Source organism: Pseudophryne corroboree, chromosome 2, assembly GCF_028390025.1.
Source record: "Pseudophryne corroboree isolate aPseCor3 chromosome 2, aPseCor3.hap2, whole genome shotgun sequence".
Lineage (NCBI taxonomy): Eukaryota > Metazoa > Chordata > Amphibia > Anura > Myobatrachidae > Pseudophryne > Pseudophryne corroboree.
Window position 1 is genome coordinate 573,067,166 of NC_086445.1, and position 144,179 is coordinate 573,211,344.

General features: G+C 46.7%; 1 protein-coding gene, 4 non-coding genes and 2 pseudogenes across 8 annotated transcripts; all 7 read right to left on the reverse strand.

The window, feature by feature from the left end:
• Nucleotides 1–17,819: 17,819 nt before the first annotated feature.
• LOC135054114 (U5 spliceosomal RNA) lies at nucleotides 17,820–17,934 on the reverse strand. The gene has a single exon (XR_010243365.1). It is a non-coding gene; the product is annotated as a U5 spliceosomal RNA (small nuclear RNA).
• Nucleotides 17,935–19,694: 1,760 nt separating this feature from the next.
• On the reverse strand, nucleotides 19,695–19,780 carry LOC135054193 (U5 spliceosomal RNA; annotated as a pseudogene).
• Nucleotides 19,781–23,476: 3,696 nt separating this feature from the next.
• Nucleotides 23,477–118,208, reverse strand: SFPQ (splicing factor proline and glutamine rich). 4 transcript variants are annotated; one of them, XM_063954420.1, is made up of 13 exons: nucleotides 117,224–118,208; nucleotides 116,568–116,756; nucleotides 61,464–61,765; nucleotides 58,330–58,425; nucleotides 57,680–57,876; nucleotides 57,279–57,363; nucleotides 57,058–57,172; nucleotides 56,647–56,692; nucleotides 56,460–56,566; nucleotides 41,624–44,983; nucleotides 24,308–24,358; nucleotides 23,633–23,694; nucleotides 23,477–23,528 (listed from the first exon to the last, which is right to left on the reverse strand). In XM_063954420.1, exons 1-10 carry the CDS (start codon nucleotides 118,124–118,126, stop codon nucleotides 44,828–44,830), a joined length of 2,196 nt encoding a protein of 731 aa, XP_063810490.1. In that variant the 5' UTR covers nucleotides 118,127–118,208; the 3' UTR covers nucleotides 23,477–23,528; nucleotides 23,633–23,694; nucleotides 24,308–24,358; nucleotides 41,624–44,827. The 4 variants fall into 4 exon arrangements, with proteins under 4 accessions (XP_063810490.1, XP_063810489.1, XP_063810492.1 ...); XM_063954419.1 differs by having other exon boundaries at nucleotides 56,448–56,566; XM_063954422.1 differs by lacking the exon at nucleotides 41,624–44,983.
• LOC135054126 (U5 spliceosomal RNA) lies at nucleotides 50,609–50,723 on the reverse strand. Its single transcript, XR_010243375.1, has one exon. It is a non-coding gene; the product is annotated as a U5 spliceosomal RNA (small nuclear RNA).
• Nucleotides 52,344–52,451, reverse strand: LOC135054198 (U5 spliceosomal RNA; annotated as a pseudogene).
• LOC135054168 (U5 spliceosomal RNA) lies at nucleotides 71,323–71,443 on the reverse strand. The gene has a single exon (XR_010243405.1). It is a non-coding gene; the product is annotated as a U5 spliceosomal RNA (small nuclear RNA).
• On the reverse strand, nucleotides 93,537–93,656 carry LOC135054129 (U5 spliceosomal RNA). The gene has a single exon (XR_010243377.1). It is a non-coding gene; the product is annotated as a U5 spliceosomal RNA (small nuclear RNA).
• Nucleotides 118,209–144,179: the final 25,971 nt, after the last annotated feature.

The following is a 144,179-nucleotide window of genomic DNA, read 5'->3' on the forward strand; positions in this document are numbered from 1 at the left end:
TCCATCCACTCGTGTCGGCCCCACAGGGGGCGACATCACATTTATCGGCATCTGCTCCGCCTCCACATAAGCCTCCTCATCAACCATGTCGACACCCGCACACACACACAGGGAATGCTCTGACTGAGGACAGGACCCCACAAAGTCCTTTGGGGAGACAGAGTATGCCAGCACACACCAGAGCGCTATATAATGCAGGGATTCACACTACCCACAGTGATTTTTCCCTTATAGCTGCTATGATACACAGATTTGCGCCTAAATTTAGTGCCCCCCTCTCTTTTTAACCCTTTGATCCTGAAAACTACAGGGGAGAGCCTGGGGAGCGGTCTTCCAGCTGCACTGTGAAGAGAAAATGGCACCAGTGTGCTGAGGGAGATAGCCCCGCCCCTTTTTCAGCAGACTTTTCTCCCGCTTTTTTTATGGATTCTGGCAGGGGTATTTATCACATATATAGCCTCTGGGACTATATATTGTGATTTTTTGCCAGCCAAGGTATTCATATTGCTGCCCAGGGCGCCCCCCCCCCCCCAGCGCCCTGCACCCATCAGTGACCGGATTTTGAGGTGTGCATGAGGAGCAATGGCACACAGCTGCAGTGCTGTGCGCTACCTTGTTGAAGACAGAAGTCTTCTGCCGCCGATTTCCAGGACCATCTTCATGCTTCTGGCTCTGTAAGGGGGACGGCGGCACGGCTCCGGGACCGAACGATCGAGGTCGGGTCCTGTGTTCGATCCCTCTGGAGCTAATGGTGTCCAGTAGCCTAAGAAGCCCAAACTATCTCGTCAGGTAGGTTCGCATCTTCTCCCCTTAGTCCCTCGTAGCAGTGAGTGTTGCCAGCAGATCTGACTGAAAATAAAAAACCTAAAATAAACTTTTTCTAGGAGCTCAGGAGAGCCCCTAGTGTGCATCCAGCTCAGCCGGGCACAAGATTCTAACAGAGGTCTGGAGGAGGGTCATAGTGGGAGGAGCCAGTGCACAGCAGGTAGTCCTAAAGCTTTCTTTAGTTGTGCCCAGTCTCCTGCGGAGCCGCTATTCCCCATGGTCCTTACGGAGTTCCCAGCATCCACTAGGACGTCAGAGAAATATTGATTTTTGCACCTAATTATGTGCCCCCCCCCTCTTTTTACCCTCTTCTACCGTGTAACTGCAGGGGAGAGACTGGGGAGCTTCCTCTCAGCGGTACTATGGAGAAAAACATGGCGCTGAGGAAGAAGCCCCGCCCCCTCGACGGCAGGCTTCTGTCCCGCTTTCATGTACAATTTTGGCAGGGGATAACATATATACAGTGCCCAACTGTATATTATGCAAACTTTTGCCAAAGAGGTCTCTAATTGCTGCCCAGGGCGCCCCCCCTACAGTGACTGGAGTATGTGGGTTTAGTGTGGGAGCAATGGCACATAGCTGCTGTGCGCTACCTCATATGAAGACTGGAGTCTTCTGCCGCCGATTTCGAAGTCTTCTTGCTTCTGTCACCGGCTTCTGTCTTCTGGCTCTGCGAGGGGGACGGCGGCGCGGCTCCGGGATCAGACGACCAAGGGTGCGATCCTGTGTACGATCCCTCTGGAGCTAATGGTGTCCAGTAGCCTAAGAAGCAGGACCTATCTTCAGTGAGTAGGGCTGCTTCTCTCCCCTCAGTCCCCACGTAGCAGAGAGCCTGTTGCCAGCAGATCTCTCTGAAAATTAAAAAACCTAACAAAATACTTTTTTTAGCAAGCTCAGGAGAGCTCACTAAGTAGCACCCAGCTCGTCCGGGCACAGATTCTAACCGAGGTCTTGAGGAGGGACATAGAGGAGCCAGAATCCAAATTCTTTCTTAAAGTGCCCTGTCTCCTGCAGAGCCAGTCTATTCCCCATGGTCCTTACGGAGTCCCAGCATCCACTAAGACGTTAGAGAAAATAAGATTTTACTTACCGATAAATCTATTTCTCGTAGTCCGTAGTGGATGCTGGGGACTCCGTCAGGACCATGGGGATTAGCGGCTCCGCAGGAGACAGGGCACAAAACTAAAGCTTTAGGATCAGGTGGTGTGTACTGGCTCCTCCCCCTATGACCCTCCTCCAAGCCTCAGTTAGGATACTGTGCCCGGACGAGCGTACACAATAAGGAAGGATATTGAATCCCGGGTAAGACTCATACCAGCCATACCAATCACCAATCACACCGTATAACTTGTGATCTAAACCCAGTTAACAGTATGACAAACGTAGGAGCCTCTGAACAGACGGCTCACAACAATAACAACCCGAATTTGTTTGTAACAATAACTATGTACAAGTATTGCAGACAATCCGCACTTGGGATGGGCGCCCAGCATCCACTACGGACTACGAGAAATAGATTTATCGGTAAGTAAAATCTTATTTTCTCTGACGTCCTAAGTGGATGCTGGGGACTCCGTCAGGACCATGGGGATTATACCAAAGCTCCCAAACGGGTGGGAGAGTGCGGATGACTCTGCAGCACCAAATGAGAGAACTCCAGGTCCTCTTTAGCCAGGGTATCAAATTTGTAGAATTTTACAAACGTGTTCTCCCCCGACCACGTAGCTGCTCGGCAGTTGTAATGCCGAGACCCCTCGGGCAGCCGCCCAGGATGAGCCCATCTTCCTTGTGGAATGGGCCTTGACAGATTTAGGCTGTGGCAGGCCTGCCACAGAATGTGCAAGTTGAATTGTGCTACAAATCCAACGAGCAATCGTCTGCTTAGAAGCAGGAGCACCCAGCTTGTTGGGTGCATACAGTATAAACAGCGAGTCACATTTTCTGACTCCAGCCGTCCTTGAAATGTATATTTTCAATGCCCTGACAACATCCAGCAACTTGGAATCTTCCAAATCGCTAGTAGCCGCAGGCACCACAATAGGCTGGTTCAGGTGAAACGCTGACACCACCTTAGGCAGAAACTGAGGACGCGTCCGCAGTTCTGCCCTGTCCGAATGGAAAATCAGATATGGGCTCTTATACGATAAAGTCGCCAATTCTGATACTCTCCTGGCTGAAGCCAGGGCCAGTAGCATGGTTACTTTCCATGTAAGATATTTCAAATCCACCGATTTGAGTGGCTCAAACCAATGGGATTTGAGAAAATCCAAAACTACATTCAGATCCCACGGAGCCACAGGGGGCACAACCGGGGGCTGTATATGTAGTACTCCTTTTACAAAAGTCTGGACTTCAGGAACTGAAGCCAATTCTTTCTGGAAGAAAATCGACAGGGCCGAAATTTGAACCTTAATGGACCCCAATTTGAGGCCCATAGACAATCCTGTTTGCAGGAAATGTAGGAATCGACCCAGTTGAAATTCCTCCGTGGGGGCCTTCCTGGCCTCACACCACGCAACATATTTTCTCCAAATGCGGTGATAATGTTGTGCAGTCACCTCCTTCCTGGCTTTAACCAGTGTAGGAATGACCTCTTCTGGAATGCCTTTTTCCTTTAGAATTCGGCGTTCAACCGCCATGCCGTCAAACGCAGCCGCGGTAAGTCTTGGAATAGACACGGTCCCTGCTGAATCAGGTCCCGTCTTAGAGGTAGAGGGCACGGATTTTCCGTGAGCATCTCCTGAAGTTCCGGGTACCAAGTTCTTCTTGGCCAATCCGGAGCCACGAGTATCGTTCTTATTCCCCTTTGCCGTATAATTCTCAGTACTTTGGGTATGAGAGGCAGAGGAGGAAACACATACACTGACTGGTACACCCACGGTGTTACCAGAGCGTCCACAGCTATTGCCTGAGGGTCTCTTGACCTGGCGCAATACCTGTCCAGTTTTTTGTTGAGACGAGACGCCATCATATCCACCTTTGGTTTTTCCCAACGGTTCACAATCATGTGGAAGACTTCTGGATGAAGTCCCCACTCTCCCGGGTGTAGATTGTGTCTGCTGAGGAAGTCTGCTTCCCAGTTGTCTACTCCCGGAATGAACACTGCTGACAGTGCTATCACATGATCTTCCGCCCAGCGAAGAATCCTTGCAGCTTCTGCCATTGCTCTCCTGCTTCTTGTGCCGCCCTGTCTGTTTACGTGGGCGACTGCCGTGATGTTGTCCGACTGGATCAACACCGGCTGACCCTGAAGCAGGGGTTTTGCCAGGCTTAGAGCATTGTAAATTTCTCTTAGCTCCAGTATATTTATATGAAGAGACATCTCCAGGCTTGATCATACTCCCTGGAAGTTTCTTCCCTGTGTGACCGCTCCCCAGCCTCTCAGACTGGCATCCGTGGTCACCAGGACCCAGTCCTGTATGCCGAATCTGCGGCCCTCTAACAGATGAGCACTCTGCAACCACCACAGAAGAGACACCCTTGTCCGTGGCGATAAGGTTATCCGCTGATGCATCTGCAGATGCGATCCGGACCATTTGTCCAGCAGATCCCACTGAAAAGTTTGTGCGTGGAATCTGCCGAATGGAATTGCTTCGTAAGAAGCCATCTTTCCCAGGACTCTTGTGCATTGATGCACAGACACTTTTCCTGGTTTTAGGAGGTTCCTGACAAGTTCGGATAACTCCTTGGCTTTCTCCTCCGGAAGAAACACCTTTTTCTGAACCGTGTCCAGAATCATTCCCAGGAACAGCAGACGTGTTGTCGGGGTCAACTGAGATTTTGGAAAATTCAGAATCCACCCGTGTTGTTGCAGCACTACTTGGGTTAGTGCTACTCCGTCCTCCAGCTGTTCTCTGGACCTTGCCCTTATCAGGAGATCGTCCAAGTAAGGGATAATTAATACGCCTCTTCGCAGAAGAATCATCATTTCGGCCATTACCTTGGTAAAGACCCGAGGTGCCGTGGACAATCCAAACGGCAGCGTCTGAAACTGATAATGACAGTTTTGCACCACGAACCTGAGGTACCCTTGATGTGAAGGGCAAATTGGGACATGCAGGTAAGCATCCTTTATGTCCAGGGACACCATAAAGTCCCCTTCTTCCAGATTCGCTATCACTGCTCTGAGTGATTCCATCTTGAACTTGAATTTTTGTATGTACAGGTTCAAAGATTTCAGATTTAGAATAGGTCTTACCGAGCCGTCCGGCTTCGGTACCACAAATAGCGTGGAGTAATACCCCTTTCCCTGTTGTAGGAGGGGTACCATGACTATCACCTGCTGAGAAAACAGCTTGTGAATGGCTTCCAATACCGTCGCCCTGTCTGAGGGAGACGTTGGCAAAGCAGACTTTAGGAACCGGCGAGGGGGAGACTTCTCGAATTCCAACCTGTAACCCTGAGATACTACCTGCAGGATCCAAGGGTCCACCTGTGAGCAAGCCCACTGTGCGCTGAAATTCCTGAGTCGACCCCCCACCGCTCCTGAGTCCGCTTGTACAGCCCCAGCGTCATGCTGAGGGCTTTGCAGAAACCTGGGAGGGCTTCTGTTCCTGGGCAGGGGCTGCTTGCTGCCCTCTCTTACCCCTTCCTCTGCCCCGGGGCAGATATGACTGTCCTTTTGCCCTCTTGTTCTTATAGGACCGAAAGGACTGCGGCTGAAAAGACGGTGTCTTTTTCTGTTGGGAGGGTGTCTGAGGTAAAAAGGTGGATTTTCCGGCAGTTGCCGTGGCCACCAGATCCGATAGACCTACGCCAAATAATTCCTCCCCTTTATACGGCAATACTTCCATATGTCGTTTGGAATCCGCATCACCTGACCACTGTCGCGTCCATAAACTTCTTCTGGCAGATATTGACATCGCACTTACTCTCGATGCCAGAGTGCAAATATCCCTCTGAGCATCTCGCATATGCACGCAGGTGAGTTCACTTCTTCTCCCCTCTGTCCCTCGTTGCAGTGATCCTGTTGCCAGCAGGAATCACTGTAAAATAAAAAACCTAAGCTAAACTCTCTAAGCAGCTCTTTATGAGAGCCACCTAGAATTGCACCCTTCTCGGCCGGGCACAAAAATCTAACTGGAGTCTGGAGGAGGGTCATAGGGGGAGGAGCCAGTACACACCACCTGACCTGTAAAAGCTTTACTTTTGTGCCCTGTCTCCTGCGGAGCCGCTATTCCCCATGGTCCTTTCAGGAACCCCAGCATCCACTTAGGACGATAGAGAAAAAATACTGTCCCTATCCAGGGTATCAATATTTTCAGTCAGGGAATCCGACCAGACCACCCCAGCACTGCACATCCAGGCTGAGGCGATGGCTGGTCGCAGTATAACACCAGTATGTGTGTATATACTCTTTAGGGTAGTTTCCAGCCTCCTATCAGCTGGATCCTTGAGGGCGGCCGTATCAGGAGACGGTAACGCCACTTGTTTTGATAAGCGTGTGAGCGCCTTATCCACCCTAGGGGGTGTTTCCCAGCGCGCCCTAACCTCTGGCGGGAAAGGGTATAATGCCAATAACTTTTTTGAAATTAGCACTTATCTATCTGGGTTAACCCACGCTTCATCACATACATCATTCAATTCCTCTGATTCAGGAAAAACTACAGGTAGTTTTTTCACCCCCCACATAATACCCCTTTTTGTGGTACTTGCAGTATCAGAGATATGCAAAGCCTCCTTCATTGCCGTGATCATATAACGTGTGGCTCTACTTGAAAATACGTTTGTTTCTTCACCGTCGACACTAGATTCAGTGTCTGTGTCGACCGACTGAGGTAAAGGGCGTTTTACAGCCCCTGACGGTGTCCGAGACGCCTGGGCAGGTACCAACTGGTTTTCCGGCCGTCTCATGTCGTCAACTGATTTTTGTAATGTGCTGACATTATCACGTAATTCCATAAACAAAGCCATCCATTCCGGTGTCGACTCCCTGGGGGGTGACATCACCATTACCGGCAATTGCTCTGCCTCCACACCAACATCGTCCTCATACATGTCGACACACGTACCGACACACAGCAGACACACAGGGAATGCTCTTATCGAAGACAGGACCCCACTAGCCCTTTGGGGAGACAGAGGGAGAGTTTGCCAGCACACACCCAAGCGCTATAATATATATGGGAACAACCTTATATAAGTGTTGTATCCTTACAGCAGCTTAAATATATAAAATATCGCCATAAAAAGTGCCCCCCCTCTCTGTTTTACCCTGTTTCTGTAGTGCAGGGGAGAGTCCTGGGAGCCTTCCTCACAGCGGAGCTGAGCAGGAAAATGGCGCTGTGTGCTGAGGAGAATAAGCCCCGCCCCCTATTCCGGCGGGCTTTTCTCCCGTAGTTTGTAATATCTGGCAGGGGTTAAATACATCCATATAGCCTCAAGGGCTATATGTGATGTATTTTTTAGCCATAAAAGGTATTTACATTGCTGCCCAGGGCGCCCCCAGCAGCGCCCTGCACCCTTCGTGACCATTGGTGAGAAGTGTGTGACAAACAATGGCGCACAGCTGCAGTGCTGTGCGCTACCTTCAAGAAGACTGAAGAGCCTTCTGCCGCCGGTTTCTGGACCTTCAATCTTTAGCATCTGCAAGGGGGGTCGGCGGCGCGGCTCCGGGACGAACCCCAGGGTGAGACCTGTGTTCCGACTCCCTCTGGAGCTAATGGTGTCCAGTAGCCTAAGAAGCCAATCCATCCTGCACGCAGGTGAGTTGAACTTCTCTCCCCTAAGTCCCTCGATGCAGTGAGCCTGTTGCCAGCAGGACTCACTGAAAATAATAAACCTAAAAACTTTTTCTAAGCAGCTCCTTAAGAGCCACCTAGATTGCACCCTGCTCGGACGGGCACAAAAACCTAACTGGGGCTTGGAGGAGGGTCATAGGGGGAGGAGCCAGTACACACCACCTGATCCTAAAGCTTTAGTTTTGTGCCCTGTCTCCTGCGGAGCCGCTAATCCCCATGGTCCTGACGGAGTCCCCAGCATCCACTTAGGACGTCAGAGAAATCAAAAATAGGATTTTGGTACTTACCAGGTAAATCCTTTTCTTTGAATCCATAGGGGGCACTGGAGTACTCTTGGGATATGGACGGGCGGAGCCGAACAAAGGCACTGAATATTCAAATTTAGGACCCTCCCACCCCTCCATATCCCCGAGTACCTCAGTGTACTGTCTCAGTGTTTTTTACTGAGCGAACAGGAACGATATAGAGAGGTTGACAATGGAGAATACCTATAACATAACGGACAACAACAATGTTGACCCATAACCTTACTGTCAACTAAACAGTTGACACCATAACCGATAGAACTTTATAATTTGAACCAATCGGTGAAAATGTGTTACCATAAGCTCCTCTGAGCTTAATATCAATCAAGTAAAACTTGTTACCCTAAGCTCCCTTGAGCTTAAAACAACCCAGGTAAAACTGCTCTGGGTGGGCGTCCAGTGCCCCCTATGGATTCAAAGAAAAGGATTTACCTGGTAAGTACCAAAATCCTATTTTCTTTATCATCCACTAGGGGTCACTGGAGTACTCTTGGGACGTACCAAAGCTTCCCTCGTGGGCGGGAGAGCTGTTTTGATACTTGTAACAGTAGGCAGCCCAAAGCTAGATGCTGATGGCGCCACCATTTATAACGTGTAAACGTGCACAAACATGGTGCACATGAAGGCTATATAGCCGCGTTTTAGACACTCCACGACCCACTGGGTCTGACATTCCCACAGACCTGTGGGATGAGCTATTACTGACGCAGGCGATTGTAACTTAGCCTTAAAGTAAACCTGACTTGTAGTCATTATTATTACCCAACTGGATAATGTCTGCTAAGAAACTGGCTAACCCCAGTTGGCAGTATCATAGAGAACAAACAACGTATTCATATCACGTACTGTTGACGTTCGGGACATATATAAACGCGTAATGCGTGTACCACATTCAGAATTCTAGAATGTGCTGTCCACACAGGAAACCCCTATTGGTATATTGATGTGAAGAATACGAAAGCGTGATTCGTCCGAAGATCTGCTTTGTCATGAGAAAACTCAAATACGGTGGCTTGGAATACAAGGCACCCAAATATGAAAACAAAACCCTTGCCGAAGCCAAGGCTATAAGAAAATTGTGACAAACTGTCTTATGAGCCGTTTTGACAACGGAGAGAGCAGCGGAAACTGGTGGAGCTTCCTCTCAGCGGTACTATGGAGAAAAACATGGCGCTGAGGAAGAAGCCCCGCCCCCTCGACGGCAGGCTTCTGTCCCGCTTTCATGTACAATTTTGGCAGGGGATAACATATATACAGTGCCCAACTGTATATTATGCAAACTTTTGCCAAAGAGGTCTCTAATTGCTGCCCAGGGCGCCCCCCCTACAGTGACTGGAGTATGTGGGTTTAGTGTGGGAGCAATGGCACATAGCTGCTGTGCGCTACCTCATATGAAGACTGGAGTCTTCTGCCGCCGATTTCGAAGTCTTCTTGCTTCTGTCACCGGCTTCTGTCTTCTGGCTCTGCGAGGGGGACGGCGGCGCGGCTCCGGGATCAGACGACCAAGGGTGCGATCCTGTGTACGATCCCTCTGGAGCTAATGGTGTCCAGTAGCCTAAGAAGCAGGACCTATCTTCAGTGAGTAGGGCTGCTTCTCTCCCCTCAGTCCCCACGTAGCAGAGAGCCTGTTGCCAGCAGATCTCTCTGAAAATTAAAAAACCTAACAAAATACTTTTTTTAGCAAGCTCAGGAGAGCTCACTAAGTAGCACCCAGCTCGTCCGGGCACAGATTCTAACCGAGGTCTTGAGGAGGGACATAGAGGAGCCAGAATCCAAATTCTTTCTTAAAGTGCCCTGTCTCCTGCAGAGCCAGTCTATTCCCCATGGTCCTTACGGAGTCCCAGCATCCACTAAGACGTTAGAGAAAATAAGATTTTACTTACCGATAAATCTATTTCTCGTAGTCCGTAGTGGATGCTGGGGACTCCGTCAGGACCATGGGGATTAGCGGCTCCGCAGGAGACAGGGCACAAAACTAAAGCTTTAGGATCAGGTGGTGTGTACTGGCTCCTCCCCCTATGACCCTCCTCCAAGCCTCAGTTAGGATACTGTGCCCGGACGAGCGTACACAATAAGGAAGGATATTGAATCCCGGGTAAGACTCATACCAGCCATACCAATCACCAATCACACCGTATAACTTGTGATCTAAACCCAGTTAACAGTATGACAAACGTAGGAGCCTCTGAACAGACGGCTCACAACAATAACAACCCGAATTTGTTTGTAACAATAACTATGTACAAGTATTGCAGACAATCCGCACTTGGGATGGGCGCCCAGCATCCACTACGGACTACGAGAAATAGATTTATCGGTAAGTAAAATCTTATTTTCTCTGACGTCCTAAGTGGATGCTGGGGACTCCGTCAGGACCATGGGGATTATACCAAAGCTCCCAAACGGGTGGGAGAGTGCGGATGACTCTGCAGCACCAAATGAGAGAACTCCAGGTCCTCTTTAGCCAGGGTATCAAATTTGTAGAATTTTACAAACGTGTTCTCCCCCGACCACGTAGCTGCTCGGCAGTTGTAATGCCGAGACCCCTCGGGCAGCCGCCCAGGATGAGCCCATCTTCCTTGTGGAATGGGCCTTGACAGATTTAGGCTGTGGCAGGCCTGCCACAGAATGTGCAAGTTGAATTGTGCTACAAATCCAACGAGCAATCGTCTGCTTAGAAGCAGGAGCACCCAGCTTGTTGGGTGCATACAGTATAAACAGCGAGTCACATTTTCTGACTCCAGCCGTCCTTGAAATGTATATTTTCAATGCCCTGACAACATCCAGCAACTTGGAATCTTCCAAATCGCTAGTAGCCGCAGGCACCACAATAGGCTGGTTCAGGTGAAACGCTGACACCACCTTAGGCAGAAACTGAGGACGCGTCCGCAGTTCTGCCCTGTCCGAATGGAAAATCAGATATGGGCTCTTATACGATAAAGTCGCCAATTCTGATACTCTCCTGGCTGAAGCCAGGGCCAGTAGCATGGTTACTTTCCATGTAAGATATTTCAAATCCACCGATTTGAGTGGCTCAAACCAATGGGATTTGAGAAAATCCAAAACTACATTCAGATCCCACGGAGCCACAGGGGGCACAACCGGGGGCTGTATATGTAGTACTCCTTTTACAAAAGTCTGGACTTCAGGAACTGAAGCCAATTCTTTCTGGAAGAAAATCGACAGGGCCGAAATTTGAACCTTAATGGACCCCAATTTGAGGCCCATAGACAATCCTGTTTGCAGGAAATGTAGGAATCGACCCAGTTGAAATTCCTCCGTGGGGGCCTTCCTGGCCTCACACCACGCAACATATTTTCTCCAAATGCGGTGATAATGTTGTGCAGTCACCTCCTTCCTGGCTTTAACCAGTGTAGGAATGACCTCTTCTGGAATGCCTTTTTCCTTTAGAATTCGGCGTTCAACCGCCATGCCGTCAAACGCAGCCGCGGTAAGTCTTGGAATAGACACGGTCCCTGCTGAATCAGGTCCCGTCTTAGAGGTAGAGGGCACGGATTTTCCGTGAGCATCTCCTGAAGTTCCGGGTACCAAGTTCTTCTTGGCCAATCCGGAGCCACGAGTATCGTTCTTATTCCCCTTTGCCGTATAATTCTCAGTACTTTGGGTATGAGAGGCAGAGGAGGAAACACATACACTGACTGGTACACCCACGGTGTTACCAGAGCGTCCACAGCTATTGCCTGAGGGTCTCTTGACCTGGCGCAATACCTGTCCAGTTTTTTGTTGAGACGAGACGCCATCATATCCACCTTTGGTTTTTCCCAACGGTTCACAATCATGTGGAAGACTTCTGGATGAAGTCCCCACTCTCCCGGGTGTAGATTGTGTCTGCTGAGGAAGTCTGCTTCCCAGTTGTCTACTCCCGGAATGAACACTGCTGACAGTGCTATCACATGATCTTCCGCCCAGCGAAGAATCCTTGCAGCTTCTGCCATTGCTCTCCTGCTTCTTGTGCCGCCCTGTCTGTTTACGTGGGCGACTGCCGTGATGTTGTCCGACTGGATCAACACCGGCTGACCCTGAAGCAGGGGTTTTGCCAGGCTTAGAGCATTGTAAATTTCTCTTAGCTCCAGTATATTTATATGAAGAGACATCTCCAGGCTTGATCATACTCCCTGGAAGTTTCTTCCCTGTGTGACCGCTCCCCAGCCTCTCAGACTGGCATCCGTGGTCACCAGGACCCAGTCCTGTATGCCGAATCTGCGGCCCTCTAACAGATGAGCACTCTGCAACCACCACAGAAGAGACACCCTTGTCCGTGGCGATAAGGTTATCCGCTGATGCATCTGCAGATGCGATCCGGACCATTTGTCCAGCAGATCCCACTGAAAAGTTTGTGCGTGGAATCTGCCGAATGGAATTGCTTCGTAAGAAGCCATCTTTCCCAGGACTCTTGTGCATTGATGCACAGACACTTTTCCTGGTTTTAGGAGGTTCCTGACAAGTTCGGATAACTCCTTGGCTTTCTCCTCCGGAAGAAACACCTTTTTCTGAACCGTGTCCAGAATCATTCCCAGGAACAGCAGACGTGTTGTCGGGGTCAACTGAGATTTTGGAAAATTCAGAATCCACCCGTGTTGTTGCAGCACTACTTGGGTTAGTGCTACTCCGTCCTCCAGCTGTTCTCTGGACCTTGCCCTTATCAGGAGATCGTCCAAGTAAGGGATAATTAATACGCCTCTTCGCAGAAGAATCATCATTTCGGCCATTACCTTGGTAAAGACCCGAGGTGCCGTGGACAATCCAAACGGCAGCGTCTGAAACTGATAATGACAGTTTTGCACCACGAACCTGAGGTACCCTTGATGTGAAGGGCAAATTGGGACATGCAGGTAAGCATCCTTTATGTCCAGGGACACCATAAAGTCCCCTTCTTCCAGATTCGCTATCACTGCTCTGAGTGATTCCATCTTGAACTTGAATTTTTGTATGTACAGGTTCAAAGATTTCAGATTTAGAATAGGTCTTACCGAGCCGTCCGGCTTCGGTACCACAAATAGCGTGGAGTAATACCCCTTTCCCTGTTGTAGGAGGGGTACCATGACTATCACCTGCTGAGAAAACAGCTTGTGAATGGCTTCCAATACCGTCGCCCTGTCTGAGGGAGACGTTGGCAAAGCAGACTTTAGGAACCGGCGAGGGGGAGACTTCTCGAATTCCAACCTGTAACCCTGAGATACTACCTGCAGGATCCAAGGGTCCACCTGTGAGCAAGCCCACTGTGCGCTGAAATTCCTGAGTCGACCCCCCACCGCTCCTGAGTCCGCTTGTACAGCCCCAGCGTCATGCTGAGGGCTTTGCAGAAACCTGGGAGGGCTTCTGTTCCTGGGCAGGGGCTGCTTGCTGCCCTCTCTTACCCCTTCCTCTGCCCCGGGGCAGATATGACTGTCCTTTTGCCCTCTTGTTCTTATAGGACCGAAAGGACTGCGGCTGAAAAGACGGTGTCTTTTTCTGTTGGGAGGGTGTCTGAGGTAAAAAGGTGGATTTTCCGGCAGTTGCCGTGGCCACCAGATCCGATAGACCTACGCCAAATAATTCCTCCCCTTTATACGGCAATACTTCCATATGTCGTTTGGAATCCGCATCACCTGACCACTGTCGCGTCCATAAACTTCTTCTGGCAGATATTGACATCGCACTTACTCTCGATGCCAGAGTGCAAATATCCCTCTGAGCATCTCGCATATGCACGCAGGTGAGTTCACTTCTTCTCCCCTCTGTCCCTCGTTGCAGTGATCCTGTTGCCAGCAGGAATCACTGTAAAATAAAAAACCTAAGCTAAACTCTCTAAGCAGCTCTTTATGAGAGCCACCTAGAATTGCACCCTTCTCGGCCGGGCACAAAAATCTAACTGGAGTCTGGAGGAGGGTCATAGGGGGAGGAGCCAGTACACACCACCTGACCTGTAAAAGCTTTACTTTTGTGCCCTGTCTCCTGCGGAGCCGCTATTCCCCATGGTCCTTTCAGGAACCCCAGCATCCACTTAGGACGATAGAGAAAAAATACTGTCCCTATCCAGGGTATCAATATTTTCAGTCAGGGAATCCGACCAGACCACCCCAGCACTGCACATCCAGGCTGAGGCGATGGCTGGTCGCAGTATAACACCAGTATGTGTGTATATACTCTTTAGGGTAGTTTCCAGCCTCCTATCAGCTGGATCCTTGAGGGCGGCCGTATCAGGAGACGGTAACGCCACTTGTTTTGATAAGCGTGTGAGCGCCTTATCCACCCTAGGGGGTGTTTCCCAGCGCGCCCTAACCTCTGGCGGGAAAGGGTATAATGCCAATAACTTTTTTGAAATTAGCACTTATCTATCTGGGTTAACCCACGCTTCATCACATACATCATTCAATTCCTCTGATTCAGGAAAAACTACAGGTAGTTTTTTCACCCCCCACATAATACCCCTTTTTGTGGTACTTGCAGTATCAGAGATATGCAAAGCCTCCTTCATTGCCGTGATCATATAACGTGTGGCTCTACTTGAAAATACGTTTGTTTCTTCACCGTCGACACTAGATTCAGTGTCTGTGTCGACCGACTGAGGTAAAGGGCGTTTTACAGCCCCTGACGGTGTCCGAGACGCCTGGGCAGGTACCAACTGGTTTTCCGGCCGTCTCATGTCGTCAACTGATTTTTGTAATGTGCTGACATTATCACGTAATTCCATAAACAAAGCCATCCATTCCGGTGTCGACTCCCTGGGGGGTGACATCACCATTACCGGCAATTGCTCTGCCTCCACACCAACATCGTCCTCATACATGTCGACACACGTACCGACACACAGCAGACACACAGGGAATGCTCTTATCGAAGACAGGACCCCACTAGCCCTTTGGGGAGACAGAGGGAGAGTTTGCCAGCACACACCCAAGCGCTATAATATATATGGGAACAACCTTATATAAGTGTTGTATCCTTACAGCAGCTTAAATATATAAAATATCGCCATAAAAAGTGCCCCCCCTCTCTGTTTTACCCTGTTTCTGTAGTGCAGGGGAGAGTCCTGGGAGCCTTCCTCACAGCGGAGCTGAGCAGGAAAATGGCGCTGTGTGCTGAGGAGAATAAGCCCCGCCCCCTATTCCGGCGGGCTTTTCTCCCGTAGTTTGTAATATCTGGCAGGGGTTAAATACATCCATATAGCCTCAAGGGCTATATGTGATGTATTTTTTAGCCATAAAAGGTATTTACATTGCTGCCCAGGGCGCCCCCAGCAGCGCCCTGCACCCTTCGTGACCATTGGTGAGAAGTGTGTGACAAACAATGGCGCACAGCTGCAGTGCTGTGCGCTACCTTCAAGAAGACTGAAGAGCCTTCTGCCGCCGGTTTCTGGACCTTCAATCTTTAGCATCTGCAAGGGGGGTCGGCGGCGCGGCTCCGGGACGAACCCCAGGGTGAGACCTGTGTTCCGACTCCCTCTGGAGCTAATGGTGTCCAGTAGCCTAAGAAGCCAATCCATCCTGCACGCAGGTGAGTTGAACTTCTCTCCCCTAAGTCCCTCGATGCAGTGAGCCTGTTGCCAGCAGGACTCACTGAAAATAATAAACCTAAAAACTTTTTCTAAGCAGCTCCTTAAGAGCCACCTAGATTGCACCCTGCTCGGACGGGCACAAAAACCTAACTGGGGCTTGGAGGAGGGTCATAGGGGGAGGAGCCAGTACACACCACCTGATCCTAAAGCTTTAGTTTTGTGCCCTGTCTCCTGCGGAGCCGCTAATCCCCATGGTCCTGACGGAGTCCCCAGCATCCACTTAGGACGTCAGAGAAATCAAAAATAGGATTTTGGTACTTACCAGGTAAATCCTTTTCTTTGAATCCATAGGGGGCACTGGAGTACTCTTGGGATATGGACGGGCGGAGCCGAACAAAGGCACTGAATATTCAAATTTAGGACCCTCCCACCCCTCCATATCCCCGAGTACCTCAGTGTACTGTCTCAGTGTTTTTTACTGAGCGAACAGGAACGATATAGAGAGGTTGACAATGGAGAATACCTATAACATAACGGACAACAACAATGTTGACCCATAACCTTACTGTCAACTAAACAGTTGACACCATAACCGATAGAACTTTATAATTTGAACCAATCGGTGAAAATGTGTTACCATAAGCTCCTCTGAGCTTAATATCAATCAAGTAAAACTTGTTACCCTAAGCTCCCTTGAGCTTAAAACAACCCAGGTAAAACTGCTCTGGGTGGGCGTCCAGTGCCCCCTATGGATTCAAAGAAAAGGATTTACCTGGTAAGTACCAAAATCCTATTTTCTTTATCATCCACTAGGGGTCACTGGAGTACTCTTGGGACGTACCAAAGCTTCCCTCGTGGGCGGGAGAGCTGTTTTGATACTTGTAACAGTAGGCAGCCCAAAGCTAGATGCTGATGGCGCCACCATTTATAACGTGTAAACGTGCACAAACATGGTGCACATGAAGGCTATATAGCCGCGTTTTAGACACTCCACGACCCACTGGGTCTGACATTCCCACAGACCTGTGGGATGAGCTATTACTGACGCAGGCGATTGTAACTTAGCCTTAAAGTAAACCTGACTTGTAGTCATTATTATTACCCAACTGGATAATGTCTGCTAAGAAACTGGCTAACCCCAGTTGGCAGTATCATAGAGAACAAACAACGTATTCATATCACGTACTGTTGACGTTCGGGACATATATAAACGCGTAATGCGTGTACCACATTCAGAATTCTAGAATGTGCTGTCCACACAGGAAACCCCTATTGGTATATTGATGTGAAGAATACGAAAGCGTGATTCGTCCGAAGATCTGCTTTGTCATGAGAAAACTCAAATACGGTGGCTTGGAATACAAGGCACCCAAATATGAAAACAAAACCCTTGCCGAAGCCAAGGCTATAAGAAAATTGTTTTCCAAAGTGAGAAACTTAATTCCCATTTGTTGAAAGGGTTCAAAATATGAAAACTGTAAGAAATCTGAACCCAACTTCAAGTCGCCTGGCGCTGTAGGTGGGATAAATAGAGTGTGAACTTTGATGACACCTTGTAGAAAGATGTGTACAGACGCCAATAGAGGCAAACGTCTTTGACAATAAGTTTATCACACAGATACCTGCACTCTTCGTGCAGATCAACGCAGTTTTCCATCCCACCCCGTTTAACAGAATACGGGTTACTTGAAGGATGATGTTGGAAACTTCCGAGGTTTACCACCTAAGTAAGCACACGAAATTTTGTAAAAATGAGCTGCCTTAAACGGCTTACTATTTCGTAACATGGTTAGTATAACCGATACTGTAATGCTCAATTTCTTAAGAGGGCGTTTGCACCCTCACCCCGTCAACCGCAGCTGCGGTACATAGATAATAGGTACATAGGTAACTATGGGTAAACTAACGTTCCCTGATGTAACAGGTTGGACGTATTATGAGCGGGCCAAGATCGTGTGCAAGTATTCCTTGAAAATTCGAGAAGCAAACTTCTCCGAAACCCATGAGCTACCACCAGTATGACTGTGACAAACTGTCTTATGAGCCGTTTTGACAACGGAGAGAGCAGCGGAAACTGGTGGAGCCAGATACACGATGCTGAATGACCACATGAATGTGAGCGACTCCACCGCCACTGCCCTTGTGATCTGTTTTGTACACATACTGAGCTTTTGTAATTGTGGCGAGATGCCATCATGTATACTTGAGGGTAACCCCCTTCTGTGGACTCACATATGAAACACCTCTGGATTTAATGTCCAGTTTTCAGGATCCAAATCCTGACGGGTGAGATCCTCTGTCTAACAGATGTCCACTCACGTAATGTGACATTTTCACATAATGGTGTTCTAAGCCATTGAGGATTTGAGTCACATGCCGCATTACCATGCGGCTTCTTGGTTCTCACTGGTTGTTGTGTATGCAACTGCCGTTGCCTTGTTTGACTGCTTAAGGCCAGCGTGAGACAGGCATCAAACATTTACCTGAAACTCATGGTTGTTCCTCTCCACAGAAATCTTTAGTAAAAGGCAAAAGATTTATTCGTTCTGAAGAGAAACCAGAGTATATACCTGGTCAGACTGAAAGCGAATCATGTATTGCATTGTAAAATGCACAGAGTTCTAGGACCTTTATCGACAGCAATCTGTCGTGTTTTAGAACCTTTGTTGCTGATTTTAACTACAAATCCTGACCCTCTGCGACTGTCGTCCAGAGTATATGCACCCTTTTCCCTCTGTGGGAAACGCGAGTGAAGGGTGGCGAACTAAATTGAAAACACATCTTTATTCTTAATAGGTGAATACACCAATGTACCGCTAGTGTGCGTGTTTTGCACTAATTACTAGACGTACATTTGTTATTGCTGGTGTAGTAGGTAAAAGTCTTTGATTTATAATCTTACCTAGGAATTGACATCGTTTAGACGGAATTAGATGCGATTGTTTTCGAACTTGATCTGCTACCGCAGTATACCTTAGTAGCGCAAGTTAGAGGAACTTTGTTGAGACAGAGTTCTTATGAGCAGATCATCTAAGGTAGAGAAACTCTGTTGAGACAGAGTTCTTATGTGAGATGAGCTATCATCCCCAACATAACTTTGGTAAATACCCGAGGCGATAAGCAACGGTAGACCCGAAATGGATAATGGTTGTGGCGATTTGCAAACGCTAGAACCCGTGAAGATCAAACCGGAATGGGTAAATACGCATTGTGAAGATCAAGTGCCATTATGCCACTTTGTGCTCCAATAAACAAATACTAACCGCAGAAAATTCATTTTCCCACTGCAGTAAGTGACCTGCTGATTGAGATTGCGACAGAGCCGTCTGGTTTTGCTCAAACAGAGGGAATATGTAACCCTGACTCTGTTGGTATACTACTGCTTGGATTATAAAGACAGCTGAAACCCAGCAGAGACTAAATGGCAACCTGCCAAACCGGTCGACAGAGCCAGTATTGTCCTTTAATCTGTAAATAGCTGAGACATCCATGAATTGAAGTCTGGAAACCCCTCAAAGTAACATGTAAAGACGCGCTTCCACAATTGGAAAAGAGGTCATCAAACCACTGGCTTGCTGACTGTAGCGTCCTGACGTTACAAGGCGTGACTGTTTTGTACACCCGCCTTTGAAAAACGGAAGTCTAAAGGGATTAAACGCCGGTACCAGTATTCCGTTTTGATACTGGATGCGGTAATGGCTGAATATCAAATTTAGGACCAACCAAGCTCTGTCCTAGTCGTGCTGAACTAGCTACGATGAAAAACAGGCGTTAGTAGAGGCTTTACAGATATACTCTGCAGCTTCTTTTAACAGTGATCTCATAGTTTCCATACCTAGAGACTAATGACCCAAATGTATCCTGGGTCTTTAAAATGTTTAACACAGACGCATTTGCCAATGGCGGATCGCGTTATTTTGAAACGATTAAATAGTGGTCAAAGTCCACTAATATTTTCTAAAAAACAAATGGAGGCCTTGACTCACTGGTTTTTAGCAATGTATGTTGCCCAAAACCCCCGCACTATATAAGTGCTGGTGTAATGCACCCTTCTCACTCGAAGTTTCTGCATCAACCCTGGTACCCAAAGGAACTTGGCCCTTTGAAAAGACTATCTTTAGTTATAGCAGGCGGAGTACTTCCGAGACTCCGATATTACCGCTGTTTTAATTTGAATTATTTTTAGTCTGCGCTAGAGCCTTACTAGCTATGCAGACTGACACCACAATAGGCAACAGACAGACACTTGCACTACTTGTTGAAGTTCTTTTGTGTCATATATATATTTTTGTTGCTGAAAAGCATATTAAGGCCAGCCGTAGCCAGGCTATGAAACACATGGTTATTTCTCTCTACGGACATCTTTAGCAACAGGCGAAAGATTTATTAGATCTGAAGAGAAACCAGAGTATTCTTTATGTGAAAAGCAGTTCACATGTGCAATCCGAACTACATTCCCACTAACACCCCCTTTGCCTCTGGTGGCTTAGAGATGTAGGGCAGGAATGTTCTAGAATTATAAACTGGAAGAAACTGTAATGATTAAAAATGGCCCCCATGCCATGCATACACTGAAAAGCACAGGACCTGCTGCAGTGTTAATATATATAGACATAATAGCCTATTATACAGGTAATATAGGCTTAATAGCCTATTAAAGTGTGATAATCACATTCCAGTTAATAGAACACTTATGACATCAAATGGCAGCCTACAGAAACAGGAAGCATGCCATCCATACAATTAGAAACATATTTTAGGACATGCTCTGTGAAAACTATGTCTTATTAACCCATGCAGCCTTGGTGCTGTTGCTATGGGTATTTACTCCCCCTTACCCCCGGTAGTCTCCCCTATGTTACCTGCAGCGGGAACGGGTGCAGGGAGAGCAGGGGAGCGCTGTGTATAGCGCCGGGGAGCCGTCCGGAAGAGCGGGCGGCGCCATGTATCATCAGCGTGCGGTGTCAGCGCTGGAAGAGCGGCCGGCGTCTGTGAGTGACGTGCGGCCGCTCTGTGCATGTTAGAAAGCGGGTACTTACTGTGGCTCGGGCGGCGCCTGTCCTACCTCGGTGCCGGGTAATCAGCGCTGGGAGAGCGGCCGGCGTCTCTGAGTGACGTGCGGCCGCTCTGAGCTTCCAGCGTAGTTAAGCGGGGCATATCAGCGGCGGCTTCAGCGGCGGCAAACCCCCACACAGCAGGGCGGCAGCGTGAGCTGACCGCCCTGACACCCCACCATTAGGACATGTGCCGCACCTCCTGTACGCTCCGTCCAGCTTGTGACGGGGCTTTCATCCTGGCTGTGACGGGGCTTTCTGTAAGCTCCGTCCAGTGTCAGACTGACTTCCATAGCGGCTGGGCATAGTGCGTATGAGCTCCCCCTGCTGTGCAGCCGGACGGAGCTCCGTATGCGCAGGAGGCATTAACCCCTACATAGCGGGGCGGCAGCCTGCGCTGACCGCCCCGTTTCCCCCAGCCTACCTTTCTGATCATGGCTGACGACTGCCTGTAGTCTTGGCTGTGGCGGGGCTTTTTATGTGTAAGCTCCGTCCAGCTCCAGTCAGCTTCCAGTAATCTATGGCTGCGACGGCTTCTTTGTGCAAGCCCGTCCAGCTTTTCCTGGCTGCTCTTTGTAGAAGCAGTGGGCTGTCTGTGGCTGTGAGGGTGCTCTTCGTGAGGACCGACACGCCATGCTGTCTGTGGCTGTGAGGGTGCTCTTTGTGAGGACCGACACGCCATGCGCTGCCCGTGCAGCGGCACTATCCCGGACCCATGTTTTTCCAGAAACTGGGAAGGGATGTGCTAAGTGTAAAAATAAAAATTAAAAATAAAAATTAAAAATAAAAATCCAAGTGTGGCTATACCACAAGCCGATGTTCGTGCTGTGAGCACCGAAAAAACACTGAGACAGTACACTGAGGTACTCGGGGATATGGAGGGGTGGGAGGGTCCTAAATTTGAATATTCAGTGCCTTTGTTCGGCTCCGCCCGTCCATATCCCAAGAGTACTCCAGTGACCCCTAGTGGATGATAAAGAAATAATTGAGCTACTAATTAAGTCACCTGTGCTGAAGCCTGGATATCACTAAAACCTGTACTGTTAGCGTGCCTTGAGGACAGTGGTTAGGAATGCCTGCTCTATAGTGTCTTAGCGGTTTATTCTGGTGTCATATTATAAACGTAATACTGCCAAGACTGATGCATTTCTCATAAATTTTTCTCCTGCACTTGTTTAGGGTGTAGGGGTCTTATTTTAGAAGTTTGCATAGCAGGAAAATATCTAGGGGTCTGTATACCACAATGGGCTGCTGACATTGTGGTATGTATTAACTTCCCCCTTTCAGGGAAACTTGTTAACATTTCAATGGATGCTACAGGCGGTATCGTGGTTGGGTAGAAATGTTGCATTAAAACAGATTCTGTACCCAAGTTAATGTAATGTACTTTTCCATACTAAGCAGATTCCTCTATCAGTGCTTAAAGTCTATGCAGTATTTCTTACAGATGTAAGAAAATTAATCTAGGCTTTCTAGATGTGCAATGTTATTAGCAAAATCTAAAGGGGGACTTTCATTCCCAGATTTGGAAAGATACCAAACAGCTTTTCTGAGCCAGTTTTGAACGGCTTTGTGGTGGATAGACCTACACCATTGGTACTGTTAGAATGCAGTAGGTGTCACCCATTATTTATTTTTTTGTACAACGTGATTTATTGTGGTTACCATTGTCCTGTAAAATCCCAATGAACTCACAGCTGTGGTGGCCTCAATTGCTGCATGGTAGAGCTATTTTGAGGCTGGATGAGTTGTTTTCCTACTACAAACCTGTTCCTAGATGCTACAGCTGCCTTGATTCCAGATGAGATTTAATTACTGCAGATTAAGGGGGTGGTGTCTCTAGGAGACCATGTTCAACGGGGAACTACTTTTATGGCTGTATTCAAAAGAAATATTATGTTCCCTCTAAGGACTTCAACAAATACCTCCAGTGGCACCACTGGTTATGTAGCCACCATCTGGGATCACAGCATTTAGTAGTTATGCCCAAATATATAGAGACTTGCGCTAGCAGAGTATAAAAAGGGTATTACAAGGTGGTGTAGTTTGATGGGTTCCTTGAAACCTGTGCTCTTTTCAGCATCAAAATGGGAAGATCTTTCTACACATCACTGAAGCTCTATATTTAAATGCATTTCCCATACTGAAATGTTTTATAAGCTTATCCATAGGTTGTACTTAACATCTGTAAGGCTTCATAAAATTTCCTATCTCTAGCCAATGTTGACAGAACTGCAGCAAGGTTGGAGATTTCATGTGTTCCGTCATGCCTGAAACAGTTGCCCATAGGCGTCAGATTTTAAACTGGGATTAACATAACCCCAGATCCCATAATAGCGTTTTCACTTGCAGCATGGCACACTGGTCTGACTATTCGCAGCCAGTGAATGCTCCATTAAATTTCTACTAGGAATGAAGGGAGCAAACACCGGCTGCAAAGAGTCACAGCCTGGCATGCCATGCAGGAAGCAGTATCGCAGCATGCTGCATCACAGCAAAGAGGAGCATGGCTACATCTGTATGTTAATATCCACTAAGGCCCTCATTGCCTACTGGCGATTGGAAGTGGTGCAAAACTTTAGCTATAGAGAATTAAGTGCAAGCCCTCCGAGACAGCGAGTGGTCTCTTCTTCGGCTACTAATCTGTTAACGAAATGCTTTGGTTGGAGTGGAGTGAATATAGGGCAGACTCTACAGCGCAAGTTGCAGCAGGAAACTATTTGGCCCCTACAAATGCCTTTGGGGTTAGACCATAATGTGGATTCATATTTATGTACCTTGCTGTTACTTATTTTTGTATAATTTTTGCAATAGGTTACATTTTTAGTGTTAGTACAATTTTTTTTGTATGCATCCTGGACTTGGGGCCTTATCCTACTACACTTCCATTTGTGTTTAGGATGTTTTTATTGTATGTCAGTATTGACTATATATGCTGCTTTGTGCAATTTCAATAAAAATGTAATGTAAAAAAAAAAAAAATTGGGTATAAAAGTCTTCCAAGTACAGTTTCAACCATGCGTCATTCAATTTAAAAAAAAAAAACAAGACCAATTTACCAAAATCATTTATTAAAATAATCCATCCAAAATGCTGCAGATTGCTCCTGTAAAAGAAACATTTACATATTGAAGAGTAGGTTTCACCAACTGTAGAATGTTGACAATTCTTAAAATATTTTACGTGTCTTTCAAAGCAACTTTAGTATACCTCATTTATTGCCACTTTGTTGAAAACCGTGCAGGCCAAACTGGATGACATTTTCACTAATCCTGCAAAAGATTTTATAAGGTTTTAAATCTATTCAAATGTCCACTTCAATAAAAAAAACAAAAAAATAAAAAAATAAAAACACATCCACATTCTTATTGGGGCATTAATTTAACACCCCCTACGCAAAATACAGGAAGATTATGAAATCTTAGCTGGGTACACACTAGATGGCATGTACAATTTGCCAATAACAACCATCTTTAAAGACAGTTTGTATTGTCCAGTGTATGCACTATCGCTAGCAATGTGCGCTCTCCCGCAGGCTGTTACCGAAGTCATATGTACAAGCAGCTCAATTTTCACAATGTTATTGACTAGGAGCAAATTGTGCGGTGTGTACACTAGTAACAAGACTTGTTAAATTAGGCTAAAAACCCAACAATTTGTTAGTCAAAAGACTTGCGTATATTGTTTGCTCATTTGGAAAATCACTCTGCGTATGCAAAATATAGTTTGTCTGGGAGTTCCATGAAATCATGAGTGACATTTTCATATGCATGTCTAAAGTTATATTGGAAGACCATTATTAGTTTAGCTTTATGGATAATCCATCTTCCTACACAATTTACATTAAAACATGCAGAAAGCGTCAAGTGTATTTAGCAAACATACCTTAAGTCAAAAACTTAGCAGTTGATGTCAGCCAGTATCCAGATTCCATACCTAAAAGGTAAGTAAACATTATGGTCTAGAAAATAAAGTTTAAGTCCATTTAATGCTTGTATTTTGGTGAAACTGAAATGATCTTAACGATCATTTTAAGTTATCAAATCTTGGGGAAATTGTTTAAGTCAATACAGTAGATTTGACTTTATTAACAAATAACAGAGCAGAGTCTATATGTAGGACTTACTTACTGAAATGGAACTACAAAGCAGGTTTGATTACTTAACAGCCAAACCGCCACAAATTTAATGGTGTTAAGAATCAGGCCTTTAAAACTCAATCTTTACTAGTATTATCTGCAGTACAGATGTAGATCTGCTGCAATTTAGTCTTTTGTGCACGTAATGCATATTTAGAATAGGGGAAACAAACTAATGCATCTTAATATAAAGGTTTCAGTTTCAAGTTAAAATATATTGGCTAAGTATTCCAAATAGAGTACTAGCATCCCCACAAGTTCATAGGATACAGCTGCCTGCCTAAACTGCCAAAGCATTTCTACCCCATTACATCCCCTTATTCATTAGCTGCTTAAAAATGCAGTTCTTTGAACAACTTTTACAGGTATTGTCCAAAGAAAACTTGAACACCTGTAAGAGATGTCACTTAATTTACAGACTCCTTGTAAAAAAAAAAAAAAAAAGAAAAAAAGAAAAAAAAGCTAAATATCACAAACTGCACCTTTATAGCAGCATGTGTATTCTGACACCACACTTCTGATGTTTTAATGACAATTACAAACCATTCAAACACAATGCAGCGCTTTACCCTCATTGATGTGTACACATTACAGGACCATGTTTCTACTGTACAGCAATTTAGTGTACTATCCACAGAAACTGGTCATGTCTTCATTTCTAGGAATATCATGAATACCGAGATCACATGGCAGAACTAGACACTGCCATGTCCTACTGCAAACAAAGGTACAGCGTTACTACCTAAGAGCACATTACTAAACCACAACAATTTATTCAAACCCAGCGTTGCATTACATTCGTTTTTCTAGACTTTAAAGAAAGGTGGTGAGGGAGTGACTGAATGAAAGTTTACTGCTCATTAGCATGTGTAATTGGCCTACACAGGAACATGGCATAAAGCCTTTTTGCGTTTACTGGCCAATTACCAAGCAGTGGCTAGGTCAGTGAGTAAATCCTTAACTTCCAAAAACATGTAGGAAGGACAAGATTGTACATTCTACAGTGAAGACTCAAGTTAAAATACGTTAAGTATTCTAATCCCGTTATTGAAGTCAAACAGTTATTCAAGTTAAGCAGAGTGAGATACTGTGCACAAGATCAGAAATCGTGCACATGATCAGAAATCAGGCCAATGAAAAGTCTATTTGATTTATTCAAGACTAGCGGGTAGTCAACTCAGGCTTTTCCCACATTGAACAGACCAAACCTATATATGGTAACAAAATCCATCCTACATCTATTAAGTGCAAATTTTTGACAGCCTGTCTGGTGTTCATACATTAAAATATATGAAGGAACACTCCAATAAACTAATATCTACTGAAATTTGAAATACACAAGTGGGTTGAGTTTGTGAATAGATTCAGTTATTTGTACAGTCCTAGCCAGATATCCACGGAACAGAGGCCAACCTATAACAAGGTTCGATTCTGATTGAAAAACTGAAAGTCTACCCAAAATTCACTTTAATTATACAATTGTTCAGTTAATACAATCTGAAATTTAATTTTTTATTATTTTTAAAATACTTTAGTTGCCACAAACAAGCTATTTTAGAAACATTTTAAGATAAATATAGGGAAAGTGAACAATTAGTAAACTCCATATTTAATGCTGGAAGACATTAATGGAAACAATTTTGGGGTGCTTTAGTTCTGTCTTGGAAATTTAGCTCCCGGGCTAAAGGTGCCCCATACACCTATACGACTTCTTCATGGGAGAAGTCACACAAGATGTCAATTGAACAGCACTGCAGCTACCCAGGAGGCAGGATCGCATACGATACATTGTATGTGGTCCTTTTGCATATGATATATCATATGTGATCCCAGCCATGAATGTGGGATCTGACATCTATAGTGCAGTACTTCCGATCTAGGGGCTCAGATCAGATACCCACTGGACCGCGCATTGATCAGAGGTAGAGCGTATGCTATTTGCCCGTTTTCATCAGACTTATTGGCCCGAAACATCAGAATTGGGCAAAAATCACACTACGGGTGTGTACACACGGTGAGAGCCAAAACCGCAAGAAGAGTTAGTGCAGATTGCAAGGCGAAAGTCACCTTGCGATCCCGATGCGCTGTCCCGCCAGGTTGGCATCGCAAGAAAAGATACTGTGCAGGCAAGTCAATCCTTGCTAGATCGGTGTACTATCTAGTTCATCTCACATAAGCCAAAATCGTAAGCACACAGTCCACATCTCAAGAAAAGTTAATCAAAATCGGTGGTGCTGGGCTCCGGGGAGTTCAAGGGAAATCGCAAGTGAAAATCAGGCATAGCAAGGATCTCACCGTGTGTACACACCCTAATGTATGGATGGGCACCTCAAGTGCCCAAGAGCTATTCAACAACTTCCTGCAATACCCAAGATTGGCTGCACTAAGCTGCAGCTCTCAGGCTCAATAAAGCCGTTAGGTCATTAACCTCAAAATGGCTTTTGCTATGCACACTATGCAATATCGTTCACGATCCGAACGATATTGTTCAGTCCTGACCAATACTGCATAATGTGTACATGCGATCAGACACCGGATGCGCGCTCCCGTGGATCGCACGTGGATGTTGGACTGCATGCAGTCTTGATGAGGTGATATTGTATGGTTTGAATTCCAGTGATACGGTTTCTAGACTTCATTTGACAGTTTGTAGTGTGTACGCATGATCCGATACGTCAACTAATACAATATCATACGATATTGTATCGTATGGGATTGCATGATGTGTATATAGCATGACAGCAGAATTTTGATCACACCTCAGGAATGTGAGCATAAATCTCTTAAGTGCAGCATCAGGACTAGGTACTGGAACCAAATAGTTCCCAGGAACTTCATTGAATACCTGTAAGTTAATTGAACTACTCCATTAACAAGCAAACAGAATTCTGAAGATATTTTAAGGCCAAGTGTCACATGAACTTAGTCAGAATTGTAGACTAACGGAATATGCTGGTGCTATATACAGTATGTAAGGTACTCCGGTTTCCTCCCACGAGCCATACTGGTATGTAAATTGTCATCAGACAAAGCTCTCAATAGGGCCCAATTCAACTGTTCTCTGCGCTGGGCATCTTTTACAATGCGCATCTATTGGAGTTATTCAATTGTTGCTCCAATTAGATGCCCATTATCAGCTAAGGTGCCCAACAGCTCAGGGTTTAAGCTAGGGATGGCCATCGGTGGGTTATCCATTGATGGCAACCATCGATGGTTATCCCCGCTTTACTTTAAAGCGGGAAGGGCTTCTTAGGTGTCAGGGGTCAGAGCCACGCTCAGTCTCCAAACACATTGTAAGGGATAAAAAAAAAAAAAAATAAGAATTTACTCACCGGTAATTCTATTTCTCGTAGTCCGTAGTGGATGCTGGGAACTCCGTAAGGACCATGGGGGATAGCGGGCTCCGAAGGAGGCTGGGCACTCTAGAAAGATCTTAGACTACCTGGTGTGCACTGGCTCCTCCCACTATGACCCTCCTCCAAGCCTCAGTTAGGTACTGTGCCCGGACGAGCGTACACAATAAGGAAGGATTTTGAATCCCGGGTAAGACTCATACCAGCCACACCAATCACACCGTACAACTCGTGATATGAAACACAGTTAACAGTATGAAACAATAGAGCCTCTCAACAGATGGCTCAACAATAACCCGATTTAGTTAACCATAACTATGTACAAGTATTGCAGATAAACCGCACTTGGGATGGGCGCCCAGCATCCACTACGGACTACGAGAAATAGAATTACCGGTGAGTAAATTCTTATTTTCTCTAACGTCCTAGTGGATGCTGGGAACTCCGTAAGGACCATGGGGATTATACCAAAGCTCCCAAACGGGCGGGAGAGTGCGGATGACTCTGCAGCACTGAATGAGAGAACTCCAGGTCCTCCTCAGCCAGGGTATCAAATTTGTAGAATTTTTGCAAACGTGTTTGCCCCTGACCAAGTAGCTGCTCGGCAAAATTGTAAAGCCGAGACCTCTCGGGCAGCCGCCCAAGATGAGCCCACCTTCCTTGTGGAATGGGCATTGACAGATTTTGGCTGTGGCAGGCCTGCCACAGTATGTGCAAGCTGAATTGTACTACAAATCCAACGAGCAATAGTCTGCTTAGAAGCAGGAGCACCCAGCTTGTTAGGTGCATATAGGATAAACAGCGAGTCAGATTTTCTGACTCTAGCCGTTCTGGAAACATATATTTTCAGTGCCCTGACAACGTCTAGCAACTTGGAGTCCTCCAAGTCCCTAGTAGCCTAGGCACCACAATAGGCTGGTTCAGGTGAAACGCTGACACCACCTTTGGGAGAAACTGGGGACGAGTCCTCAATTCTGCCCTATCCATATGGAAAATCAAATAAGGGCTTTTACAAGACAAAGCCGCCAACTTTGATACTCGCCTGGCAGAAGCCAAGGCCAATAACATAACCACCTTCCACGTGAGATATTTCAGATCCACGGTTTTTAGTGGTTCAAACCAATGTGATTTTAAGAAACTCAACACCACGTTGAGATCCCAAGGTGCCACAGGAGGCACAAACGGGGGCTGACTCTGCAGCACTCCTTTTATAAATGTCTGAACTTCAGGTACTGAAGCTAGTTCTTTTTGAAAGAAAATCGACAGAGCCGAGATCTGTACCTTAATGGAACCCAATTTAAGGCCCATAGTCACTCCTGCTTGCAGGAAATGCAGAAATCGACCTAGTTGAAATTCCTCTGTTGGGGCCCTTTCGGCCTCACACCATGCAACATATTTTCGCCATATGCGGTGATAATGAGTTGCTGTAACCTCTTTTCTGGCTTTAGTAAGCGTAGGAATGACTTCCTCCGGAATGCCCTTTTCCTTCAGGATCCGGCGTTCAACCGCCATGCCGACAAACGCAGCCGCGGTAAGTCTTGGAACAGACAGGGCCCCTGCTGCCGCAGGTCCTGTCTGAGTGGCAGAGGCCATGGGTCCTCTGATATAAATTCTTGAAGTTCTGGGTACCAAGCTCTTCTTGGCCATCCACGAGTATCGTTCTTACTCCTCGCCTTCTTATTATTCTCAGTACCTTTGGTATGAGAGGCAGAGGGGAGAACACATAAACCGACTGGTACACCCACGGTGTTACCAGAGCGTCCATAGCTATCGCCTGAGGGTCCCTTGACCCGGTGCAATATCTTTTATAGCTTTTTGTTGAGGCGGGACGCCATCATGTCCACCTGTGGCCTTTCCCAATGGTGTACAATCCTATTGGAAGACTTCTGGAGGAAGTCCCCATTCTCCCGGGTGGAGGTCGTGTCTGTTGAGAAGATCTGCTTCCCAGTTGTCCACTCCGGGAATGAACACTGCTGACAGTGCTAACACATGATTTTCCGCCTATCGGAGAATCCTTGTGGCTTCTGCCATCGCCATCCTGCTTCTTGTGCTGCCCTGTTGGTTTACATGGGCGACTGCCGTGATGTTGTCTGATTGGATCAGTACCGGCTGGTTTTGAAGCAGAGGCCTTGCCGGCCTCAGGGCATTGTAAATGGCCCTCAGGTCCAGAATATTTATGTGTAGGGAAATAACCTGACTTGACCAAAGTCCCTGGAAATTTCTTCCCTGTGTGACTGCCTCCCAGCCTCAAAGGCTGGAATCCATGGTCACTAGAACCTAGTCCTGTATGCCGAACCTGCGGCCCTCTTGAAGATGGGCACTCTGCAGCCACCACAGTAGAGATACCCTGGTCCTTGGAGACAGGGTTATCAGCCTATGCATCGGAAGATGCGATCCGGACCACTTGTCCAACAGGTCCCTCTGAAAAGTTCTTGTATGGAACCTGCCTAATGGGATTGCTTCGTAGGAAGCTACCATTTTTCCCAGGACTCGCGTGCAATGATGCACCGCTACCTATTTTGGCTTCAGGAGGTCTCTGACTAGAGATGACAACTCCTTGGCTTTCTCCTCCGGGAGAAACACTATTTCTGGTTTATGTCCAGAACCATCCCCAGGAACAGTAGATGTGTCATAGGAACCAGCTGTGACTTTGGACTGTTTAGAATCCAACCATGCTGTTGTAGCACTTTCCAAAATAGTGCTACCCCGACTACCAACTGCTCCTTGGACCTCGCCCTTATAACGAGATTGTCCAAGTACGGGATAATTACAACTCCCTTTTTTTGAAGGAGTATCAACATTTCGGCCATTACCTTGATAAAACACCCTCGGTGCCATGTACAGTCCAAACGGCAGTGTCTGGACTTGGTAATGGTAATCCTGTACCACAAATCCGAGGTACTCCTGGCGAGGATGGTAAATGGGGACATGCAGGTAAGCATCCTTGATGTCCCAGGATACCATGTAATCCCCCTCGTCCAGGCTTGGAATAACCGCCCTGAGCGATTCCATCTTGAACTTGAATTTTTGTGTTCAAGGATTTTAAATATAAAATGGGTCACACCGAACCATGCGGTTTCGGTACCCCAACCCGTGTGGAATAGTAACCCCGTCCTTGTTGAAGTAGGGGCACCTTGAGTATTACCTGCTGGGAATACCGCTTATTAATTGCCTCTAGCACAGCCTCCCTGCCTGAGGGAGTTGTCAGCAAGGCATATTTTAGGAAACGGCTGGGGGGAGACATCTCGAATTCCAGCTTGTACCCCTGAAATACTACTTGAAAGAAACAGGGATCCACCTGTGAGCGAGCCCACTAATTGCTGAAATTTTTGAGACGGCCCCCCACCGTACCTGGCTACACCTGTGGAGCACCCGCGTCATGGTGTGGCCTCACAGGAGGCGGGGGAAGAATCTTGATTCTGGGAACAGGCTGACTGGTGCAGCTTTTTTCCCTCTACCCTTGTCTCTGTACAGAAAGGAAGCGCCATTTGACCCGCTTGCTTTTCTGAAGCCGAAAGGACTGTACCTTTGTCTGTGAGGAAACCTGAGGTAAAATTATTTCTTCCCAGCAGTTGCTGTGGATACGAGGTCCCAGAGACCATCCCCAAATAATTCCTCACCCTTATAAGGCTCTCTATGCGCTTTTTAAGTCAGCATCACCTGTCCAGTGACAGGTCTCTAATACCCTCCTGACAGAATGGACATTACATTTATTTTGGATGCCAGCCGGCAAAATATCCCTCTGTGCATCCCCCATATATAAGACGACGTCTTTAATATGTTTTTATGTTTTCCAACTAGTATCCCTGTTTGACAGGGTCACCGACCACGCTGCAGCAGCACTATCTGCAGGTCTCAGTCTAGTACCTGAGTGTGTAAATACAGACTTCAGGATAGCCTCCTGTTTTTTATCAACAGGTACCTATTAAAGTGGCCGTATCCTAAGACGGCAGTGCCACCCTTTTTGACTAACGTGTGAGCGCCTTATCCACCCTAGGGGATATCTCCCAGCGTAACTTATCCACCTGGCGGGAAAGGGTACGCCATCAGTAACTTTTTATAAATTACCAGTTTCTTAACGGGGGAACCCACGCTTTCACACACTTCATTTATTCATCTGATGGGGGAACAAAACACTGCCTGTTTTTTCTCCCCAAACCTAAAAACCCATTTTTAGAGGTGCTTGGGTTAAAGTCAGAAATGTATAACACATTTTTTTTTATTGCCGGGATCACGTCACGGATGTTCCTAGTGGATTGTGTATATGTCTCCACCTTGTCGACACTGGAGTCAGACTCCGTGTCGACATCTGTGTCTGCCATCTGAGAGAGCGGGCGTTTTTGAGCCCCTGATGGCCTTTGAGACGCCTGGGCAGGCGCGGGCTGCGAAGCCGGCTGTCCCACAGCTGTTACGTCATCCACCCTTTTATGTAAGGAGTTGACACTGTCGGTTAATACCTTTCACCTATCCATCCACTCTGGTGTCGGCCCCACAGGGGGCGACATCACATATATCGGCCTCTGTTCTGTCACCATATAAGCCTCCTCATTCAACATGTCGACACAGCCGTACCGACACACCGCAGACACACAGGGAATGCTCTAAACGAGGACAGGACCCACAAAAGCCCTTTGGGGGGACAGAGTAAGAGTATGCCAGCACACACCAGAGCGCTATATATATACAGGGACTAACTGAGTTATGTCCCTAATAGCTTTTATATAATATACTGTATACAGTGCCAATTTTAATGCCCCCCCTCTCTTTTCCCTCTTACTGTACTGTAGAATTGCAGGGAAGAGTCAGGGAGCTTCCCTCCAGCCGAGCTGTGAGGGAAAAATGGCGCCAGTGTGCTGAGGAGATAGGCTCCGCCCCTTTTTCGCGGCCTATTCTCCCGTTTTTTATGGAATTCTGGCAGGGGTATTTACCTCATATATAGCCCCTGGGGCCATATATTGAGGTATTTTAGCCAGCCAAGGTGTTTTTTATTGCTGCCTCAGGGCGCCCCCCCCAGCGCCCTGCACCCTCAGTGACCGGAGTGTGAAGTGTGTGAGAGGAGCAATGGCGCACAGCTGCAGTGCTGTGCGCTACCTTGGTGAAGACAGAGTCTTCATGCCGCCGATTTTCCGGACCATCTTCTTGCTTCTGGCTCTGTAAGGGGGACGGCGGCGCGGCTCCGGGACCGAACATCAAGGCTGGGCCTGCGGTCGATCCCTCTGGAGCTAATGGTGTCCAGTAGCCTAAGAAGCCCAATCCGGCTGCAAGCAGGCGAGTTCGCTTCTTCTCCCCTTAGTCCCTCGCTGCAGTGAGCCTGTTGCCAGCAGGTCTCACTGAAAATAACAAATTCTAAGACTATAACTTTCTAAGAGCTCAGGAGAGCCCCTAGTGTGCATCCAACCTCGGCCGGGCACGAAATCTAACTGAGGCTTGGAGGAGGGTCATAGTGGGAGGAGCCAGTGCACACCAGGTAGTCTAAGATCTTTCTAGAGTGCCCAGCCTCCTTCGGAGCCCGCTATCCCCCATGGTCCTTACGGAGTTCCCAGCATCCACTAGGACGTTAGAGAAAAAACTATTTGGTTGGCCTTTACCATCAATGGCAGGAAACCATGTGGTTCTCCATCATCGATGGCTAAAGTAATCAACATCTGCCATAAACCATCGATTTTGAATCGATGGTAGATTGCCATTCCTAGTTTAGCCCCAAAGCTGCTAAATCAGTCTAAAGTATTTGAATGGGCATCCAAGGTCAGGTTTAGTCGCCTAAATTATGGCATGAACACAACTTTCACATCTCTGGATGCTGCGGGAAAATAAATAAAGTGACTGCCGTGGCTTATGGAATGTATCAGAGAAAACGGAATAGCTCTAAGAGACGCCCATCACTATAGACTACCAGCAGGTGGCACGCACCAAAACTGAATCTGGCAGGGAATATGTATTATAAGATCATCTTGGGGAGGGACTGATGTGAATGGCCATATATCTGTTAAACTCTGAATATGTATACTCTATATAAAATAACGTTAAGTAAATGTTAAGTGTTACAGATTGGCAAGTACCAAGGGTCAATAGTCAGCATATGCTTAAGATAGATATTGATTATGGGGTATATTCAATTGAAGTCGAATTACGGCATGTATTTGTCACTATTTGACAGCTGAAACCCTCAACCAGGACACTGAATGACATTCAATTAAAAATGGATTCGACACGGCCTCTGTCGAAAAACGGACCAATCGTCGAATAGTGGGCGGCCTGGATTAGACTTCCCACCATTTGGAAACATACGATATAAAAAAAATATGATATATATGTTGGAAAACGCAGGGATTGTCCTAAAAAACGATTCCACAAGAGCTGACTAATGGCTGCTAGTCTCCCTGAAGTCTCAAAAACGGGAGTGAGGAGAGAGGAGTGGCTTTGGAGAAGTGTATCCTGGTAACTGGAATCATGGGTACATTTCCCTCAGTCAAGTACAGAAAAAAATATTCTTTTGAAAAATATAGATTATATAAAATACTGTGGGTCATAAATAGAAAAGCCAAGTAGATAATCCCTTCAAATATAAATAGATATGCTATTAGAAATCGAAAAAGCACCCAAAAAAAAAAAAGTAAGATTTCTTATCAGCTCACACCAGAAAAAGGAGGCGCAATGAAATTGACGAAATGATTGTCGAAAGGCACTGATGTCGAACAGACATTCTTCAATTTAATATACTTGTGTCGAAATGCCGCATTTTTAACATTACAGACATGAAAGTGTTGAATAGTAAAAAGTCGAAACTGAAACTACAGGTTTCGTCGATAAGTGCCGTATTGAATTGTCGAATCCGATTCTACATGTTTTTTGGTCGAAAAAGCTGTTTTTCGACAATTTCAGTAATTTGACATCAATTGAATATACCCCTATATCTAAAAAAAATAAGAATTTACTTACCGATAATTCTATTTCTCGTAGTCCGTAGTGGATGCTGGGGACTCCGTAAGGACCATGGGGAATAGCGGCTCCGCAGGAGACCGGGCACATCTAAAGAAAGCTTTAGGACTATCTGGTGTGCACTGGCTCCTCCCCCTATGACCCTCCTCCAAGCCTCAGTTAGGATACTGTGCCCGGACGAGCGTACACAATAAGGAAGGATTTTGAATCCCGGGTAAGACTCGTACCAGCCACACCAATCACACCGTACAACTTGTGATCTGAACCCAGTTAACAGCATGATAACAGAGGAGCCTCTAGAAAAGATGGCTCACTACAGCAATAACCCGATTTTTTGGTAACAATAACTATGTACCAGTATTGCAGACAATCCGCACTTGGGATGGGCGCCCAGCATCCACTACGGACTACGAGAAATAGAATTATCGGTAAGTAAATTCTTATTTTCTCTAACGTCCTAAGTGGATGCTGGGGACTCCGTAAGGACCATGGGGATTATACCAAAGCTCCCAAACGGGCGGGAGAGTGCGGATGACTCGGCAGCACCAAATGAGAGAACTCCAGGTCCTCCTCAGCCAGGATATCAATTTTGTAGAATTTTACAAACGTATTTGCTCCTGACCAAGTAACTGCTCGGCAAAGTTGTAAAGCAGAGACCCCTCGGGCAGCCGCCCAAGAAGAGCCCACCTTCCTTGTGGAGTGGGCATTTACAGATTTTTGGCTGTGGCAGGCCTGCCACAGAATGTGCAAGCTGAATTGTACTACAAATCCAACGAGCAATAGTCTGCTTAGAAGCAGGAGCACCCAGCTTGTTGGGTGCATACAGGATAAACAGAGAGTCAGATTTCCTGACTCCAGCCGTCCTGGAAACATATTTTCAGGGCCCTGACAACGTCTAGCAACTTGGAGTCCTCCAAGTCCCTAGTAGCCGCAGGCACCACAAATAGGTTGGTTCAGGCGAAACGCTGAAACCACCTTAGGGAGAAACGGAGGACGAGTCCTCAATTCCGCCCTGTCCGAATGGAAAATCAGATAAGGGCTTTTTCAGGATAAAGCCGCCAATTCTGACACGCGCCTGGCCCAGGCCAGGGCCAACAGCATGACCACTTTCCATGCGAGATATTTTAACTCCACAGATTTAAGTGGTTCAAACCAATGTGACTTTTGGAACCCAAAACTACATTGAGATCCCAAAGTGCCACTGGAGGCACAAAAGGAGGCTGTATATGCAGTACCCCTTTTACAAACGTCTGAACTTCAGGGACTGAAGCTAGTTCTTTTTGGAAGAAAATTGACGGCCGAAATTTGAACCTTAATGGACCCCAATTTCAGGCCCATAGACACTCCTGTTTGCAGGAAATGTAGGAATCGACCCAGTTGAATTTCCTCCGTCGGGCCTTACTGGCCTCGCACCACGCAACATATTTTCGCCAATCGCAGTGATAATGTTTTTGCGGTTACATCCTTCCTGGCTTTGATCAGGATAGGGATTCATCCGGAATGCCTTTTTTCCCTTCAGGATCCGGCGTTCAACCGCCATGCCGTCAAACGCAGCCGCGGTAAGTCTTGGAACATACAGGGTCCTTGCTGGAGCAGGTCCCTTCTTAGAGGTAGAGGCCACGGATCCTCCGTGAGCATCTCTTGAAGTTCCGGTTACCAAGTCCTTCTTGGCCAATCCGGAGCCACGAATATAGTGCTTACTCCTCTCCATCTTATCAATCTCAGTACCTTGGGTATGAGAGGCAGAGGAGGGAACACATACCCTGACTGGTACACCCACGGTGTTACCAGAGCGTCTACAGCTATTGCCTGAGGGTCCCTGGACCTGGCGCAATACCTGTCGAGTTTTTCCCAACGGTTTATAATCATGTGGAAGACTTCTGGGTGAAGTCCCCACTCTCCCGGGTGGAGGTCGTGCTGAGGAAGTCTGCTTCCCAGTTGTCCACTCCCGGAATGAATACTGCTGACAGTGCTATCACATGATTTTCCGCCCAGCGAAGAATCCTTGCAGCTTCTGCCATTGCCCTCCTGCTTCTTGTGCCACCCTGTCTGTTTACGTGGGTGACTGCCGTGATGTTGTCCGACTGGATCAACACCGGCTGACCTTGAAGCAGAGGTCTTGCTAAGCTTAGAGCATTGTAAATGTCCCTTAGCTTCAGGATATTTATGTGAAGTGATGTCTCCAGGCTTGACCATAAGCCCTGGATATTCCTTCCCTGTGTGACTGCTCCCCAGCCTCGCAGGCTGGCATCCGTGGTCACCAGGACCCAGTCCTGAATGCCGAATCTGCGGCCCTCTAGAAGATGAGCACTCTGCAACCACCACAGGAGGGACACCCTTGTCCTTTGTGACAGGGTTATCCGCTGATGCATCTGAAGATGCGACCCGGACCATTTGTCCAGCAGGTCCCACTGGAAAGTTCTTGCGTGGAATCTGCCGAATGGGATTGCTTCGTAGGAAGCCACCATTTTACCCAGAACCCTTGTGCATTGATGCACTGAGACTTAGCTCGGTTTTAGGAGGTTCCTGACTAGCTCGGATAACTCCCTGGCTTTCTCCTCCGGGAGAAACACCTTTTTCTGGACTGTGTCCAGGATCATCCATAGGAACAGAAGACAAGTCGTCGGAACCAGCTGCGATTTTGGAATATTGAGAATCCAATCGTGCTGCCGCAACACTACCTGAGATAGTGCTACACCGACCTCCAACTGTTCCCTGGATCTTACCCTTATCAGGGAATTGTCCAAGTAAGGGATAACTAAAATTCCCTTCCTTCGAAGGAATATCATTTCGGCCATTACCTTGGTAAAGACCCGGGGTGCCGTGGACCATCCATACGGCAGCGTCTGAACGGATAGTGACAGTTCTGTACCATAAACCTGAGGTACCCTTGGTGAGAAGGGTAAATTTTGACATGAAGGTAAGCATCCTTGATGTCCCGAGACATCATGTAGTCCCCTTCTTCCAGGTTCGCAATCACTGCTCTGAGTGACTCAATCTTGAATTTGAACCTCTGTATGTAAGTGTTCAAAGATTTTAGATTTAGAATCGGTCTCACCGAGCCGTCCGGCTTCGGTACCACAACAGTGTGGAATAATACCGTTCCCTGTTGCAGGAGGGGTATCTTGATTATCACCTGCTGGGAATACAGCTTGTGAATGGCTTCCAAAACTGCCTCCCTGTCAGAAGGAGACATCGGTAAAGCCGACTTTAGGAAACGGCGAGGGGGAGACGTCTCGAATTCTAATTTGTACCCCTGAGATATCACCTGAAGGATCCAGGGGTCTACTTGCGAGTGAGCCCACTGCGCGCTGAAATTCATTGAGACGGGCCCCCCACCGTGCCTGATTCTGCTTGTAAAGCCCCAGCGTATACTGAGGGCTTGGCAGAGGCGGGAGAGGGTTTCTGTTCCTGGGAACTGGCTGATTTCTGCAGCCTTTTTCCTCTCCCTCTGTCACGGGGCAGAAATGAGGAACCTTTTGCCCGCTTGTCCACGAAAAGACTGCGCCTGATAATACGGCGTCTTCTCATGTTGAGAGGCGACCTGGGGTACAAACATGGATTTCCCAGCTGTTGCCGTGGCCACCAGGTCTGAAAGACAGACTCCAAATAACTCCTCCCCTTAATAAGGCAATACTTCCAAATGCCGTTTGGAATACGCATCACCTGACCACTGACGTGTCCATAACCCTCTACTGGTAGAAATGGACAACGCACTTAGACTTGATGCCAGTCGGCAAATATTCCGCTGTGCATCACGCATATATAGAAATGCATCTTTTAAATGCTCTATAGGCAAAAATATACTGTCCCTATCTAGGGTATCAATATTTTCAGTCAGGGAATCCTACCACGCCAACCCAGCACTGCACATCCAGGCTGAGGCGATTGCTGGTCGCAGTATAACACCAGTATGTGTGTAAATACATTTTAGGATACCCTCCTGCTTTCTATCAGCAGGATCCTTAAGGGCGGCCATCTCAGGAGGGTAGAGCCCTTACAAGCGTGTGAGCGCTTTATCCACCCTAGGGGGTGTTTCCCAACGCACCCTAACCTCTGGCGGGAAAGGATATAATGCCAATAACATTTTAGAAATCATCAGTTGTTATCGGGGGAAACCCACGCATCATCACACACCTCATTTAATTTCTCAGATTCAGGAAAACTACAGGTAGTTTTTCCTCACCGAACATAATACCCCTTTTTGGTGGTACTCGTATTATCAGAAATGTGTAAAACATTTTTCATTGCCTCAATCATGTAACGTGTGGCCCTACTGGAAGTCACATTTGTCTCTTCACCGTCGACACTGGAGTCAGTATCCGTGTCGGCGTCTATATCTGCCATCTGAGGTAACGGGCGCTTTAGAGCCCCTGACGGCCTATGAGACATCTGGACAGGCACAAGCTGAGTAGCCGGCTGTCTCATGTCAACCACTGTCTTTTATACAGAACTGACACTGTCACGTAATTTCTTCCAACAGTTCATCCACTCAGGTGTCGACCCCCTAGGGGGTGACATCACTAATACAGGCAATCTGCTCCGTCTCCACATCATTTTTCTCCTCATACATGTCGACACAAAAGTACCGACATACAGCACACACACAGGGAATGCTCTGATAGAGGACAGGACCCCACTAGCCCTTTGGGGAGACAGAGGGAGAGTTTGCCAGCACACACCAGAGCGCTATATATATATATATATATATATATATATATATATATATATATATATATATATATATATATATATATATATATATATATATATATATATATATATATACACACACACACATATACACACACACACACACAGGGATAACCTTATATAAGTGTTTTTCCCCTTATAGCTGCTGTATAGTTAATACTGCGCCTAATTAGTGCCCCCCTCTCTTTTTTAACCCTTTCTGTAGTGTAGTGACTGCAGGGGAGAGCCAGGGAGCTTCCCTCCAACGGAGCTGTGAGGGAAAATGGCGCCAGTGTGCTGAGGAGATAAGGCCGCCGATAAGAGGCTCCGCCCCCTTATGTATTCTGGCAGGGGTTAAATGCATCCATATAGCCCAGGAGCTATATGTGATGCATTTTTTTTTGCCATCCAAGGTGTTTTTATTGCGTCTCAGGGTGCCCCCCCCCCCCAGCGCCCTGCACCCTCAGTGACCGGAGTGTGAAGTGTGCTGAGAGCAATGGCGCACAGCTGCAGTGCTGTGCGCTACCTTGTTGAAGACAGGACGTCTTCTGCCGCCGATTTTCCGGACCTCTTCTGCCTCTGTAAGGGGGCCGGCGGCGCGGCTCTGGGACCCATCCAAGCTGGGCCTGTGATCGTCCCTCTGGAGCTAATGTCCAGTAGCCTAAGAAGCCCAATCCACTCTGCACGCAGGTGAGTTCGCTTCTTCTCCCCTTAGTCCCTCGATGCAGTGAGCCTGTTGCCAGCAGGTCTCACTGAAAATAAAAAACCTAAACTAAAACTTTCACTAAGAAGCTCAGGAGAGCCCCTAGTGTGCACCCTTCTCGTTCGGGCACAAAGATCTAACTGAGGCTTGGAGGAGGGTCATAGGGGGAGGAGCCAGTGCACGCCAGATAGTCCTAAAGCTTTCTTTAGATGTGCCCAGTCTCCTGCGGAGACGCTATTCCCCATGGTCCTTACGGAGTCCCCAGCATCCACTTAGGACGTTAGAGAAATAAAAAATTAGTTCAGTATGTTTAAGGACAAAAAAAATTTTTATATACACTATATCGACGAGAACAGTCTAAACCAGTGGTTCTCAACTCAGTCCTCAAGTATCCTCAACTGTTCATGTTTTCCAGGTCACCGAGCACTTGAACAGGTGTATTCATTATTCACTGACATTTTAAGAGACCCACAGGTGGAGCAAATTATTTCACTTGCAATCCTGTGAGGAGACCTGGAAAACAAACTGTTGGGGGTACTTGATGACTGAGGTTGAGAACCACTGGTCTAAACTACATTACAAGTGCTTATGGTCCCAAGAATGACAGTTCTAGAAATTCTCATTTAAAATTTAATTGGAGCAAATTCATTAAATACTAATTATGACATCAGCCAAAACCGGTTTATAGATCTTTTGTATGACGCTTGCGAAAATAAAGTGTGATTTTCTGCTCAACAGAAGAAAAAGCTACTTAAATAAGCAACTAGAATTGTGTTTTCAGAAAGGTATGACAAATAGCTTTAGAGCAACACGTTGCAAACATAAAATCTGTCACAGATTAAACCAGTTGCACACTACATAAAAGCAGAAACAGAGGATACTTTGCATGAAACTAAACAGCCTTCACTACTGCCAACAAGTTTGTCAAGTGAGTTTCCATGCACTTTGAACACTGACCAAATATACATTGCAGATCTTACAAAGTATGTCAACTTAGTTACACTTTGCAAAGACTTGCGTTTTTTCAGTTGTCTTCTACTTTAGAAGCCAATGAAATCACTTGGACTTTCATCTGGAAAGTTCACCAAGTACTGGAGGCACAAAGCCTACACATACGTGCACTATTACATGAAAACCAGAGCCCCCACCCAATACAATGATTTTAGAAAACACAAGTTTGAGAACTGGAAGGCACTCTATGTATATATGGAGCGTTACAGTGGCAGAGAAGCACTGTAAGCAAATAAGCACCACCCTTACTGTTATGCTGCATACAAAACTCAAGCGCTGCATTGTATTTCAATCAACAGAAGTGGAATGTCAGAATAGCAGTTACACAGTATGTCACCAAGGTAGAGGATTTCTTATGTACCTACCTGAACGCCGTCAGCACTGAGCATCTTGAAGCGGGACTACTACATCCGGGATCCTACAGTCCATTGGTAGCACTATGTTCCTCAAAGTTATGCACTGCAGAATTGCTTGCTACAGGCGGCCACTAGATTGTAAAGTGCAATTGAAGTGGCTAAAACTCCATTAAAATACAGTGAATATATTCCCGTGTCACTGGCTGCCAACAAAATCACTGCCGATTCATTTAAGTCTGCCATGATGAAGATTAAAAGACTGTAACAAGGAATTAGTTGTCTTGAAAGGTTGTTGGTAAACTCCATTGTTAAAATCACTGCTTTACAGCAGATAAACACTAAACTTAGGCTCTAATAGGGCACTAAAGGTTAAGCCAGCCAATACTTTGTAAAGGCTGTGTTGTCTTGATAAATGTAATTATACCACTTTCCAGTAAGCAGGATTGCTCTTAAAATAACTTCATGCTTTCAAATAGGATGCCATTTAGCGATGTGGAAAAGCAAAATCAACTGATATGTTCCAGTCATAGTATATTTAAAAGTAAAATACCTTATCAATGAGAACTTATAGGGCCTCTGAATATTCAAACTAGCCAGTAGTGAATCTTAATTTTCAGAAAGACTTAAGGGTATGGCACAAATAATGCCACAGTTCTGCCAATAACCAAGCTTAATTTCATAATTTTGGAAAAAACAACTTTAATACTTTAATTAGTTGACATGGTTCTATAGTTTTCACAAGTTACCATGAATTCAAATGACAAGTGGGTGCTAATTAATAAAAGCTCATTGAAACACATGTGCTCCAAAGAACAAATGGAATAAAACCTATGTAAATGGTAAGCATGGCCCTGCCTTAAAACGGGGTCCAGTTTAAGAGAACAGTTTACCCAGAGTGCCGGTTCACCTAATTATTTTCTTTTTTGTCTAGTGTATGGAATACACACTTCCATCCACATTACGACAACTTGTATAGGTACAGTGCTTACAGATAGGATTGAAACCAATACAGAACTTAAACCATTATGGTGGCTGTGGGCTTATAGATACAGAGTACTGCGTGAAAGATTGCCTACTCCTGGGACATCATTGCTGAGGTATACACATTTTCCAAGACACTGAAATTTAAAGAGACATAATTAACCTTGAAGAAAAACCAGCCAGTGTCTCCCAATTATGTTTTTCCTGTATCGCAGCACACTGTATCAGTGTTTCACAGTGCAGGGAGGGTCTGGATAGGTTTATAAAATATGCACATTACATGCATCAAGAGGATGGATACAGAAGAAAAAAAAAAAAGAAAAAAAAATAGAACAGACTGCACTTTTGCTTATTCAAATTAGTTAGCTACACGGCTATAAAAAGCAGAATTAATGCACAAGACCAGCAATTTCCACAAAATACTGCACCATTAAGTGGACATAACCAGTCTCCATAGACATGCACAAGTTCTGCACCTTGTACCTCTGTTTAACTGTAACCTTAGACTTTAAGTATTAATACCTACAAAAGTATAGGACTGAGGATATAGACTGGAAAATGACTGTGCAACATCTGTCATTTGCAAGAACTTCTAAGAGCATTAAACATTTACAGAAAAAAGTAATTTTTACTTTATATTGGAATTCTGATTACCAACATAACCCACTTTTTTTTTTTTTTTTATATCTGGGGGGATGGGAGAGCTACATTTGAATCCAGACTGCTACCAAGGTACAGGATACCAAAAAGTTGCTCTCCCTTAGACAACTGAAAACTGAAGTAGGCAGTCAAGTTTAAAAGACTGAGACTCACAAGCCTGTCAGGCTGCAAGACTAGAGGGATACAGGGGAGGTTTATAAAGTACTGGTTTTCGTGGACCATTTAGCTGATAATTCTGCTTTGTGGGGGAATTTGATTTTCCACACAAAGGTCATAATCCAGGTATGTTATACCTGTTGCTACCACGTGTTTGTCAATACAAAGTCACAGGAAAATGAACCACAGGAATGCCAAAAACATCTACTTTATGGGGTATATTCAATTAGCCATAGGACTTACAGCTCCCAGGTTTAGTGCCCGGAGATATTAAATTCTCACAGTAAGCCCAACATCCCACAATTAATACATGGTAAGTGCCCAGAGGCAGGCAGTTACTCTTGCGTTAAGCCTGCGGATGCTCTTATTGTACCCTTTCTGCTTGTACCTCAGGGATGTGATCAGAAATTTGCATTAAGTGCATCCTAAGGGCTTACCATGGGTAGTAATTAACAGTTACAGGCACCTGACCTAGAAGCTAAATACCAATGGTAAGTCCCACTGCAAATTTAATATGCCCCTATATTGCTGTAGTCCGGCATCAGCCTGAAACACCCTTTCCTGCAAAAAGACATCACTGGCAGTCATTATTTAAGCTTACAAGTTACCTCAAACATCTGTTTTCGAGCTGTTCAATTTATAATCTCAAAGATTAAATGAACAGGTTTATGGATAACAGAAAAAAAAGACATAAGAATTGAATTTAGTTTACACAATAGGTCATCTTATAAAAACCCACCCGAGGACGATCAATTCTTGAAAACCATGAATAATGTAACCCCATCCCAACACAGCAAGTTTTTTTGATTTTTTTTTAATTTACAAGTTTAATACAACGGATTACAAGGACAGTTTTCATGGAGCTTTTGCTCAAGTCACAATACCCAAACACAAAGATTAGTGAAATATTAGATCTAACCCAGGAGCCTTGGAGATGCAACCCACATACAGCCAAGAAACAGACTAGCTTGACCCATACCAGAGACAGCTACGTTTCTGCTGCACGCTGGTAAATAGGGTTGGTTTTGAGCTGCCTATCTGGACTTACAGTCTCTGGATGGCATCCTTGAAGCAAAGCAAATCATGCTGTGTTTGTCAAGCTAGTCAGGATCAAAAGGGTTTTTTTGCAATTTGAGGTCTAATCCAAAAATAGTAATGTCAAGAACATTGTGTAGCATCCAGTATGTTTCAAGCACAGTTAAAAAATTATATACAAAAAAAAAACGACTAGGGGAATTCAACATACTGCCATAAAACAAATGGGGAAATGTGTGCAACAAATCAAAGCTGCATATATACTAACTGGCTTCACAAATACTGGGTCAAGTAACTGAGCATCCATAAAAAGGTCATCTCACTAAAATTGCAACAATTTAAAAAAAATTTAAACAAAAAAAGTAATTTGGAAGGAAACCTCTAGAACCTAGGTTTCTTGTTTGGCCCTTCATATTCTTCTCTCCCCCTCCCATAACTTCCAGCACCTGCTGTTGCAGCAGGAGGCACAGTCCCAATCGCTCTGGAAGCCTGCGCATTGGGGGTCCCTGCATTGCCCTGGGCAAACCGATCATTACGCTATTGAAAAACAAATTGAGTTCGTTATAGAAGAAGTTGTCCGTGTGTGTATAGTATATATATTTAGAAGGGTCCGCAGTCAAGGTTCGTCGATACAATCACCAGTGAGTCGATCCACAGGTACCAGGAACATAGAAAGGAAAAAAGGGTAATTTGCAAATTAGTTAAGTATCACATGCCATGAGATATGCTCCCACAATTGATAAGGACAGCTGTTTCAGAGAACAGACTTCCCTCTGTGCTCAAGAAAGCACAAGTATAAAAAAAATAGCAAGGTTCCACTATGTACGATTGCTGAGAAGAAAATTAAAAACTATACATTTTTAGTTCTAATTAGTGAGTTTAGAAATGTACTTTGGTATACAGACCTAGCAGTTTCTCAGCAGTACAGACTATGCATTATGACCCTACATGAACAAACAGGCAACCTAAGCGAAGTTCATGGCCCTGTAAACACATTGGTAATGCATATAACCTGTCAGCTAATGCATGGCCCTGCAGAATAGAAGTCGATCTACACAAAACACATGGCCCTCTGTATTCAAACTGAATACTGATCATGTAAGTGCAAAACAGGTTTGTTTGTTTAAGTGTCAAACACTTAGGCGGGGAATTTAATTAGCCGTGATAAAGAGTTCACACGCAACACATTTAGATTGTAAGCTTCTGAGCAGGGCCCTCCTACCTCTATTACCGTTTGTTTTTACCCAGTTTTGTCTTCTAATTGTGTCCAGTTGTAAAGAGCAATGGAACTTGCTGTGCTAAATAAGCAACTGTAAATAAATTAATGCGTATATGCGCTCACATTTTTTGTAGTGAAATCCGCATTCACCTGAATTCTTGCCGGTGTTACTAGTATTAAATGTAGGTGAAAATGGTAAAATCTGCGTGTACCCCAAAAGAGGAGTACAGTGTAGCAGTCTATAGGCCATAAAACTATTTGGAATCTTAAAATGTGTCAAATGGCTGCTATAAAAGCTTTATTCTAATACACTAAAAAAAGTTGATAGAAAAAGTATTTTCTGCAAAACAATCTCATTAAATTTGGGATGCATAAAAAATGGCAATTAGAAAGTATGTTATTTTAGGGGGATTTAAAACAGAACAAAAAACCCAAAAAACTCCCACCCACAAGCCTTAAAAAACGTATATGTCCCATTCATACAGCACCCCCGTACACCGGTTACATATCTTGAAACTTATCCTGCATTTTTCCCTCAAAAAGGTGGAAATGAAGCCAAATAAAAAATATTTAAAGTGGCTAAATTAGTCATTAAAGGGGAATGTTCAATTGTTTAACAAGTCACTACATTTTGCCTTAATATATGGTTTTCCCACCTGCTCTGGGAGGTGCTGAAAAGTTTAGTTGGGTTTAGCCGCTTTGTGCACCTAAACCAGACTCTAATAGGCACGATCAGTGGGGACAATTGAATGGTGTCCTGCGATCTCCCATCACTTTAGATGAGAGAACGGGAGTGATTAAACAATTGAATTCCTTTTAAGAATTATCGCGTATAAAGTTTAGAACAATTGAATAGCTGTCTTTTTGCAAGTCCCAATAAAAGCCCGTTTACACGCAGAAACTTATCACAGCTAATTGAATTCCCCCTGTAGTATACCAAATATGTAATGGTATAAATTTTATCAAGAGTATATACAGAGCTCCCTCATTATGTATTTTCCTTTATATAACCACCCTTGCTTAGCAGAATACTTCACAAAGTACTAAAAACGTTAAACAAAGTGACGCACCCACTTAAGGACAGTATAATAGGAAGCACTGTATGCTGGATGAACAGGAATAGTATGACTTAAAGCTTTCAAGCCAGCAAAGCTTCTCGTGCATAGTCATACTAAATAAGATGCTCTACAACAGGGGTATTCAACATGTGGCCGTCAAACTGCAGTGAACTACACATCTAGCACAGCATGCTGGTTTTTGCCATTAGGACAGGGCTCGACAAATCCTGGTTGCCATGGCAACTAAAATTTCAGTCTGAGCAACTCCATTTTGCTGTGGTCTGCTCGGCAGTTTGCTCCCATTTGCCTGGGTCTAGACCACATGAATGAGGGAGATTTCCCCAGTGCATGTAGAAATAGACAGTCATTAGGAAGTGTTGATAATTATGGAGGAAGTTTAAGAACACTGGGACTTGAGGAAGGGATAAAGTAGTGATAAAGCAATGTGAAGTGCAAGGTGATAACACAAGCCAATCTTTATGGATTTGAAAAATTACAGGTAAGGGGGGTACACGTGTATATGCACCACATCACTGTGGCGCATACACGAGAGATCAGTGTATGCGCTGGGTGAAATGAGCAGGCCCCCCTCGTGTCTCCCCCTCAGCACACATTGTGCTGTGCTGAGTGGGGATTTGAAAGATTACAGCTAAGGGGGGTACATGTGTATGCACATCACTGTGGCGCTTACACACGAGAGATCAGTGAATGCGCTGGGTGAAGCGAGTGGTCCCCGTGCTTCCCTCCCCCCCCCCCCCCCACTCAGCACACATCATGCTGTGCTGAGCGGTCACTGACAGATCACTCAGCACAAATCTCTGGACTTGTGTAGTGGCCTTTAGGACCTGACTGGCTAGTGTGTTATCCTGCACTTAACACTGTTTTATCACTTCTCCAGGCATCATACATCTGCCAGTTTAATTTTCTCTTGCTGTAGAGCTAAGCTCTGCAAAACCATTCCCAGTATCATGGTTGCCTGATCGTGCCAATCACTAAAGAGGCTTGCAAGAGTAGATGATCCCATCAGTGTAGGCAGTCTATTTGCCAGCTGTCGGGTTCCCGGCGGTGAGGATACAGACACTGAGATGCCAGTGGTCAGAATACAGACTGCCCTCCGAAATCCCCACTCCAGTGGTAATCCACGCCACCACCTGAGGGGTAATAGATTAGTGTGGCAACCAACGGTCGCAGACAATCCTGACCACTGGGACCATGCTAGATTAGAAGAACGCAAAGTGTGCCCTACCCTAATGGAGGCAACCTGTTGAAACCACATGTTTACTACTCACCGCTGAGTAAACTGACACTGCGCATAGCATCTATTCACTGTGCAGATAATTTGGAGGTAGCCCAGCATATCTGCAAGTCCTGGGCATGACCCCAAGAGTGACAAACAGATTGTGCGTCATGAAGCCACATCCCACCCTGAGTAACTACACAACCTCTTTGGAAGTGTCAAAAAACACCAGATCAGGCTTGACTCAGCATTTCTACCTGGGTAGAAACCAGGGTGGAACACAGGTTGAAGCCATGTCACTGCAGTGTGAACTGGTAACCCAGGGCGATGCGACCAGAGATCAGTATAAATAGGAAGAGCAAGCATTTGGAGAAGATCTCATTACCAAGTGCCAGCACTGCACCGGTGTGCGCAGACATCAGCAACCTGGCAATAAGACTGTTCCTGCCGCCAGTCTGAGCACTCGGCAGGATTGCATAGCTTTTGTAATCTAAAAATAGGATTTTGGTACTTACCAGGTAAATCCTTTTCTTTGAATCCATAGGGGGCACTGGAGTACTCTTGGGATATGGACGGGCGGAGCCGAACAAAGGCACTGAATATTCAAATTTAGGACCCTCCCACCCCTCCATATCCCCGAGTACCTCAGTGTACTATCTCAGTGTTTTTTACTGAGCGAACAGGAACGATATAGAGAGGTTGACAATGGAGAATACCTATAACATAACGGACAACAACAATGTTGACCCATAACCTTACTGTCAACTAAACAGTTGACACCATAACCGATAGAACTTTATAATTTGAACCAATCGGTGAAAATGTGTTACCATAAGCTCCTCTGAGCTTAATATCAATCAAGTAAAACTTGTTACCCTAAGCTCCCTTGAGCTTAAAACAACCCAGGTAAAACTGCTCTGGGTGGGCGTCCAGTGCCCCCTATGGATTCAAAGAAAAGGATTTACCTGGTAAGTACCAAAATCCTATTTTCTTTATCATCCACTAGGGGTCACTGGAGTACTCTTGGGACGTACCAAAGCTTCCCTCGTGGGCGGGAGAGCTGTTTGATACTTGTAACAGTAGGCAGCCCAAAGCTAGATGCTGATGGCGCCACCATTTATAACGTGTAAACGTGCACAAACATGGTGCACATGAAGGCTATATAGCCGCGTTTTAGACACTCCACGACCCACTGGGTCTGACATTCCCACAGACCTGTGGGATGAGCTATTACTGACGCAGGCGATTGTAACTTAGCCTTAAAGTAAACCTGACTTGTAGTCATTATTATTACCCAACTGGATAATGTCTGCTGAGAAACTGGCTAACCCCAGTTGGCAGTATCATAGAGAACAAACAACGTATTCATATCACGTACTGTTGACGTTCGGGACATATATAAACGCGTAATGCGTGTACCACATTCAGAATTCTAGAATGTGCTGTCCACACAGGAACCCCTATTGGTACATTGATGTGAAGAATACGAAAGCGTGATTCGTCCGAAGATCTGCTTTGTCATGAGAAAACTGAAATACGGTGGCTTGGAATACAAGGCACCCAAATATGAAAACAGAACCCTTGCCGAAGCCAAGGCTAGAAGAAAAATGTTTTCCCAAAGTGAGAAACTTAATTCCCATTTGTTGAAGGGTTCAAAATATGAAAACTGTAAGAAATCTGAACCCAACTTCAAGTCGTCTGGCGCTGTAGGTGGGAGAAATAGAGTGTGAACTTTGATGACACCTTGTAGAAAGATGTGTACAGACGCAAACAGAAGCAAACGTCTTTGAAAATAAGTTTACCACACAGATACCTGCACTCTTCGTGCAGATCCACGCAGTTTTCCATCCCACCCCGTTTAACAGAATACGGGTTACTTGAAGGATGATGTTGGAACTTCCGAGGTTTACAACCTATGTAAGCACACGAAATTTTGTAAAAATGAGCTGCCTTAAACGGCTTACTATTTCGTAACATGGTTAGTATAACCGATACTGTAATGCTCAATTTCTTAAGAGGGCGGTCTGAACCCTCACCCCGTCAACCGCAGCTGCGGTACTTAGATAATAGGTACATAGGTAACTATGGGTAAACTAACGTTCCCTGATGTAACAGGTTGGACGTATTATGAGCGGGCCAAGATCGTGTGCAAGTATTCCTTGAAAATTCGAGAAGCAAACTTCTCCGAAACCCATGAGATACCACCAGTAGGACTGTGACAAACTGTCTTATGATCCGTTTTGACAATGGAGAGAGCAGCGGAAAATGGTGGAGCCAGATACACGATGCTGAATGACCACATGAATGTGAGAGACTCCACCGCCACTGCCCTTGTGATCTGTTTTGTACACATACTGAGCTTTCGTAATTGTGGCGAGATGCCATCATGTATACTTGAGGGTAACCCCCTTCTGTGGACTCACATATGAAACACCTCTAGATTTAATGTCCAATTTTCAGGATCCAAATCCTGACGGGTGAGATCCTCTGTCTAACAGATGTCCACTCACATAATGATCTCTTGACATTTTCACATAATGGTGTTCTGAGCCATTGAGGATTTGAGTTACCTGCCGCATTGCCATGCGGCTACTTGGTTCTCACTGGTTGTTGTGTATGCAACTGCCGTTGCCTTGTTTGACTGCTTAAGGCCAGCGTGAGACAGGCATCAAAAATTTACATGAAACTCATGGTTGTTCCTCTCCACAGCAATCTTTAGTACAAGGCGAAAGATTTATTCGTCCTGAAGAGAAACCAGAGTATATACCTGGTCCGACTGAAAGCGAATCATGTATAGCATTGTAAAATGCACAGAGTTCTAGGACATATATCGACAGCAATCTGTCGTGTTTTAGAACCTTTGTTGCTAATTTTAACTACAAATCCTGACCCTCTGCGACTGTCGTCCAGAGTATATGCACCCTTTTCCCTCTGTGGGAAATGCGAGTGAAGGGTGGCGAACTAAATTGAAAAACCCATCGTTATTCTTAATAGGTGAATACACCAATGTACCGCTAGTGTGCGTGCTTTGCACTAATTACTAGACGTACATTTGTTATTGCTGGTGTAGTAGGTAAAAGTCTTTGATTTACCGTATTTATCATCTTACCTAGGCCTTGACATCGTTTAGACGGAATTAGATGCGATTGTTTTCGAACTTGATCTGCTACCGCAGTATACCTTAGTAGCGCAAGTTAGAGGAACTTTGTTGAGACAGAGTTCTTATGTGAGATGAGCCATCATCCCAACATCACTTTTGGTAAATACCCAAAGCGATAAGCAACGGTAGACATGAAATGGGTAATGGTTGTGGCGAATTGCAAACGCTAAAACCTGTGATGAACAAACCGGAATGGGTATATACGCATTGTGAAGATCAAATGCCAGTATTCAATTTTGTGGCTCCAATATGTCAATACTACCCGCAGCAAATCCATTTTCAAACTGCAGTAAGTGATTTGCTGATTGAAACTGCGACGGAGCTGTATGGATTGGTTCCCCCAACCAGAGGGGAATAAGCCACCCTGACTCTGCCTGTATTATAAAGACAGCTGAAACCCAGTAGAAACCAAATGGCTACCTGCCAATCCGTTCGACAGAGGCAGTCATGTCCCTGTTGAAGTCTGGAAACCCCGCAAAGGTAACATGTAAAGACGCGCTCCCACAATTGGAAAAGAGGTCATCAAACTACTGGCTTGCAGACCGTAGCGACCTGTCGTTACAAGGCGTGAGTGTGTGTATCACCGCCTTGAAAACTGAAGTCTAAAGGGATTAAATGCCGGCACAAGAATTCCGTTTCGATTAACGGCTGAATATCAAATGTAGGACCAACAAGCTGTGGCCTTGTGCTGAACTGGCGACGATGAAACGTCGTTAGAAGCTTTACAGATATACTCTGTAGCTTCTTTTAACCGTAATGTCTAGTGACCCAAATGTTTCATGGGTCTTTATAATGTTTGACACAGACGCATTTACCAATGTCGGATGGCGTCATATTGTAAACGATTAAATAGTGGTCAAAGTCTACTAAGTGGAACAATGGAGACCTTGACTCCCTGTAATTTAGCAATGTATGTTGGCAACAACCCTGCACTATCTGAGTGCAGGTCTAATGAACCCTTCTCACTCGTAGTTATCTGTGTGAGATTTGACATAGAATCGTGCATTACATTAGAAGACCAGTTAAATAAACACTGTGGTACCCAAAGGGAATTCCTTTGGAAAACTGTCTTTTGTTAGAGCTGGCGGAATAACTTCCGAGACTCCGATGCCAATGTTATTTTTAGTCTGCACTAGAGCCTTATTCGCTATGCAGACAGACACCCCAATAGGCCACGGACAGCCATTGCACGCCTTATGACGTTATCATGTCATATATATATATATTGTATTGGTGAACAGCAAAATAATATTAACTCAAGGTTGATTCTCTCTACGGAAATCTTTAGGAAAAACAAAAGATTTATTCGCTGTGAAGAAAAAACAGAGTAATCTTTATGTGAAAAGCAGTTCACATGGCCTATGAAACCCGAACCAAATTCCTACTAACCCCCCTACGCCTCTGGTGGCTTAGAGATGTAGGGCAGGAATGTTCTAGAATCATGTAGAAAAACAGTTTACATGGCTTACTTATGCTGATTAAAAATTCCCACTAACACCCCTGCGCCTCTGGTGGCTCAGAGATGTAGGGCAGGAATGTTCCAGAATCACAAACTGGAAAACAACAGGCAGCATGGTTAAAATGGCCCCTTTGCCATGCTGACCTTTCCGTATAGGTTATTATACAGTATAACCACAGGACGGTTACAACTGTTCTATGAATAAATATATACATAAGCTGATAGGCCATTATCACACCAGACATTAATATTAATATATTAATATAGGCTCCCTCGCCTTGTTAATCGCAGCCATTAATATAGGTTCAACTCTGAAAATCACAGCCAGTAATATAGTTCAATTATTACTGTCAGTACCGGTAACAAGCTTATATCTGTGATAGATATATATATATATATATATATATACCCAGCTGGTCATATATCCGCCAGCTTCCACCGTGCCTCTTCCCCCCCTATGATCATCTGCGGGAAGCCTGCACTTGTGATCGTCTCTGTACTGAGACTGATGGGCGGCCGGACGTAGCTGGGCGGCCGTGTTGGAAGCCTGCCCTGGCATTTGTGTATGCAGGCCGGGACGGAGCGGCGGTCATACTGGTACTAAGTATGGCTTACCTGCTGTGCAGCCGTACGGAGCCCAGTGTGCGGCAGGACGGAGCTGGCGGCTACCGGAGCGCTGGGACGGGCGGCCTGATGTCAGACGGAGCAGCTGCTTCGTATGATCTCCCCCTGCTGTGCGGCAGGAGGGAGCTTGGCGGCGACCGGAGCGCTGGGACGGGCGTTTGATGACCCCGTCTTGATACATAGCGGCTGTTTAGCGTCGTCGGATCTCCCCCTGCTATGCGGCAGGACGGAGTTGGCGGCTGCCGGGGGACGGCTTGTCTCCTCAGAAGGTAGTGGCTGGCTTGGCGGGTATGAGCTCCCCCTGCTGTGCGGCGGGACGGAGCTGTATTGTATTAACCTACTGCACCTTAACCCACACATAGCGGGGCGGCAGCCTGCGCTGACCGCCCCGCTCCCCAGCCTACCTTTCTGTAACTTCTGGCTGTGACGGGACTTTCTGTATAAGCTCCGGCCAGCTGCAGTGGTGTGACTCATGGCTGCAACGGCCTTCTGCAAGCTCCGTCAGCTCTGTAGTCCTGGCTGTGACGGGGCTTCTATGTCTGTAAGCTCCGTCCAGCTCCAGTCAGCTTCCAGTGATCTATGGCTGCGACGGCTTCTTGCAAGCCCGTCCAGCTCTCTAGTCCTGGCTGCTGTTTGTAGAAGCAGTGCTGTCTGTGGCCGTGAGGGTGCTCTTTGTGAGGACCGACACGCCATGCTGTCTGTGGCTGTGAGGGTGCTCTTTGTGAGGACCGACACGCCATGCGCTGCCCGTGCAGCGGCACTATCCCGGACCCATGTTTTTCCAGAAACTGGGAAGGGATGTGCTAAGTGTAAAAATAAAAATAAAAATAAAAATCCAAGTGTGGCTATACCACAAGCCGATGTTCGTGCTGTGAGCACCGAAAAAACACTGAGATAGTACACTGAGGTACTCGGGGATATGGAGGGGTGGGAGGGTCCTAAATTTGAATATTCAGTGCCTTTGTTCGGCTCCGCCCGTCCATATCCCAAGAGTACTCCAGTGACCCCTAGTGGATGATAAAGAAAAAGGTAGTGAAGTTGTGGCTCTAATTACGCTAACGACGCAGAGAGCACCTCACTGTCCCCAGGTGTATATTGCCTCTGGGAGGTTTGTTTCCAGCCCCCTATCTACATGCTCTAGGCAGAGCTAGCATCCAGAGCAGATAATATGCACTCTGCTCTTGATATGTAGTCATGTCTGCCCTGATTATGTATCTTAATCCATGTGCTGTTTGTTTGCACCCCACGTCTGGGTTAAGAGATGTCCGATTGACTGGTATGCGATTTAATAGGTGTTCGCTATGGCAAACCATCAATTTGAGGCATACGGCAGAATTGGATGACCATTGCAGAAGCATATGTTGACTCGTGTGGTGGTCTTCACAAATCCTCATATTTTGGTCGCAGACAATGGCCTGAAATCCAAAAATTAAGCTGGCTCTTCACCTTAACAAGGAGCCAATCCCTGTATTGGAACCTAATGAAACTACTTGCTGGGGTGTGTAGTACCACTGCAGCTGGACAGCAGCATGCTAAATACTCTTGGTCTGCAATTGGTTGTATAAAATAAGCCGTAAAATGTCAGGTGCAAGTATAGTCATATTGGTGAATCGTGGAGGCAACTGAACATTTCATGGCAGCAACCCGTGTATCAACAGTAACAATCTTTAGTCTAAGTAACAAATACTGGAAAACTCAAGTTTAAGATGCTATCAGTAGATTTCTATAAAAATTCTAAGATACAATGACCAGAAAAGGCTGCTTAACAAAGATGAAATGATGGACACTGGTTAGGCAATACCTAACCAACTAGAACATTCCTCTCTAATCATAAGTCTTCAATATCTGTATAGCTAAACCTCGTACAAAACTGCACAGGTAGAACACTTTAGAGCTGTTTGTTATATAGTAACAAGCCACTGGTATGAAGAATCAGATTTGTTCCCCATTGCTTCAATTAATCTAAACCAAGTCTGCCGGAATGAAGCAGACTATTTGCTACAATATGCTGTAGATATGCAGTAGTTCAGGCACACTAGAAAAGGAATACATATGCAAGACTTTGATTAGTAGTTCACAAACAGCCCTCAGGACCACACACAGTTCATGTTTCCAGGTCACCTTTGGATTTTTAAAACTTCCGTTTGTGATAAACAGGGCCCCTGCCAGGTGACCTGGAAAACATGACCTGTGGAGGTTCCCCGAGGACAGTTTAAGAACTACTGGTTTAGATCAAGATGTGGCAAAGCATCATTAAACCTAATGAAGTCACCATTTGACGAGGGCTGATCTAACATTCACAAACGTATATGTTAAAGTTTCAGATCAGAAGTTAATATTTAAGTTGCTATGATTCCTACTTAACACTTAAAATTCTGTACAAGACAGATTTACACTGCAGTCAGCCTCAGATGCTTAATCATAACTGCATACCAAAATACAAGCTATTGTATTAAATATGGGAAGCTTTACATATACATCAGTGAATGTTTGTTCTTTATAGTAGCCTGAATTTCATTACAAACTTGACATTTAACAGTTTAACTATAAAGGTTGAAGACTATCAATGTGCATTCTGTGATCAGTTCAATCCTGGCATGGTGCCAGCATACTGCACAAGTTCAAGAAGTCTAGCAAAGAAGTATTTAACCTGCAGCAGTAAATAGTGGACTAGAACCATTTAAATGTATGTCAGCACTCTCTACAATGTTCTTTGGAACTTTTGCCAGTCATTAAATGATAGTATGCAGATCATATATACCCCATATTGAGAATGCAGACCCATAAATGACTGTAAAGAGGTCTGTTCTCTTCAAACAAACTTTCTTTAGGTGTGTTACAGGCAAGAGTACAACCACTCAACAAGCACACAAAGACCTGCTATAAATGGTCAACTGCTTGAATATTAAAACCTTTTGTAAAAGGTGTTGTGTATAACCGCAAGATCATCACAACAGCATTAGTTATATACAGAACTATTTGAAAGATTCTTCTAAACCTGAATTTCACTGCTGTATAAGAGACTGCCTTCCACAAAGCAACACCATGAATGACAGTGGGTGCTTTGAATTCCTAGGCCTGAACAAGTGTTGGTGTTTCCCTTAGTGGAAAGATGCCTGCATAAAGTCAGTTGTGTATAAAAGAAAGTGCAAAATATTTTATGTCTTCCAAAGCAGGTGGACCATTTGTACCACAAATTGTCCATCTGTTACTGTCACTACCAAGTCACAAACTGATACATTACCATGTCACTTGCCATCAGAGATGTGGCAATTGCTGCCTGGGTGACGCCAGGACTGCCCTCATACCCCATACTAGTTGACCCAAGGGATTGATACTTCTGTGCTGTGGTGCCATAAGGGTCTAAAAAAATAAATAAAAAATCTAAATTAAAACCAGGTTTTAAAGTATGATTTAAATAAAAACCCTGAAATGCACCTTACCTCCCATGGACATTGAATTTGTTCCCATGCGCATGTCACGTTCTCTCTGGAAATTAAAGAGATCTATTAGAGACTGGCACCAAAACAGGAAGCATGGTCAGCTGCGCACTCCTCACCGCAAAGACCTTTAGTAGATTTTGAACCAGGGTGCCATGCAAGGCATTTATAGCCTACTGTGTTCCTCCGGATGCTCCGTTTGTTCCCACAGTACAAAAATCAAAATCTAAGGGTAGGGTAAACCCTGGTGTGGGTGTGTGTGTGTGTGTGTGTGTGTGTGTGTGTGTGTGTGTGTGTGTGTGTGTGTGTGTGTGTGTGTGTGTGTGTGTGTGTGTGTGTGTGTGTGTGTAAAGTAAGCGGATTGTGCTACAAAGTAGAATGGCAAACAAATATACATATAAAGTATATACTTACAGGATCAATGTAGCTCATTCGATAGCCCTCTTCTCTTTGGCGCATCATCTGCTCCTCCATTTCACGTTGTCGTAGCATAATTTCTTCCTCACGTCTGCGTCGCTCCTCCTCTTGTCTGGAAAAAAAAAAAAAAAAAAAGCAGAGCCGCTTAAATAGTATTCGGTAATTTATAAAGTTTACGTAAAAAAAACAGTGCTCGTTAAAACTCAAGCTTAACTCACCTCAACTGCATTTCCTTACGCTTCTGCATTTCTTGGTTATGCATTTCCTCCATACGTCTGAGTTCCTCCTGGCGCCTCATCAAATCTATGGCAGAAAAAGCCTGTATGAACCATGTATTCAGTGCATGTATATGACACTGCAACTGAAAGTAAACAATTAAAGCTTGCAGTTATACAGCCAAGCCAAATTTAAAGCTCAAAGGAAAAATGGTGCGACTTGTTTAAGAATGCAGATTAAACACAATGCAATTTATTGTAGTCAATATGATTAACCCTACCACACATAGTGGCAACTGTACAAACTTACAATGAAGGTGGAAGATAGGATTTCCAAATAGGACGTTTGATAACAAGCCTTGATCCCTTGATTTTTTAAAACGAAAAATTGACCAATAACCAACCTTGCCGCAATAGATTAGCTTGGTGTTCATGGAAAGCATCTTCCATCTCACTTTCAAGCTTCTCCTTCGCTTCTTTCATATTTTTCTCCACTTGCTGCCTTTGTTGTTTCTCCATTTCATCTAAAGACTTCCATCTTTGAGAATATTCAAACTCAAAGGAACCATGCTGGGCAAACCGAGGAGGGATCTCTCTTTCCCTTTTTGGAGAAGAGGGGAAATGTGTTTAAACTGAAAACATTAACAAATCTCAAATTAATACAGGTTGAGTATCCCATATCCAAATACTCCGAAATACAGAATATTTTGAGCGAGACTGAGATAGTGAAATCTTTGTTTTCCGATGGCTCAATGTACACAAACTGTTTAGTACACAAAGTTATTAAAAATATTGGCTAAAATGACCTTCAGGCTGTGTGTATAAGGTGTATATGAAACAAATGCATTCTGTGCTTAGACTTGGGTCCCATCACCATAACCTTAAGGTATGCAGTTATTCCAAAATACGGAACATCAAAAATACTTTTGGACCCATGCATTTTGGATATGTAATACTTAACCTGTACAACATATGCACTAGAGAATGTCAGCACACATTTTTTTTTGTTACATAGGGGGTTTTACAAAAATGTAAAACATACTAGACTGCTTACTTTTGATATAAATGATTCTTCTGAGCAAGTTTCTCTGGCAGTCCATCCTCATCATCAAACTGCTCCAGAGGCTCCACAATAACAGGCATTGGGGTCCTAGAAGTGAAAAAAAAAAAAAAAAAAAAAAAAAAAGGATTTTAATACCCACCGGTAAATCCTTTTCTCTTAGTCCGTAGAAGATGCTGGAGTCACATCAAGAACCATGGGGTATATAGACAGGATCCGCAGGAGATATGGGCACTTTAAGACTTTCAAAGGGTGTGAACTGGCTCCTCCCTCTATGCCTCTTCCTCCAGACTCCAGTTATAGGAACTGTGTCCAGGGAGACGGACATTTCGAGGAAAAGGATTTACTGTTAAACTAAGGAGATACATACCAGCTCACACCTCAAGCACGCCATTCAACATAACGCAAGTAAACGGCATGAACGTCAGCAACAGGCTAAAACAACATGTGTTGAAACGTAACAAAAAACTGCATGATACAGTACACACTGGGACGGGCGCCCAGCATCCTCTACGAACTAAGAAAAGGATTTACCGGTAGGTATTAAAATCCTATTTTCTCATACGTCCTAGAGGATTCTGGGGTCACATCAAGAACCATGGGGTTATACAAAAGCTCTAGAATGGGTGGGAGAGTGCGGGTGACTCTGCAGCACCGATTGACCAAACGAGGTCCTCATCAGCCAGGGTATCAAACTTTTAGAACTTCGCAAAGGTGTTTGAACCTGACCAAGTAGCCGCTCGGCAAAGTTGTAATAGAGACCCCCCCGGGCAGCCGCCCAGGACGAGCCCACCTTTCTCGTAGAATGGGCCTTAACCGATTTCGGTAACCGCAATGCAGCCGTAGAATGAGCATGCTGAATCGTATGACAGATCCAACGTGCAATAGTCTGCTTGGAAGCAGGAGCCCCAATCTTGTGGTGAGCATACAGGACAGCCTCCTTTTTCCTAAACTGAGCCATTCTGGCGACATAAATTTTCAAAGCTCTGACTACATCGAGAAACTTCGATTCCAGCAAGGCATCAGTAGCCACTTGCACCACAATAGGTTGGTTCAAGTGTAACGACGAAACTACAAGTCCTCAACTCTGCTCTCTTCATGGAAGATCAAATAAGGGCTCTTGTGAGAGAAGGCCGCTAATTCAACGTCTTGAAACTCCAGTTTGTACCCCTGGGACACTACTAAAACACATGGCTCCAGGGCCGAACGAGCCCAGAACTGACTGAAGAACTTGAGATTTGCCCCCACCGGTGCGGACTCCTGCAGAGGAGCCCCAGCATCATGCGGTGGATTTGGCAGAAGCTGGGGAGGACTTCTGCTCCTGGGAACCAGCCACGGCCGGTGATAGTTTACCTTTTCCCTTTCCTCTAGTAGCAAGGAAGGAAGACAATCGGCCTTTTCTGTATTTATTGGGCCGAAAGGACTGCATCTGATAGTGATGTGCTTTCTTTTGTGGTGCAGGCACACAAGGTAAAAATTATGACTTACCTGCGGTAGCCATAGATACCAACTCAGCGAGGCAGTCACCAAACAATACACCACCTTTATACATCTTTTATAGCCACAATCATGTACTGAATGCTCTTTGCCAGTTTTGGATCTAATCTGGCATCACAATAGTCGACACTTGAGTCAGTGTCCGTATCTACCAGCTGGGTAAATGAACGTTTGTCTGGACTTGTAACATCCCCTACGGATTTCTTCCAAGTCTGGTTCTGAGACTCATTTAACAGAGCCACATTAGCATTCAGAGCACTGAAAACATTCACCCAATCAGGTGTCGGCTGTGCCGACAGGGTCACTCCCCCAGCCGTTTGTGTCCCTAACAGTCTCCTCCTGGGAAGAGCCTTCAGCCTCTGACATGCCGACACACGTGCACACAGGGCATATAGGGGACAGACCCACAATAAAGCCTGTCAGAGACACAGAGGAAGTTTGCCAGCTCACAACCCAGCGCTTAAACCCGGTTCTGAAACGGTTACAGAATGTCCCAGACCTGCAGCGCTTTTATAATAACTTGTATTACACCAAAAATCACTGTTCCCCCCCCCCCCCCCCCCCCCCCAGTTTTGCACAGTTACTTGTACAGCAGTGTAAGGAAGGACCAGCGTCTCTGCAGCTTCTGTGGAGAAAGTGGCGCTGATATAAGCTTTGAGGACTAAGCCCCCCCCCCCCCCCCATAATGGCGCACTTCAGCCCCGCTATTTATCCAAAATCTTTATACTGTCGGGGGCTCGGACAGTGGCTAGGCACCTTGTCCCCTCTTGCCAGTCTCGCCGTCCCCTGCCCCCCCCACATGCACCCTGTAGTGCCGTTGTGTGGGAGCATGGCGTGCAGCGCAGCCGCTGTGCGGTACCTCTGAAGCAGTCACTGAAGTCTTCTACTCACCTGCCTTCTGGCTCTGTAAGGGGGGTGATGGCCGGCTCTGGGAATGAGCATCTAGGCGTACCTAGCGATCAGACCCTCGGGAGCTAATGGTGTCCTGTAGCCAAAGAAGCAGAGCCTTTAAACTCACAGAAGTAGGTCTGACTTCTCTCCCATAAGTCCCACGAAGCAGGGAGACTTGCCAGCAGTGCTCCCTGAAAGTAAAAAACCTAACAGTCTTTTCAGAGAAACTCAGTAGAGCTCCTCAGAGTGCATCCAGTCTCACTGGGCACAGATTCTAAACTGGAGTCTGGAGGAGGAGCATAGAGGGAGGAGCCAGTTTACACCCTTTGAAAGTCTTAAAGTGCCCATGTCTCCTGCGGATCCAGTCTATACCCCATGGTTCTTTATGTGACCCCAGCATCCTCTAGGACGCAGGTTCTCAAACTCTGTCCTCAGGACCCCACACAGTGCATGTTTTGCAGGTCTCCTCACAGAATCACAAGTGAGGTCATTAGCTCCACCTGTGAACCTTTTAAAATGTGTCAGTGAATAATGAATACACCTGTGCACTTGCTGGGTTACCTGCAAAACATGCACTGTGTGGGGTCCTGAGAACCGAGTTTGAGAACCTATGCTCTAGGACATATGAGAAAGTGAAATTACATCATAAAAAGCATACAAAAATCTACATGCATAAGCAAGCCACAAATCTAAAGTATTCCAGCATATTGAATTTTGGATTGCAGACTTAAGAAACTTACGTTGTCAACAGGAGAACACCATCATTACAGCGGTCATATGCTTTCCTGGCAGCTGGTTTTGCTGCAAACTCTACTATTCCTTTTCCCGTTGACCTTCCACGATCATCCACAATGACCACAGCTCTTTCAACTGGTCCAAACTGACTGAAAGCTTCTTCTAAAAGTTCATTTGATACAAACTGAGACAAATTGCGCACAGAGAGTGCAGCTGAGTGGGTGGCAAAACGTACTCTGAGCTGTCTTCCTCTCATGGGGAAGTCATCCAGCTCTGCTTTTGCTATTTCAGCCAGTGCTCTTGTTTCCTGGACAGGGAGAAGAAAACAAAATAAAGCATCATAATATGGCCTCTACTGAAGAGGTAACAGAAATAAATGCTACCAAATACACAAGTTTCAGTAGCTTGGCATCAGAGTATGAATACTAATGAAAAAATAGGATTTTGGTACTTACCAGGTAAATCCTTTTCTTTGAATCCATAGGGGGCACTGGAGTACTCTTGGGATATGGGCGGCGTAGCAGAACAAAGGCACTGAATATTTAAATTTAGAACTCTCCACCCCTCCATATCCCTAGAGTACCTCAGGGTACGAACCCAGTGTTTTTACTGAGCGAACTACTATAGAGAGGTTGACAATGGAGAATTCCTATAACATAACTGACAACAACAAAGTTGACCCATAACGTTAGTGTCAACTAAACAGTTGACAGCATAACCGATAGACCTTTATAGTTTGAACCAATCGGTTAAAATGTGTTACCATAAGCTCCTTTGAGCTTAATACAAACCAGGTAAAACGTGTTACCCTAAGCTCCTCTGAGCTTAAAACAACCCAGGTAAAACTGCTCTGGGTGGGCGTCCAGTGCCCCCTATGGATTCAAAGAAAAGGATTTACCTGGTAAGTACCAAAATCCTATTTTCTTTTTCATCCACTAGGGGTCACTGGAGTACTCTTGGGACGTACCAAAGCTTCCCTCGTGGGCGGGAGAGCTGTTTGACACTTGTAACAGTAGGCAGCCAAAATAAGAATTTACTTACCGATAATTCTATTTCTCGGAGTCCGTAGTGGATGCTGGGGTTCCTGAAAGGACCATGGGGAATAGCGGCTCCGCAGGAGACAGGGCACAAAAGTAAAGCTTTCCGATCAGGTGGTGTGCACTGGCTCCTCCCCCTATGACCCTCCTCCAAGCCAGTTAGGTACTGTGCCCGGACGAGCGTACACAATAAGGGAGGAATTTTGAATCCCGGGTAAGACTCATACCAGCCACACCAATCACACCGTACAACTTGTGATCTAAACCCAGTTAACAGTATGATAACAGCGGAGCCTCTGAAAAGATGGCTCACAACAATAATAACCCGATTTTTGTAACTATGTACAAGTATTGCAGATAATCCGCACTTGGGATGGGCGCCCAGCATCCACTACGGACTCCGAGAAATAGAATTATCGGTAAGTAAATTCTTATTTTCTCTATCGTCCTAGTGGATGCTGGGGTTCCTGAAAGGACCATGGGGATTATACCAAAGCTCCCAAACGGGCGGGAGAGTGCGGATGACTCTGCAGCACCGAATGAGAGAACTCCAGGTCCTCCTTAGCCAGGGTATCAAATTTGTAGAATTTAGCAAACGTGTTTGCCCCTGACCAAGTAGCTGCTCGGCAAGGTTGTAAAGCCGAGACCCCTCGGGCAGCCGCCCAAGATGAGCCCACCTTCCTTGTGGAATGGGCATTTACATATTTTGGCTGTGGCAGGCCTGCCACAGAATGTGCATGCTGAATTGTATTACACATCCAACTAGCAATAGTCTGCTTAGAAGCAAGAGCACCCAGTTTGTTGGGTGCATACAGGATAACAGCAAGTCAGTTTTCCTGACTCCAGCCGTCCTGGAACATATTTTCAGGGCCCTGACAACATCTAGCAACTTGGAGTCCTCCAAGTCCCTAGTAGGTGCAAGGCACCACAATAAGCTGGTTCAGGTGAAACACTGACACCACCTTAGGGAGAGAACTGGGGACGAGTCCGCAGCTCTGCCCTGTCCGAATGGACAAACAGATATGGGCTTTTTTGAGAAAAAACCACCAATTTGACACTCGCCTGGTCCAGGCCAGGGCCAAGAGCATGGTCACTTTTCATGTGAGATGCTTCAAATCCACAGATTTGACTGGTTTTAAACCAATGTGATTTGAGGAATCCCAGAACTACGTTGAGATCCCACAGTGCCACTGGAGGCACAAAAGGGGGTTGTATATGCAATACTCCCTTGACAAACTTCTGGACTTCAGGAACTGAAGCCAATTCTTTCTGGAAGAAAATCGACAGGGCCGAAATTTGAACCTTAATGGACCCCAATTTGAGGCCCATAGACACTCCTGTTTGCAGGAAATGACCGAGTTGAAATTTCTTTGTGGGGCCTTCCTGGCCTCACACCACGCAACATATTTTCGCCACATGTGGTGATAATGTTGTGCGGTCACCTCCTTTCTGGCTTTGACCAGGGTAGGAATGACCTCTTCCGGAATGCCTTTTTCCCTTAGGATCCGGCTTTCCACCGCCATGCCGACCAACGCAGCTGCGGTAAGTCTTGGAACAGACATGGTACTTGCTGAAGCAAGTCCCTTCTTAGCGGCAGAGGCCATAAGACCTCTGTAAGCATCTCTTGAAGTTCCGGGTACCAAGTCCTTCTTGGCCAATCCGGAGCCATGAGTATAGTTCTTACTCCTCTACGTCTTATAATTCTCAGCACCTTAGGTATGAGAAGCAGAGGAGGGAACACATACACCGACTGGTACACCCACGGTGTTACCAGAACGTCCACAGCTATTGCCTGAGGGTCTCTTGACCTGGCGCAATACCTGTCCCGTTTTTTGTTCAGACGGGACGCCATCATGTCCACCTTTGGTATTTCCCAACGGTTTACAATCATGTGGAAAAAACTTCCCGATGAAGTTTCCACTCTCCCGGGTGGAGGTCGTGCCTGCTGAGGAAGTCTGCTTCCCAGTTTCCATTCCCGGGATGAAACACTGCTGACAGTGCTATCACATGATTTTCCGCCCAGCGAAAAGTCCTTGCAGTTTTTGCCATTGCCCTCCTGCTTCTTGTGTCGCCCTGTCTGTTTACGTGGGCGACTGCCGTGATGGTTTTCCCACTGGATCAATACCGGCTGACCTTGAAGCAGAGGTCTTGCTAAGCTTAGAGCATTATAAATTTACCCTTAGCTCCAGTATATTTATGTGGAGAAAAGTCTCCAGACTTGATCACACTCCCTGGAAATTTTTTCCTTGTGTGACTGCTCCCCAGCCTCTCGGGCTGGGCTCCATGGTCACCAGCATCCAATCCTGAATGCCGAATCTGCGGCCCTCTAGAAGATGAGCACTCTATAACCACCACAGGAGAGACACCCTTGTCCTTGGATATAGGGTTATCCGCTGATGCATCTGAAGATGCGATCCGGACCATTTTGTCCAGCAGATCCCACTGAAAAGTTCTTGCGTGAAATCTGCCGAATGGAATTGCTTCGTAGGAAGCCACCATTTTTACCAGGACCCTTGTGCAATGATGCACTGTTTTTAGGAGGTTCCTGACTAGCTCGGATAACTCCCTGGCTTTCTCTTCCGGGAGAAACACCTTTTTCTGGACTGTGTCCAGAATCATCCCTAGGCACAGCAGACGTGTCGTCGGGATCAGCTGCGATTTTGGAATATTTAGAATCCACCCGTGCTGTTGTAGCAGTATCCGAGATAGTGCTACTCCGACCTCCAACTGTTCCCTGGACTATGCCCTTATCAGGAGATCGTCCAAGTAAGGGATAATTAAGACGCCTTTTCTTCGAAGAAGAATCATCATTTCGGCCATTACCTTGGTAAAGACCCGGGGTGCCGTGGACAATCCAAACGGCAGCGTCTGAAACTGATAGTGACAGTTCTGCACCACGAACCTGAGGTACCCTTAGTGAGAAGGGCAAATTTGGGACATAGAGGTAAGCATCCCTGATGTCCCGGGACACTATATAGTCCCCTTCTTCCTGGTTCGTTATCACTGCTCTGAGTGACTCCATCTTGATTTGAACCTTTGTAAGTGTTCAAAAAATTTTTTAGAATAAGTCTCACCTAGCCTTCTGGCTTCAGTACCACAATATAGTGTGGAATAATACCCCTTTTCTTGTAGTAGGAGGGGTAATTTAATAATCACCTGCTGGGAATACAGCTTGTGAATTTTTTTCCATACTGCCTCCTTGTCGGAGGGAGACCTTGGTAAAACAGACTTCAGGAGCCTGCGAAGGGGAAACGTCTCGACATTCCAATCTGTACCCCTGGGATACTACTTGTAGGATCCAGGGGTCCTGTACGGTCTCAGCGCCATGCTGAGAACTTGTCAGAAGCGGTGGAACGCTTCTGTTCCTGGGAATGGGCTGCCTGCTGCAGTCTTCTTCCCTTTCCTCTATCCCTGGGCAGATATGATCTTATAGGGACGAAAGGACTGAGGCTGAAAAGACGGTGTCTTTTTCTGCAGAGATGTGACTTAGGGTAAAAACGGCGGATTTTCCAGCAGTTGCCGTGGCCACCAGGTCCGATGGACCGACCCCAAATAACTCCTCTTCCTTTATACGGCAATACACCTTTGTGCCGTTTGGAATCTGCATCACCTGACCACTGTCGTGTCCATAACATCTTCTGGCAGATATGGACATCGCATTTACTCTTGATGCCAGAGTGCAAATATCCCTCTGTGCATCTCGCATATATAGAAATGTATCCTTTAAATGCTCTATAGTCAATAAAATACTGTCCCTGTCAAGGGTATCAATATTTTTAGTCAGGGAATCCGACCAAGCCACCCCAGCTCTGCACATCCAGGCTGAGGCGATCGCTGGTCGCAGTATAACACCAGTATGTGTGTATATACTTTTTATGATATTTTCCAGCCTCCTGTCAGCTGGTCCTTGAGGACGGCCCTATCTATAGACGGTACCGCCACTTGTTTTGATAAGCGTGTGAGCGCCTTATCCACCCTAAGGGGTGTTTCCCAACGCGCCCTAACTTCTGGCGGGAAAGGGTATACCGCCCATAATTTTCTATCGGGGGGAACCCACGCATCATCACACACTTTATTTAATTTATCTGATTCAGGAAAAACTACGGTAGTTTTTTCACATCCCACATAATACCCTCTTTTGTGGTACTTGTAGTATCAGAAATATGTAACACCTCCTTCATTGCCTTTAACGTGTGGCCCTAATAAGGAATACGTTTGTTTATTCACCGTCGACACTGGATTCAGTTTCCCTGTCTGTGTCTGTGTCGACCGACTAAAGTAAACGGGCGTTTTAAAACCCCCGGTGTTTTTGAGACGTCTGGACCGGTACTAATTGTTTGTCGGCCGTCTCATGTCGTCAACCGACCTTGCAGCGTGTTGACATTATCACGTAATTCCCTAAATAAGCCATCCATTCCGGTGTCGACTCCCTAGAGAGTGACATCACCATTACAGGCAATTGCTCCGCCTCCTCACCAACATCGTCCTCATACATGTCGACACACACGTACCGACACACAGCACACACACAGGGAATGCTCTGATAGAGGACAGGACCCACTAGCCCTTTGGAGAGACAGAGGGAGAGTTTACCAGCACACACCAAAAACGCTATAATTATATAGGGACAACCTTATATAAGTGTTTTCCCTTATAGCATCTTTTTTATATATTTCTAACGCCAAATTAGTGCCCCCCCTCTCTGTTTTAACCCTGTTTCTGTAGTGCAGTGCAGGGGAGAGCCTGGGAGCCTTCCCTCCAGCCTTTCTGTGAGGGAAAATGGCGCTGTGTGCTGAGGAGATAGGCCCCGCCCCTTTTTCGGCGGCCTCGTCTCCCGCTCTTAACGGATTCTGGCAGGGGTTAAATATCTCCATATAGCCTCCGGAGGCTATATGTGAGGTATTTTTAGCCAAAATAGGTATTCATTTGCCTCCCAGGGCGCCCCCCTCCCAGCGCCCTGCACCCTCAGTGACTGCCGTGTGAAGTGTGCTGAGAGGAAAATGGCGCACAGCTGCAGTGCTGTGCGCTACCTTTAGAAGACTGAGGAGTCTTCTGCCGCCGATTCTGGACCTCTTCTTACTTCAGCATCTGCAAGGGGGCCGGCGGCAAGGCTCCGGTGACCATCCAGGCTGTACCTGTGATCGTCCCTCTGGAGCTGATGTCCAGTAGCCAAGAAGCCAATCCATCCTGCACGCAGGTGAGTTCACTTCTTCTCCCCTAAGTCCCTCGTTGCAGTGATCCTGTTGCCAGCAGGACTCACTGTAAAATAAAAAACCTAAGCTAAACTTTTCTAAGCAGCTCTTTAGGAGAGCCACCTAGATTGCACCCTTCTCGGCCGGGCACAAAAATCTAACTGGCTTGGAGAAGGGTCATAGGGGGAGGAGCCAGTGCACACCACCTGATCGGAAAGCTTTACTTTTGTGCCCTGTCTCCTGCGGAGCCGCTATTCCCCATGGTCCTTTCAGGAACCCCAGCATCCACTAGGACGATAGAGAAAGCTAGATGCTGATGCCGCAACCATTCATAACGTGTAAACGTGCACAAACGTGGTGCACTGAAGGCTATGTAGCCGCGTCGTGGACGCTCCACGACCCGCTGGGTCTGACATTCCCACAGAACCTGTGGGATGAGCTATTACTGACGTAGGCGATTGTAACTTAGCCTTAAAGTAAGCCTGACTTGTAGTCATTATTATCCCACTGGATAATGTCTGCTGAGAAACTGGCTAACCCCAGTTGGCAGCATTATAGAGAACAAACAACGTATCCGTATCACGTACTGTAGACGTTCGGGACATATAGACGCGTAATGCGTGTACCACATTCAGAATTCTAGAATGTGCTGTCAACACAGGAACCACTATTGGTTTATTGATGTGAAGAATAAGAACGCGGAATTCGTCCGAAGATCTGCTTTGTCATGAGAAAACTCAAATACGGTGGCTTGGAATACAAGGCACCCAAATATGAAAACAAAACCCTTGCCGAAGCTAAGGCTAGAAGAAAAATGTTTTCCCAAGTGAGAAACTTAATCCCCATTTATTGTAAGGGTTCAAAATATGAAAACTATAAGAAATCTGAACCCAACCTCAAGTCACCTGGCGCTGTAGGTGGGATAAATGGAGGCTGCACTTTGATGACACCTTGTAGAAAGGTGTGTACAGACGCAATAGAGTCAAACGTCTTTGAAAATAAGTTGACCACACAGATACCTGCACCCTCAGTGCAGATAAACGCAGTTTTCCATCCCACCCCGTTTAACAGAATACGGGTAACTTGAAGGATGATGTCGGAAACTTCCGAGCTTTACCACCTATGTAAGCACACCAAATTTTGTAATAATGAGCTGCCTTAAGCGGCTTACTAGCTCGTAACATGGTTGGTATAATACTGTAATGCCCTATTTCTTTTCTTAAGAGGGCGGTCTGAACCCTCACCCCGTCAACCGCAGCTGCGGTACATAGGTAATAGGTACATAGGTAACTATGGGTAAAAGAACGTTCCCTGTTGTAACAGGCTGGACGTATTATGAGCGGGCCAAGATCGTGTGCAAGTATTCCTTGGAGATTCGAGAAGCAAGCTCTCCGAAACCCATGAGATATCACTAGTATGACTGTGACGAACTGTCTTATGATCCGTTTTGGCAACGGAGAGAGCAGCGGAAAATGGTGGAGCCAGATACACGATGCTGAATGACCACACGAATGTGAGAGACTCCACCGCCACTGCCCTTGTGATCTGTTGTTTTGTACACATACTGAGCTTTTGTAATTGTGGCGAGATGCCATCATGTATACCTGAGGGTAACCCCCTTCTGTGGACTCACATATGAAACACCTCTGGATTTAATGTCCAGTTTTCAGGATCTAAATCCTGACGGGTGAGATCATCTGTCTAACAGATGTCCACTCAAGGAATGAACCCCGTTGACATTATCACATAATGGTGTTCTGGGCAATTGAGGATTCGAGTTACCTGCCGCATTGCCATGCGGCTTCTTGGTTCTCCCTGGTTGTTGTGTATGCAACTCCCGTTGCGTTGTCTGACTGTTGGTCAGACTGAAAGCGAAGCATGTAGTGCATTGTAAAATGCACGGAGTTCCAGGACATTTATCGACAGCAATCTGTCGTGATCCGTTTCAGAACCTCTGTCGCTGATCTTTTTTAACTACAACTCCTGAACCTCTGAGACTCTCGTCCAGATTATATACACCCTCGCCCCTCTGTGGGAAACGCGAGTGAAGGCCGGCGAACTAAATCGCTTTGAAACACATCATTATTCTTAACAGGCGAATACAGCAATGTACCGCTAGTGTGCGTGTTTTGCACTAATTACTAGATGTACATTTGTTCTTGCTGGTGTAGTAGGTAAATGTCTTCGATTTACCGTATTTATAATCTTACCTAGGAATTGACGTCGTTTAGACGGAATTAGATGCGATTATTTTTGAACTTGATCTGCCACCGCAGTATACATTAGTAGCGCAAGTTAAAGGAACTTTGTTGAGACAGAGTTCTTATGAGCAGATCGTCTAAGTATGGAACGATTGTCACTGGCAGGTCTCTGAGATGAGCCATCATCACCAACATCACTTTGGTAAATACCCGAGGCGTTGACAAGAAGCCAAATGGTAGACCTGAAATGGTTAATGGTTGTGGCGTTTTGCAAACGCTAGAACCTGTGATGACCAAACCGGAATGGGTAAATACGCATTGTGAAGATCAAGTGAAATTATGCAATTTTGTGGCTCCAATATGCAAATACTAACCGCAGAAAATCCATTTTCAAACTGCATTAAGTGACTTGCTGATTGAGACTGCGACGGAGCTGTCTGGTTTTGTTACCCCCAAACAGAGGGGAATAAGTAACCCTGACTCTGTTGGTGTACTACTGCCTGGTTATAAAGACAGCTGAAAACTAGCAGAGACTAAATGGCAACCTGCCAAACCGTTCGACAGAGGCAGTCTTATCCTTTAATCTGTAAATAGCTGAGACATCCATGAGTTGATGTCTGGAAACCCCGCAAATGTAACGTGTAAAGACGCGCTTCCACATTGGAAAATGGAGATGGCCTAAGAGGTCATCAAGCCACTGGCTTGCTGACTGTAGCGTCCTGTCGTTACAAGGCGTGACTGTTTTGTACCACCGCCTTGAAAAAACTGAAGTCTAAAGGGATTAAACGCCGGCACAAGTATTTCCGTTTTGATACTGGATGCGGTAATGGCTGAATATCAAATTTAGGACCAAACAAGCTCTGGCCTTGTCGCGCTTAAACTAGCGACGATGAAAAGTGAGAATCGAAGTAACCGGCGTTAGCAGAAGCTTTACAGATATACTCTGCAGCTTCTTTTAACAGTTTATTGTTTCCATACATAGTCTAGTGACCCAAATGTATCTTGGGTCTTTATAATGTTTGACACAGACGCATTTACCAATGGCGGATCGCGTCATTTTGGAAACGATTAAATAGTGGTTAGAGTCTACTTAGTCTCTGTAAAAACGTAGACATTGACTCACTGGGCCGCACTATCTGAGTGCTGGACTAATGTACCCTTCTCACTCATAGTTATCGGTGTGAGATTTGACATAGAATCGTGCATTAAATTATAAGACCAGTTAAATAAACACCCTGGTACCCAAAGGGAAATTGGCCCTTTGGAAAGACTGTCCTTCGTTAGTGCTGGTGGAGTAACTTCCGAGACTCCGTTACCGCTCTTTTAATTTGAATTGCCAATGCAATTTTTAGTCTGCGCTAGAGCCTTACTCGCTATGCAGACAGACACCACAATAGTCAACGGACAGACACTTGCACGACTTATTGAAGTTATCATCATATATATATTTTATTGCTGAAAAGCATATTTATATGAAACTCATGGTTGTTTCTCTCAACGGAAATCTGTAGTAAAAAGCGAAAGCTTTATTCGATCTGAAGAGAAACCAGAGTATTCTTTATGTGAAAAGCAATTCACATGGGCATGTGAAACCCGAACCAAATTCCCACTAACACCCCTGCGCCTCTGGTGGCTTAGAGATGTAGGGCAGGAATGTTCCAGAATTACAAACTGGAAAAACAGGAAGCATGTTAAAATGGCCCCTTTGCCATGCTGACTGTGATAATCACCTGAACAAGTTACAATTGTTCAGTGTTAATATAGCCTCTTATACAGTATAATCACAGTATGGGTACAACACATGCTCTATGAATAAAAATATATATATATATATATATATATATATATATATATATATATATATATATATATATATATATATATATATATATATATATATATAGGCTCAATAGCCTATGATAATTACAGACATTAATATATATATGCTCAATAGGCTATTATACAGCATTAATATAGGCTCAATAGCCTATTTGATAATTACAGATATTAATATATAGGCTCAATAGCATATTATACAGTGATAATCACATACATTAATATAGGCTCAATAGCCTATTATACAGTGATCATCACAGATAATATATATAGGCTCAATAGCCTATTATACATGATAATCATTAATATTCTGATATCACAGGACAGGTTACAATACATGTCTGCATTATTTACTGTCACCTCTGGCTGCATATATAACTGCTGTTTATATATGTATTTTACATACCCTTTCAGCAGTGAGTCGCCCGATTCCACCGCCCCCCTTCCCCCCTGTAACACTGTCTTCTCAGGAACAGCCGGGAAGACTTGCAGGGAGGCTGGCATCTGCGGTGCTGGGCGGTCGGACGGAGCAGCGGCCCGGTTGTCACCCTGTTAACGCTGTTAGTGAGCGTCTGCGGGTGGATGTTGTCGGCCGGACGGAGCGGCTGGGACGGGCAGACGTAGCGCTGCCGTCTGGAGCGAGTCTCAGACGTAGCGGCTGGTCGCTGTGGCGGGCGGTGCGTGGAAGCGGCATTCACTGTGACCCACCTAGCGGGGCGGCAGCCTGCGCTGACCGCCCCGTTCCCCAGCTTACCTTCCTCCTATTCAAGGCTGCGACGGGGCTTCTCTGTGTAAGCTCCGTCCAGCTTTCAAGTCATCTTGTTCCTGGCTGCGACGGGGCTTCTTTCTGTAAGCTCCGTCCAGCTTGTTCCTGGCTGTGACGGGGCTTCTTCTGTAAGCTCCGTCCAGCTCGTCTTTGATAACTTCTTGCTGGCTGTGACGGGGCTTCTTTATGTAAGCTCCGTCCAGCTCTTTGATCATTTCTTCCTGGCTGTGACGGGGCTTCTTTCTGTAAGCTCCGTCCAGCTGTTGCAGGAGACAGTGGGCTGCCTGTGGCTGTGAGGGTGCTCTTTGTGAGGACCGACACGCCATGCGCTGCCTTGCAGCGGCACCATCCCGGACCCATGTTTTTCCAGAAACTGGGAAGGGATGTGCTAAGTGTAAAATTAAAAATTAAAAAAAAAAATCAAAATGAAAAATTAATAAATCTTCCATCCAAGTGTGGGAATCCCACAAGCCGATGTTAGTGCTTTGAGCACAGAAAAAAACACTGGGTTCGTACACTGAGGTACTCTAGGGATATGGAGGGGTGGAGAGTTCTAAATTTAAATATTCAGTGCCTTTGTTCTGCTACGCCGCCCATATCCCAAGAGTACTCCAGTGACCCCTAGTGGATGAAAAAGAAATACAATATACCATGCACTGAGATGGATAGCAAAACTACAAATACCTTACTAAAGCGATAACTAACAAATTTGTGAATGCAACACACTGAAACAGTTAGATTTTAGGACAGCTTTCCAAGGCTTTATAACTAACATGGTAAATTGTGTTTTTGGTGAACAGGAATTAAATTCCGTGGCACTGACAAAAGGTGCCATTACAGATGCCATTTCAGCATCTCCCGTTTCCAGTCACAACCCATATAGGTGCAAAGAAAACCTGCAATGTCAGCACTAGCTTAACTGGCCAATGTTTACAACTGAAGCAGCACACCGAGCACAATTGCATTGCTTGCTTAGAACAAACAGAAAAATAAGAATTTACTTACCGATAATTCTATTTCTCATAGTCCGTAGTGGATGCTGGGGACTCCGAAAGGACCATGGGGAATAGCGGCTCCGCAGGAGACTGGGCACAAAAGTAAAAGCTTTAGGACTACCTGGTGTGCACTGGCTCCTCCCCCCATGACCCTCCTCCAAGCCTCAGTTAGGATACTGTGCCCGGACGAGCGTACACAATAAGGAAGGATTTTGAATCCCGGGTAAGACTCATACCAGCCACACCAATCACACCGTACAACTTGTGATCTGAACCCAGTTAACAGCATGATAACAGAGGAGCCTCTGAAAAGATGGCTCACAACAAATAACCCGATTTTTGTAACAATAACTATGTACAAGTATTGCAGACAATCTGCACTTGGGATGGGCGCCCAGCATCCACTACGGACTATGAGAAATAGAATTATCGGTAAGTAAATTCTTATTTTCTCTGACGTCCTAGTGGATGCTGGGGACTCCGAAAGGACCATGGGGATTATACCAAAGCTCCCAAACGGGCGGGAGAGTGCGGATGACTCTGCAGCACCGAATGAGAGTACTCCAGGTCCTCCTCAGCCAGGATATCAAATTTGTAGAATTTAGCAAACGTGTTTGCCCCTGACCAAGTAGCTGCTCGGCAAAGTTGTAAAGCCGAGACCCCTCGGGCAGCCGCCCAAGATGAGCCCACTTTCCGTGTGGAATGGGCTTTTACAGATTTTGGCTGTGGCAGGCCTGCCACAGAATGTGCAAGCTGAATTGTACTACAAATCCAACGAGCAATAGTCTGCTTAGAAGCAGGAGCACCCAGCTTGTTGGGTGCATACAGGATAAACAGCGAGTCAGATTTTCTGACTCCAGCCGTCCTGGAAACATATTTTCAGGGCCCTGACAACGTCCAGCAACTTTGAATCCTCCAAGTCCCTAGTAGCCGCAGGTACCACAATAGGCTGGTTTAAGTGAAACGCTGAAACCACCTTAGGGAGAAATTGAGGACAATTCTGCCCTGTCCGTACGAAAAATTAGGTAAGGGCTTTTATAGGATAAAGCCGCCAATTCTGAGACACGCCTGGCTGAAGCCAGGGCTAACAGCATTACCACTTTCCATGTGAGATATTTTAAGTCCACAGTGGTGAGTGGTTCAAACCAATGTGATTTTAGGAACCCCAAAACTACATTGAGATCCCAAGGTGCCACTGGAGGCACAAAAGGAGGCTGTATATGCAGTACCCCCTTGACAAACGTCTGAACTTCAGGAACTGAAGCTAGTTCTTTTTGGAAGAATATCGACAGGGCCGAAATTTGAACCTTAATGGACCCTAATTTTAGGCCCATAGACAGTCCTGTTTGCAGGAAATGCAGGAAACGACCCAGTTGAAATTCTTCTGTAGGGGCCTTCCTGGCCTCACACCACGCAACATATTTACGCCAAATACGGTGATAATGTTGCACAGTTACATCCTTCCTGGCTTTGATCAGGGTAGGGATGACTTCATCCGGAATGCCTTTTTCCTTCAGGATCCGGCGTTCAACCGCCATGCCGTCAAACGCAGCCGCGGTAAGTCTTGGAACAGACAGGGTCCCTGCTGGAGCAGGTCCTTTCTTAGAGGTAGAGGCCACGGGTCTTCCGTGAGCATCTCTTGAAGTTCCGGGTACCAAGTCCTTCTTGGCCAATCCGGAGCCACGAGTATAGTCCTTACTCCTCTCCTTCTTATGATTCTCAGTACCTTGGGTATGAGAGGCAGAGGAGGGAACACATACACTGACTGGTACACCCACGGTGTTACCAGAGCGTCCACAGCTATTGCCTGAGGGTCCCTTGACCTGGCGCAATATCTGTCCAGTTTTTTGTTAAGGCGGGACGCCATCATGTCCACCTTTGGTTTTTCCCAACGGTTCACAATCATGTGGAAGACTTCTGGGTGAAATCCCCACTCCCCCGGGTGGAGGTCGTGTCTGCTGAGGAAGTCTGCTTCCCAGTTGTCCACTCCCGGAATGAACACTGCTGACAGTGCTATCACATGATTTTCCGCCCAGCGAAGAATCCTTGCAACTTCCGTCATTGCCCTCCTGCTTCTTGTGCCGCCCTGTCTGTTTACGTGGGCGACTGCCGTGATGTTGTCCGACTGGATCAACACCGGCTGACCCTGAAGCAGAGGCCTTGCCTGACTTAGGGCATTGTAAATGGCCCTTAGTTCCAGGATATTTATGTGAAGTGACGTTTCCATGCTTGACCACAAGCCCTGGCAATTTCTTCCCTGTGTGACTGCTCCCCAGCCTCTCAGGCTGGCATCCGTGGTCACCAGGACCCAGTCCTGAATGCCGAATCTGCGGCCCTCTAGAAGATGAGCACTCTGTAACCACCACAGGAGAGACACCCTTGTCATTGGAGACAGGGTTATCCGCTGATTCATTTGAAGATGCGATCCGGACCATTTGTCCAGCAGATCCCACTGAAAAGTTCTTGCGTGGAATCTGCCGAATGGAATCGCTTCGTAAGAAGCCACCATTTTTCCCAGGACCCTTGTGCATTGATGCACTGACACTTGGCCTGGTTTTAGGAGGTTCCTGACTAGGTCGGATAACTCCCTGGCTTTCTCCTCCGGGAGAAACACCTTTTTCTGGACTGTGTCCAGAATCATCCCTAGGAACAACAGACGTGTCGTCGGAATCAGCTGCGATTTTGGAATATTTAGAATCCACCCGTGCTGTCGTAGTACTACTTGAGATAGTGCTACTCCGACCTCTAACTGTTCGCTGGACCTTGCCCTTATCAGGAGATCGTCCAAGTAAGGGATAATTAATACGCCTTTTCTTCGAAGAAGAATCATCATTTCGGCCATTACCTTGGTAAAGACCCGGGGTGCCGTGGACAATCCAAACGGCAGCGTCTGAAACTGATAGTGACAGTTCTGTACCACAAACCTGAGGTACCCTTGGTGAGAAGGGCAAATTGGGACATGGAGGTAAGCATCCTTGATGTCCAGAGACACCATATAGTCCCCTTCTTCCAGGTTCGCTATCACTGCTCTGAGTGACTCCATCTTGAATTTGAACCTTTGTATGTAAGTGTTCAAGGATTTCAGATTTAAAATAGGTCTCACCAAGCCGTCCGGCTTCGGTACCACAAACAGCGTGGAATAATACCCCTTTCCCTGTTGTAGGAGGGGTACCTTGATTATCACCTGCTGGGAATACAGCTTGTGAATGGCTTCCAATACCGCCTCCCTGTCGGAGGGAGACGTTGGTAAAGCAGACTTCAGGAACCGGCGAGGGGGAGACGTCTCGAATTCCAATTTGTACCCCTGAGATACTACCTGCAGGATCCAGGGGTCCACTTGCGAGTGAGCCCACTGCGCGCTGAAATTCTTGACGGGCCCCCACCGTGCCTGAGTCCGCTTGTAAGGCCCCAGCGTCATGCTGAGGACTTGGCAGAAGCGGGGGAGGGCTTCTGTTCCTGGGAAGAGGCTGCCTGCTGCAGTCTTTTTCCCCTTCCTCTGCCCCGGGGCAGATACGAGTGGCCTTTTGCCCGCTTGCCCTTATGGGGACGAAAGGACTGAGCCTGAAAAGACGGTGTCTTTTTCTGCCGAGAGGTGACCTGGGGTAAAAAGGTGGATTTCCCAGCCGTTGCCGTGGCCACCAGGTCCGATAGACCGACCCCAAATAACTCCTCCCCTTTATACGGCAATACTTCCATATGCCGTTTGGAATCCGCATCACCTGACCACTGTCGCGTCCATAACCCTCTTCTGGCAGAAATGGACAGCGCACTTACTCTTGATGCCAGAGTGCAAATATCCCTCTGTGCATCTCGCATATATAGAAATGCATCCTTTAAATGCTCTATAGTCAATAATATACTGTCCCTGTCCAGGGTATCAATATTTTCAGTCAGGGAATCCGACCAAGCCACCCCAGCACTGCACATCCAGGCTGAGGCGATTGCTGGTCGCAGTATAATACCAGTATGTGTGTATATACTTTTTAGGATATTTTCCAGCTTCCTATCAGCTGGTTCCTTGAGGGCGGCCGTATCAGGAGACGGTAACGCCACTTGTTTTGATAAGCGTGTGAGCGCCTTATCTACCTTAGGGGGTGTTTCCCAACGCACCCTAACCTCTGGCGGGAAAGGGTATAATGCCAATAATTTTTTAGAAATTAGCAGTTTTTTATCGGGGGAAACCCACGCTTCATCACACACCTCATTTAATTCATCTGATTCAGGAAAAACTACGGGTAGTTTTTTCACACCCCACATAATACCCTTTTTGGTGGTACTTGTAGTATCAGAAATGTTCAAAACCTCCTTCATTGCCGTGATCATGTAACGTGTGGCCCTACTGGAAAATACGTTTGCTTCCTCACCGTCGACACTGGAGTCAGTGTCCGTGTCTGGGACTGTGTCGACCGTCTGAGGTAACTGGCGCTTTAGAGCCCTGACGGTGTTTGAGACGCCTGTACAGGTAATAACTGATTTGCCGGCTGTCTCATGTCGTCAACAGTCTTTTGTAAAGTGCTGACACTATCACGTAATTCCTTCCATAAGACCATCCAGTCAGGTGTCGACTCCCTAGGGTAGGGGTGGGCAAAATACGGCCCGCGGGCCGGATGCGGCCCGCAAACCGATCCTGCCCGGCCCACTGCCTCCCACCAGCGAGCAATGACAAGCGGCCCGACTGCTTGTCATTGCTCTGCAGTACCTTCAAGCTGCCGATGCAGTCTCCCCTGCTGCTGCTGCACGGCGCCTCCAGAGTCCCCAATGACAACGGCTGTGTTCAGCCGAAAAAGGGGCGGAGCCACGGGCCGATGAAGGGGCGTGGCTACACGGGACCTCAGGGGGCGGGGCTACAGGGACGAGCAGACTACTACAGATCAATCCTTCCTGCACTGCCAGCCAGATCAGTGAGTCACTGGAAAAAGTGAGTGAAAGAAAGAATGTGTGTGTGTGCATATTTGTGTGTGCGGGCAGTGGCGTCAGACTGTTTTTAGGTTGGGGGTAGATATCTTTAGCTCTCGCTGTACCAACCCCTCCCGTGTTCTGTCACCATGTCACCCCCCCCCCCCGTGTTCTGTCACCGTGACACCCCCTGTGTTCTGTCACCATGTCACCCCCCCCGTGTTCTGTCACAGTGACCCCCCCCGTATTCTGTCACTGTGTCACCCCCACCGTGTTCTGTCACTGTGTCACCCCAGTGTTCTGTCACCCCCCCGTGTTTTGTCACTGTCACCCCCCCGTGTTCTGTCACTGTGTCACCCCCCCCGTGTTCTGTCACTGTCACCCCCCCCGTGTTCTGTCACTGTCACCCCCCCGTGTTCTGTCACTGTGTCACCCCCACCGTGTTCTGTCACTGTGTCACCCCAGTGTTCTGTCACCCCCCCGTGTTTTGTCACTGTCACCCCCCCGTGTTGTCACTGTCACCCCCCCGTGTTCTGTCACTGTGTCACCCCCCCCGTGTTCTGTCACTGTGTCACCCCCCCCGTGTTCTGTCACTGTGTCACCCCCCCAGTGTTCTGTCACTGTGTCACCCCCCCAGTGTTCTGTCACTGTGTCACCCCCCCAGTGTTCTGTCACTGTGTCACCCCCCCAGTGTTCTGTCACTGTGTCACCCCCCCAGTGTTCTGTCACTGTGTCACCCCAGTGTTCTGTCACTGTGTCACCCCAGTGTTCTGTCACTGTGTCACCCCAGTGTTCTGTCACTGTGTCACCCCAGTGTTCTGTCACTGTGTCACCCTAGTGTTCTGTCACTGTGTCACCCCCCGTTTTCTGTCACTGTGTCACCCCCCGTTTTCTGTCACTGTGTCACCCCCCGTTTTCTGTCACGGTGTTACCCCCACCGTGTTCTGTCACCGTGTCACCCCAGTGTTCTGTCACCCCCCTGTGTACTGTCACTGTGTCACACCACCGTGTTCTGTCACTGTCACCCCCACCGTGTTGTGTCACCCCAGTGTTCTGTCACTGTGTCACCCCCCGTGTTCTGTCACTGTGTCACCCCCCGTGTTCTGTCACTGTGTCACCCCCCGTGTTCTGTCACTGTCACTCCCCCCCCCCGTGTTCTGTCACTCTGTCACCCCCCCGTGTTCTGTCACTGTCACCCCCCGAGTTCTATCACTGTGTCACACCTTTCCCCAGGGGCCACAAGACACTGGATAATTTGCTTGCTGCGCAATGATTATCCCAAATAAAATGTTAATGTGTAAAAGGGGGCTGTACCTGCTGTAATGTGTAAAAGGGGGCTGTACCTGCTGTAATGTGTAAAAGGGGGCTGTACCTGCTGTAATGTGTAAAAGGGGGCTGTACCTGCTGTAATGTGTAAAAGGGGGCTGTACCTGCTGTAATGTGTAAAAGGGGGCTCTACCATCCATACTGTGTATAAGGGAGCACTACCTGCCATAATGTGTGTAAAAGGGGCTCTACCTGCCATAATGTGTGAAAAAGGGGCTCTACCTGCCATAATGTGTGTTAAAGGGGCTCTACCTGGTGTAATGTGTGTAAGTGGCGCTACTGTGTGGCGCAATTTGAATAATGGAGCAGCCTAATATGAATCCGTATTATTTGTTGGCCATGCCCCTTCCACACGAAGCCACGTCCCTATATTTTTGGCATGTGGGGGGGGGGGGAGCTGGGAGCTGCTATTTTATGCATGGCCCACGGATAGTGACAAGAAAGTGTCAAGTGACCCCTCAGCTGAAATAATTGCCCACCCCTGGCTAGGGGGTGACATCACAATTACAGGCAATTGCTCCGCCTCCATACCATTTTCCTCCTCATACATGTCGACACAACGTACCGACACAGCACACACACAGGGAATGCTCTGATAGAGGACAGGACCCCACTAGCCCTTTGGGGAGACAGAGGGAGAGTTTGCCAGCACACACCAGAGCGCTATAATATATATATATATATATATATATATATATATATATATATATATATATATATATATATATATATATATATATATATATATATATATATATATATATATATATATATATATATATATATATATATATACATACACACATACATACATATACACAGGGATAACCTTATATAAGTGTTTTCCCCTTATATAGCTGCTGTATAGATTTATCTGCCAAATTAGTGCCCCCCCTCTCTTGTTTTACCCTGTTTCTGTAGTGCAGGACTGCAGGGGAGAGTCAGGGAGCTTCCCTCCAACGGAGCTGTGAGGAAAAATGGCGCCAGTGTGCTGAGGAGATAGGCCGCCGAGAAGGGGGCGGAGCCTATCTCCCGCTTTTTTAAGGAAAAATTGGCAGGGGTTAAATGCATCCATATAGCCCAGGAGCTATATGTGTTGTATTTTTTTTTTGCCATATAAGGTGTTTTTATTGCGTCTCAGGGCGCCCCCCCCCCCCCCAGCGCCCTGCACCCTCAGTGACCGGAGTGTGAAGTGTGCTGAGAGCAATGGCGCACAGCTGCGGTGCTGTGCGCTACCTTATTGAAGACAGGACGTCTTCTGCCGCCGATTATCCGGACCTCTTCAGTCTTCTGGCTCTGTAAGGGGGCCGGCGGCGCGGCTCTGGGACCCATCCATGGCTGGGCCTGTGATCGTCCCTCTGGAGCTAATGTCCAGTAGCCTAAGAAGCCCAATCCACTCTGCACGCAGGTGAGTTCGCTTCTTCTCCCCTTAGTCCCTCGGTGCAGTGAACCTGTTGCCAGCAGGATTCACTGAAAATAAAAAACCTATACTTAAACTTTTTTACTAAGCAGCTCAGGAGAGCCACCTAGTGTGCACCCTTCTCGTTCGGGCACAAAAATCTAACTGAGGCTTGGAGGAGGGTCATGGGGGGAGGAGCCAGTGCACACCAGGTAGTCCTCAAGCTTTTACTTTTGTGCCCAGTCTCCTGCGGAGCCGCTATTCCCCATGGTCCTTTCGGAGTCCCCAGCATCCACTAGGACGTCAGAGAAATTAGAATTTACTCACCGGTAATTCTATTTCTCGTAGTCCGTAGTGGATGCTGGGACTCCGTAAGGACCATAGGGAATAGCGGCTCCGCAGGAGACTGGGCACAACTAAAAGAAAGCTTTAGACTAACTGGTGTGCACTGGCTCCTCCCACTATGACCCTCCTCCAGACCTCAGTTAGGATACTGTGCCCGGAAGAGCTGACACTAAGGAAGGATTTTGAATCCCGGGTAAGACTCATACCAGCCACACCAATCACACCGTATAACTCGTGATACAATACCCAGTTAACAGTATGATAACTGAGCCTCTCAACAAATTGCTCAATAACCCTTTAGTTAAATAATAACTATATACAAGTATTGCAGACAATCCGCACTTGGGATGGGCGCCCAGCATCCACTACGGAATACGAGAAATAGAATTACCGGTGAGTAAATTCTTATTTTCTCTGACGTCCTAAGTGGATGCTGGGACTCCGTAAGGACCATGGGGATAATACCAAAGCTCCCAAACAGGCGGGAGAGTGCGGATGACTCTGCAGCACCGAATGGGCAAACTCTAGGTCCTCCTCAGCCAGGGTGTCAAACTTGTAGAATTTAGCAAATGTGTTTGACCCAGACCAAGTAGCTGCTCGGCAAAGTTGTAAAGCCGATACCCCTCGGGCAGCCGCCCAAGAAGAGCCCACCTTCCTCGTGGAATGGGCTTTCACTGATTTAGGATGCGGCAGTCCAGCCGCAGAATGTGCAAGCTAAATCGTACTACAGATCCAGCGAGCAATAGTCTGCTTTGAAGCAGGTGCACCCAACTTGTTGGGCACATGCAGGATAAATAGCAAGTCAGTCTTTGACGCCAGCTGTCCTGGAACCATAAATTTTCAGGGCCCTGACTACGTCCAACAACTTGGAAGCCTCCAAGTCTTTAGTAGCCGCAGGCACCACAATAGGTTGGTTCAAATGAAAAGCTGATACCACCTTAGGGAGAAACTGGGGACGAGTCCTTAATTCTGCCCTATCCATATGAAAAATCAGATAAGGGCTTTTACATGACAAAGCCGCCAATTCTGATACACGCCTGGCCGAAGCCAAGGCCAACAACATGACCACTTTCCACGTGAGATTTCAATTCCACGGTTTTAAGTGGCTCAAACCAATGAGACTTTAGGAAATCCAACACCACGTTGAGATCCCAAAGTGCCACTGGAGGCACAAAAGGGGGCAGAATATGCAGCACTCCCTTACCAAAAGTCTGAACTTCAGGCAGTGAAGCCAGTTCTCTTTGAAAGAAAAATCGATAAGAGCCGAAATCTGGACTTTAATGGAACCCAATTTTAGGCCCATAGTCACCCCTGACTGTAGGAAGTGCAGGAAACGGCCCAGCTGAAATTCTTCCGTTGGGGCCTTCCTGGCCTCACACCACGCAACATATTTTCGCCAAATGCGGCGATAATGGTTCGTGGTCACTTCTTTCCTAGCATTAATCAGCGTAGGAATGACTTCCTCCGGAATGCCCTTTTCCTTCAGGATCCAGCGTTCAACCGCCATGCCGTCAAACGCAGCCGCGGTAAGTCTAGGAACAGACAGGGCCCCTGCTGCAGCAGGTCCTGTCTGAGCGGCAGAGGCCATGGGTCCTCTGAGATCATTTCTTGAAGTTCCGGGTACCAAGCTCTTCTTGGCCAATCCGGAACAATGAGTATAGTTCTTACTCCTCTTCTCCTTATTATCCTCAGTACCTTTGGTATGAGAGGAAGAGGAGGGAACACAAACCGACCGGTACACCCACGGTGTCACTAGAGCGTCCACAGCTATCGCCTGAGGGTCTCTTGACCTGGCACAATATCTTTCTAGCTTTTTGTTTAGGCGGGACGCCATCATGTCCACCTGTGGCCTTTCCCAACGGTTTACAATCAGTTGAAAGACTTCTGGATGAAGTCTCCCTCTCTCCCGGGTGGAGGTCGTGCCTGCTGAGGAAGTCTGCTTCCCAGTTGTCCACTCCCGGAATGAACACTGCTGACAGTGCTAACACGTGATTTTCCACCCATCTGAGAATCCTTGTGGCTTCTGCCATCGCCGTCCTGCTTCTTGTGCCGCCCTGTCGGTTTACATGGGCAACTGCCGTGATGTTGTCTGACTGGATCAGTACCGGCTGGTTTTGAAGCAGGGGTTTTGCCTGACTTAGGGCATTGTAAATGGCCCTCAGTTCCAGAATATTTATGTGCAGGGAAGTCTCCTGACTTGACCATAGTCCTTGGAAGTTTCTTCCCTTTGTGACTGCCCCCCAGTCCTGTATGCCGAATCTGCGGCCCTCTTGAAGATGAGCACTTTGCAGCCACCACAGCAGAGACACCCTGGTCCTTGGAGACAGGGTTATCAGGCGATGCATCTGAAGATGCGATCCGGACCACTTGTCCAACAGATCCCACTGAAAGGTTCTTGCATGGAACCTGCCGAATGGAATTGCTTCGTAGGAAGCTACCATCTTTCCCAGGATCCGCGTGCAGTGATGCACAGACACCTGTTTTGGTTTTAGGAGGCCTCTGACTAGAGATGACAGCTCCTTGGCCTTCTCCTCAGGGAGAAACACTTTTTTCTGTTGTGTCCAGAACCATCCCCAGGAACAGGGACCAGCTGTGACTTTGGAATATTTAGAATCCAGCCGTGCTGTTGTAGCACCTCCTGAGATAGTGCTACCCCGACCAACAACTGCTCCCTGGACCTCGCCTTTATCAGGAGATCGTCCAAGTACGGGATAATTAAAACTCCCTTCTTTCGAAGGAGTATCATTTCGGCCATTACCTTGGTAAATACCCTCGGAGCCGTGGATAGACCAAACGGCAACGTCTGGAATTGGTAATGACAATCCTGTACCACAAATCTGAGGTACTCCTGGTGAGGATGGTAAATGGGGACATGCAGGTAAGCATCCTTGATGTCCAGTGATACCATGTAATCCCCCTCGTCCAGGCTTGCAATAACCGCCCTGAGCGATTCCATCTTGAACTTGAATTTTTTTATATATGTGTTAAAGGATTTCAAATTTAAAATGGGTCTCACCGAACCGTCCGGTTTCGGTACCACAAACATTGTGGAATAGTAACCCCGTCCTTGTTGAAGTAGGGGCACTTTGACTATCACCTGCTGGGAATACAGCTTGTGAATTGCCTCTAGCACTGCCTCCCTGCCTGAGGGAGTTGTTGGCAAGGCAGATTTGAGGAAACGGCGGGGGGGAGACGTCTCGAATTCCAGCTTGTACCCCTGAGATACTACTTGAAGGATCCAGGGATCCACCCGTGAGCGAGCCCACTGATTGCTGAAGTTTTTGAGACGGGCCCCCACCGTACCTGGCCCCGCCAGTGGAGCCCCAGCGTCATGCGGTGGACTTGGAGGAAGCGGGGGAGGACTTTTGCTCCTGGGAACTGGCTGTATGCTGCAGCTTTTTCACTCTACCTCTGGGCAGAAAGGACGCGCCTTTAACCCGCTTGCCCTTATGGAGCCGAAAGGACTGTACCTGATAATACGGTGCTTTCTTTGGCTGTGAGGGAACATGGGGTAAAAATGTAGACTTCCCAGCTGTTGCTGTGGAAACGAGGTCCGAGAGACCATCCCCGAACAACTCCTCACCCTTATAAGGCAGAACTTCCATGTGCCTTTTAGAATCTGCATCACCTGTCCACTGCCGAGTCCATAACCCTCTCCTGGCAGAAATGGACATTGCACTTATTTTAGATGCCAGCCGGCAAATATCCCTCTGTGCATCTCTCATGTATAAGACTGCGTCTTTAATATGCTCTACGGTTAGCAATATAGTGTCCCTGTCTAGGGTATCAATATTTTCCGACAGGGAATCTGACCACGCAGCTGCAGCACTGCACATCCATGCTGAAGCAATAGCTGGTCTCAGTATAATACCTGTGTGTATATACAGACTTCAGGATAGCCTCCTGCTTTCTATCAGCAGGTTCCTTTAGGGCGGCTGTATCCGGAGACGGTAGTGCCACCTTCTTTGACAAGCGTGTGAGCTCTTTATCAACCCTAGGGGATGCTTCCCAACGTGACCTATCCTCTGGCGGGAAAGGGTACGTCATTAGTAACCTTTTAGAAATTACCAGTTTCTTATCGGGGGAAGCCCACGCTTCTTCACACACTTCATTTAATTCCTCAGATGGAGGAAAAAATAAGAATTTACTTACCGATAATTCTATTTCTCATAGTCCGTAGTGGATGCTGGGGACTCCGTAAGGACCATGGGGAATAGCGGCTCCGCAGGAGACTGGGCACATCTAAAGAAAGCTTTAGGACTATCTGGTGTGCACTGGCTCCTCCCCCTATGACCCTCCTCCAAGCCTCAGTTAGGATACTGTGCCCGGACGAGCGTACACAATAAGGAAGGATTTTGAATCCCGGGTAAGACTCATACCAGCCACACCAATCACACCGTATAACCTGTGATCTGAACCCAGTTAACAGCATGATAACAGAGGAGCCTCTGAAAGATGGCTCACAACAATAACCCGATTTTTGTAACAATAACTATGTACAAGTATTGCAGACAATCCGCACTTGGGATGGGCGCCCAGCATCCACTACGGACTATGAGAAATAGAATTATCGGTAAGTAAATTCTTATTTTCTCTAACGTCCTAAGTGGATGCTGGGGACTCCGTAAGGACCATGGGGATTATACCAAAGCTCCCAAACGGGCGGGAGAGTGCGGATGACTCTGCAGCACCAAATGAGAGAACTCCAGGTCCTCCTCAGCCAGGATATCAATTTTGTAGAATTTTACAAACGTATTTGCTCCTGACCAAGTAGCTGCTCGGCAAAGTTGTAAAGCCGAGACCCCTCGGGCAGCCGCCCAAGATGAGCCCACCTTCCTTGTGGAGTGGGCATTTACAGATTTTTGGCTGTGGCAGGCCTGCCACAGAATGTGCAAGCTGAATTGTACTACAAATCCAACGAGCAATAGTCTGCTTAGAAGCAGGAGCACCCAGCTTGTTGGGTGCATACAGGATAAACAGAGAGTCAGATTTCCTGAGTCCAGCCGTCCTGGAAACATATTTTCAGGGCACTAACAACGTCTAGCAACTTGGAGGCCTCCAAGTCCCTAGTAGCCGCAGGCACCACCAATAGGTTGGTTCAGGTGAGACGCTGAAACCACCTTGGGGAGAAACTGAGGACGAGTCCTCAATTCCGCCCTGTCCGAATGGAAAATCAGATAAGGGCTTTTTCAGGATAAAGCCGCCAATTCTGACACGCGCCTGGCCCAGGCCAGGGCCAACAGCATGACCACTTTCCATGTGAGATATTTTAACTCCACAGATTTAAGTGGTTCAAACCAATGTGACTTTTGGAACCCAAAACTACATTGAGATCCCAAAGTGCCACTGGAGGCACAAAAGGAGGCTGTATATGCAGTACCCCTTTTACAACGTCTGAACTTCAGGGACTGAAGCTAGTTCTTTTTGGAAGAAAATTGACAGGGCCGAAATTTGAACCTTAATGGACCCCAATTTCAGGCCCATAGACACTCCTGTTTGCAGGAAATGTAGGAATCGACCCAGTTGAATTTCCTCCGTCGGGCCTTACTGGCCTCGCACCACGCAACATATTTACGCCAATTGCGGTGATGATGTTTTTGCGGTTACATCCTTCCTGGCTTTGATCAGGATAGGGATGACTTCATCCGGAATGCCTTTTTTCCTTCAGGATCCGGCGTTCAACCGCCATGCCGTCAAACGCAGCCGCGGTAAGTCTTGGAACAGACAGGGTCCTTGCTGGAGCAGGTCCCTTCTTAGAGGTAGAGGCCACGGATCCTCCGTGAGCATTCCTTGAAGTGCCGGTTACCAAGTCCTTCTTGGCCAATCCGGAACCACGAATATAGTGCTTACTCCTCTCCATCTTATCAATCTCAGTACCTTGGGTATGAGAGGCAGAGGAGGGAACACATACCCTGACTGGTACACCCACGGTGTTACCAGAGCGTCTACAGCTTATTGCCTGAGGGTCCCTGGACCTGGCGCAATACCTGTCGAGTTTTTAATCATGTGGAAGACTTCTGGGTGAAGTCCCCACTCTCCCGGGTGGAGGTCGTGCTGAGGAAGTCTGCTTCCCAGTTGTCCACTCCCGGAATGAATACTGCTGACAGTGCTATCACATGATTTTCCGCCAGCGAAGAATCCTTGCAGCTTCTGCCATTGCCCTCCTGCTTCTTGTGCCACCCTGTCTGTTTACGTGGGTGACTGCCGTGATGTTGTCCGACTGGATCAACACCGGCTGACCTTGAAGCAGAGGTCTTGCTAAGCTTAGAGCATTGTAAATGTCCCTTAGCTTCAGGATATTTATGTGAAGTGATGTCTCCAGGCTTGACCATAAGCCCTGGATATTCCTTCCCTGTGTGACTGCTCCCCAGCCTCGCAGGCTGGCATCCGTGGTCACCAGGACCCAGTCCTGAATGCCTAATCTGCGGCCCTCTAGAAGATGAGCACTCTGCAACCACCACAGGAGGGACACCCTTGTCCTTGGTGACAGGGTTATCCGCTGATGCATCTGAAGATGCGATCCGGACCATTTGTCCAGCAGGTCCCACTGGAAAGTTCTTGCGTGGAATCTGCCGAATGGGATTGCTTCGTAGGAAGCCACCATTTTACCCAGAACCCTTGTGCATTGATGCACTGAGACTTGGCTCGGTTTTAGGAGGTTCCTGACTAGCTCAGATAACTCCCTGGCTTTCTCCTCCGGGAGAAACACCTTTTTCTGGACTGTGTCCAGGATCATCCCTAGGAACAGAAGACACGTCGTCGGAACCAGGTGCGATTTTGGAATATTGAGAATCCAATCGTGCTGCCGCAACACTACCTGAGATAGTGCTACACCGACCTCCAACTGTTCCCTGGATCTTACCCTTATCAGGGAATTGTCCAAGGAAGGGAAGGAATATCATCATTTCGGCCATTACCTTGGTAAAGACCCGGGGTGCCGTGTACCATCCATACGGCAGCGTCTGAACTGATAGTGACAGTTCTGTACCATAAACCTGAGGTACCCTTGGTGAGAAGGGTAAATTTTGACATGAAGGTAAGCATCCTTGATGTCCCGAGACATCATGTAGTCCCCTTCTTCCAGGTTCGCAATCACTGCTCTGAGTGACTCAATCTTGAATTTGAACCTCTGTACGTAAGTGTTCAAAGATTTTAGATTTAGAATCGGTCTCACCAAGCCGTCCGGCTTCGGTACCACAACAGTGTGGAATAATACCCCGTTCCCTGTTGCAGGAGGGGTATCTTGATTATCACCTGCTGGGAATACAGCTTGTGAATGGCTTCCAAAACTGTCTCCCGTCAGAAGGAGACATCGGTAAAGCCGACTTTAGGAAACGGCGAGGGGGAGACGTCTCGAATTCTAATTTGTACCCCTGAGATCACCTGAAGGATCCAGGGGTCTACTTGCGAGTGAGCCCACTGCGCGCTGAAATTCATTGAGACGGGCCCCCCACCGTGCCCGATTCTGCTTGTAAAGCCCCAGCGTATACTGAGGGCTTGGCAGAGGCGGGAGAGGGTTTCTGTTCCTGGGAACAGGCCGATTTCTGCAGCCTTTTTCCTCTCCCTCTGTCACGGGGCAGAAATGAGGAACCTTTTGCCCACGAAAAGACTGCGCCTGATAATACGGCGTCTTCTCATGTTGAGAGGCGACCTGGGGTACAAACGTGGAATTCCCAGCTGTTGCCGTGGCCACCAGGTCTGAAAGACCGACCCCAAATAACTCCTCCCTTAATAAAGCAATACTTCCAAATGCCGTTTGGAATACGCATCACCTGACCACTGACGTGTCCATAACCCTCTACTGGTAAAAATGGACAACGCGCTTAGACTTGATGCCAGTCGGCAAATATTCCGCTGTGCATCACGCATATATAAAAATGCATCTTTTAAATGCTCTATAGGCAAAAATATACTGTCCCTATCTAGGGTATCAATATTTTCAGTCAGGGAATCCGACCACGCCAACCCAGCACTGCACATCCAGGCTGAGGCGATTGCTGGTCGCAGTATAACACCAGTATGTGTGTAAATACCTTTTAGGATACCCTCCTGCTTTCTATCAGCAGGATCCTTAAGGGCGGCCATCTCAGGCGAAGGTAGAGCCCTTACAAGCGTGTGAGCGCTTTATCCCCCCTAGGGGGTGTTTCCCAACGCACCCTAACCTCTGGCGGGAAAGGATATAATGCCAATAACATTTTAGAAATTATCCGTTGTTATCGGGGGAAACCCACGCATCATCACACACCTCATTTAATTTCTCAGATTCAGGAAAACTACAGGTAGTTTTTCCTCATCGAACATAATACCCCTTTTTTTGGTGGTACTCGTATTATCAGAAATGTGTAAAACATTTTTCATTGCCTCAATCATGTAACGTGTGGCCCTACTGGAAGTCACATTCGTCTCTTCACCGTCGACACTGGAGTCAGTATCCGTGTCGGCGTCTATATCTGCCATCTGAGGTAACGGGCGCTTTAGAGCCCCTGACGGCCTATGAGACGCCTGGACAGGCACAAGCTGAGTAGCCGGCTGTCTCATGTCAACCACTGTCTTTTATACAGAGCTGACACTGTCACGTAATTCCTTCCAACAGTTCATCCACTCAGGTGTCAACCCCCTAGGAGGTGACATCACTATTACAGGCAATCTGCTCCGTCTCCACATTTTTCTCCTCATACATGTCGACACAAAAGTACCGACATACAGCACACACACAGGGAATGCTCTGATAGAGGACAGGACCCCACTAGCCCTTTGGGGAGACAGAGGGAGAGTTTGCCAGCACACACCAGAGCGCTATATATATATATATATATATATATATATATATATATATATATATATATATATATATATATATATATATATATATATATATATATATATATATATATATATACACACATACACACACACACACAGGGATAACCTTATATAAGTGTTTTCCCCCTTATAGCTGCTGTATAGTTAATACTGCGCCTAATTAGTGCCCCCCTCTCTTTTTTTAACCCTTTCTGTAGTGTAGTGACTGCAGGGGAGAGACAGGGAGCTTCCCTCCAACGGAGCTGTGAGGGAAAATGGCGCCAGTGTGCTGAGGAGATAGGCTCCGCCCCTTTTTCGCGGACTTTTCTCCTGCTTTTTTATGGCTTCTGGCAGGGGTTAAATGCATCCATATAGCCCAGGAGCTATATGTGATGCATTCTTTTGCCATCCAAGGTGTTTTTATTGCGTCTCAGGGCGCCCCCCCCCCCCCCAGTGCCCTGCACCCTCAGTGACCGAAGTGTGAAGTGTGCTGAGAGCAATGGCGCACAGCTGCAGTGCTGTGCGCTACCTTGTTGAAGACAGGACGTCTTCTGCCGCCGATTTTCCGGACCTCTTCTGCCTTGTGGCTCTGTAAGGGGGCCGGCGGCGCGGCTCTGGGACCCATCCAAGCTGGGCCTGTGATCGTCCCTCTGGAGCTAATGTCCAGTAGCCTAAGAAGCCCAATCTACTCTGCACGCAGGTGAGTTCGCTTCTTCTCCCCTTAGTCCCTCGATGCAGTGAGCCTGTTGCCAGCAGGTCTCACTGAAAATAAAAAACCTAATCTAAAACTTTCACTAAGAAGCTCAGGAGAGCCCCTAGTGTGCACCCTTCTCGTTCGGGCACAGAGATCTAACTGAGGCTTGGAGGAGGGTCATAGGGGGAGGAGCCAGTGCACACCAGATAGTCCTAAAGCTTTCTTTAGATGTGCCCAGTCTCCTGCGGAGCCGCTATTCCCTATGGTCCTTACGGAGTCCCCAGCATCCACTTAGGACGTTAGAGAAACTACTGGTAGTTTTTTCTCTCCAAACATAATACCCTTTTTTGTGGTACCTGGGGTAACATCAGAAAATAGGATTTTGGTACTTACCAGGTAAATCCTTTTCTTAGAATCCATAGGGGGCACTGGAGTACTCTTGGGATATGGACGGGCGTAGCCGAACAAAGGCACTGAATATTCAAATTTAGGACTCTCCCCCCCTCCATATCCCCAAGTACCTCAGTGTACTGTGCCAGTGTTTTTTACTGAGCGAACAGGATATAGAGAGGATTGACAATGGAGAATTCCTATAACATAACAGACAACCACAAAGTTGACCTGTAACCTTATTGTCAACTAAACAGTTGACAACTTAACCGATAGAACTTTATAATTTGAACCAATCGGTGAAAATGTGTTACCATAAGCTCCTTTGAGCTTAACACCACCCAAGTAAAATTTGTTTACTAAGTTCCCTTGAGCTTAAAACAACCCAGGTAAAACTGCTCTGGGTGGGCGTCCAGTGCCCCCTATGGATTCAAAGAAAAGGATTTACCTGGTAAGTACCAAAATCCTATTTTCTTTATCATCCACTAGGGGTCACTGGAGTACTCTTGGGACGTACCAAAGCTTCCCTCGTGGGCGGGAGAGCTGTTTGATACTTGTAACAGTAGGCAGGCCAAAGCTGAATGCTGATGGCGCCACCATTCATAACGTGTAAACGTGCACAAACGTGGTGCACTGAAGGCTATGTAGCCGCGTCATAGACGCTCCACGACCCGCTGGGTCTGACATTCCCACAGAACCTGTGGGATGAACTATTACTGACGTAGGCGATTGTAACTTAGCCTTAAAGTAAGCCTGACTTGTAGTCATTATTATCCAACTGGATAATGTCTGCTGAGAAACTGGCTAACCCCAGTTTGCAGTATTATATAGAACAAACAACGTATTTATGTCACGTAATGTAGACGTTCGGTACATATATAAACGCGTAATGCGTGTACCACATTCAGAATTCTAGAATGTGCTGTCCCCACAGGAACCACTATTGGTATATTGATGTGAAGAATACGAAAGCGGATTTCGTCCGAAGATCTGCTTTGTCATGAGAAAACTTAAATACGGTGGCTTGGAATACAAGGCACCCAAATATGAAAACAAAACCCTTGCCGAAGCACCCTTGCCGAAGGCAAGGCTAGAAGAAAAATGTTTTCCAAAGTAAGAAACTTAATTCTCATTTGTTGTAAAGGTTCAAAAAAATATGAAACTTAATTCCCCTTTGTTGAAAGGGTTCCAAAATATGAAAACTGTAATAAATCTGAACCCAACCTCAAATCGCCTGGCGCTGTAGGTGGGATAAATAGAGTCTGAACTTTGGTGACACCTTGTAGAAAGATGTTTACAGACGCAAATAGAGGCAAACGTCTTTGAAAATACGTTTACCACACAGATACCTGCACTGTTAGTGCAGATGAACGCAGTTTTCCATCCCATCCCGTTTAACCGAATACGGGTACTTGAAGTATGATGTTGGAAACTTCCGAGGTTTACAACCTATGTAAGCACACGAAATTTTTTAATAATGAGCTGCCTTAAGCGGCTTACTATTTCGTTACATGGTTGGTATAACCGATACTGTAATGCTCTATTTTCTAAGAGGGCGGTTTGAACCCTCACCCCGTCAACCGCAGCTGCGGTACACAGATAATAGGTATACAGATAATAGGTATATAGGTAACTATGGATAAAAGAACGTTCCCTGATGTAACAGGTTGGACGTATTATGAGAGGGCTAAGATCGTGTGCAAGTATTCCTTGAAAATTCGAGAAGCAAACTTCTCCGAAACCCATGAGCTACCACCAGTATGACTGTGACGAACTGTCTTCTGATCCGTTTTGGCAACGGAGAGAGAAGCGGAAAATGGTGGAGCCAGATACACGATGCTGAATGACCCCATGAATGTGAGAGATTTCACCGCCACTGCCCTTGTGAACTGTTTTGTACACCTACTGAGCTTTTGTAATTGTGGCGAGATGCCATCATGTATACTTGAGGACAACCCCCTTCTGTGGACTCACATATGAAACACCTCTGGATTTAATGTCCAGTTTTCAAGATCCAAATCCTGACGGGTGAGATCATCTGTCTAACAGATGTCCACTCACTGATTGATCTCTTGACATTTTCACCTAATGGCGTTCTGAGCCATTGAAGATTTGAGTGACCTGCTGCATTGCCATGCGGCTTCTTGGTTCTCACTGGTTGTTGTGTATACAACTGGCGTTGCTTTGTTTGACTGCTTAAGGCCAGCGTGATCTAGGCATGAAAAAACAAAATTACATGAAACTCACGGTTGTTTCTCTCCACGGAAATCTTTAGTAAAAAGCGAAAGATGTATTCGTTCTGAAGAGAAACCAGAGTCTATGCCTGGTCAGACTGAAAGCGAATCATTTATTGCATTGTAAAATGCACAGAGTTCTAGGACATTTATCGACAGCAATCTGTCGTGTTTTAGAACCTTTGAGTTGATTTTAACTACAAATCCTGACTCTCTGTGACTGTCGTCCAGAGTATAAGCACCCTTGTCCCTCTGTGGAAAACGCGAGTGAATGGTGGCGAACTAAATTGAAAACACATCTTTATTCTTAATAGATGAATACACCAATGTACCGCTAGAGTGCGTGTACTTTTGTTCTTGCTGGTGTAGTAGGTAAAAGTCTTTGACTTACCATATTTATAATCTTACCTAGGAATTGACATCGTTTAGACAGACTTAGATGCGATTGTTTTCGAACTTGATCTGCTACCGCAGTATACTTTAGTAGCGCAAGTTAGAAGAACTTTGTTGATACATAGTTCTTATGTGAGATGAGCTATGATCCCAACATCACTTTGGTAAATACCGGAAGCGATAAGCAACGGTAGAAATGAAATGGGTAATGGTTGTGGCGATTTGCAAACGCTAGAACCTGTGATGAAGAAACCGGACTGGGTAAATACGCATTGTGAATTTCAAATGCAATTATGCAATTTTGTGGCTGCAAAAAGCAAATACTAACTACAGAAAATCCATTTTCTAACTGTAGTAAATGACTTGCTGATTGATACTGCAACGGAGCTGTTTGGTTTTGCTCAAACAGAGGGGAATAAGTAACTCTGACTCTGTTGGCGTACTATTGGCTGGTTTATAAACCAGCAAAGACTAAATGACATATTGCCAAACCGTTCGACAGAATCAGTTTTGTACTTTAAGCTGTAAATAGCTGAGACATATATGAGTTGAAGTCATGAAATCTCGCAAAAGTAACATGTAAAGACGCGCTTCCACAATTATAAAAGAGGTCATCAAACCACTGGCTTGCTGACTGTGACGTCCCTTCGTTACAAAGCGTGACTGCTTGTTATAAAGGGTTAAAATGCCGTTACAAGTATATTATTTTAGGAGCAAACAAGCTCTGGCCTTGTCGCGCTTAACTAGCGACAATGAAAATAACCGGCGTTAGCAGAAGCTTAACAGATATACTCTGCAGCTTCTTTTAACAGTGATCGTCATGGTTTCATACATAGATTCTAGTGACCCAACTGTATCTTGGGTTTTTGTAATGTTTGACAGAAACGCATCTTCCAATGGTGGATCGCGTCCTTTTGGAAACGATTATGTATGGTTGTCCAAAACCCCGCACTATTCGGTGTGAGATTTGACATAGAATCGTGCATTAAATTATAAGACCAGTGACATAAACCCTTTGGTATCCAAAGGGAAATTGGCCCTTTGTAAAGACTGTCTTTTGTTAGAGCTGGCAGAGTCATTTCGAGACTCCGATTACCGCTCTTTTAATTTGAAATGCCAATGTTAACATAGGTTTCTTAAAAAAAATAATTAAATATTTTTAGTCTGCACTAGAGCCTTATTCGCTATGTAGACAGACATCATAATCGGCAACAGACAGACACTTGCACGACTTAATGAAGTTATTATATGGCATATATATATATATATATATATATATATATAAATATGTTATTGCTGAACAGCATATTTATCTCTACGGAAATCTTTAGGAAACTAAAGTGTTCTTTATGTGAAAAGTAGTTCACATGGCATATGAAACCCGAACCAAATTCCTACTAACACCCCAGCGCCTTCTGGTGGCTTAAAGATGTAGGGCAGGAATGTTCTAGCATTATCCTGAACTAAAAATTCCCACTAACACCCCTGCGCCTCCTTGTGGAGTAGAGGTGTATGGCCGGAATGTTCTGGAATTATAACTGGAAACACAGCAATGATTAAAATGGCCGCCATGCCATGTTTTCACATAAAATCACCGTACAGGTTATTTGCTGCAGTTTTAATATATAGGCTTAATAGCCTATTATACAGATTATACAATGATAACACAGGTGTAGGATACAGTAAAAATACATGAATTTAGTTATCCATTACACTGCCTGCAGTTTATGTTATTATCTTGCAGCCTTAACAGAAAACATGGTTAAACGTGGAATAGATTATGCCACTGATAGCCTATTGCAAACCAAAGCCTCATATAATAAGAATTTACTTACCGATAATTCTATTTCTCGGAGTCCGTAGTGGATGCTGGGGTTCCTGAAAGGACCATGGGGAATAGCGGCTCCGCAGGAGACAGGGCACAAAAGTAAAGCTTTTACAGGTCAGGTGGTGTGTACTGGCTCCTCCCCCTATGACCCTCCTCCAGACTCCAGTTAGGTACTGTGCCCGGACGAGCGTACACAATAAGGGAGGATTTTGAATCCCGGGTAAGACTCATACCAGCCACACCAATCACACCGTACAACTTGTGATCTAAACCCAGTTAACAGTATGATAACAGAGGAGCCTCTGAAAGATGGCTTCCTAAACAATAACCCGAATTAGTTAACAATAACTATGTACAAGTATTGCAGATAATCCGCACTTGGGATGGGCGCCCAGCATCCACTACGGACTCCGAGAAATAGAATTATCGGTAAGTAAATTCTTATTTTCTCTATCGTCCTAAGTGGATGCTGGGGTTCCTGAAAGGACCATGGGGATTATACCAAAGCTCCCAAACGGGCGGGAGAGTGCGGATGACTCTGCAGCACCGAATGAGAGAACTCCAGGTCCTCCTTTGCCAGGGTATCAAATTTGTAAAAATTTACAAACGTGTTCTCCCCTGACCACGTAGCTGCTCGGCAGAGTTGTAATGCCGAGACCCATCGGGCAGGCGCCCAAGATGAGCCCACCTTCCTTGCGGAATGGGCCTTAACAGATTTAGGCTGTGGCAGGCCTGCCACAGAATGTACAAGTTGAATTTTGTTACAAATCCAACGAGCAATCGACTGCTTAGAAGCAGGTGCACCCAACTTGTTGGGTGCATACAGTATAAACAGCGAGTCAGATTTTCTGACTCCAGCCGTCCTTTAAATGTATATTTTTAAGGCTCTGACAACGTCCAACAACTTGGAGTCCTTCAAGTCGTCTGTAGCCGCAGGCACTACAATAGGCTGGTTCAGGTGAAACGCTGATACCACCTTAGGGAGAAAATGCGGACGCGTCCGCCGCTCTGCCCTATGTCGAATGGAAAATTAAATAAGGGCTTTTATAAAACAAAGCCGCCAGTTCAGATACTCTCCCGGCCGAAGCCAGGGCCAGTAACATAGTCACTTTCCATGTGAGATATTTCAAATCCACATTCTTTAGTGGTTCAAACCAATTGGATTTGAGGAAATCTAAAACTACATTTAGATCCCACGGTGCCACCTTAGGCACCACAGGAGGCTGTATATGCAGTACTCCTTTGATAAAAATCTGGACCTCAGGGACTGAGGCCAATTCTTTTTGGAAGAATATTGATATGGCCGAAATTTGAACCTTAATAGATCCCAATTTGAGACCCATAGACAATCCTGATTGCAGGAAATGTAGGAAAACGACCCAGTTGAAATTCCTCCATCGGAGCACTCCGCTGCTCGCACCACGCAACATATTTTCGCCAAATACGGCGATAATGCTTCGCGGTGACTTCCTTCCTTGCCTTTATCAAGGTAGGAATGACTTCTTCCGGAATGCCTTTTCCTTTTAGGATCTGGCATTCAAACGCCATGCCGTCAAACGCAGCCGCGGTAAGTCTTGAAAAAGACAAGGACCCTGCTGAAGCAGGTCCCTTCTCAGAAGTAGAGGCCACGGATCGTCCGTGACCATCTCTTGAAGTTCCGGGTACCAAGTCCTTCTTGGCCAATCCGGAGCCACTAGTCTTACTCCTCTTTGCCGTATAATCCTCAATACCTTTGGTATGAGAGGCAGAGGAGGAAACACATATACCGACTGGTACACCCAAGGTGTTACCAGCGCGTCCACAGCTATTGCCTGCGGATCTCTTGACCTGGCGCAATATCTGTCCAGTGTTTTGTTGAGGCGAGACGCCATCATGTCCACCATTGGTTTTACCCAACGGTTTAATAGCATGTGGAAAACTTCTGGATGAAGTCCCCACTCTCCCGGGTGAAGGTCGTGTCTGCTGAGGAAGTCTGCTTCCCAGTTGTCCACGCCCGGGATGAATACTGCTGACAGTGCTATCACGTGATTCTCCGCCCAGCGAAGGATCCTGGCAGCTTCTGCCATTGCCCTCCTGCTTCTTGTGCCGCCCTGTCTGTTTACATGGGCGACTGCCGTGATGTTGTCCGACTGGATCAACACCGGTCTTCCTTGAAGCAGAGGTTCCGCCTGGCTTAGAGCATTGTAGATTGCTCTTAGTTCCAGAATGCTTATGTGAAGAGACTTTTTCAGGCTCGACCACACTCCCTGGAAATTTCTTCCCTGTGTGACTGCTCCCCAGCCTCTCAGGCTGGCATCCGTGGTCACCAGGATCCAATCCTGCATGCCGAATCTGCGGCCCTCCAATAGATGAGCCTCCTGCAACCACCACAGAAGGGATACCCTTGTCCTCGGCGACAGGGTTATCCGCAGGTGCATCTGAAGATGCGACCCTGACCATTTGTCCAACAGATCCCTTTGCATGGAATCTGCCGAAAGGGATTGCTTCGTAAGAAGCTACCATTTTTTTTCCCAGGACTCTTGTGCATTGATGTACAGACACCTTTCCTGGTTTTAGGAGGTTCCTGACCAGGTCAGATAACTCCTTGGCTTTTTCTTCGGGAAGAAAAACCTTTTTCTGAACTGTGTCCAGAATCATCCCCAGGAACAGCAGACGAGTTGTCGGCATTAATTGGGATTTTGGAATATTCAGAATCCATCCGTGCTGCTTTAGCACCTCTTGAGATAGTGCTAAACCCATCTCTAGCTGTTCTCTGGACCTTGCCCTTATTAGGAGATCGTCCAAGTATGGGATAATTAATACGCCTTTTCTTCGAAGAAGAAATATTATCTCGGCCATTACCTTTGTAAAGACCCGAGGTGCCGTGGACAAACCAAACGGCAGCGTCTGAAACTGATAGTGACAGTTTTGTACAACGAACCTGAGGTACCCCTGGTGTGAGGGGTAATTGGAACGTGGAGATACGCATCCTTGATGTCCAAGGATACCATAAAGTCCCCTTCTTCCAGGTTCGCTATCACTGCTCTGAGTGACTCCATCTTGAACTTGAACTTCTTTATGTACAGGTTCAAGGACTTCAGATTTAGAATAGGCCTTACCGAGCCATCCGGCTTCGGTACCACAAAAAGAGTGGAATAATACCCCTTCCCTTGTTGTAGAAGAGGTACCTTGACTATCACCTGCTGAGAATACAGCTTGTGAATGGCTTCCAAAACCGTCTCCCTTTCTGAGGGGGACGTTGGTAAAGCAGACTTCAGGAAACGGCGAGGTGGCTCTGTCTCTAATTTCAACCTGTACCCCTGAGATATTATCTGCAGGATCCAGGGATTTACCTGCGAGTGAGCCCACTGCGCGCTGTAATTCTTGAGACGACCGCCTACCGCCCCCGAGTCCGCTTGCGAAGCCCCAGCGTCATGCTGAGGCTTTTGTAGAAGCCGGGGAGGGCTTCTGTTCCTGGGAAGGAGCTGCCTGTTGCTGTCTCTTCCCTCGTCCTCTGCCTCGTGGCAGATATGAATAGCCCTTTGCTCTCTTATTTTTAAAGGAACGAAAGGGCTGCGGTTGAAAGGTCGGTGCCTTTTTCTGTTGGGGAGTGACTTGAGGTAGAAAGGTGGATTTCCCGGCCGTAGCCGTGGCCACCAAATCCGATAGACCGACCCCAAATAACTCCTCTACGCATCGCCTGTCCACTGTCGTGTCCATAAAGCTCTTCTGGCCGAAATGGACATAGCACTTACCCGTGATGCCAGTGTGCAGATATCTCCCTGTGCATCACGCATATAAAGAAATGCATCCTTTATTTGTTCTAACGACAGTAAAATATTGTCCCTGTCCAGGGTATCAGTATTTTCGATCAGGGACTCTGACCAAACTACCCCAGCACTGCACATCCAGGCAGTCGCAATAGCTGGTCGTAGTATAACACCTGCATGTGTGTATATACCTTTTTGGATATTTTCCATCCTCCTATCTGATGGATCTTTAAGTGCGGCCGTCTCAGGAGAGGGTAACGCCACTTGTTTTGATAAGCGTGTTAGCGCTTTGTCCACCCTAGGAGGTGTTTCCCAGCGCTCCCTAACCTCTGGCGGGAAAGGGTATAAAGCCAATAACTTCTTTGAAATTAGCAGTTTTTTATCGGGGCACCCCACGCTTCATCACACACGTCATTTAATTCTTCTGATTCGGTAAAACCTACTGGTAGTTTTTTCACACCCCACATAATACCCTGTTTAGTGGTACCTGTAGTATCAGCTAAATGTAACATCTCCTTTATTGCCAAAATCATATAACGTGTGGCCCTACTGGAAAATACGGTTGATTCGTCACCTTCACCACCGGAATCAGTGCCTGTGTCTGGGTCTGTGTCGACCGACTGAGGCAAGGGGCGTTTTACAGCCCCTGACGGTGTTTGAGGCGCCTGGACAGGCACTAATTGAGTGTCCGGCCGCCTCATGTCGGCAAACGACTGCTTAAGCAAGTTGACGCTATCCCGTAATTCCACAAATAAAGGCATCCATTCTGGTGTCGACCCCCTAGGAGGTGACATCCTCATATTTGGCAATTGCTCCGCCTCCACACCAATAACGTCCTCATACATGTCGACACACACGTACCGACACACAGCAGACACACAGGGAATGCTCTATACGAAGACAGGACCCACTAGCCCTTTGGGGAGACAGAGGGAGAGTCTGCCAGCACACACCAAAAAGCGCTATATATGACAGGGATAGCCTTATGATTAAGTGCTCCCTTATAGCTGCTTTTATATTAATATATATTGCCATTTATTTTGCCCCCCCTCTCTGTTATACCCTGTTTCTGTAGTGCAGTGCAGGGGAGAGACCTGGGAGCCTTCCTGACCAGCGGAGCTGTGACAGAAAATGGCGCCGTGTGCTGAGGAGATAGGCCCCGCCCCTTTTTCGGCGGGCTCGTCTCCCGCTATTTAGTACATTTAGGCAGGGGTAAATATCTCCATATAGCCTCTGGGGCTATATGTGAGGTATTTTTAGCCTTTTTAAAGGTTTTCATTTGCCTCCCAGGGCGCCCCCCTCCCAGCGCCCTGCACCCTCAGTGACTGCCGTGTGAAGTGTGCCGAGAGGAAAATGGCGCACAGCTGCAGTGCTGTGCGCTACCTTAAGAAGACTGCAGGAGTCTTCAGCCGCCGATTCTGGACCTCTTCTTGCTTCAGCATCTGTGAGGGGGCCGGCGGCGTGGCTCCGGTGACCATCCAGGCTGTACCTGTGATCGTCCCTCTGGAGCTTCATGTCCAGTAGCCAAGAAGCCAATCCATCCTGCACGCAGGTGAGTTCACTTCTTCTCCCCTCTGTCCCTCGTTGCAGTGATCCTGTTGCCAGCAGGAATCACTGTAAAATAAAAAACCTAAGCTAAACTCTCTAAGCAGCTCTTTATGAGAGCCACCTAGAATTGCACCCTTCTCGGCCGGGCACAAAAATCTAACTGGAGTCTGGAGGAGGGTCATAGGGGGAGGAGCCAGTACACACCACCTGACCTGTAAAAGCTTTACTTTTGTGCCCTGTCTCCTGCGGAGCCGCTATTCCCCATGGTCCTTTCAGGAACCCCAGCATCCACTTAGGACGATAGAGAAATATATTATATATATATAAATTGCTTAAACATATAATCACAGTTTATACTGATATCAGACACAGTTCTGGCAGCAAAAATCTTCATTATATATTATATATATAACATGTATAATCACAGTTCTGTGATATTATAGCCCCTGACACTGTATAAAAATCGCTTTGCTGCTTGTGTCTATTTTTAACCCATGCAGCCTTTGCTGCTGCTATGGGCATTACTTCCCCTCCCCCATCCCCATGTTACCTGCAGCGTACGGGTATCGGGTGCAGGGAGAGGAGGAGAACGCTGTATATAGCGCCGGGGAGCCGTCCGGAAGAGCGGGCGGCGGCGGGCCTTCCAACAATAGTACCCAGTTTCTGTGTCCGGCATCAGCATGCGGTGACTGGAAGAGCGGCCGGCGTCCGTGAGTGACGTGCGGCCGCTCGTTAACACACGGGAGACTCTCGGCGGCGCCTCTGTATTGGTGCCGGTCCATCAGCGCAGTGAGAGCGGCCGGCGTCTGAGTGACGTGCGGCCGCTCTTTAGCACACGGTAAAGTCTCGGCAGCGTGCACAGTGAGAGCGGCCGGCGTCTGAGTGACGTGCGGCCGCTCTGTAGGGTAGTTAAGCAGGAACCCTTCAGCGGCGTGCTTAGCGGCGGGTACAGTGAGAGCGGCCGGCGGCTGAGTGACGTGCGGCCGCTCTGTAGGGTAGTTAAGCAGGACCCCTTCAGCGGCGTTACAGTATAACATCACACACAGTAGGGCGGCAGCGTGCGCTGACCGCCCTGACACCCATACCTTGTGCCGTTTTCATCCTGGCTGTGACGAGCTTCTCTGCAAGCTCTGTTTTAGCCTCCAGCTTCTCTTGTGACGGGCTTTCTGTAAGCTCCTTGCAGCTGTAGCTCTTCCAGCTCTTTGTCTCATCCTGGCTGTGCCGGAGCTTCTTTCTGTAAGCTCCGTTCAGCTTGCAGGAGACGGTGGCTGCCTGTGGCTGTGAGGACCGACACGCCATGCGCTCCTCTTATAGCGCCTGTGGCTGTGAGGGTGCTCTTTGTGAGGACCGACACGCCATTCGCTGCCCGTGCAGCGGCACTATCCAGGACCCATGTTTTTCCAGAAACTGGGAAGGGATGTGCTAAGTGTAAAAATAAAAATTAAAAATTAAAATTAAAAAATAAAAATCCAAGTGTGGTTATACCACAAGCCTATGTTCGTGCTGTGAGCACCGAAAAAACACTGGCACAGTACACTGAGGTACTTGGGGATATGGAGGGGGGGAGAGTCCTAAATTTTAATATTCAGTGCCTTTGTTCGGCTACGCCCGTCCATATCCCAAGAGTACTCCAGTGACCCCTAGTGGATGATAAAGAAATGTGCAACACATTTTTCATTGCCTCAATCATGTAACGTGTGGCCCTATTGGAAGTTACATTAGTCTCATCATCGTCGACACTGGAGTCAGTATCCGTGTCGACATCTGTGTCTGCCATCTGAGGTAGCGGGCGTTTTAGAGCCCCTGATGGCTTTTGAGACGCCTGGGCAGGCACAGGCTGAGAAGCCGGCTGTCCCATATTTGGTATGTCGTCAAACCTTTTATGTAAGGAGTCAACACTGTCGCGTAATTCCTTCCACATAACCATCCACTCAGGTGTCGACCCCGCAGGGGGTGACATCACATTTATCGGCATCTGCTCCACCTCCACGTAAGCCTCCTCATCAAACATGCCGACACAGCCGTACCGACACTGCACACACACAGGGAATGCTCTGACAGAGGACAGGACCCCACAAAGCCCTTTGGGGAGAGAGAGAGAGAGAGAGAGAGAGAGAGTATGCCAGCACACACCAGAGCGCTATAATACAGGGATTAACTGAATTATTTCCCCTTATAGCTGCTATATAACTTCTACTGCGCCTAAATTTAGTGCCCCCCCTCTCTTTTTTACCCTTTGTAGCTTGATACTGCAGGGGAGAGCCAGGGAGCGATCCTTCCAGCGGAGCTGTGAGGGAAAAATGGCACCAGTGTGCTGAGGGAGTTAGCCCCGCCCCTTTTTCGGCTGACTTTTCTCCCGCTTTTTTCAGGAATTCTGGCAGGGGTAATTTATCACATATATAGCCCTGGGACTATATATTGTGATGATTTGCCAGCCAAGGTGTTTATATTGCTGCTCAGGACGCCCCCCCCAGCGCCCTGCACCCATCAGTGACCGGAGTGTGAGGTGTGCATGAGGAGCAATGGCGCACAGCTGCAGGGCTGTGCGCTACCTTGTTGAAGACCGAGGTCTTCTGCCGCCGATTTTCCGGACCACTTCTTGCTTCTGGCTCTGTAAGGGGGGGGACGGCGGCGCGGCTCCGGGACCGAACGATCGAGGTCGGGTCCTGTGTTCGATCCCTCTGGAGCTAATGGTGTCCAGTAGCCTAAGAAGCCCAAACTATCTCCAGTCAGGTAGGTTCGCTTCTTCTCCCCTTAGTCCCTCGCTGCAGTGAGTCTGTTGCCAGCAGATCTCACTGTAAAATCAAAAACCTAAAATATACTTTCTTTCTAGGAGCTCAGGAGAGCCCCTAGTGTGCATCCAGCTCAGCCGGGCACAAGATTCTAACTGAAGTCTGGAGGAGGGTCATAGTGGGAGGAGCCAGTGCACACCAGTTAGTCTAAAGCTTTCTTTTAGTTGTGCCCAGTCTCCTGCGGAGCCGCTATTCCCCATAGTCCTTACGGAGTCCCAGCATCCACTTAGGACGTCAGAGAAATTAAAATAAGAATTTACTTACCGATAATTCTATTTCTCATAGTCTGTAGTGGATGCTGGGGACTCCGTCAGGACCATGGGGAATAGCGGCTCCGCAGGAGACAGGGCACAAAAAGTAAGCTTTTAGGATCACATGGTGTGTACTGGCTCCTCCCCCTATGACCCTCCTCCAAGCCTCAGTTAGGTACTGTGCCCGGACGAGCGTACACAATAAGGAAGGATCTTGAATCCCGGGTAAGACTCATACCAGCCACACCAATCACACCGTACAACTTGTGATTTGAACCCAGTTAACAGTATGATAACGAAGAAGCCTCTGAAAAGATGGCTCACAACAATAACCCGATTTTTGTAACAATAACTATGTACAAGTATTGCAGACAATCCGCACTTGGGATGGGCGCCCAGCATCCACTACGGACTATGAGAAATAGAATTATCGGTAAGTAAATTCTTATTTTCTCTAACGTCCTAGTGGATGCTGGGGACTCCGTCAGGACCATGGGGATTATACCAAAGCTCCCAAACGGGCAGGAGAGTGCGGATGACTCTGCAGCACCGAATGAGAGAACTCCAGGTCCTCCTTAGCCAGAGTATCAAATTTGTAAAATTTTACAAACGTGTTCTCCCCTGACCACGTAGCTGCTCGGCAAAGTTGTAATGCCGAGACCCCTCGGGCAGCCGCCCAAGATGAGCCCACCTTCCTTGTGGAGTGGGCATTTACAGATTTAGGCTGTGGCAGGCCTGCCACAGAATGTGCAAGTTGGATTGTGCTACAGATCCAACGAGCAATCGTCTGCTTAGACGCAGGAGCACCCATCTTGTTGGGTGCATACAGGATAAACAGCGAGTCAGAGTTTCTGACTCCAGCCGTCCTTGAAATATATATTTTCAATGCTCTGACAACGTCCAGCAACTTGGAGTCCTCCAAGTCGCTAGTAGCCGCAGGCACCACAATAGGCTGGTTCAAGTGAAAAGCCGAAACCACCTTAGGCAGAAACTGAGGACGCGTCCGCAGTTCTGCCCTGTCCGAATGGAAAATCAGATATGGGCTTTTGTACGATAAAGCCGCCAACTCTGATACTCTCCTGGCTGAAGCCAGGGCCAGTAGCATGGTTACTTTCAATGTAAGATACTTCAAATCTACCGATTTGAGCGGCTCAAACCAAATGGGATTTGAGAAAATCCAAAACTACGTTGAGATCCCACGGTGCCACTGGAGGCACAATCGGGGGCTGTATATGTAGTACACCTTTGACAAAGGTTTGTACTTCAGGCACTGAAGCCAATTCTTTCTGGAAGAAAATCGATAAGGCCGAAATTTGAACCTTAATAGACCCCAATTTGAGGCCCATAGACAATCCTGCCTGCAGGAAATGTAGGAATCGACCCAATTGAAATTCCTCCGTTGGGGCCTTCTTGGCCTCACCACGCAACATATTTTCTCCAAATGCGGTGATAATGTTGTGCGGTCACTTCCTTCCTGGCTTTAATCAAGGTAGGAATAACTTCCTCTGGAATGCCCTTTTCTTTTAGAATCCGGCGTTCAACCGCCATGCCGTCAAACGCAGTCGCGGTAAGTCTTGGAACATACAAGGTCCCTGCTGAAGCAGATCCCTTCTTAACGGTAGAGGCCACGGCTCTTCCGTGAGCATCTCTTGAAGTTCCGGGTACCAAGTCCTTCTCGGCCAATCCGGAGCCACGAGTATTGTTCTTACTCCCCGTAGCCGTATAATTCTCAGTACCTTTGGTATGAGAGGCAGAGGAGGAAACACATACACGGACTGGTACACCCACGGTGTTACCAGAGCGTCCACAGCTATTGCCTGAGGGTCTCTTGACCTGGCGCAATATCTGTCCAGTTTCTTGTTGAGGCGGGACGCCATCATATCCACCTTTGGTTTTTCCCAACGGTTCACAATCATGTGGAAGACTTCTGGATGAAGTCCCCACTCTCCCGGGTGGAGGTCGTGTCTGCTGAGGAAGTCTGCTTCCCAGTTGTCCACTCCCGGAATGAACACTGCTGACAGTGCTATGACATGATTTTCCGCCCAGCGAAGAATCCTTGCAGCTTCTGTCATTGCTCTTCTGCTTCTCGTGCCGCCCTGTCTGTTTACGTGGGCGACTGCCGTGATGTTGTCCGACTGGATCAACACCGGCTGACCCTGAAGCAGCGGTTTTGCCAGGCTTAGAGCATTGTAAATCGCTCTTAGCTCCAGTATATTTATGTGGAGACGTCTCCAGGTTCGACCACACGCCCTGGAAGTTTCTTCCCTGTGTGACTGCTCCCCAGCCTCGTAGGCTGGCATCCGTAGTCACCAGGACCCAGTCCTGTATGCCGAATCTGCGGCCCTCTAACAGATGAGCACACTGCAACCACCACAGAAGAGACACCCTTGTTCTTGGTGACAGTGTTATCCGCTGATGCATGTGCAGATGCGATCCGGACCATTTGTCCAGCAGATCCCACTGAAATATTCGTGCGTGGAATCTGCCGAATGGAATTGCTTCGTAAGAAGCCACCATCTTTCCCAGGACTCTTGTGCATTGATGTACTGACATTTCCTGGTTTTAGGAGGTTCCTGACAAGTTCGGATAACTCCCTTGCTTTCGCCTCCGGGAGAAACACCTTTTTCTGAACAGTGTCCAGAATCATTCCCAGGAAGAGCAGACGTGTCGTCGGGGTCAATTGAGAATTTGGAAGATTCAGAATCCACCCGTGTTGTTGAAGCACTACTTGGGTTAGTGCTACTCCGACTTCCAGCTGTTCTCTGGACCTTGCCCTTATCAGGAGATCGTCCAAGTAAGGGATAATTAATACGCCTTTTCTTCGTAGAAGAACCATCATTTCGGCCATTACCTTGGTAAAGACCCGAGGTGCCGTGGACAAACCAAACGGCAGCGTTTGAAACTGATAATGACAGTTTTGTATCACGAACCTGAGATACCCTTGGTGTGAAGGGTAAATTGAGACATGCAGATAAGCATCTTTTATGTCCAGGGACACCATGAAGTCCCCTTCTTCCAGATTCGCTATCACTGCTCTGAGTGACTCCATCTTGAACTTGAATTTCTGTATGTACAGGTTCAAGGATTTCAGATTTAGAATAGGTCTTACCGAACCGTCCGGCTTCGGTACCACAAATAGTGTGGAATAATACCCCTTTCCCTGTTGTAGGAGGGGTACCTTGACTATCACCTGCTGAGAATACAGCTTGTGAATGGCTTCCAATACCGTCGCCCTTTCTGAGGGAGACGTTGGTAAAGCAGACCTTAGGAACCGGCGAGGGGGAGACTTTTCGAATTCCAACTTGTAACCCTGAGATACTACCTGCAGGATCCAAGGGTCCACCTGTGAGCGCGCCCACTGTGTGCTGAAAATTTTTAGTCGACCCCCCACCGCCCCTGAGTTCGCTTGCACAGCCCCAGCGTCATGCTGAGGGCTTTGTAGAAGCCGGGGAGGGCTTCTGTTCGTGGGAAGTAGTTGCTTGCTGCACCCTCTTACCCCTTCCTTTGCCTCTGGGCAAATATGACTGTCCTTTTGCCCGCTTGTTCTTATAGGAACGAAAGGACTGCGGCTGAAAAGACGGTGTCTTTCTGTTGGGAGGTGACCGGAGGTAAAAAAGTGGATTTTCCGGCTGTTGCCGTGGCCACCAGATCCGATAGACCGACCCCAAATAATTCCTCTCCTTTATACGGCAATACTTCCATATGCCGTTTGGAATCCGCATCACCTGACCACTGTCGCGTCCATAAACTTCTTCTGGCAGATATGGACATCGCACTTACTCTCGATGCCAGAGTGCAAATATCCCTCTGAGCATCTCGCATATAAAGAAAAGCATCCTTTAATTGCTCTATAGTCAATAAAATACTGTCCCTATCCAGGGTATCAATATTTTCAGTCAGGGAATCCGACCACACCACCCCAGCACTGCACATCCAGGCTGAGGCTATTGCTGGTCGCAGTATAACACCAGTATGTGTGTATATACTCTTCAGGGTAGTTTCCAGCCTCCTATCAGCTGGATCCTTGAGGGCGGCCGTATCAGGAGACGGTAACGCCACTTGTTTTGATAAGCGTGTGAGCGCCTTATCCACCCTAGGGGGTGTTTCCCAGCGCGCCCTAACCTCTGGTGGGAAAGGGTATAATGCCAATAACTTCTTTGAAATTAGCAGTTTTCTATCGGGGTTAACCCACGCTTCACACACGTCATTCAATTCCTCTGATTCTGGAAAAGCTACAGGTAGTTTTTTCACACCCCACATAATACCCCCCTTTGAGGTACCTGCAGTATCAGAGATATGCAAAGCCTCCTTCATTGCCGTGATTATATAACGTGTGGCCCTATTGGAAAATACGTTTCTTTCTTCACCGTCGACACTAGATTCATCTGTGTCGGTACCTGTGTCGACTGAGGTAAGGGACGTTTTACAGCCCCTGACGGTGCCTGAGACGCCTGGACAGGTACTAACTGGTTTTCCGGCCGTCTCATGTCGTCAACTGACTTTTGCAGCGTGCTAACATTATCACGTAATTCCATAATTAAAGCCATCCATTCCGGTGTCGACTCCCTAAGGGGTGACATCACCATTACCGGCAATTGCTCCGCCTCCACACCAACATCGTCCTCATACATGTCGACACACACGTACCGACACACGTACCGACACAGGGAATGCTCTTATCGAAGACAGGACCCCACTAGCCCTTTGGGGAGACAGAGGGAGAGTTTGCCAGCACACACCAAAGCGCTATAAAAATGTATATAAACAACCCTAAAAGGTGTTGTTTCTGTTATATGCGCATATATATATATATATATATATATATATATATATATATATATATATATATATATATATATATATATATATATATATATATATATATATATATATATATATATATATATATATATATATATATATATATATAGCCAAAATATGCCCCCCTTCTCTGTTTTACCCTGTTTCTGTAGTGCAGTGCAGGGGAGAGTCCTGGGAGCCTTCCTCACAGCGGAGCTGAGCAGGAAAATGGCGGTGTGCTGAGGAGAATAGGCCCCGCCCCCTAAAACGGCGGGCTCTTCTCCCGGAGTTTGCGATATATGGCAGGGGTTAAATACATCCATATAGCCTCAAGGGCTATATGTGATGTATTTTAGCCATAGAAAATAAGATTTTACTTACCGATAAATCTATTTCTCGGAGTCCGTAGTGGATGCTGGGGTTCCTGAAAGGACCATGGGGAATAGCGGCTCCGCAGGAGACAGGGCACAAAAAGTAAAGCTTTTTCCGATCAGGTGGTGTGCACTGGCTCCTCCCCCTATGACCCTCCTCCAGACTCCAGTTAGGTACTGTGCCCGGACGAGCGTACACAATAAGGGAGGATTTTGAATCCCGGGTAAGACTCATACCAGCCACACCAATCACACCGTACAACTTGTGATCTAAACCCAGTTAACAGTATGATAACAGCGGAGCCTCTGAAAGATGGCTTCCTACAACAATAACCCGAATAAGTTAACAATAACTATGTACAATTTATGCAGATAATCCGCACTTGGGATGGGCGCCCAGCATCCACTACGGACTCCGAGAAATAGATTTATCGGTAAGTAAAATCTTATTTTCTCTATCGTCCTAGTGGATGCTGGGGTTCCTGAAAGGACCATGGGGATTATACCAAAGCTCCCAAACGGGCAGGAGAGTGCGGATGACTCTGCAGCACCGAATGAGAGAACTCCAGGTCCTCCTTAGCCAGAGTATCAAATTTGTAAAATTTTACAAACGTGTTCTCCCCTGACCACGTAGCTGCTCGGCAAAGTTGTAATGCCGAGACCCCTCGGGCAGCCGCCCAAGATGAGCCCACCTTCCTTGTGGAGTGGGCCTTTACAGATTTAGGCTGTGGCAGGCCTGCCACAGAATGTGCCAGTTGGATTGTGCTACAGATCCAACGAGCAATCGTCTGCTTAGACGCAGGAGCACCCATCTTGTTGGGTGCATACAATATAAACAACGAGTCAGATTTTCTGACTCCAGCTGTTCTTGCAATATATATTTTTAATGCTCTGACAACGTCCAGTAACTTGGAGTCCTCCAAGTCACTTGTAGCCGCAGGCACTACAATAGGCTGGTTCAGATGAAATGCTGACACCACCTTAGGGAGAAAATGCGGACGAGTCCGCAGTTCTGCCCTGTCCGAATGGAAAATCAGATATGGGCTTTTGTAAGATAAAGCTGCCAATTCTGACACTCTCCTGGCAGAAGCCAGGGCTAGAAGCATGGTCACTTTCCAAGTGAGATATTTCAAATCCACCTTATTTAGTGGTTCAAACCAATGAGATTTTAGAAAATCCAAAACTACATTGAGATCCCACGGTGCCACTGGAGGCACCACAGGGGGCTGTATATGCAGCACTCCCTTAACAAAGGTCTGGACTTCAGGGACTGAAGCCAATTCTTTTTGAAAGAAAATCGACAGGGCCGAAATTTGAACCTTAATAGATCCCAATTTGAGACCCATAGACAATCCTGATTGCAGGAAATGTAGGAATCGACCCAGTTGAAATTCCTCCGTCGGAGCACTCCGATCTTCGCACCACGCAACATATTTTCGCCAAATTCGGTGATAATGTTGCACGGTTACTTCTTTCCTTGCTTTAATCAAAGTAGGAATGACTTCTTCCGGCATGCCTTTTTCCATTAGGATCCGGCGTTCAACCGCCATGCCGTCAAACGCAGCAAGTCTTGAAACAGACAGGGACCCTGCTGAAGCAAGTCCCTCCTTAGAGGTAGAGGCCACGGATCTTCCGTGATCATCTCTTGAAGTTCCGGGTACCAAGTCCTTCTTGGCCAATCCGGAACCACTAGTATCGTTCTTACGCCTCTTTGCCGTATAATTCTCAATACTTTTGGTATGAGAGGCAGAGGAGGAAACATACACCGACTGGTACACCCAAGGCGTTACCAGCGCGTCCACAGCTATTGCCTGCGGATCTCTTGACCTGGCGCAATACCTGTCCAGTTTTTTGTTGAGGCGAGACGCCATCATGTCCACCATTGGTCTTTCCCAACGGGTTACCAGCATGTGGAAGACTTCTGGATGAAGTCCCCACTCTCCCGGGTGAAGATCGTGTCTGCTGAGGAAGTCTGCTTCCCAGTTGTCCACTCCCGGGATGAACACTGCTGACAGTGCTATCACATGATTCTCTGCCCAGCGAAGAATCCTTGCAGCTTCTGCCATTGCACTCCTGCTTCTTGTGCCGCCCTGTCTGTTCACATGGGCGACTGCCGTGGTGTTGTCCGACTGGATCAACACCGGTTTTCCCTGAAGCAGAGGTTCTGCCTGGCTTAGAGCATTGTATATTGCTCTTAGTTCCAGAATGTTTATGTGAAGAGACGTTTCCAGGCTCGTCCATACTCCCTGGAAGTTTCTTCCTTGTGTGACTGCTCCCCAGCCTCTCAGGCTGGCGTCCGTGGTCACCAGGATCCAATCCTGTATGCCGAATCTGCGGCCCTCCAATAGATGAGGACTCTGCAACCACCACAGAAGAGACACCCTTGTCCTTGGAGACAGGGTTATCCGTAGGTGCATCTGAAGATGCGACCCTGACCATTTGTCCAACAGATCCCTTTGGAAAATTCTTGCGTGGAATCTGCCGAATGGAATTGCTTCGTAAGAAGCCACCATTTTTCCCAGGACTCTTGTGCATTGATGTACAGACACCTTTCCTGGTTTTAGGAGGTTCCTGACAAGCTCGGATAACTCCTTGGCTTTTTCCTCCGGGAGAAAAACCTTTTTCTGAACCGTGTCCAGAATCATCCCTAGGAACAGCAGACGAGTTGTCGGCATTAACTGGGATTTTGGAATATTCAGAATCCACCCGTGCTGTTTTAGCACTTCTTGAGACAGTGCTAATCCCATCTCTAGCTGTTCTCTGGACCTCGCCCTTATTAGGAGATCGTCCAAGTATGGGATAATTAATACGCCTTTTCTTCGAAGAAGAATCATCATCTCGGCCATTACCTTTGTAAAGATCCGAGGTGCCGTGGACAATCCGAACGGCGTCTGAAACTGATAGTGACAGTTTTGTACAACGAACCTGAGGTACCCCTGGTGTGAGGGGTAAATTGGAACGTGGAGATACGCATCCTTGATGTCCAAGGATACCATAAAGTCCCCCTCTTCCAGGTTCGCTATCACTGCTCTGAGTGACTCCATTTTGAACTTGAACTTCTTTATGTACAGGTTCAAGGACTTCAGATTTAGAATAGGCCTTACCGAGCCATCCGGCTTCGGTACCACAAAAAGAGTGGAATAATACCCCTTCCCTTGTTGTAGAAGAGGTACCTTGACTATCACCTGCTGAGAGTACAGCTTGTGAATGGCTTCCAAAACCGTCTCCCTTTCGGAGGGGGACGTTGGTAAAGCAGACTTCAGGAAACGGCGAGGTGGATCCGTCTCTAATTCCAACCTGTACCCTTGAGATATTATCTGCAGGATCCAGGGATCTACCTGCGAGTGAGCCCACTGCGCGCTGTAATTTTTGAGACGACCGCCCACCGTCCCCGAGTCCGCTTGAGAAGCCCCAGCGTCATGCTGAGGCTTTTGTAGAAGCCGGGGAGGGCTTCTGTTCCTGGGAAGGAGCTGCGTGTTGCTGTCTCTTCCCTCGACCTTTGCCTCGTGGCAGATATGAATAGCCCTTTGCTCTCTTATTTTTAAAGGAACGAAAGGGCTGCGGTTGAAAAGTCGGTGCCTTTTTCTGTGGGGGAGTGACTTGAGGTAGAAAGGTGGATTTCCCGGCTGTAGCCGTGGCCACCAAATCTGATAGACCGACTCCAAATAACTCCTCCCCTTTATACGGCAAAACTTCCATATGCCGTTTTGAATCCGCATCGCCTGTCCACTGTCGCGTCCATAAAGCTCTTCTGGCCGAAATGGACATAGCACTTACCCGTGATGCCAGTGTGCAGATATCCCTCTGTGCATCACGCATATAAAGAAATGCATCCTTTATTTGTTCTAACGACAGTAAAATATTGTCCCTGTCCAGGGTATCAATATTTTCAATCAGGGACTCTGACCAAACTACCCCAGCACTGCCCATCCAGGCAGTCGCTACAGCTGGTCGTAGTATAACACCTGCATGTGTGTATATACTTTTTTGGATATTTTCCATCCTCCTATCTGATGGATCTTTAAGTGCGGCCGTCTCAGGAGAGGGTAACGCCACTTGTTTAGATAAGCGTGTTAGCGCCTTGTCCACCCTAGGAGGTGTTTCCCAGCGCTCCCTAACCTCTGGCGGGAAAGGGTATAATGCCAATAATTTCTTTGAAATTATCAGCTTTTTATCAGGGGCAACCCACGCTTCATTACACACGTCATTTAATTCTTCTGATTCAGGAAAAACTATAGGTAGTTTTTTCATACCCCACATAATACCCTGTTTAGTGGTACCTGTAGTATCCGCTAAATGTAACGCCTCCTTCATTGCCAAAATCATATAACGTGTGGCCCTACTGGAAAATACGGTTGATTCGTCACCGTCACCACTGGAGTCATCGCCTGTGTCTGGGTCTGTGTCGACCGACTGAGGCAAAGGGCGTTTCACAGCCCCTGACGGTGTTTGAGTCGCCTGGACAGGCACTAATTGATTGTCCGGCCGTCTCATGTCGTCAAACGACTGCTTTAGCGTGTTGACACTATCCCGTAGTTCCATAAATAAAGGCATCCATTCCGGTGTCGACTCCCTAGGGGGTGACATCCTCATATTTGGCAATTGCTCCGCCTCCACACCAATATCGTCCTCATACATGTCGACACACACGTACCGACACAGCAGACACACAGGGAATGCTCCTAACGAAGACAGGACCCACTAGCCCTTTGGGGAGACAGAGGGAGAGTTTGCCAGCACACACCAAAAGCGCTATATATATATATCAGGGATAGCCTTATAATAAGTGCTCCCTTATAGCTGCTTTGTTATATCAAAATATCGCCATAAATGTGCCCCCCCCTCTCTGTTTTACCCTGTTTCTGTAGTGCAGTGCAGGGGAGAGACTTGGGAGCCGTCCTGACCAGCGGAGCTGTGAGAGGAAATGGCGCCGTGTGCTGAGGAGATAGGCCCCGCCCCTTTTCTGGCGGGCTCGTCTCCCGCTATTTAGAAAAATTAGGCAGGGGTTAAATATCTCCATATAGCCTCTAGGGCTATATGTGAGGTATTTTTAGCCTTTATAGGTAATCATTTTGCCTCCCAGGGCGCCCCCCTCCCAGCGCCCTGCACCCTCAGTGACTGCCGTGTGAAGTGTGCTGAGAGGAAAATGGCGCACAGCTGCAGTGCTGTGCGCTACCTTTTGAAGACTGCAGGAGTCTTCAGCCGCCGATTCTGGACCTCTTCTGTCTTCAGCATCTGCAAGGGGGCCGGCGGCGTGGCTCCGGTGACCATCCAGGCTGTACCTGTGATCGTCCCTCTGGAGCTTGATGTCCAGTAGCCAAGAAGCCAATCCATCCTGCACGCAGGTGAGTTGACTCCTTCTCCCCTCAGTCCCTCGCTGCAGTGATCCTGTTGCCAGCAGGAATCACTGTAAAATAAAAAACCTAAGCTAAACTTTTTCTAAGCAGCTCTTTAGGAGAGCCACCTAGATTGCACCCTTCTCGGCCGGGCACAAAAATCTAACTGGAGTCTGGAGGAGGGTCATAGGGGGAGGAGCCAGTGCACACCACCTGATCGGAAAAAGCTTTACTTTTTGTGCCCTGTCTCCTGCGGAGCCGCTATTCCCCATGGTCCTTTCAGGAACCCCAGCATCCACTAGGACGATAGAGAAAAAGGTATTATACATTGCTGCCCAGGGCGCCCCCCCCAGCGCCCTGCACCCTCAGTGACCGCTGGTGTGAAGTGTGCCGACAACAATGGCGCACAGCTGCAGTGCTGTGCGCTACCTTATGAAGACTGAAAGTCTTCTGCCGCCTGTTTCCGGACCTCTGGACCTCTTCAACTTCGGCATCTGCAAGGGGGGTCGGCGGCACGGCTCCGGACTCCATGGCTGGGCCTGTGTTCGATCCCTCTGGAGCTAATGGTGTCCAGTAGCCTAAGAAGCAAATCCATCCTGCACGCAGGTGAGTTCACTTCTCTCCCCTAAGTCCCTCGTAGCAGTGAGCCTGTTGCCAGCAGGACTCACTGAAAATAAGAAACCTAAAAAACTTTTTCTAAGCAGCTCTTTATGAGAGCCACCTAGATTGCACCCTGCTCGGACGGGCACAAAAACCTAACTGAGGCTTGGAGGAGGGTCATAGGGGGAGGAGCCAGTACACACCATGTGATCCTAAAAGCTTACTTTTTGTGCCCTGTCTCCTGCGGAGCCGCTATTCCCCATGGTCCTGACGGAGTCCCCAGCATCCACTAGGACGTTAGAGAAAATGCATTTAAAGCAAGTCAACTGGAATGTTCTATGGCATACTGCACATGTATATTATGGACTAAATTGTATTATCTGTAGATCCTTTAAACACTTGTAACAGCATGTACTGTAATACTTTAGTTAATTGCCCTTGAGGCCACATTACTTATCCCCTACAAATACACTTTTATACACACCTACTACCCAACATGTATATTACACTACTACAGTCACATTTAAGTACTATACATCCTAGATTTAAGGATGCAATTTAATATATATATTTTGTTTTTACCCCGTCTAAAATGACGCGAGTTTGCAGCGAGATTGTCAAATGTTTTTAATCGTCACGCACCATGCACCTTAACAGACTGGGTATATGAGTGCAAAACAGCAAAATGGTCTAAGCCACAGGTTCTCAAACTCGGTCCTCAGGACCCCACACAGTGCATGTTTTGCAGGTCTCCTCACAGAATCACAAGTGAAATAATTAGCTCCACCTGTGGACCTTTTAAAATGTGTCAGTGAGTAATTAATACACCTGTGCACCTGCTGGGTTACCTGCAAAACATGCACTGTGTGGGGTCCTGAGGACCGAGTTTGAGAACCACTGGTCTAAGCTAATGGGTGCAACGTAAAAAGTGCTCTGTGGGCAGTCAAACAGTTCAATGCACATTCCAGCTCACCACCTCAGGAGGTACAAGCATATCATAATCTGAGTGCAGGCTGTCCAAATAGTCGATGCAAGAAAAGGTCTTTGACATCAAAAAAAGTTTAAATATAGGTCTAATTAAGATTGTGAACTCAAGCCATTCTATTCAGCATTAGCTACCCAGCAAACACGCAACTATTCATAAACTGTTTAATATAGGTAACGGTATACCAATAGAGTGATATTATATTAAGTCAGAATAAAACCTTCAAGGTGAATAGTAGAGCAGATCAGGGCCGCGTGACACAAAAACAAAAGAAACCAAAGACCAGTTTGGAAAGGAATCAGTGTAAATGGTTTATAAAGAATCATGGTAAACCTCAACTCACCAGCTTAATAAAGCCAAATCCTTTGCTTTTGTTGATGAACACCTCACCAGGAGCTCCATATTTCGCAAATAGTTTCTTAAACTCCTCATCAGTGATATCTGTGGGAAGGTTTCCAACAAATAATCTGCAACGCTGTGTGTAGGTCTTTTCTCCGGGCCTTTTCAGGAGGTTCAGTGTTGCCCTCACACCCTGTTAAAGATATATTAACGTTTTAGAGACAGGCGAAAACTGCGGTACATCCAACAGCAAACACCTAATGCACATGCAAAGGCTATGTACAGATCTGCTCTTCCAATATCTGTAGTAAGCAGCGTAGCCGTGTGAGGTGAGCTGCTGGGACGCATGGGGGAGGGCTCTCTGCGAGACACCGGGCGCACACATGGGGGAGGGCACACAGGGGAGGGAGGGGCGCCACAAGCAAAATGGAGCCCTGACAAAGAAAGCCACAGCCCCGGCAGCCATTTTATACTCATCCTTCAGGGTGCAGCAGGAAACAAGATGAAACCCTGCAGTGTGTCTGGCTGCGGCCGCACAGCACTTAGTTACACGGGAGTCCGCCTGCCGGCGCCACGCAGCATGCGGGGCTACACGGAGAGGGCACGTATTGTACATACAGGGTTGACACACACGGAGCGCTCGGGCCCCGGCTAACTCACATCATTCCAGCCGCCCTCTTCCTCCTCCTCTTCCATGTTCACAGCAGCGGGCTCCCGCGGGGGTTCTGGCTGCGGCGGAGGCTGGGAATGGAACCGGGACTGGTGGGGCCTCTTCTGTCCGGGTTGGACTTTAGGTACAGGCCGCTGTCGCGCCTGGGGCGGTTGTTGCTGCTGTGGGGTCTGCTGCTTGGGGGGCAGTTGCTGCTGCGGTGGGGTCTGCTGCTTGGGGGGCAGTTGCTGCTGCGGTGGGGTCTGCTGCTTGGGGGGCAGTTGCTGCTGCGGTGGGGTCTGCTGCTTGGGGGGCAGTTGCTGTGGGGTCTGCTGCTTGGGGGGCGGTTGCTGCTGCTGCTGTGGGGTCTGCTGCTTGGGGGGCGGTTGCTGCTGTGCTGGCGCCTGGGCCTGCACCGGCTTCTGCGGCGCAGGAGGCTGGCTTGGCGGGGACAAGACTTTCGGTACCGGTGTCTGGGCCTGATTCGGGGTAGCCGCCTTCTGAGTCACAGATGGCTGCTGGGACGTGTTCCCGGGCTTCTGCTGAGGGGACTGGGCCGGTTTGGCCTGCGGCGACGCGGCCGGTGTCTGAGGGGCGGGGGTTTTGGAGGCCGGGGGCTGCGGGGTCTGAGCGGGCTTCGGCGGCTCCTTAGCGGCGGGCTGCGGCTCCGGTGCGGGCTTCTGTGCTGCGGGCGGCTGCTGCTGTGGCTTGTGCTGCTGCTGTTGCTGCTTCTGCTGCTGTTGCTGATAGCCGCCCGGGCCGCGATTCGAGTCCATGTACCCCCCCTGACCGCGGTAGTTGGACATGCCGCCCATGCCTCGGCCGCCGCTGCCCCGCCGGTAAATGTTCAACCCCATTCCTCCTCCGCCCATACCACCCATGCCGCCACGGCTCCTGAATCTATCATGAGACATTCTAGGTAGATACCACAGAGAACGCGCTACGGTGATCGACTCCTTAAAATGGCGACGAGTATGGGGAATGCGCGGTGGCTTTGTCCTCTGTTTATATAGGACGCTCTCGTTACGCCTCCCGAGCTGTTGTCCAATACGGAGATCTCAACCAACCCTATTTGAAATGTTATTGGTGGATGACACGGCACACAGATAAAGACACCGGCCCTTTCCCCAGTTGTTGACAATGGCGATTGGTGCGTTATGAAAACAGACAAAAATCCCCGCCAATCAGCTTCTGTTACTGTTGCGCTGTGATTGGGAAACACGGAGGTTGCGTCTTTGTAGTTAATGACTGGTGTGTACAGTTCCTGTCGTGTCGTATGCACGCAGTTTCACACATACAGAACCATCATATCGCTGTTGTAGTCAGACACATATACACAGCAGTGTATTGTATATCTACGGCTATGGCTTTATTTTTCATTGAATTCAGGCAATAAAGGCGTTATACTAAAATGTGTTGTTTTTTTTCCTGTTATGATTAATTTTCTTAACTGAAGGTAATTACTGCTTTTAGGATGTTTAATATGAGTAATAATAATAAAAACAACGGTAATAATAAATATAATGAGTACAAATCAATGTTTCTCTCTCGATATATAGCTTCCTGTACAATAAATTACCATTTGAATAGTGCAGCAAACAGATGTGGATGCATAATGGACAGAGGAGCAGATGGCTGTGTGAAAAACCTTCCCAGCACACACAGGATGTTTTTTGTAGAACAGACACAGCAGCTGAGTAACCCAGTGACCAGGACTTTTGGCCAATGAGTGTGAACGTGCATATGCTCTTTTCCTCACGTGTCCATGCATTTTGAAGGCATAAACCTGATGAAATATAGTAGCTAAAATTTTTGATGACACTTAACGAAATCTACATTGACACAGGAGGATGTTATCCATTGTCTAACTCAGTGGTTCTCAAACTCGGTCCTCAGGACCCCACACAGTGCGTGTTTTGCAGGTAACCCAGCAAGTGCACAGATGTATTAATTACTCACTGACACATTATAAAAGGTCCACAGGAGGAGCTAATTATTTCACTTGTGATTCTGTGAGGAGACCTGCAAAACATGCACTGTGTGGGGTCCTGAGGATCGAGTTTGAGAACCTGTGGTCTAACTAATCATCATGATGCATTTTTCACCATTCGATACTTACAGGGCCAGCAGTATAGGATTTACATTTAGTCCAGCAGGGAAATTCATTTACGAAGTGCTGCAAACTTTACCATCTTTTACATTAGACCAGTGGTTCTCAAACTCGGTCCTCAGGACCCCACACAGTGCATGTTTTGCAGGTAACCCAGCAGGTGCACAGGTGTATTAATTAATCACTGACACATTTTAAAAGGTCCACAGGTGGAGCTAATTATTTCACTTGTGATTCTGTGAGGAGACCTGCAAAACATGCACTGTGTGGGGTCCTGAGGACCGAGTTTGAGAACCTGTGCATTAGACAATGGGGGGCATCTAATTAGTCACAATAATGCGATCCATGATCACGGCTAAGGTTATCACACCTATGTCCCAAAAAATCAGCTTATTGAAGACTGAGCGCTCCTGTTGATCGCACCTATCCTATTCCAAAATGGCAATAACGAGATTTGCACAATAATTCTAGCCAGCAGAACCAGACATAAGTATAAGACAAAATGGGTAAATCTGCCTGTACCCCCCAAAAAGCCAAACTAAAGGGGGGAACTCACGGAGCGATAGTCTAAGCAATCTGACTAGATTGCTTAGAATATCAGCCTGATAGCTCCGTGAGTACCCCTTACAGCGATAGCGATGTGCAGCCCCGCGCATCGCTATCGCTGCTGCTAGATTGGCCTGCATGCAGGCCAATCTAGCGGGTCGCTCACTTCACCCGCTGGGTGAAGTGAGCGGCCCCCCGTCTCCCCCCCCCCCCCCCCCCCCGCACGCTCAGCACAGATCGCGCTGTGCTGAGCGGCGGGAGAGATGTGTGCTGAGCGGTTCGCTCAGCACACATCTCTCACGCATCGGCCCGTGGGTACTGGGCTTAATATAGGAAAACATTACAGAAGTCTATTAGTAGCCATAATAAAACTATTTGGTGTAATTAAATTGGGTCAAATGGCTGTTATATGCATTTTTTATTTTTAAAATTGAAAAAATGATAGAGAATTTATTTTCAGCAAAATATGTACTCTCATTAAATTTGGGCTACATAAAAATGGGTATAAGTATATATTTGGGTCATTTTAGGGGAGTTTAAAAAAAAAAGTGGAAACGGACCGATTACTCCCACTTGCAAGTCTAAAAACACTTGTCCCACTCATAATGCACCACAATATACTTGTCCCATACCTTGTATACCAATTTCCATAATTTTGCATTTTTTTACCCCAAAAATGATATGTCATTATTGGCCAATTCAAAATAATGTCTAATTAGTCATTCAGGGGGAGTGTCCCAAGGGTTCTTAACCTAATCATGACATTGAACTTAAAATAGGGAATTTGCACTATTTAGCCAGACAGTGAAGAGAAATTTGCGAAAAATACACTATCAAGACTTATCATCGATAACTTAGTATCCAATTAGCTGCGAAAAAATTATCGCAAATGCGATAAAATATTGCAAAACCGTGTTATTGTGGTTAATTGGATACCCCCCAATCTTTGCCAATCTTACCTGCATAGCTTTAGGGATGAAAATGTTAATTAATACAGTACAGCTATGAATGCAGAACAGTGCGGTACAAGGGGTACATCCACTGGCGTAACTTCATCCCAGTTGCCCGGAGGCAAGATAAATGTTATGCCCACCCGTTACAAAAAATTATTGGGCCCAAATGTATTAAACCTTAACAGGAGATAAAGTTGAGACACACAAAGAGAGATAAATGTCCAGCCAACCAGCTCCTAACTGTCATTTTGCAAACACAGCCTGTGACATGGCAGTTAGGAAGCTGATTGGCTGATCATTTATCATTCTTTATCCGTCTGCAATTTATCTCTAGTTAAGGCTTAATACATTTTAGTATTTTAACTGACTCCTCTATACCCACCAGTACATGACTAATTATGCCCTACACTAAATCACTGATACCTCTGTACCCTACACTACATAACTGACCCCATTGTACCCTACACTACGATTACAGCCCCCTCTATACCCTATACTGCATTACCGACAACATTGTAGGTAAAAACACACACATTGGCACAGATACGGGAAAAAACACACACATTGACTCTGACAGAAAAATAATAAAGCACATAGGACACCACAAAAAAAACACATAAGCCCCAACAGGAAAATAATAAAACACATCAGCACTGATAGAAAAATAATACAGTACATAGGACCTTATTTAGTTTAGATCGCATCTGAGTGATAAGTCTAAGTCGATATAGCTAGTAGCGGATCTTGCCACGGGCACGCAGGACTTTTGTCCGGGGTGCCGCCTTCCGGAGGGCGCCGGCGCTATCCGGAGGGCGCCGCACCATGGCAAGATCCACTACTGTTTGGCAGTGCCCCCCGCTGTGAAGGGAACTAGACGCTACCCGTCTAGTTTCCCTTCGTGGAGAGGACCTTTGCTGTGCGGTGCGCAATGACGTCATCGCGCACCACACAGCATTGTGGGACTGGCACAGACGCTAGGGGTCATAATTGACCTCTAGTGTCTATCTATGCTGTGCTATGGGAGAGACGTCATGACATCTCTCCCATAGATCCGAGGAGAGGAGTGGTGCCGGCGGAGGTCTGCAGCGGTCGGGAATCAGGAGTGGGGATAGTAAGTATTATTTTTTCTCATACGTCCTAGAGGATGCTGGGAACTTCGTAAGGACCATGGGGTATAGACGGGACCCGCAGGAGCCTGGGCACACTAAAAAGACTTTGACTGGGTGTGAACTGGCTCCTCCCTCTATGCCCCTCCCCCAGACCTCAGTTACACTTTGTGCCCAGGACTGACTGGACACACACTAGGGGAGCTCTACTGAGTTTCTCTAAAAGACTTTATGTTAGCTTTTTTTATTTTCAGTGAGACCTGCTGGCTACAGGCTCCCTGCATCGTGGGACTGAGGGAAGAGAAGTCAGACCTACTTCTTCTTAGTTAAGGGCTCTGCTTCTTGGGCTACTGGACACCATTAGCTCCAGAGGGTTCGATCACTTGGTTCACCTAGCTGCTTGTTCCCAGAGCCGCGCCGTCACCCCCCTCACAGAAGCCAGAAGAAAGAAGCCGGGTGAGTATAGGAAGAAAAGAAGACTTCAGTGACGGCAGAAGACTTCAGTAACGGGGGTAACCGAAGCGGTAGCGCTGCGCTCCATGCTCCCACACACCAACGGCACTCACAGGGTGCAGGGCGCTGGGGGGGAGCGCCCTGGGCAGCATGTTACTGAGGGTCAAGATCACTGGCAAGGGGACATACTAGGTGCCCGGGCACCGGGTACCATACCCCCGCCAGTGTAACACAGCGGTCGCGCTGCGCGCCATTGCTCCCACACACCAACGGCTTACGAGGGTGCAGGGCGCAGGGGGGGCGCCCTGGGCAGCGATTTTTATATATGTATTTATACAGGGGATAACTGCTGTATATAGACCAGGGCTGTTTCTAGCCAATTTGGCTCCCAGTGCGAGATTTAAAAATGGTCCCCCTATGACATAAAAAAAATGTCCGTCCGTCCCCCCCACACACACACACACACACACACACACACCTAGATAAAAAAAAAACTTGCGCGTGCACCCGGCAAGGGGCGTGGCCTCATCTAAATGGGTGTGGCCTCATTTAAATGGGCATGGCCTCGTCTGAAAAGACTACCTCACAATCCAGTTTTTGACCCTGCTCCAACAGATCACGACCACCACAGGAAAAAAGAATTCTACCATATTAAGCTCCACACAGTAATGCCCCCTGCACCATATTATGCCACACACCGCAATGCCCTTGATACTTTAAATACCCACACTACGGCAGGCAAGAGTCCCCATTTCACACATTACGGCAGGTGTCCCCATTTTACACATTGAGAGAGAGAGAGAATACTTACAGAGGCGATTACCGCTCTTCGGCCCGCCTCACCAGTCGCTCCTCGCGCCGGCCTTTCCCTCTTCCTAACTTGGATCCCCCTCTGTACTCCGCTCGGGGGGGAGAAAGAGTTTCGCGGAGTGACGGGGTTGCGTCGTGACGTAACGACGCAAATGCGTCCTTCCGTGAAACTCCGCCCCCCGAGCGGGTTACTCTGGGAGAAATAGGAGGGGGAAGCAGGGAGCCACAGTTAGTGCCGCCCGGGTGCCCAGTGCGGTTGCACTGCTCGCCTGCCCCAAGAAACGGCCTTGATATAGACCCCCCAGCTCAATATATATATATATATATTTATTTTAGCGGTACTTAAGTGCGTCGGGAAGGGGCTGAGCTTAGCCCTCACAACAGAGTCAGCGCCATTTTCTTCTATGTCCCCGCCAAGGCTAGGTTTATAGTACAAAGGATGGGGGGGGGCACAGTGTTTTAGTGCTACATGGAGAGAAATATAGCAAGTTCAATAATGGGCGCATAATCATTGTTGTGGTGCATGAATTTCTGTGTTTTTCCTGTCAGAATACCTACTATAACTTTAGTCGACATGTGTCGACATGTGTGAGGGCTCTGTCACAAGCAGCTGCGGGGATCACTGTCGGCATCGCCGACGCATGTCGATACTTGATTCGGAAGATTTAGTATCAGCAGGTTGGTGGTTGTGTGCTTGTAACAGTAAACACGGTATGGGAGACACAGTCGTATGTGGGTGCCCTGTCGGCATCAACTGTATTTACTGGGTGAAAATTAACATGCTGTAACTGCCTTATACCTGTATATATGTTTATAGGTATATCTGGGGGGAGTGTTTTGAAATTATATATGTATGCTTCCCTCAGACCCCTCGGGGTTCCAAGAATGTTAATTTTGCCTGCTTACTATTCCCTGCTGTCGACGACTACTAGGTTTTCTGTCGACCATAACGTTCCTGGTAGATCCACAACTGGGGCATTTCAGTACATGATTATACACATTCAGAACACATTACTGTCATTAGGGACCTGCTGGGTCCGGACAATCCACTTATATATATATGTTATATATATATATATATATATATATATATATATTTATATATATATATATTTATATATACATGGTTAGGATTTGTGTGATATATTGTGTATTACATTATGTATATTTATGAATGCTGAAGTAATAGTATTCTTTTTCATGTGCTGGTCACTCTGTTGATTAAGCTCTACGTCGGCAGTGACGAGTTGGTCTTCAATCCTCTCAAGGAGTACGAATGTTTATTATCTTCCTGATGCCAGTGGCGGATTTAGCGGGGGGCGATTAGGGCGAACGCCCCCCCTACATATACCGGCACCGGGATGGAGGCCGTGTCCCGGCGCGGTATTGGGAACGGGGTGGAGAGCGGTGCAGCGCGGCGGGGTACGAGGAGAGAGAGGAGCGTCCTGACGCGCGTACAGCGACCTCTGTTCTGACCACGCCCCCTCCTTTCTGTACACGCGTCAGGACGCTCTCTCTCTGTCTTCGTCCTCCGCCGCGCTGCACCGCTCTGCACCCCGTTCCCAATACCGCGGCGGGACCCGGCCTCCAACTATGAGGTGGGAGTGTGTGAGAGTGTGAGAGAGAGAGAGAGAGAGAGAGAGAGAGAGAGAGAGTGTGTGTGTGTGTGTGTGTGTGTGTGTGTGTGTCTGTGTGTGTATGTGTGTGTGTGTGTGTGTGTGTGTCTCCCATTTCTCTCCCCCCTTCCCTCTTCTCCCTGCATTATTTGGCTGAATTTTGCCTCATTCTGTGTGCTATGTCATTTTTGCCTCATACAGTGTGCTATAATGTGATTTTTACCTCATTCTGCGTGCTATCATGTGAATTTTGCCTCATTCTGCGTGCTATATTGTCAATTTCGGCTCATTCTGCGTGCTATCATGTGAATTTTGCCTCATTCTGCGTGATATCATGTGAGTTTTGCCTCATTCTGCGTGGTATAATGTCAATTTCGGCTCATTCTGCGTGCTATCATGTGAATTTTGCCTCATTCTGCGTGCTATCATGTGAATTTTGCCTCATTCTGCGTGCTATCATGTCATTTTTGCCTCATACAGTGTGCTATAATGTGATTTATCCCTCATTCTGCGTGCTATCATGTGAATTTTGCCTCATTCTGCGTGCTAGAATGTCAATTTCGGCTCATTCTGCGTGCTATCATGTGAATTTTGCCTCATTCTGCGTGCTATCATGTGAATTTTGCCTCATTCTGCGTGCTATAATGTCAATTTCGGCTCATTCTGCGTGCTATCATGTGAATTTTGCCTCATCCTGCGTACTATCATGTCATTTTTGTCTCATACAGTGTGCTATAATGTGATTTTTCCCTCATTCTGCGTGCTATCATGTAAATTTTGCCTCATTCTGCGTGCTATAATGTCAATTTCGGCTAATTCTGCGTGCTATCATGTGAATTTTGCCTCATTCTGCGTGATATCATGTGAATTTTGCCTCATTCTGCGTGGTATAATGTCAATTATGAGGTGGGAGTGTGTGAGTGTGAGAGAGAGAGAGAGAGAGAGAGAGAGAGAGAGTGTGTGTGTGTGTCTGTGTGTGTGTGTGTGTGTGTGTGTGTGTGTGTGTGTGTGTGTGTGTGTGTGTGTGTGTCTCCCATTTCTCTCCCCCCTTCCCTCTTCTCCCTGCATTATTTGGCTGAATTTTGCCTCATTCTGTGTGCTATGTCATTTTTGCCTCATACAGTGTGCTATAATGTGATTTTTACCTCATTCTGCGTGCTATCATGTGAATTTTGCCTCATTCTGCGTGCTATATTGTCAATTTCGGCTCATTCTGCGTGCTATCATGTGAATTTTGCCTCATTCTGCGTGATATCATGTGAATTTTGCCTCATTCTGCGTGGTATAATGTCAATTTCGGCTCATTCTGCGTGCTATCATGTGAATTTTGCCTCATTCTGCGTGCTATCATGTGAATTTTGCCTCATTCTGCGTGCTATAATGTCATTTTTGCCTCATACAGTGTGCTATAATGTGATTTTTCCCTCATTCTGCGTGCTATCATGTGAATTTTGCCTCATTCTGCGTGCTATAATGTCAATTTCGGCTCATTCTGCGTGCTATCATGTGAATTTTGCCTCATTCTGCGTGCTATCATGTGAATTTTGCCTCATTCTGCGTGCTATAATGTCAATTTCGGCTCATTCTGCGTGCTATCATGTGAATTTTGCCTCATTCTGCGTGCTATCATGTGAATTTTGCCTCATTCTGCGTGCTATAATGTCAATTTCGGCTCATTCTGCGTGCTATCATGTGAATTTTGCCTCATTCTGCGTACTATCATGTCATTTTTGTCTCATACAGTGTGCTATAATGTGATTTTCCCTCATTCTGCGTGCTATCATGTGAATTTTGCCTCATTCTGCGTGCTATAATGTCAATTTCGGCTCATTCTGCGTGCTATCATGTGAATTTTGCCTCATTCTGCGTGCTATAATGTCAATTTCGGCTCATTCTGCGTGCTATCATGTGAAATTTGCCTCATTCTGCGTGCTATCATGTCATTTTTGCCTCATACAGTGTGCTATAATGTGATTTTTCCCTCATTCTGCGTGCTATCATGTGAATTTTGCCTCATTCTGCGTGCTATATTGTCAATTTCGGCTCATTCTGCGTGCTATCATGTGAATTTTGCCTCATTCTGCGTGCTATCATGTGAATTTTGCCTCATTCTGCGTGGTATAATGTCAATTTCGGCTCATTCTGCGTGCTATCATGTGAATTTTGCCTCATTCTGCGTGCTATCATGTGAATTTTGCCTCATTCTGCGTGCTATCATGTCATTTTTGCCTCATACAGTGTGCTATAATGTGATTTTTCCCTCATTCTGCGTGCTATCATGTGAATTTTGCCTCATTCTGCGTGCTATAATGTCAATTTCGGCTCATTCTGCGTGCTATCATGTGAATTTTGCCTCATTCTGCGTGCTATCATGTGAATTTTGCCTCATTCTGCGTGCTATCATGTGAATTTTGCCTCATTCTGCGTGCTATAATGTCAATTTCGGCTCATTCTGCGTGCTATCATGTGAATTTTGCCTCATTCTGCGTGCTATCATGTGAATTTTGCCTCATTCTGCGTGCTATCATGTGAATTTTGCCTCATTCTGCGTGCTATCATGTCATTTTTGCCTCATACAGTGTGCTATAATGTGATTTTTCCCTCATTCTGCGTGCTATCATGTGAATTTTGCCTCATTCTGCGTGCTAGAATGTCAATTTCGGCTCATTCTGCGTGCTATCATGTGAATTTTGCCTCATTCTGCGTGCTATCATGTGAATTTTGCCTCATTCTGCGTGCTATAATGTCAATTTCGGCTCATTCTGCGTGCTATCATGTGAATTTTGCCTCATTCTGCGTACTATCATGTCATTTTTGTCTCATACAGTGTGCTATAATGTGATTTTTCCCTCATTCTGCGTGCTATCATGTAAATTTTGCCTCATTCTGCGTGCTATAATGTCAATTTCGGCTAATTCTGCGTGCTATCATGTGAATTTTGCCTCATTCTGCGTGATATCATGTGAATTTTGCCTCATTCTGCGTGGTATAATGTCAATTATGAGGTGGGAGTGTGTGAGTGTGAGAGAGAGAGAGAGAGAGAGAGAGAGAGAGAGAGAGAGAGAGAGAGTGTGTGTGTGTGTGTGTGTGTGTGTGTGTGTGTGTGTGTGTGTGTGTGTGTCTCCCATTTCTCTCCCCCCTTCCCTCTTCTCCCTGCATTATTTGGCTGAATTTTGCCTCATTCTGTGTGCTATGTCATTTTTGCCTCATACAGTGTGCTATAATGTGATTTTTACCTCATTCTGCGTGCTATCATGTGAATTTTGCCTCATTCTGTGTGCTATATTGTCAATTTCGGCTCATTCTGCGTGCTATCATGTGAATTTTGCCTCATTCTGCGTGATATCATGTGAATTTTGCCTCATTCTGCGTGGTATAATGTCAATTTCGGCTCATTCTGCGTGCTATCATGTGAATTTTGCCTCATTCTGCGTGCTATCATGTGAATTTTGCCTCATTCTGCGTGCTATAATGTCATTTTTGCCTCATACAGTGTGCTATAATGTGATTTTTCCCTCATTCTGCGTGCTATCATGTGAATTTTGCCTCATTCTGCGTGCTATAATGTCAATTTCGGCTCATTCTGCGTGCTATCATGTGAATTTTGCCTCATTCTGCGTGCTATCATGTGAATTTTGCCTCATTCTGCGTGCTATAATGTCAATTTCGGCTCATTCTGCGTGCTATCATGTGAATTTTGCCTCATTCTGCGTGCTATCATGTGAATTTTGCCTCATTCTGCGTGCTATAATGTCAATTTCGGCTCATTCTGCGTGCTATCATGTGAATTTTGCCTCATTCTGCGTGATATCATGTGAATTTTGCCTCATTCTACGTGCTATAATGTCAATTTCGGCTCATTCTGCGTGCTATCATGTGAATTTTGCCTCATTCTGCGTGCTATCATGTGAATTTTGCCTCATTCTGCGTGCTATAATGTCATTTTTGCCTCATACAGTGTGCTATAATGTGATTTTTCCCTCATTCTGCGTGCTATCATGTGAATTTTGCCTCATTCTGCGTGCTATAATGTCAATTTCGGCTCATTCTGCGTGCTATCATGTGAATTTTGCCTCATTCTGCGTGCTATCATGTGAATTTTGCCTCATTCTGCGTGCTATAATGTCAATTTCGGCTCATTCTGCGTGCTATCATGTGAATTTTGCCTCATTCTGCGTGCTATCATGTGAATTTTGCCTCATTCTGCGTGCTATAATGTCAATTTCGGCTCATTCTGCGTGCTATCATGTGAATTTTGCCTCATTCTGCGTGCTATCATGTGAATTTTGCCTCATTCTACGTGCTATAATGTCAATTTCGGCTCATTCTGCGTGCTATCATGTGAATTTTGCCTCATTCTGCGTACTATCATGTAATTTTTGTCTCATACAGTGTGCTATAATGTGATTTTTCCCTCATTCTGCGTGCTATCATGTGAATTTTGCCTCATTCTGCGTGCTATAATGTCAATTTCGGCTCATTCTGCGTGCTATCATGTGAATTTTGCCTCATTCTGCGTGCTATAATGTCAATTTCGGCTCATTCTGCGTGCTATCATGTGAAATTTGCCTCATTCTGCGTGCTATCATGTCATTTTTGCCTCATACAGTGTGCTATAATGTGATTTTTCCCTCATTCTGCGTGCTATCATGTGAATTTTGCCTCATTCTGCGTGCTATATTGTCAATTTCGGCTCATTCTGCGTGCTATCATGTGAATTTTGCCTCATTCTGCGTGCTATCATGTGAATTTTGCCTCATTCTGCGTGGTATAATGTCAATTTCGGCTCATTCTGCGTGCTATCATGTGAATTTTGCCTCATTCTGCGTGCTATCATGTGAATTTTGCCTCATTCTGCGTGCTATCATGTCATTTTTGCCTCATACAGTGTGCTATAATGTGATTTTTGCCTCATTCTGCGTGCTAACATGTGAATTTTGCCTCATTCTGCGTGCTATAATGTCAATTTCGGCTCATTCTGCGTGCTATCATGTGAATTTTGCCTCATTCTGCGTGCTATCATGTGAATTTTGCCTCATTCTGCGTGCTATAATGTCAATTTCGGCTCATTCTGCGTGCTATCATGTGAATTTTGCCTCATTCTGCGTGCTATCATGTGAATTTTGCCTCATTCTGCGTGCTATCATGTGAATTTTGCCTCATTCTGCGTGCTATCATGTCATTTTTGCCTCATACAGTGTGCTATAATGTGATTTTTCCCTCATTCTGCGTGCTATCATGTCAGTGGCGTAACTAGAAATTTTTCTCCCCCAAGCCAAAAAATTCTTCGGCGCCCCCCCCCCCTCCTTAATGCTCCATAATTGGGAGCAAGAAAGGGATAAATATGCGCGCGCGGCAAAAAAAGGGGCGTGGTTTTGTTGGAATGGGCGTGGTTTCGCATGAAGGGGCGTGGTATTGCAGGAAAAGACTACCTTATACCCCAGTTTTGCAACCTGCACGCCCAGACGTTGGCCACCACAGGAAAGAAAAATAATCCTGATTTATGCCCCTTACATTATTTGTCATTTTTCCTCCTTATAGTAATGCCCAGTATACATTATGCCACATACTGCAATGGCCCTTAGACATTATGCCGCACACAATAATGCACATGACACAATATGCACACACTGTAATGCCCCCGACACATTATACCACACACCGTAATGCCTGTGACACATTATGCCACACACCGAAATGCCTGTGACACATTATGACAGGAATCGCAATGCCCGTTATACATTATGCTACACACTGCAATGCCCCTGATACATTATAGCACATACAATGTCTGTGACACATTATGACACACACCGCAATGTCCGTGATACATTATGCCACACACTGCAATGCCCGATACATTATAGCACATACAATGCCTGTGACACATTATGCCACACACTGCAATGACCTTGAGACATTATACCACAATGCCCGTGATATAGTATACCATACACCGCAATGCCCTGCCCGTTATACCCTATGCCACACACCGCAATGCCCGTTATGTATTATGCCACACTGCAATGACCCTGAGACATTATACCACATACCACAATGCCCGTGATATAGTATACCACACACCGTAATGCCTGACACATTATGACACACACCGCAATGTCCATGATACATTATGCCACACACCATAATGCCCATTACACATTAAGTCCTACAGTAAGGCTTCTAATTACTTTTCAATTACCTGCTCGTTGTCAGGGGTTTCATGCACTGGGTGTCATGCTCGTTGCCAGGGGGTTCATGCTCTTGGTTCCATGCACGGTGCCAGGGGTTTTCATGCTCAGGGTGTCACGCTCGTTGCCAGGGGTTTCATGCACTGGGTGTCATGCTTGTTGCCAGGTGTTTTATGCACTGGGTGTCATGCTCGTTGCCAGGTGTTTCATGCACTGGGTGTCATGCTCGTTGCTAGGAGGTAGTCCTTGTTGCTAGGGCTGTGCTCCCAGTGCCACATATGTCCCCAGTGCCAGATATTCCCCCACGGTGCCAGGTACTCACATGCCCCAGTGCCAAATATAGCCCCCCCCATGTGCCAGGTACACATATACCCCCCAGTGCCACATATGCCCCCAGTGCCAGATATTCCCCCCCAGTGCCACATATGCCCCCAGTGCCAGATATGCCCCCAGTGCCATATATTCCCCCCCAGTGCCAAATATGCCCCCAGTGCCATATATGCCCCCAGTGCCAGATATTCCCCCCCAGTGCCATATATGCCCCCAGTGCCAGATATTCCCCCCGTGCCATATATGCCCCCAGTGCCAGATATTCCCCCCCCCAGTGCCATATATGCCCCCAGTGCCAGATATTCCCCTCCAGTGCCATATATGCCCCCAGTGCCAGATATTCCCCCCCAGTGCCATATATGCCCCCAGTGCCAGATATTCCCCCCCAGTGCCATATATGCCCCAGTGAAAGATATCCAGTGCCAGATATTCCCCCCAGTGCCAGATATGCCCCAGTGCCAGATATTCCCCCCCCCCAGTGCCATATATGCCCCCAGTGCCAGATATTTTTTCCCCACCTCCCGCCCCCAAACCCCCCCTTCGCCGCTTTTTGGAGGGACACGGAGGGCACAGCTCGCCTCTCCTGTGTCCCTCCTGCTGCATCATCTCCGGCGGCCGCGGGTCTAATAGGGGGAAGTGCCGGTTCGTGAGCCAATTAGAGCTCACGGACGGCACTTCCCCCTATTAGACCCGCGGCCGCCGGAGATGATGCAGGAGGGACACAGGGAGGCGCGCTGTGCCCTCCGTGTCCCTCCAACAAGCGGCGGAGGGAAGGAGACCGCAGACTGACATGCGGACGCTCGTCCGCATGTCAGTCTGCTGTAAATCAGTGGCGCCCCCGCAGCCCCTCGCCCCCAAGCCACCGCGAGGGCTGCGGGGGCAGTAGTTACGCCACTGTATCATGTGAATTTTGCCTCATTCTGCGTGCTATAATGTCAATTTCGGCTCATTCTGCGTGCTATCATGTGAATTTTGCCTCATTCTGCATGCTATCATGTCATTTTTGCCTCATACAGTGTGCTATAATGTGATTTTTCCCTCATTCTGCGTGCTATCATGTGAATTTTGCCTCATTCTGCGTGCTATAATGTCAATTTCGGCTCATTCTGCGTGCTATCATGTGAATTTTGCCTCATTCTGCGTGCTATCATGTGAATTTTGCCTCATTCTGCGTGCTATAATGTAAATTTCGGCTCATTCTGCGTGCTATCATGTGAATTTTGCCTCATTCTGCGTGCTATCATGTGAATTTTGCCTCATTCTGCGTGCTATAATGTCAATTTCGGCTCATTCTGCGTGCTATCATGTGAATTTTGCCTCATTCTGCGTACTATCATGTCATTTTTGTCTCATACAGTGTGCTATAATGTGATTTTTCCCTCATTCTGCGTGCTATCATGTGAATTTTGCCTCATTCTGCGTGCTATAATGTCAATTTCGGCTCATTCTGCGTGCTATCATGTGAATTTTGCCTCATTCTGCGTGCTATAATGTCAATTTCGGCTCATTCTGCGTGCTATCATGTGAATTTTGCCTCATTCTGCGTGCTATCATGTCATTTTTGCCTCATACAGTGTGCTATAATGTGATTTTTCCCTCATTCTGCATGCTATCATGTGAATTTTGCCTCATTCTGCGTGCTATAATGTCAATTTCGGCTCATTCAGTGTGCTATCATGTGAATTTTGCCTCATTCTGCGTGCTGTAATGTCAATTTCGGCTCATTCTGCGTGCTATCATGTGAATTTTGCCTCATTCTGCGTGCTATCATGTAATTTTTGCCTCATACAGTGTGCTATAATGTGATTTTTCCCTCATTCTGCGTGCTATCATGTGAATTTTGCCTCATTCTGCGTGCTATAATGTGAATTTTCCCTCATTCTGCGTGCTATCATGTGAATTTTGCCTCATTCTGCGTGCTATAATGTCAATTTCGGCTCATTCTGCGTGCTATAACGTCATTTTTGCCTCATACAGTGTGCTATAATGTGATTTTTCCCTCATTCTGCGTGCTATCATGTGAATTTTCCCTCATTCTGCGTGCTATGATGTGAATTTTGGCTCATTCTGCGTGCTATGATGTGAATTTTGGCTCATTCTGCATGCTATGATGTGAATGTCGGCTCATACAGTGTGCTATAATGTGAATTTCAGCTCATTCAGTGTGCTACAATGTGAATTTCGGCTCATTCACTGTGCTATAATGTGAATTTCAGATCATACTGTGTGCTACATTGTGAATTTCAGCTCATACAGTGTGCTATAATGTGAATTTCGGCTCATTCTGTGTGCTGTAGAAACAGAATTTGTCAGCAGATAAGAACCACTTGGCCCATCTAGTCTGCCCCTTTTTTTTTTTACATTATTTTTATCTCTAACCTTATCTGACCTTTATTTCTTTGTAAGAATATCCTTATGTCTATCCCATGCATGTTTAAATTGCCCTACTGTCTTAGCCTCTACCACCTCTGATGGAAGGAATGGTAATTCGCCAGTCTGTATCACCAGTGCGCAGGGTTCTCTCCACTAACTGGCAACATTTTATTAGTAATGGCAACAATAGGAAATTTTAGAAGCGAACGGGAAGGGCATTACTAAGTGGGAGGGGCTATGATTAGGGGGAGGGGTCATAATTCTTAAACCGCCCCCCCTAAAAGTTAAGTCTAGATCCGCCACAGCCTGATGCGGAGTGAATGCTGTGGAAGTCAACTCCTGGTCGACACGGGGCCCTGTCACAAAGGATCGTATGCAGGAAGCTAAGTGATATTTTATTTCTATGCTTTAAGCTTGTTTACATTACATGCACATGAGGAAGTGTTTATATTCGGAAAGGCATCCGACAGAATTAACCTAAAGTGTGTAAGGTTTGTTCCTTCTGTTGATTCTTCTTTATAACATTGCGGCGGCTGCTGTACGTATACAGGAGGTGTGGCCGGGGAAATGCTGAGGCTGACTCCGAGAGATACTGGAGTTTTTCCCTGGGACGGTGTACCACTGTTTGGGGATTCCTCAGTTCAGTCAATCCCGGGGGATACTGCTGGTGATTCTAACTTTGTGAGTTAGTATCCTTCACAACGGTTGGTGACGCATTCTTTTGTGGGATGTAGTCGTTTTAACCGGTGCGATACCGTTCTTTTTCCTTTTCTGTGCTGACAGTGGAAGGTGAAAAAGGTAAGAGTTCTGCAGCCTTGTTCGGTTCGCAGAAGTGGATGTCGTCTGTTTCTACCACATCACATGTCGAGGAGTCTACCTGGCTGGAGGCCACCCTGGTGGGAACTCGTCTACTACTTTTCAGTCAGTCCGAGAATAGACTAGGACCTGTGAGTTAATTATAGAATCCTAAGGGGGACTTTCTGGCGTTACAGATATTTCCCCTCACTGATTTTTCTAATAGATCTTGCCGTTCCCCTCTGGAAGGGGAGGTGGTACGCGACGCCATACCAGATGTGCGTAAGGTTCAGGGCATTGTCCTGCTGTCCCTGGTTTAAAAAAAAAAAAGAAGACAAACAACGATTTCTCCTTACGAAGTTGAACTACAGGATGGAACCTCTCAGAACAGGGAGCTCCAGCACGTCAAGATAGTAAGGGGTTTAAAGGTGTTTTTTCCGCATTCAGCTTACCTGGGTGGATATCCAGGAATGTCTTTGCCATTTCACCGGAGTGATGGCAGTAGGATGGTATTTTTCCATAGTAAGAGCCATCGTTATTCTGTACGGGGGCACTCTCCTGATTAAGGCGAGGTCAAGTCACAAGTGGTGCAAATCGTCGTTTTCTCTCTGACTGTTCTTCAACACAGGGGAGGCCTGTTAATCCCAACGACGCAGACGTCGGAGGTGGGTATCAGAGTAGATACGGAACGGTTGAAGTTCTGTGTGTTCCTGTGGAAAGAGGTCTGATGGTCCGGAGTCGGATCAGTTTTGCAGTGACAATCCATCAATATGTTCCGTTGATGAAGAAGATGGGTGCGGCCTAAGACGATTTGACAGCAGTCGTGTAGGTAAGCCGCTAGGGCGGAACAAGGAGCAAAGCGGCAATGGCTGAAGCCGAAAAAGGTTTTCCGCTGGCTGAAAAGACTGGTAAACGCTATATTAGCAGCCTTCGTTCCGGATGTGAACGACAGAGAAATGGATTCCTCTGCAGACGCGATCTCCATCCAGGAGAAATACAGTCGTCATCGAGAAGTTTTCACTGAAGTGAGAAGTCTTTGAGGAGGGCCTCAAGTCGACATGCTGGCGTCTCGCCTCAACGAGAGATCTCAGGGATATTGTTCTGGGTCAGGGGACACTCAAGCTATAGCAGTGGACGTCCTCGGGACTTCTTGAGTGTTTTCAGTCGGTCTATGTGTCCCCTCTGTTTTCACTCTTCGGAAGGTGATAAACGTGGGAAGAACAAAGGTTCAGGCGATCCTCATTGTTCCGGTCTGACCAAGGAAGGCTTGGTATCTGGTTCTTCAAGGTTTACTCATAGAAGACCCATGGCCTCTTCCTCTATGTGAGGAACTGTTACAACAAGATCCGGGCGTGTATCAATACTTACCGCGGATGCCTTTGACGGCGTGGCGGTTGAACACCATATCCTGATCAGAAAGGCTATTCCCAGTGAAGTAATTTCCACACTTCTTCAGGCTAGAAAAGAAGTAACGGCAGAGCCTTACCACCGTGTTTGGAGACAATATGTGTCTTGGTGTGAATCCAAGAAGCCTACTACGGAAGATTTTTGGATGGGTTGTTCTTCTCCATTCTTTGCAAGCAGGTGTGGGTGCAGGCCTAAACTTAAGCTCCATTTAACTGCGGTTTTGGCCTTATACACTTTCTTTCAAGAAAGAATTGGCAACCTTTCCGGAAGTTCGGACCTTCGTGAAAGGAGTACCGCGCATCCATCCTACATTTGTGCCCCCGTTGGCACTGTGGGACCTTGACGTGGTGTTGCGTTTTCTTGTGTCACACTGTTTGGAATCTTTGTGTAAGGTTGGGTTAAAATTCTCTTTTGGAAAGTGGTCATGCTATTGGCTTTGACGTCCGCAAGGCGGGTGTCTGAAGTAGGGGCTTTGTCTCACAAGAGCCCTGTTTGATCTTCCATGTGGTAGAGAGGATTTGAGAACTCGACTAATAGTTCTCCCAAATGTGGTTTCTGGGTTTCGCAGAAATCAGCCTATTTTTGATGCCGGTGGTTACTTAAGCTGATTCAAGGTCTCTTGATGTAGTCAGAGCTTTGAATATTATGTCGCCAATTTGGCTCAGATTGCAGAAACAGAGGCTCTGTTTGTCCGGTATGCTCCCAGCGTGATTGGGGCGCCTGCCTCTCTGCAGTAGGCTACACGCTAGAGCTGTGATCCGATTCGGCGTGCTTGTTCTACGGCTGGATTGCCGTTACCTAATTTAGTGGTGACCCATTCTACTAGGTAGGTGGGCTTTTTCTTGGGCGGATGACCGAGGAGTCTCGGCGATTCAACTTTGCCGAGCGGATACTTGGTCGGGTTCAAACACTTTGCTAAGCTCTACAAGTTTGATACCCTGGCTGAGGGGGACCTCATGTTGCTCAATCGGTGCTGCAGAGTCGTCCGCACTCTCCCGCCCGGTCTGGAGCTTTGGTATAAACCCCATGGTCCATACGGAGTCCCCAGCATCCTCTAGGATGTATGAGAAAATAGGATTTTAATACCTACCGGTAAATCCTTTTCTCTTAGTCCGTAGAGGATGCTGGGCGCCCGTCCCAGTGCGTACTGTGTCTGCAGTATTTGGTGGGTTCACTACGATATGCCGGCGGCCGGGCTCCCGGCGACCAGCATACCGGCGCCAGGAGCCCTACCGCCGGCTTACCAATAGTGTGGCGAGCGCAAATGAGCCCCTTGCGGGCTCACTGCGCTCGCCATGCTACGGGCACGGTGGTGCGCTAAGCGCGCCACACTATTTTATTCTCCCTCCAGGGGGGTCGTGGACCCCCACGAGGGAGAATAAGTGTCGGTATGCCGGCTGTCGGGCACCCGGCGCCGGTATGCTGGTCGCCGGGAGCCCGTCCGCCGGCATACTGAAGACCACCTGTAATTGGTTATGGTTACACTCTGGTAGTGTTTCTTTCTGTCAGCTTGTTGCTGACGTTGTTCATGCCATGGCATGCGGTGTTTTCTTATTGATTGTGTTGACACACAGGTTGTGTTACATATTCTCTCAGCATGTGGCTGTATATTTTTCATACCGTGGGCTGGTATTCTATTGAATGCCACGTTTTGCAGTATGTTCGTGGTGTGAGCTGGTATGACACTCACCGTCTTTAAATAATAAATTCTTTCCTCTAAATGTCCGTCTCTCCTGGGCACATTTTCTATAACTGAGGTCTGGGGGAGGGGCATAGAGGGAGGAGCCAGTTCACACCCAGTCAAAGTCTTTTTAGTGTGCCCAGGCTCCTGCGGGTCCCGTCTATACCCCATGGTCCTTACGGAGTCCCCAGCATCCTCTACGGACTAAGAGAAAAGGATTTACCGGTAGGTATTAAAATCCTATTTTTTTATTTTTGTAAGCGGTGCTACTGTACAGGGGGCACAAATGGGGGCACAACTCTACAGGGGGCGTAACTGACCATGCCCCTGTATGAAGCCACGCCCCTACTTTTCACCCGGGGCGCTACAAGGGCTAGAACCAGCCATGGATATAGCTAAAGAATAAATGTTAAAAAATAATTTTTATTTTATATATATATATATATATATATATATATATATATATATATATATATATATAAATAAATGAAATAGGACCCCCACCTAATTAGGTTAAAAAGCAAAAATATTAAAAGATAGACAATAGATAGGAAATGAAAGATAATAAAATATCACGCTGGGATGCCGAATGCTGCTCCTGCTGTGGCTTAATTACTGATTCAAATATCAATAAATCATAAATATATCTACTGTGACTTAAGTCTATGTTATATCGTAACCAATAGCTATATTATCAACCTGGGTATTCTGATATGTAATTAGCTCAAATGAGCAAGAATCACTTCCCTTTTATAGGCCCTACACACTGGCCGACAATCCTCAAAGATATGAACGATCTCGTTCATTATTGAACAAGATACCGTTCATATCTTTGAGTGTGGAGGCTCCATCGATGAACGATGCGCTGCCCCGCGCTCGTTCATCGCTGGTGCCCCGTCGGCTGTGCATGCAGGCCAATATGGACGATCTCATCCATATTTGCCTGCACTTGTATGGAGCCGTGTGACGGGGAGAGTGAAGAAACTCCCCCAGTCACATGCCCCCCTGCCGCCGGGTCGCCCTGTCAGCCGTATCCGCCGTCGGGCAGCTCGGCGGCGGATCTTTATATGTGTAGGGCCCATTAGTCTGAGAGTGATTAATTTTATAATTAGAGAATGACTGATCAAGGGTTCTTGGTCATTAACATTGATCTTAACCTGTCAATTAGTGTGGGAAAAAGGTCTTATGAAAAATTATTGTTTTATATCTGCATCCAGATTGTACTAATACCTCCGGAATGTATTTGTTTACACTGAGGAGATGCCTATAATAACCCTCCAAAGTGTCCAATATTTAATTGAAAACCACTATCCAATTATACAGCTAGTTAAACAACTCGAATTCTGTTGTTATATCCGTTACAAGAGCCCTGCAGTCTATGGGGGTAATTCCAAGTTGATCGCAGCAGGAATTTTTTTAGCAGTTGGTCAAAACCATGTGCACTGCAGGGGAGGCAGATATAACATGTGCAGAGAGAGTTAGATTTGGGTGGGTTATTTTGTTTCTGTGCATGGTAAATACTGGCTGCTTTATTTTTACACTGCAATTTAGATTGCAGATTGAACACACCACACCCAAATCTAACTCTCTCTGCACATGTTATATCTGCCTCCCCTGCAGTGCACATGATTTTGCCCAACTGCTAAAAAATTTCCTGCTGCGATCAACTTGGAATTACCCCCTATGTCTTTACACAGGCTGAAGTTGTACAAATGTATCCATAATGTGTCTATTATTAGTTACGAAATGTTACATGCTCTAAGGATGAAACCCTGTGAAGATAGTCTAACAATTTGTCTTATCACAAACACCTTGTGTGCTGCTGATATATAGGGTTAGATATTAATTCAGTGATTAGTACACATATAATCTTATTTAGTATTGATTGTCCTTAGGGTATAAAGCAGGCATGTCCAAACTGCGGCCCTCCAGCTGTTGAGAAACTACACATCCCAGCATGCCCTGACACAGCTTCAGCATTCTCTGACAGCAAAACTGTGTCAGGGCATGCTGGGATATGTAGTTTCACAACAGCTGGAGGGACGCAATTTGGACATGCCTGGTATAAAGGGTTGTATTTATCAACAACTTATCCCTGGATACAAATGTAACCTTATATGTGCTGCTTACTGCTTCAGTATGAACATACTGCCAATAATGTATTACCAGCCCTCACACCATTCCACAGGGCATATGCTGCACTTCAGTTCAGGGAGGAGGTAAGAGGGTCCCCCAGGCCGAAATCGCGATCTGGACGCGGTCCCAGGAGATGGACCGCGCCACTGTCGTGGACACTGTGGCCGTGCAGGGACCCCACTATATCCACCAGGGCAAGGAGCACAGGTTGGATTTACTTAAATCCGTTTATTACAGGCTCCATAGTACCCGGTGGTGAAGTCCAGCAGAGGGGATAAGGCACTGACCTGTAGCCCCTCCCCCAGCTCCAGGCGCCATCTACAGCAGATGTTCCCACCCTGGAGCTGCATCTCTCTCTCTCCCTCACTCCCTGTCAGCGTTTGGGCGCCATTACACAGAGCTGCGCTGATTCTGGGACTGCTGGGCAGTAGCGGATCTTGCTACGGGCAAGCAGGACTTTTGCCCGGGGCGCCGCCTTCCGGAGGGCGCTGCACCATGGCAAGATCCGCCACTGCTGTGCCCTCCGCTGCCCGCTGTGTCCCCCGTCTGTGCCTCCTGTGAAGGGAACTAGACGCGTAGCGTCTAGTTTCCCTTCGTGGAGAGTACCTTTGCTGAACGGTGCGCGATGACGTCATCGCGCACCGCTCAGCATTCAAGCAGCGCTACTAATGTACAGGGGTAGTAACTGACCATGCCCCCTGTATTAAGCCACGCCTCGTTTCCTGCCCGGGGCGCAGAGCGGGCTTGAACCGGCCCTGCTGCTGGGTACTGTCTCCCCTGTAAAGCCGCCTGCCTCATCAGCGCTGTGTATTTACAGGACACTTAAGTATTCTACATGTCGTTTAGACAGTGTTAGTTAAGAACAAGTGCATAATTACAGGAATATTTAGTACAAGTATTCTGTGATATACATCCAGTGTTTACTGTGCATTGTTATATCTGTATACATACATAGTTTTATGTAGTATTACATGTGACTGTTTGTGCCTATAGCTGTTGTGTAGTTTCCATCTTGCTATCACTATATTCTGTACCCTGAGGGGAATAGGTGCATCAGGGTCCTATATATATATATATATATATATATATATATATATAGTGTTTCACAGGATAAACAGTTTTTGTCTTTTTCTCTGTGTATTTCAGTCACCATATACCACTTAAATCCTCTGATTGTGTTCTGCATTTGCAGTCACACTCCACAGAGGTTTTTTGTCAGGTACTGTGTCTGGCTATATTGTACTGTTATCCCCTGAGGCTACGTTTCCATATAATGTCTGCTACACAGGGTGGGAGATCTGTGGCTGACCCTGCATCATCATGCAAAAATTAACCAGGCGCTAATATACCACAACCCAACTAAATGGTTGTGTTAATACAATGTTTAATATCAATATTTAAACCAATACAATATATGTTCAAGCTGCAAGAAAAAATTGACTTGGGGTAAATCAAGTCAAACAGAGAGAAACCGGCACTTTAGGGTCCCTGGTAACTTGGAAACAACAGACACATAGATTCCTGCGCTAATTAACTCTACAGAATGATATGGCTCAGAGTTTGCTTGACTCAATAAAAACAAAACAAAAAGGATAATTAAATATACTTTATATGATTCTTTTTTATTTTTATCACACATACATACATGTATGTTTATAAATTAATTTAAGAATAAATTGATTAGACCGGTCTAAATAAAACATAAATCAAAAAAGCAAAAATCAGAACATAGTAATAAGCTAATAATAAGCTAAAGGAGGTGGATCATAAGTAAACTCCTGTGCACAGAAAAATCAATAAAAATACTAAAAATAAGTCCTTTGTATAGGATCGTGCTAATAGTTTGACCAGCTATAAATTGCAACAGTGTCTCGTTATGTTTTGTAGTGTTAGACACTCTTCATCAAATTGCCACTCAGCCAAAAAGTGCAACAGGTAAGTGTGACAAACGCTCCACAACGGAACTTTACATATGGTTCGCACCTGAAGCTGTCATGCGGAACAGGAAAATAATGTGAGACGGTCTCGGGCTGCGGGAAGGCGCTTCGCTGGCGCCTGGTATGTTATTATTAATTACCCCGACTTCCAGGCTCTGTGAGTCCGCGTCTTCGGGTGCCGTATGCAGACACCTGCGTCCCGTTAATAGGCACACCTTCACCGTTGATTCTCCTGATAATGCCTCTGGAGCCCGGCTTCCAGGCTCTGTGAGTCTCCGGGTGCCGTATGCAGACACCTGCGTTTTAGTGTTACTCACACGTTCACCATCAATTCTCCAGATAATGTCACTGGAAAAGATATGTTGTAAAAGTGCAATATAGCTGGTGCACAAAGGTCCAAATAGGCTGCTCCTCTGACGCGTTTCGCTCCTCTTATGGGGGCTTCCTCATAGCGTCAGAGGAGCAGCCTATTTGGACCTTTGTGCACCAGCTATATTGCACTTTTACAACATATCTTTTCCAGTGACATTATCTGGAGAATTGATGGTGAACGTGTGAGTAACACTAAAACGCAGGTGTCTGCATACGGCACCCGGAGACTCACAGAGCCTGGAAGCCGGGCTCCAGAGGCATTATCAGGAGAATCAACGGTGAAGGTGTGCCTATTAACGGGACGCAGGTGTCTGCATACGGCACCCGAAGACGCGGACTCACAGAGCCTGGAAGTCGGGGTAATTAATAATAACATACCAGGCGCCAGCGAAGCGCCTTCCCGCAGCCCGAGACCGTCTCACATTATTTTCCTGTTCCGCATGACAGCTTCAGGTGCGAACCATATGTAAAGTTCCGTTGTGGAGCGTTTGTCACACTTACCTGTTGCACTTTTTGGCTGAGTGGCAATTTGATGAAGAGTGTCTAACACTACAAAACATAACGAGACACTGTTGCAATTTATAGCTGGTCAAACTATTAGCACGATCCTATACAAAGGACTTATTTTTAGTATTTTTATTGATTTTTCTGTGCACAGGAGTTTACTTATGATCCACCTCCTTTAGCTTATTATTAGCTTATTACTATGTTCTGATTTTTGCTTTTTTGATTTATGTTTTATTTAGACCGGTCTAATCAATTTATTCTTAAATTAATTTATAAACATACATGTATGTATGTGTGATAAAAATAAAAAAGAATCATATAAAGTATATTTAATTATCCTTTTTGTTTTGTTTTTATTGAGTCAAGCAAACTCTGAGCCATATCATTCTGTAGAGTTAATTAGCGCAGGAATCTATGTGTCTGTTGATCCTGCATCATGCAGTGCTGACGTCGTGGATTTATCTGAGGAAAGTATTCCAGCTGAGGGTCCAGGTATCAGGGGTTCTGTACCCCTCAGTCAGTCTGCAGCACCTGCCCACCTTGGGCTGCTTTTTCTAATTTACTGACTATGCTAGTAACAAGACATATGCCCCCTGTGAGACCTCCTGTGCCATTACAGCCACATATTGTCCTTGTAGTTGTAGTTAATCCTCCATGGGCGGTTACTCTGTCAACTCAGTTATAGCAATTAAATCAGTCTTTGGTTAAACAAAAGCCTAACCCTCGCCCTCCTAGGACCAAAGGGTCATCTAAGCGGGCCATTTCTTCCTCACAATCCACTCATGTTTCGGATACTTCATCCGATGAAGATGGGGTATATACTGACCCATCAGACACTGATGCAGATGCTTCTGATGAGGAATCTAAAACGCAGGTTGATGTTTCTGACCTATTGGAGGCTATCAAACTGATTCTTCAGATTGAGGATGAAACTGACCCTCCAGATATGTCTAAGAAACCTGATAAATTCAAGCGTCAGAAGGTTACTAAATTAGTTTTACCACATTCTGACCAGTTAGTTGACATACATCAGGAATCCTGGGAGTCTCCAGGAAAGAAGTTCTCCCTGTCTAAAAAGATGCTAGCTCGTTATCCCCTCTCTGCAGAGTTAAGTAAGAATTGGGAAACACCACCGCCGGTGGACTCACATGTAACTCGTCTTGTGGTGTCTTCTACTCTGCCTGTCACTACCATCACCTCTCTGAAGGAACCGACGGATAAGCGCATGGAGGGTTGCTTGAAGTCTATTTACGCTCTTGCGGGTGCTTTACATAGACCCGCTATTGCAGCTTCTTGGGCTGCAAAAGGTATTGAAACCTGGGTTCAAGCTGTTGAGGCAGAGCTACCTCTGAAGTTTTATGATAATGCCAGCCAGTGTCTTTCATATATTGCCACAGCCTCTCATTACATTCAGGAGGCGGCCTCTGATGCCGGTGTTCTGGTGGCCAAAGCGTCTACTATGTCCATTCTGGCTCACCAGATTCTGTGATTGCGGTCCTGGTCGGTAGACCTGGACTCTAAGAAGAAATTGGAGGCGATCCCTTTTAAGGGAGACATCCTGTTTGGGGGAGATTTGAACAAGATTGTTGCTGACTTAGCGTCTGCTAAAACTGCATGTCTACCAAGCACTAATCCTTCGGGTCC

Excerpts from the sequence above, each read along its gene's own strand:
- SFPQ (XM_063954419.1), bottom strand. The coding sequence starts at position 118,126 with ATGTCTCATGATAGATTCAGGAGCCGTGGCGGCATGGGTGGTATGGGC. Across the intron at positions 116,757-117,223 it reads AAGAGGGCGGCTGGAATGAT|GGTGTGAGGGCAACACTGAA; the intron begins GTGAGTTAGCCG and ends TATCTTTAACAG. Across the intron at positions 61,766-116,567 it reads GATTTGGCTTTATTAAGCTG|GAAACAAGAGCACTGGCTGA; the intron begins GTGAGTTGAGGT and ends CTCCCTGTCCAG.